This window comes from Coturnix japonica, chromosome 31 (assembly GCF_054131305.1).
Source record: "Coturnix japonica strain WE chromosome 31, WE-NBRP24, whole genome shotgun sequence".
NCBI lineage: Eukaryota > Metazoa > Chordata > Aves > Galliformes > Phasianidae > Coturnix > Coturnix japonica.
In genome coordinates this window covers 4,322,244-4,464,933 of record NC_140693.1, presented here as the reverse complement: position 1 = coordinate 4,464,933, position 142,690 = coordinate 4,322,244, and the positions used below count along the sequence as shown (strand labels likewise).

Genomic DNA, 142,690 nt, shown 5'->3' with positions numbered 1-142,690 from the left:
GAGCAGCAGAGCTTTGAATTCTGAGCCATAAGCTGCCCATGGGCCACATCCCCAGCTCTGTGGATGTCATTAATAGCTTCTCTGTAGAAATCAAGGGTAGCAGATGGACAGTCTGCAGTAGCGATCACAAACAATAGGATGCACCCAGGGCACACTCCAGGAGTAAACGTCTCTCACGCTGACTTACACCTCAACCCATTTCTTCTCCTTATGAGAGACAGCCTTCACCCCAGTGCAGCATTCCCCTGCCCTTCATTGCCATCACTCAGATAACAGGCACAGTACCAAAAGTAGTTGCTTAGAACACTCAACTATGGCGAAGCCAGGGTTAACAGGACGAAACTTTGCAGAAGTTGAATATCAGTGAATTATATGGAAGAGTTTCCCCCGTGGAGAAGTAGAAGTTAACATTAAATATACATTGCCCTGAGCACTAGAAGCCATTCTGTACATAACAGCCTCACAGAGGCTGGAGACAGAGATAACCCGACAGGCATTTGTTTTCTTACTCATTCCTATGGATCTACCCCTGAAGCCCTTATTTTTTTCTGGAAAAGCACCTTGTGGGAATCTGGGCAGGTGAGGAACGGTGTGCAAATGATTCAATGTTTTGCCCAGTGTTTCTTTACTCCATGAAGCTAAGATCAGCGTGGGACATGAAATGATACCTGTTGGCCCTACGATGGGCGTGGAAAACAGAGCACCTGTCACTATTTCTTTCACCATTGGGACTACCAGCCAAATTTAACAGGGAAACAAGCTGTGTTGTGTAGTCCCTCGAGCTCTTCTGCTCTACGTGAGACACATTCTGTAGTAAAGAGAAGAATTTAAACCCACCTAATCCCACCAGCAGCATAAAGCAGTGCTCATTCTTAAACATGGGTTGTGTCTTTAAGAGGTACAGATCCATCTCTGCCTCTGACTTGAGGTCTTCCTCAGGGAATGGCTCATAAGAAATGAGATATATTAAAAGGAAGTGAAATCAGAGCCTCCCATTATCAAAGGGATAAAATATCAATTTTTTGTCAAGATAAAAAGCATCGTAGATTGGCTCAGATGGGAAAAATTAAATTCTTGGTCTTCAGTTGATTTGATATTTATCACTCCACCGCTCTAGAAATATTCTGACAGGGAATGTTTCTTAAAATATTATCCTGCATTTCTCCTCAGTTAGCAAGCTGGGAGAGTATGAACTTGTGTGTCTTGTTACACCTAAAAAACTCATAGGAAAAGAGAAAAAGGAAAGAAAACAAAGTCTAGAAAATACACCTTCTAACACTTCATTTCACCAAGAGCTTCTCAATAAAGGACCTCAATTGGGGAATCACTGCTGTCCAAGTCTACCTACCCCATATTGTAGAATATCCCAAAAGCAATTCTCTCTTCCCATATAAAGAGACTAATAAGCAAGAACTGTCTCCCAGTTCATAACAATTAATCTTATCTTGACAGCAAGAGCTCAGATGAACTCAGAGAATTGAGTAAGAAATTGAAAGTAGGGGAATAACGTAGAAGGTCTTTCAGGGAGTCCTGCTGCCCACCCTCCAATGGTGAGGACTGATGTATCCTTCAGCCTGGACAAGCTTACTTCTAGATATACAGTGTTGTCTTGATAAAGAATTAAGTGGAATGAGCCAGTGTTTGTGTCTAAAACATGATTAATGGAACTTGATCACGCACGTAAAAAAAAAAAGTGTTTAGGAGAACTGTCAATTCAATGTTAGTGGCTGCTCCTAATCTGTATTCCCCTGGCTAAAGAGCGACTTGGAAACACTGCAGTGTTTTAACAGCTTGTGTTCAAACCCTCAAATCAAAGGCTCCTCAGTAGCTGTTTAGATCATGGACAGAACATCAGTTTTCCAAGAGAACACGGATGAACCTTGGAGCTCACAGGCAAGCTCAGAACTAAGCAATACTTACATATCATCAAGATGATCAGGCAACTGAGATCCTATGGCATAATCAGAATCTCAGCATACTTGGCAGAAAGATAGATAAAGCAAGATTCGCCATTGCAATAAAGTAGATAGCATGAGGAAATTTCAACCAGTGTGTGTATGCCAAGACACTGTGCAGCCACCATGAGATCAGGAAGATCTTCCATTCAGTGAAGAGATTTCTGATGAATCACACCTTTCTACATCAATCACTATTGGGAGTGGAACATCAAGCCAGGAAGACTACTGGGCAGAGGAAAACTGTCTCCTCTTAGGTCTACTAGTAGGAAGGTTGGACAAATGAAATATATATATATATATATATAATTTTTTGCCCCAGAAGTTGCTACAAAGCATGGAATAAAGGTATACCTGAATAAAGGAGTCAGGTTGTGAAACAGTCTTATCAGCTCCAGAAGGAAAACTAACAGAAGTGAACACAATGTCCAGCACCCAATTGCTTTTCCTTAATAACACGCTATGTATCATTAAAGTGGGAGTTTTCACACAAGAGATCAGTTTGTTCTTTAATTCCTATCTTCATAAGTGATATTCTGTTTTGAATACAATCTCCAGAAGGTTCTTTTTTGTCAAATAATTTAACAGCATGAATGATGGCTGCTGATCAGTTTGAATTTCTGATGCCTACTACAAACAATGCAGACTTACACTATATGTTTGTGAAGCTGATACTGCCTGATATGTTTCTCCAATTCTGGTGCCTCCTTGTATATTCAACCCAACATTTTCCTAGCAGAACTCTTCCAATTTATGTTGCCAAGGAATCCTTCCACTGCAGCTCAGCCATTCTTCACAGTCTGAACAAATCCTTACTTGAAATGAAGCACTTGCAATGAAACAGTTCTATTTCAGAGCATTCGCTGCCACTTCATCTTCCGCTCTGTAAACTATCGGAATGCTTTTAAAGGAAACACTTATTTAAATAAAAGAAAATCCCTGTAAATCACAGTCGTGACAAGCTAACAGCAAGCACTGCAAAGATGATTTATCTTCCTGCTACATCTAACAAAGCTTCGCACATCAACACATTGTTTGTAAAGACTTCTAACTCACGATTTCTAACTACAAGAATATACTAGTAACAAAAACCTTCTTATATCAGTAATCTCTCCCTGTCATCTAATATCCCATCAACCTCAAAATCTGAGAGTCTCCTTCAATTATTTCTGTTTACTGTCTTATCCAGCATGCCTTCTTCATGGATGAAGAAACCAACTATTTAGTCTCACTGCCTGCTTGTAATCCAAATTCATTTCAGAACTTGCATGCATTAGCTGCATGCTTTAATTTGATTTATTTTATTTGACTTCTATTAAATTACATTTGAGACAGGTTAGCAGATGGCCTCATGGGGAGCATCTCGCCAGCATCACCCCCTGTGCAAACAGCAATTATTGTATCTTAGCTGAGCCCAATTTCAAGTTATATCTTGACAAGCTAACAAATAAGGTCACAGTATCTGCATTGCAAGTAATATCCCAACTGGTGGGAAAGACACTTGACAAGCTTGAAGGTGGGCCCAGAGAGCGTTCTGATTGCAAGGGGAAGATGTAAAGGAAATTAAGCAGCAAGTCACCACTTAAGAGCAGGGATGCTGTTTCAAGTCTATCCACATTCTGCATTGCTTGCAGGCCCGCCACCTATGTTAGTACAGAGACTCCACGTCACTACGTGGATTGCTCATTCACAGTCTGTTAGTGCTAAACACGGGAGATGATGGATACTGAGGGCACCACAGCCACCGAGGCCCCCTCTTTCTTCATATTTCTCACTCTTCTTTTGCCCCTGGCCAGTCGCTCTTTGTGAAAAACAATTCCTGCACGTTGCATTACCCTCCACGGTGACCCTCGAGCTGTTTTTTTTTTTTTTGCCCTTTCAAAACACTTGACAAAGCTGTCACAGAAGGAGTTCGGCATCTGGAAGCTGTGACAGACACGATATGACCTGATTCATAAAACATAACTAAACAGCTTGGGCTGCCAGAGGCCAGGATTTACAGGACTGCGTTTCAAGAACGGCCTTCAACGCCTGCTCTACCAAACACACTCCTACTCTGCCGCAATACAAATTCCCCAGCTCCGATGGGGTGACCTGCAACACTACAAAATGACAGAGCAGCTGAGACACTAATCTTGTTACAGTCTACCCTGTCTCCTGCTGGTCAAGAAGGGGAAGGGATGACCTTGGTGTTGGCTGCACCTTTTACACCAGGCTACAAGGGAAGGGAATGCTATAAAAATAAAAGACATCATTTTTTTTTTTTCAGAAATGACTCCAGCACAGCAAGTACAAAGGAAACAAATCAAGGCACTGATAGTTTCTGTTATATTATCCCTACAGCCTCACTTTTAAAATAAAAGCCTCTCTGCATTTTTATTTCCTGAAGGTGCAACCTGACCGACAGTGTATTTAAGGACTTTCTGCCATCCTATCCATCAACCCTTTTTCCTTCATTTTCCCTTCAATCACTAGTTATAGTCTGTTAGGTGATTGCCATGGTACCAAAAGGCAAACATCATTAACAATTACACTTTCTTATACCATCAAAACAGTTTGTCAAACAGTACAGTTCTTCAGTTCACATAAACTCCCTTAATACAGTCTGTATTCTTCAGTTATAAACACTGTGCCACAGAACCAGCACTGATTGAACCACCTCCCTCACACACTTCCTCACAAGAAGTACATAGTATTACATAAATGGGTTGACATTCATTGGTCAGGTGGAATGTACACCTCTCCTCAGGACAATCTTACTAATCTACAGAGTACAAACTCCTGTCTTCTTACATACAAGCAGAAAGTACATATGAGTGGACAGACAACACAGTCTTTCACTTTGTCCGTGTCTGGCCATTTCCCTCACAGGAGGAAGGAAACATGGATCGGGACTCGGCACTCACCCTGCAGCTGTTCTGTGTCTCACTCACACCACACTCACTCTGACATTTAGATCAAAAACCATGGTTTATTCATACTACACAATGCTGACAACGTTTTCTAGCTGGAATCTTAATAACACTCATACTCTGGTCGACCAGTTGCAAACGTTAATGTTTTTCCCAGAGTCGGCTTGACACACGGTACCAAACACTTAAAGCAGATGATAATATTGAACATACAACCTATAAGCCCCGTGATTACAACTTGGAGAACCCAGGCTACCATTTGACAGGCTATCCACTATATCCCATACCTGTAGGAGAGACCAACCTAGGCCCCTCCTATTGTCAACTACCTGGGAGAGAGTATTTGTTCTTGTTTCCATTCATATGACATACAGTTCCCTTTCATAGGAACTCACCCAAGGAGTCTTCCTACCCCAGCTGGCAACCAAAGCCATGAGCTCACCTCCCTGGGAGCAGCACGTATGGCTGTAAACTGTGTAGGATGTCTCCTCAAGACATATGGGCTCCACTTACCATACACATACCTGGTCCACCTATGGGTGGTCCTTGTCTGTCCCTGCAGTGATCAGGTGAGGAAGGGAGTCCTTCAGAGAAATCTCAGGGTGCGCCAAAAGTGTCTCCCTCTCAGCTGGTCCTGCAGCGAACAGAGCTGGTCCCACCTGGGCCGCCAAATTGACTACAGGAATTGAACTCTATAACCTCTATAACTGATACAGTCTCCCATGACATACTTATACCAGAGTTGAGGAAGTATGGGATAGGTGATTGGACAGTGAAGTGGGTCGAGAATTGGCTGACTGGCAGAGTGCAGAGGGTTGTCGTTGGCAGTGCAGTGTCTGGCTGCAGGGCTGTAACTAGCGGCGTCCCCCAGGGGTCTGTGCTGGGTCCGGTCTTGTTCAACATCTTCATCAATGACCACCCTCAGCAAGTTTGCTGATGACACGAAGTTGGGAGGATTGGCTGACACACCTGAAGGCTGTGCTGCCATTCAGCGAGACCTGGACAGGCTGGAGAGCTGGGCAGTAAGAAACCGGATGAGGTTTAACAAAAGCAAGTGTAGAGTCTTGCACCTGGGTAGAAATAATTGCATGCACCAGTACAGGCTGGGGGAAGAGCTGCTGGAGAGGAGCTCTGCTGAGAGGGACCTGGGCGTCCTGGTGGACGACAGATTAACCATGAGCCAGCAGTGTGCCCTTGTAGCCAAAAAAGCCAATGGCATACTGGGGTGCATTAAAAAGAGCGTGTCCAGCAGGTCGAAGGAGGTGATCCTCCCCCTCTACTCTGCCCTGGTGAGGCCTCATCTGGAATATTGTGTCCAGTTCTGGGCTCCCCAGTACAAAAAAGACAGGGATCTCTTGGAAAGAGTCCAGCGGAGGGCCACAAAGATGGTGAAGGGCCTGGAGCATCTCCCCAAAGAGGAGAGACTGAGGGAACTGGGTCTGTTTAGCCTTGAGAAAAGAAGGCTGAGAGGGGACAGGATCCAGGTCTATAAATATTTGAGGTGTGAGGGGCAAAGTGGTGAGGCCAGACTCTTGTCAGCAGTGTGTGGAGGAGTGACAAGGGGAAACAGACAGAAACTGGACCATAGGAAATTCTGCACTAATGTGTGCAATAACTTCTTTACGGTGAGAGTGACAGAGCACTGGAACAGGCTGCCCAGGGTGGTTGTGGAATCTCCTTCTCTGGAGATATTCAAGACCTGCCTGGATGCCGAGCTGTGCGACGTGGTGTAGGGAACCTGCTTTGGCAGGGGGGTTGGACTCAATGGTCTCTGGAGGTCCCTTCCAACCCCTACAATTCTGTGATTCTGTGAATATCATGGAGTTGTTTGGATGGGGAAAGACTACCCCTTTGAATGACCTTTTGTCAGGGCATGTCCTGGGATTCCTAGGATCCTCAAAATGCAGCACTGCTTCTGTCACTGAAAAATGGGGCCCTGTGTGGGACGGAGGGAGGGTCCATGAGTCCCTGGCACACCTGACTGAGTATTTCCATGGTCTTAGCAAAGACATACTTACAACTTGAGAATGACAGTTAGCTGCGTTCATGGTGGCATGGCCACTTTTAATGGCCTTGAACTGTCTGAACATAACTGAAGAGGCTCAGGCTGATGCAAATCAGCTATTGAATGATAGTGTTGAAAAACTGGAAAGACAGGTGGCAGTTTTGATGGGGAAAAAACCTAATTCAATCATTCTCCTATGGAAGATCAGGAACATCTTTCTGGAAGACCATGGGGAACCTGTACAAGGGAATCTGTATAAAATGGACTCTGTAAATGAAGGCACTAAAAGGTCAGATTTTGAGGTTCCATTTGGACTAGATCTATTTGAGATCTGACTGATTGTAACCCTAAAATGAAAAAAAAAAAATGCAGGATAGGCTGGTGGGAGTGCCCTGACCAGTGTCCAACCCCCCAAACCCTGCTGCCCATAATACAGCAGCTGAACTGATGGATATAGTACAGTGGTTTAGACAGAAACCAAGAGAGCATGCCAGCATAGCTGCTCTGGTTATGGGACATGGAGGCAGAAAGCGCTGTGGTGAACGGACTGGAAATTTCAAAACTGACATCCATTACTACTCACCCTGCCCTCAGGCAAAGACTGTATGTTCTGTCCAACATAATGAGGATAGCCATTTGATCAGTGAATGATTTATGGCTGTGTGTCATATAACATGGCCAAATAAGAATGACATACCATTAAATATCAGCCTGTGGTCCTCTATGGAGGACTAACAAAATTATATTAGAGAATTAGGCATGAAAGAGGCAATCTATGAAGATGATTTTGAGAGCCCAGTCAATAAATTTTTCATCAGGAACGAGGGATCTCATCCTACAGCCATCACCTTTACATCAGGATGGGTCTATGTTATCCATACTGAACCCCCCAGTGGCCCTCAGGTGCTGTAATACAACAGGCTGCCCAATTGATGGGGAGACAAGAGTGCCTGCAGCCAGATGCAGTCTCTGAATGGTGGTGGAAAGGTCAGAGAACCATCTGCTGCCATGACTTAGGCGTCCAGCCCCTAAGGTAATCCAGTCTGGACCCATTAGGGTCTTGAGACAACCAATGTTTAAAGACCAGATTAGAGCAGGAGTTCAGTTTAAAAAGATCGATGAACAGCATAATCAGGAAAAAATATCTGTTAAACAGGCCCAAGCACTGAGTATTTATAGTCCAACCTTTTCAGCCAAACTAGATGTGAATGTAACTCAAGAAGGGTCTGGATGGGGGCTCTGGCAGAGCCAGAGTTCTTTGTGAACCCCTATGAGGTTTTGGTCACAGGTTTGGCATGGAGCAGAATAAAGATACATCACAGTTCAAAAGCATTTATTGGCTACCTATTCTACACTACAGGTGGTAGAACCAGTAGCTCAGATTTCAGAGGTTATCATTAAACAACAAGGCCAGTCCAGGGGTGGGTAAAAGATCTAACACACATCTCTATGATGGGGGTGGCCCAATCACAAGCAGTGGTGCGCTCAGTTGTTCTGCTTGCCTGCTCCTCAAGGAGTTAAGAGAAATCTATGCCTGCTGCGTGTTCGAGTGCATGCGCAATGCCATGTGGAGGGCTTATCGCAATAAAGATTGGCGGATTTGCTGCGTAGACCGGTCAGAACTCAGATCTGCGTTGTGCTTCCTGCGGCACCAAACGCCCAACAGTGGCAGTTCCGTGTATTGGCCAGCAGGTGGCAGCAGAGACCACGGAAAGAACGTCTGCGGGACAGACCCTGGGGATCCGTTCTCTTTTGATTATAGGGGAAGAACACAAAGATGGAAGAGGAGGGAAGGGGGAAAAAAAAAAAGAAAAAAAGAAAAAACCAAACCACAGCAAACAAATAAAAACTTCTCCAAACGTAGCAAACGTGAATGTCTGTCAATAAATAAATGAGTAATTGAATTGATTTCTGTTTCCACTCTCCCCCGCCCCCCTCAACTTCCGAGATGAAGAAACACCTGGTATCAATTGGACAGATGCACACAGTGAAGCCAGGGATGGTCTGAAACGCAAAGCAGCTGAGCAGCTTTTAGAAGAAAACAGAGTAGTAACAACTTCTGTACCTACATTCACCACTCTGAGATCCTGTCTGGGTCTCCCAAGGCTTGTAAATAACCACTGGGTCGGTTCTGATGTCGAGTGATTTGTTGTCAGTTCTCTCATGGTTCTCCGGTCAGTTCTCCGGTGCCAGGATCTGCCACAGGGCATTCTGACCACGGGCATCATGTTTCTACGCTGCCGCCTGCATTTAACAGGCAATGGGACTGCCCAGCATGTGCAAGGCAGCACCTCTGTCACACCACCAGAATGTTTAAGGCTGTTGGGATTGTTGTTAGCGTCCCATTAACACTGAGGCTAGAGATACCCTTAGGATTGACATTACTATTAGCATTACTTTGATGGTGCCCTATCTGGGTCATTTCCAGGGGATGTCAGGAGTAAGGCACAGTGTCAGGAGAAAAAGAACAGACTCTGTTACTTTATAAAAGTGATAATAGAGAGAGTTCATTGGAAAAAATACAACTCTTAAATAATACAAAGCATGCTTCTGATTGGATGCAGGCATCATCTGTGCTCTGATTAATATTACTTTTAAGGTAAAGATTATTGTTACCTTAATGATTGTTTTTTGGATTATGATCAGGTTAAAGGTTCCTTTTGCTACAAACTTCTAGCATCATTTTTGTTGTTACATTTGGAGTTAGGGACGATTTTAGAATCAGGGTAAGGGTTAGGATTAGAGTTACATTGCTGGTTAATGCTGTTATCTTTACAGCTCCTGTGAGGGTTGGGGTCTGGGTCAGGTGTTTAAAAAATGAAATGAGAAAAGAATAAAAAAAATATATTGAAAGCTTCAGATTTCATTAATCTTTGTGGGAATCATATAATGTGCAACTCAGATCTACCTCTTTGTGCAGTGAGTGCCTGTAAATTTGCTGGAGCCTAATATAATATGGCCTTGTGCTTTCCGCTAACTCACCTTCATTTCATTTTCATTACATTTGCTTGGTAGTCAGATTTTGGTGTGTGGATATTTTAAAACAATCTAACTGACATTGGCAAAAAATTAAAAATAAATTAAAAAATGCACGACAGCATCGTATCAATTTTTATAGATAAGATACAGAAGAGCAGTTTTCCTTAGTTTTCTGTGCCTCTTTACTTTCTTACCCCCTCCCCTTGTGTGAGAAACTCTCAAAGTCAAAGATTTCTAGTTAGGCAAAGATGGCAGCGATAGCAGCAGTGCTTATTCATTATTGCAATACTGCGCGCACATCCCCTGTTGGCAAGGGAGAAACTGCACACCAGTCAGTGAAATCAATTCTGTTCTATGCCCTAAACCCACTGCAGGTGATGCTCTCATGGCTCTCATTGGTTGAGCATCTCAGGCTCACAGACTCCTCCAGACTGTTGCTAGGTTTCATTTCCATATAAGGTCAATTACCAACCTCTTGTTTTTAGGTCTGCCTTGTACTTTTCTGCAGAGAGAGAAGGGCAATGTTTCCAAAAGTCAGTACATTCATTCTGTCCTGTGCTGGGCTCTACCCACCCTGTGTATTTATCTTGTGCTTGTCTCAATTCTCCCCATGTCAGAATGCCCCCAGTCTGAACTTAACTCTGTTCAGCAACTTTCTTGGTGGAAAAACTACTTATACAGCTGTTTTACAAGAGGGTTATACATTCAGTTAGGGCCTACACTATGTACTGAAAATACTGGAAACTTCCACTGCAAAAACACAATCTACCTCTCCCATCTGTGCAGCCTTGCAGACCCAGAGCACGCCAGGTTATTTCTGCTTTCATAGCATTTGCATGCTGTAGGGTGAGCAAAAGGTTCTGCTGCTTGATTCTTCTGCAAGAGCTGCCTACCGGCAAATGGTTGCAGGGATGGAGGATGTGACAGAAAGCATTTGTCTCCACAAGAGCAGAGTTACATTCAGTGCAGAGTGTGAGAGTCAGGTTGGTGTGGAAAAGCACTGACACGCTGGGGATGATGCAGTGCTCACATGTCTAACACTCACAGACATTACTGTCAGAAGGATGGTGCTGTGTTGTGCTTCTACCTTTGGCAGCCCCTGGAGAAATGCTATGGCACACAGAACACCTTTGTATTGCACTGACTGCTGCCATGCAGCATGGATTTAACACACCAAATCCAGAGGAGCATGACTGCATCTAACTGCCCTGAGAAAAACTACTGTAGCTGAAGAGATGAGGAGGCAGCTGCTCATCTGCAGAACAAGCAGCACTGCCAGACACTGGGCCAGGTGAGCACCTCCTGCTGCAGCGTGATGATGACAGGGCTGGAGATGATCTGCAAAGCCAGCTTAAAAGTGGGAGACATGAGTCAACATGGCAGGAGGACAGAGGTGTTAGGGAGCAGCCAAGGCATCAAAGAGTATCAAAAGGCTTTGAAAGGTATCACAAAGTGACAGCCAGGAAGACTGGGATTATCATGAGCAGCAACCTGGATGCTAGAGATTATTTGCTCCCATACAAAATGGTAGAGATCTTGCTGCAGACATCCCAAAGCCAGGCAAAATGGGAACCCAGAGCTCTGCCTGCACGAACCCCACAGCCAGAGTGTTGCAAGCTGAGCTGCCTTGCTGTTTGTTGCATTCATCGCAATCACTGTGAATGAATACTCAGAATGCAGTCAAGGCGATAATTGAGCATGAGAGACTTTATTCAATAAAAGACAGGAGGGCTTGAGAGGTCAGGGGTGAAGATGGGACCCCTCTTGTCAAGATGAGAGTGGCTCAGAGCTGGTGCTGCTGCCTGGTGCCTGGGACTGGCAGCCTGACTCTAAGTCCCCATCTAAGATGCTCAGCTTCACCTCACTGATGCTGACCTGCTCCTGCATGGTGGTGCTGCTGCTGGGGCACTCGGGCTGTGCTTGGGATGGGCAGCACTGCAAAGGCACTTGTTATGGTTTTGCAATTTGGTTGGTGTTGGTATTCCACATCAGAACACCATGCTAATAATGGGAGTAAAGGGGACAAGTTTTTTTCCTGTGAACTGCCTTAATGAGCATGTGGGGTGGGGCACCGGAAGGGAAGTGAGGAAGGGGACGGGGTTGCTGGACCGGCTCCCTGCGAGGAGACAACGTGGTCAGAGCTTCCTGCCTTCCACAGCTCCATCGGTGAGATTTGGGACTTGGTATTCTCTTTGTTGAGACTCTCTTGTTGTTGTTTAGTGTTATTAGGTTATTAAACTGCCATTCGTTCTCAGATCACCTTTTTCCTCCCTCATTTTTGGTTAGACCTAATCGCAATCTCCCTTCCCTTCCCCATCTCCCTAAACGCACGTGGCCAGGCCGCGCCGGGCCGCCCCGCATTGCCGCTAGAGAAAAGGGGGGGGGCTTTTGTTCCTGCTGCCCCGGGTTTGTGCCCACTGTCCCGGACTGAGCTCTAGAGAGAACTCCGTGACATTTTTGGTGGAGAATGCGGGCAGAGCTCAGGGCAATGTTTTGGGCAGTAATTAGGTGGTCTTTTTCAGCAGCCCTGTATGTAGGACTGATAGTCCCTAGGTTCCTGTGGTCCTGGCTTAAGGACTTCCTGATGTTGGGGGTAGGGGTAGATTTATTAAGCCGATGGCTGGCAGGGATAGAGATATCTGCCTGGCTCCCTTCCAGACTAACGAACATCACAGGCACCGTGCTTGAACTGGCTCACGAATGCTCTGAATTCCTTAAGTATGACTGGGGTGTCAATTGGAATACTGTGTTGTTAGTCTCTCTAATTGTAGTAGTTTACTATAAATTGCAAAGAGACTTGCAAAGAATAGTGCAGAGAGACTCAGGAAAAGGGCCAGAAGCATCGGGACCCCCAGTATCAGGTAATCTCACCCCTGAACACCAGAGGGACCTTGGGAAATTAATAGAACCCCTGAGTGAGTGTGGGAGATCAGGGGGATCTCAGAACGAATGGCTTATGAAAAAGATAGAGAGTCTCGAGAATGAGATCCAAATACTAAGGGGAAGGCAACAAGTTAATCCCAGCCGACCACAGGAAGCACCAGCATCAGTGTCAGTCGCCCCAGTGGAAGGCCAGAGTTGGGAACGTGTGTCCTCACGTCTGGAACGGATGGAGGAAGTAGAGGAAGATCCGGGCGAGGGACCCTCCCCAAAACCACCAAGGAAGGCAACTCAGAAGACTAACAGACATGGAGAAGATAGTGACGATGAAGGCCAGAGATGGGAGCGTGTGCCCTCACGTCTGGAACGGATGGAGGAAGTAGAGGAAGATCCTGGTGAGGGACCCTCCCCAAAACCACCGAGAAAGGCAACCCAGAAGACTAACAGACGCGGAGAAGATAGTGATGATGAGGGAAAAGTCACTGCTTCCTCTACTCGTAAACCTCTGAAAATTACTGAAATCCAAAGTGCGAGAAAGGAGTTTGCCCGACTCCCAGGTGAACGCCTTGTCACTTGGCTGCTCCGGTGTTGGGACAATGGGGCCTCCTGCATGTCTCTAAGCTGCGATGAGGCTCGTCAATTAGGAAACATTGCTCGAGACTCATCTATTGATAGAGGGATCAGCAGATGTCTCGATGGAGTCGCCAATCTCTGGGAGAGGATTCTATCAGCTGTAAAGGCAACCTGTCTTCTCAAAAGTGATTTGGAGCCTGTACTGGAAAAATGGAGTACAGCTGAGGAAGGTATCCAGTACCTGAGAGAAATGGCTGTGGCAGAAATGCTGTTCGATCCCACGTTTGTCCCTGGGGACCCAGAGGATTACCATGACCCAGAAAAGGTGAGCGGTACTCCGGAAATATGCAAGAAACTCATACGGTCAGCACCAGTGAAGTATTCCAGTATACTATTAACGAACTCTAACAGGTATGATGAGCTGGATAGGAGACCTGAAATTTTTGAGCTCATCCTTTCACTGCAAAATATCGAATACTCACTACTGCCACACCGTACCACCATCGCAGCCATCTGTAAAATGGTGGATAGAATGGACCGAATGGAGAAAAGACAGGACAACATGCAGAAGAGCTGGTCTGCGGCAAGGAACCACAGTGAACCTGTGGCAGTCTCAGCTGTCAGACGCAAATGCACACCTGTCCGAGTGAAGGACCGCAGTGAGCCTATGTCACGTGGTGCCATGTGGAACTACCTGCGTGACCATGGAGAGGATATGAAGAAGTGGCATGACGAACCCAATTTTGTACTGCGAGCACGGGTAAGAAAATTACAAAAGAGGTCAGCCACTACTGAGGTTGCCTCTACCGCTGTAGACAACCAATAGAGGGGCCCTGCCCTCAGCCAGGGGGGGGAAAGGGATAATAGAGTGTATTGGACTGTGTGGATTCGGTGGCCTGGCACATCAGAACCACAAAAATATAAAGCACTAGTGGATACCGGTGCACAGTGCACTCTGATACCCTCAGGTTTCGAAGGGACAGAACGGATACATATACATGGGGTGACTGGGGGTTCGCAGGAACTGTCTGTATTGGAGGCCGAGATAAGCCTCACTGGTAGAGACTGGCAGAAACATCGCATAGTGACTGGCCAGGGGGCTCCTTGCATACTTGGAATAGATTACCTAAGAAGGGGACATTTCAAGGACCCCAAAGGATACAGATGGGCTTTTGGAATAGCTGCTATAGAAACAGACAATATTAAGCAGCTGTCTGATTTGCCTGGCCTATCAGGGGACCCGTCTGCTGTGGGGTTACTACGGGTGGAAGAACAACGGGTACCAATTGCCACGAGAACAGTACACAGACGACAGTACCGTACTAATAGGGATTCCTTGCTCCCTATCCATAAGCTCATTCAACAACTAGAAAGTCAGGGAGTAATTAGTAAGACCCATTCACCCTTCAATAGCCCCATATGGCCAGTGCGCAAAGCCAGTGGAGAATGGAGGCTGACAGTAGACTATCGTGGCCTTAATGAGGTCACACCCCCATTGAGTGCTGCAGTGCCAGACATGTTGGAACTCCAGTATGAACTGGAATCAAAAGAGGCAAAATGGTATGCCACCATTGATATTGCCAATGCATTCTTCTCTGTCCCTTTGGCCACAGAGTGTAGGCCACAGTTTGCTTTTACTTGGAGGGGTGTTCAGTACACTTGGAATCGTTTGCCCCAGGGGTGGAAACACAGCCCGACCATCTGCCATGGGCTGATCCAAGCCACATTGGAACAGGGCGGTGCTCCAGAGCACCTGCAGTATATAGATGATATCGTTGTGTGGGGTGATACAGCGACGGAGGTTTTTAAAAAAGGAGAACGGATAATCCAGATCCTCCTGTCTGCTGGTTTCGCTATTAAGCGAGACAAAGTGAAGGGCCCTGCCCAAGAAATCCAGTTTCTTGGGGTGAAATGGCAAGATGGGCGTCGCCACATCCCAATAGACGTGATCAACAAAATTACTGCAATGTCTGTGCCCACTGACAAAAAAGAGACACAGTCCTTCCTGGGTGTGGTAGGCTTCTGGAGGATGCACATCCCAAATTATAGCCTCATTGTGAGCCCCCTCTATCAGGTGACCCGAAAGAAGAATAGCTTCGCGTGGGGCCCTGAACAGCAGCAGGCCTTTGAGCAAATCAAGCAAGAGATAGCCCGTGCTGTGGCCCTGGGGCCAGTACGGATGGGACAGGATGTGAAGAACATCCTTTACACGGCTGCTGGGGAGAAAGGTCCCACTTGGAGCTTGTGGCAGAGAACCTCAGATGAGACCCGAGGCCGACCCCTAGGATTCTGGAGTAGAGCATATAGGGGGTCGGAAGAGGGCTACACTCCAACTGAGAAGGAGATCTTAGCCGCATATGAAGGGGTCCGGGCTGCCTCTGAGGTAATTGGCACCGAAACGCAGCTTCTCCTGGCACCTCGACTTCCAGTGCTGAATTGGATGTTTAAAGGGCAGGTTCCCTCCACTCACCATGCCACAGATGCCACATGGAGTAAGTGGGTTGCACTAATCACACAGCGGGCCCGGATGGGGAACCTCAGCCGTCCAGGGATCCTAGAAGTGATCATGGACTGGCCCGAAGGTAAAAAGTTTGAAGCACCACCAGCAGAAGAGGTGTCACGCGCCAAAGAGGCTCCCCCATACAATGAACTTCTGGAAAATGAAAAGAAGTTCGCCCTGTTCACTGATGGATCGTGCCGCATTGTTGGGAAACATCGCAGATGGAAGGCTGCAGTGTGGAGCCCCACACGACAAGTTGCAGAGGCCACGGAAGGAAGAGGAGAATCGAGTCAATTTGCGGAGGTAAAGGCTGTCCAGCTGGCCCTAGACATTGCTGAGTGGGAGAAATGGCCAGTGCTTTACCTCTATACTGACTCATGGATGGTGGCCAATGCCTTATGGGGGTGGTTGCAGCAATGGGAACAAAACAACTGGCAGCGGAAAGGTAAACCTATTTGGGCCGCTGAACTATGGAAGAACATTGCTGCCCGAATAAAGAACATGGTCCTAAAGGTGCGTCACGTAGATGCCCACGTGCCCAAGAGTCGAGCAACAGAGGAGCAACAAAATAACCACCAGGTAGATCGAGCTGCCAGAATTGAGGTGGCTGAGATAGACCTGGATTGGCAGAATAAGGGAGAGTTATTCCTAGCTCGGTGGGCCCATGAGACCTCAGGCCATCAAGGCAGAGATGGAACACATAAGTGGGCTAGAGACCGAGGGGTGGACATAACTATGGATGCTATTGCGCAGATCATCCATGATTGTGACACCTGTGCCATGATCAAACAGGCCAAGAGGATGAGACCTCTCTGGGGGGAAGGGCGATGGGAAAAGTATAAATATGGGGAGGCATGGCAGATTGATTATATCACCCTGCCAAAGACTCGTAATGGTAAGCATTATGTACTCACCATGGTGGAGGTAACCACTGGGTGGCTTGAGACATATGCGGTACCCCATGCCACTGCCAGAAACACCATATTAGGCCTAGAGACACAAATCCTGTGGCGACATGGCACCCCAGAGAGGATCGAATCAGACAATGGGACTCATTTCAAAAATTCACTGGTGAGCACTTGGGCCAAAGAACATGGCATCGAGTGGATCTATCACATCCCCTATCACGCACCAGCCGCTGGTAAGATCGAGCGCCACAACGGTTTGCTGAAAACCACGCTGAAAGCGATGGGTGGTGGAACATTTAAGAACTGGGAGAAACATCTAGCAGAAGCCACCTGGCTGGTAAACACCCGAGGATCAGCCAACCGAGATGGCCCTACACAGTCCAACTCCCTGCGTACCGTGGAGGGAGACAAGGTTCCTGTGGTGCATGTAAAGAATATGCTGGGAAAAGCGGTTTGGGTCCTTCCAGCCTCTGGAAAGGGGAGGCCCCTCCGTGGAACTGTCTTTGCACAGGGACCTGGGTGCACCTGGTGGGTGATGCAGAAGGATGGGGATGTTCAGTGTGTGCCACAGGGAAATCTGATGCTGGGGGAGTGCAGCCTGTGATTCCATGTGTGTATATATATATATATATATCTGTATGTACATATGTAATGCATGTTAACTACTGTTCTGTTTATATGTTGATAAAAGTTAGGCATGATGTGATGATGTGTAATAAGGGGTGGAATGTTATGGTTTTGCAATTTGGTTGGTGTTGGTATTCCACATCAGAACACCATGCTAATAATGGGAGTAAAGGGGACAAGTTTTTTTTTCTGTGAACTGCCTTAATGAGCATGTGGGGTGGGGCACCGGAAGGGAAGTGAGGAAGGGGACGGCGTTGCTGGACCGGCTCCCTGCGAGGAGACAACGTGGTCAGAGCTTCCTGCCTTCCACAGCTCCATAGGTGAGATTTGGGACTTGGTATTCTCTTTGTTGAAACTCTCTTGTTGCTGTTTAGCATTATTGGGTTATTAAACTGCCATTCGTTCTCAGATCACCTTTTTTTTCTCCCTTACTTTTTGTTAGACCTAATCGCAATCTCCCTTCCCTTCCCCGTCTCCCTAAACGCACGTGGCCGGGCCGCGCCGCATTGCCGCTAGAGAAAAGGGGGGGGGGCTTTTGTTCCTGCTGCCCCGGGTTGTGCCCACTGTCCCGGAGTGAGCTCTAGAGAGAACTCCGTGACAATGAGGAATTATAAACTGGAATACCAGATACCTGGCAACGTAACAATGCTTTGGCAATGAAAACAGCTTTATTCATCTCTGTAATAAACCAAACCAAAACAAAACAAAAACAACAATCCAACATGACATTGACAGAGAAACTTGAACAACAACAACAAAAAACTTCAAGGGAAAAAACAGGCATTCAACTTTCAAGTCAGCTAATCGTGTGTTCTCATGGAAATGATCTTATAGGAGTTCTTGTTGAGAAACTCAGCAGGAAGAGCAACCTCAAAAATAAAGCATGAGACATGGTTTTGCAGCACTGGGAACCAGATACAAGCACTCAGTTTGCCAGTCCCATGCTATGCAATTAAAGAGGCCTTTACTGAGGTTTCCCATTAGCCACTGAATTAGCCATTTGACAAATCACCTTTTGCATTATTCAGCCTGCTCAGGACAAACATTATCTGTAGAGTGATTTAACCCACAAGAACATGAGAACTGCTACACTGGCTTAGGCCAGCAGAACAGCTCCAGCCCCAAGCCACAGGCAGCAGGCAGCCAGCAAGGCAGGCACGGGGGAATGGAGCCCTGTGGCCAGCGCTGCCACCCTCCTCTGCACCAGGCACTACGTCAATGTGCACTCAGACACAGACCTTCCCCTAGGTCTTACTCCCTTTAGGCATCACAGACTTCACTACACCCTTCTAAATGACAGGACTATTTGGCAGCTAGGACAGCTGTCACTGAAATCCATGACCCCAGTTCATGGCAGGGCAATGGACTCCTCTGACTAACAGTCTGGATCTCAGATTGTCCACCTATGATTGTAGTAAGGGCACTGCACAGGGTGTTCAGAGAAGCTATGGATGCCCCATCCCTGGAGTTGTTCAAGGCCAGGCTGGATGGGGCTTTGGGTAACCTGATCTAGAGAAAGATGTAAGCATTAGAACTAGATGATGACTAAGAGCTTTTCCAACCCATACCATCCTATGATTCAAGGAGCTGAAGATGGCACAGTACCTGTCCCTGAGCATCAGGGGACCAAATACCAGACTTGAGACCTTTTCTGAGAACCATACATTTAACTTCTCTGTGGCCCGTCTCAACATCCTACAGATACCAATTGCTCTCAATTCCTCTACAGGTTTTCTTACTTCAAGAACCATAAGCAAGAGATGCCACAGAAAATTACTATTATTACCGTTCCATCATAGTCTGAAGGCCAGTCAGACACAGAATCACCAACGCAACCACTTTTGCAGCAGGGTTAACTGGGAACATTTATGAAAGCTTGGAACTAGAGTATCATCTTTTACCCCTGGATCTGTACTGCCAGTTCCAAAACACTACCTGGACAGCAATTACTATTGCACCACAGCATGCAGTGAGATCAGCCCCTCCACCTGCAATTAATTCCTGGTGTGTCCCTTTGGGGCAGCATACAGCACAGCTCCCACTCACCCAGAGCTCAGGAGCTGACAGATCAGTTAACCTGGTCAGGAGAACCTCATGCTCCTCTCTGTCAGCTCCCCTGCTGCCAAGCACAGGTGGGTACCCACATTAGCGCTGTTGTGGATGAGGGGTGGCCCCAGCAGGAGCACCACTGAAGAACATTGGCTGGCTGCCTGGGCCTGCTGCACACCTACAACAGACAAGAAGGTGCTTCTTCCAGGATTTGTTTCCAAAATGATGTCTCAAACTTCACAGTATTCAGCATGCAGGAACCATGTAGTCAGAAGGTATATCTGACTAATCAGAAGCAAATCTTCCCATTGTATCACAAAGTAAACAATTATTTTATATATATTTATGGAGGGAATGGCTCACTTTTAAGCAACAAAAGCCTGTAGTTGTTTGGATTTGGCCTTAGAGGCTTGAGTATGTCTCCAGTACTGCTTCAATTCAACCGTATTTCTTTTTGCTCTCCATCTGCACCATAACACGCTTTCACTTCCAAAGCATTTCAGGTAACAACTTGAAGAACAATTTTTATTTTAAACATACACACACATCTCTTAGCATAAAACTCATCAAGTAGTGTCAGCAAGCACATTTTAATAGCATAATATCGAAAAGTAATTTTACTACTATCTAAGAGTCTGAAGTCTGCAGAGGATATATTTAGATGCATATAAATAGACAACAGACGGTGATGTCTGGTCAAAGGAGTACAAATCTTTCCTAATGCATGGAATTTGCCTGGCCCCAAACACTGCAACAGCACTTAGACAAGCCTTTTCTACTTGGCTCAAATTCTGCCAGGCCTGTTAATAACAAAGCTATTAGCATGATTTTCTGGATGGGTTGCTTGCTTAGAGAATATTCAAAGATTGTTCTAATAAACTAAACCCGTTCCCACATCTGAAAGCATAGGAAATATTGATCAACAATGGAAAGCCATTATCCTTTCAGCATTTAACATATCCCCATGCGCCCCAACAGACCGACAAGCTCTCCAGGTACCTTCGGACGCTCCATCTCCCCACTGCTTGCAGGCACCTTTGCTTGCCCAGACCACACCAGCGGGAACACCATCCCCATCTTCTGAAATTTTTGGAAAAAAATGTACACCAAGGCAGCTGCGTGGGGAGCTCAGTTACAGATTGGCCTGGGGAAGCTCCGTTTCCCTCTTTCTGTGCTGTTCTGACACATTTGTTTTTGGGTTCCCACCTGTTTTGCCCCACATACCTCATCAGTCCCATTCTTAGGTTGGACAACACCTTACCTTCTTCCTCTACCTCATGGTCAACATCTACCAATGTTCATAATGATGCAGCCAAATACAAATCTCTTCAGGCAAAAGATTTGTACAACAAATTCAAAGACAGCACCCAAGAAACCATCTGAATAACACTGCACCTCCTTGAGCATAAACCAAAGATGAGATTGATGAGTGCAAGGAGTCCATTCCTGGACTTGTGTAGGTTTTAGTAAGCCACAAAACTGGTAGACCAGCTCAGCTTCTAACTCATGCGAGACTCTTCAAATAGCCAGGATTTATTTCCACTGACTGCATTGCCATGAGAAAACTGGTAACTGCTTTTTCTGAAAGAAGAAATGCAAGCTAATATACCATGGGAAGCTTCTTAGTAAGCTTTGTGACTGGAGGCCTAGCTGGCAAGCTTGGGTGTGCATTTTGATACAGCCTTAATGCAATAAAATGCATTTATTATGCATTTAAACAAATGCATAATCCCTTGAGAACAGTTTATATTTAGAAATGTAGATCAGAAAGGTGTTTGGGCACTGAGAGCATTCAGTTTCTGGTATGGTTCTTCCTGCAGAATTGAACCTGACTCTCAGACCAACAGAGAGGAATCGCTGCTCCACGTTTTGGAGCACAGCGGCTCCACCCCACCAGGACAGATTCCAGCAGTAAAACACAGCAGTGGGCTGACACCAAGGGGAGACCCACACACAGCCCACGGCTCCAGGGGATGACTCCAAGCTAATGGAACCAGGCAGAGGCCCCACCACACCACGAGGCACACACTGCCCCAACAGCCCTGGGCACTGTGCTCCTGCCGATGGCTGCAGCTAGGATGGGTGCTGCCAGAACCAGCCCAGCCCTCCCAAGGAAGTAGAAACCCTTTGACACACAGTTATCACCAAAAGGCTCCAACAACCCAGGGAGGATCCATCCATCCCACTGCTTTGTTGTCTGTCGACCTTCACTTGAAAAGGGCTGGACATGCAGCATTCAGACAAGGATTCTCAGAAGGAATGAGCAGACACCACCTTACTCTGGGGACATGTAAACGTGAATGGGAAAGATGAGTAACCAGCAACATGACGAGAAAGGCATAGGTATCCTGGGCTGTCAAGCTCTGTAGGAGACAGCCAGAGACCGTGCAGGGACAGCCCCAGCTAAAGGCTCCCAGCTTTCCCCTCCTTGGTTTGGGGGCTGGTCAGATGATGTTCACACCAGCAGCTAAGGCCAACACACCCTCCTGTTCCAGTTGCTCAATGCAATGAAAATTGCCTGCCCTGGAGACATGACAGACCAGGCTAGAGAGAGAAGACAACAGCACAGGAGAGGAAATACTGCTGCCCTGTATCACAGAAGAAAATGACAGAGGGCAGTGGCCGTGATCTGCAGATGCCATGCTGATGCCAAGCCAGCGCCTGGCAAGCAGCAACAGCAGGAAGGGCTGTGACAGCTCCTCGCCCACCTCTGCCCGTGCTCCCCAGGTGTGGCAGCACTGAACTGCCCCTCCGTGTAGCCGCCCTCCGTGGCCCCCTCCTCAGCTGCAGCCGATCCCTGCAGTCGGGAGGTTTGTTTGTTCCTGACATCAACATGGCTGCAAGGTTTCGGCTGGCTCCTCAACAACTGCCGTGCTGTCTCCCCTAACGGGAACCTTCCATCAGAAAAAAAAAAAAAAAAAAAGGTTGATTGTGTCCTACATTTGCTTTCCCGCAGACGAGGAGCGCTCACTACACACAAAAAGGAGGGGAGGGGAAGGGACGGCACTTAACACAAATCCTGGGATCCCGGGGACAAGCGACAGCCTCCCAGGACAGAGGTGCAATGAGAGGCGTGTGCCGGGCGAGGGCAGCGGGACGGCGCGGCTGACGGGAGCCTCCCGCGGTGAGGGCAGGCGGCAGGAGGGAGCCGGGAGCCGCCATCTCCGCACACCCGGTGCGTTCCCTGCGGAGGAGCTCAGGAACCCCCCGCAGCCGGAGGAGCCGAGCCGTGCCCCCGAGCGAGCGCCCGGCAGGACCGCGGGCACGGCCGCGACCCCGGCAGCGCAGGGCTCGGGCGGCACCGCGCAGCCCCGGCCCGGCCCGGCGGTGCCGGCGCTCCCCAGGCGGCGGCAGCACCGCGCCAAGGAGCGGAGGGGGCGGCGGCCGCCGCGGTATCCGCGGCCCTGCAGCACCCCCAGCCGCGGGCGGCCGCCGGCGCCGTCCCGCGGGCAGCGATGGGAGCGCGGCCCGGCCCGGCCCGGCTCGTGGCGCCCACCCCACCCTCGCCCCGCGCGGCCCCGCGGCCGCCGCCCCCCCGGGAGGGGAGTCCCAGGCGCCGGCGGACACCCCGTCCCGTCCCGTCCCGTCCCGGTGCGATGCGGGGCGAGCCCTGCACGGAGCCGGGCGGGACCCCGCCGCTGGCGCCCTCCCGCGCCCCTTCCCCCATGAATAAGTAACGGCGGCTGCAATGCGGCGGGAGCCGGGCGACGGCCGCCAGCTCCGCGATTACCTGGTGCCTCTCGGGGAAAGACGGCGTCCGGAGCGCTTCCCCTGCAGCGGCGGCCGCGGCCGGGCTCCGGCGGGGCTTCAGACTCTCGCAGCAGGCAGGCTGGCCGCCTCTCTGCCCTGTGCCATGGCTCAGCAGCCGCATCCTAGACCGGCTCCGCGGTGGCGGCTGCCGGCGGCCGCGGAGGGAAGGGCAGCCCGCACGGACGGCCCCATGGAGCGCGGCGGCTCGGCTCCGGCTCCGGCTCCGGCTCCGGCGCGGGCAGCGGCAGCGCACATGCACACACGCACACACCGCGCCGGGCGGGCGGGAGGCGGGGGGACGGCGCGGGCGCGGGGCACGCAGCGGCGCAGCCCTCCGAGCCCGCTCGCATCGCCCCGCCGCGGGCAGCCCGCGCCGCTCCGCTCCGCGCCCGCCGACCTCGCGGTGGAGCCGAGCCGGGTGAATCCTCGCCGAGCGCTGCGTGTCCGCGCTTCGCTGCGGAACGACGGAGCTTGGAAGGGGGGGGGGGGGCGCGGAGCCTCCCCGGGGGCACCTACGGCGCGGCGGGCGGCAGGGCCATGCGGCTCCGCGCTCAGGCGGAGCAGCCGCGGCGCCGCGCGGTGCGGTGGGGCAGGGCGGGGTGCTCGGCCCGGCCCTTCGCTGCGCCCATCCTCCGCACCCAGCGCTGCCGCCCGGCCCCGGCCCCCGCCAGCGGCGCCGCGCGATGCAGCACGGAGGCGGCCGCCGCCTCCCCCGCGCCGCGCCGCCGCGCCGGGGCGGGCACGGGATGCGGGCGCTCCCCGCCCCGCACGCACGGCTGAGCCGCAGCCGCCCGACCGCGCGCAGACGTGTCGCGGGCCGGGCAGCCGCGCACCGGGCGGGGCAGCGCCGACAGGGAGCACGGAGCCACGAGTCTGACCAACGCTCGGGTCGGGATGCGGGAGGGACGCGGGACCCCGGGCCCCGTGGGGAGGCGGGTGCGTGAGGAGCGGAGCGGAGAGGAGAGGAGAGAAGAGAAAAGGAGAGGAATGCTGCTGCCACCGCTCAGGAGCGTTTTCGGCTTTCGAGCGGCTTTTCCGCTGAGGGAACTGGCAGAAACGGCTGCGGCGCCAGGAGGAGCCACGCACGGATTCGAGGCGGCGTTGGAAGCCGAGCGCGGAGCTGCGCGGAGCGGAACCGTCTCCTGCCGGCCCGGCCCCGGCCCCGACACGCGGCTGGGTGGAGGAGATGAGCCCGGCGCGGAAATGAGAGGTTACGTTGTCTCCGGGGTCAATAAATTCTGTAGGCGTCAGGGTTTTAGAGGTTGTTTCCTGTCTCCAGGACTCCTCGCAGTGTGCAGCTCTGACATTTTGAAACCTTGGTCCGGTTTTCTCAGAAAATGACAGCGATGTTACAGCACGGCGAGCAGAGCACCGCGACAAACACTGCCTGCCCGGAGAGGAGCCGCCGTACCTTGCCAACATGCAGCAACCCTGCGCCTGGAAAGAGGCCCCCACCACTGGCCATGAACCCTGGCCCCTCGGCCACCCTCCCGTGGGGACAGCAGTGGTGCCGCTTGGCTGGGGCTGTCCCCACTCTCATGCTGCCTGCAGCTGGAGGAGCGCGGGGCCAGGGTTACTGTGGAGCATGTGGGTACAGCCCATCGTTGTGCCGGGATGGATGCAATGCTTCTGGATACCTTGTGCTGGGCGTTGTGCTGGGTGCGCACGTGGGGGGGGCACAGCCCCAGAAGAAGAAGAAAGCTGCAGCGCTGCACCTCACACCTTCCTCCTGGAAACCTTCCTGCCCTGGGATCCAGCGCCTGGGGTCAGTGTGAGCAAGGAAAGGGAATGCGGCTTTGCTCCCAGACCCATCTCTGTGCAGCCTGAGGACACAGTTCTTGCAACCTCTAAGGGGGAAAAGGAGCATTGTTTTGAGATCAGCACCACAGCTTGTGCCTGTGGACCATCAAAACTGCCCTTCCCAGAGCAGTGGCCACCTCTGCCCTATCAGCAACTGCTGCCTGGGGCTGGAAACTGAGGATTGGCACTGAGGGCAGCTCTCCTCTATCCATTTTCAAGCCCTCTGCTCCATGGATCAGGATCAGGCTGTTACAAGGGCAGAGAGGCCCAAGTGATGAAGGAAGGGAGCGACTGATTCCTCTGCTCCCCTAAGAGAAAAGCCACGTCAGAAAGTTGGCTTTGCCGGGGTTTTGTTGTGCATCCCTAATTTTCAGTTCTATCACTGCTGTCTTTTAGAACTGGAGGGAGTGTGTTTGGTGCTCCTCAGTCCCATGCTTGGCCCTGCTCAGCATTAGCAGTGTGCTCCCTGGAGGGAGCAGACAGACAGGAAGGCGCTCTGTGGTAATGCATCTGCAGTCTTGGCTGACCTCTGCCACATGGAGCAGCCTCCTCAGGCCTCTCATTCCCAGCATTTGCTGCCTTGGCACTCCGTTCTGGCCCAGGAGCAGCAGGGCGGGCACAGCAGCGGTGCCAGCTGTGTTCTGGTGCGAGGAAAGGAAGCAAATGTTTGGGTATGACTTTCTTGGTGACAGGAGAAGCTTGTTCCAAGTCAGGCTCATAGTGGAAGCTGCTCTGCTTTGCTACCATCCAACACAAACACCAGGACTGGGTCAGAATCACTCTGAACAGGTACTGTGACAGCACCTCCCAGCAGCTGCCTCCTCACAGGCAGGTTCAGGAACATCCTGCACCCTCTGCTCTCAGGGCTGTGCAGGGGCTACTGCCAGCTCAAAATTCATGCTGGGCATGGGCCTGAAATGGCCCTGCTGCTTTGGTAACATCCCCAGGGAAAAATGCTCTTTTCCAGAGGGTCTGGGAGCGCTGAGAGGCAGGTGGCCATGGGGAGCACCCGCTGTGCCACAGCTCAGCCACTGTACCTGCACTTCCACCCTTCCCCACGAGCCCTTGAGGGAGCTTTGTCTTACTGCAGCCTTCAGGAACAGGATAAATGCCTTATTTCTGACAGAAGACCACTTGTTACCCTATATTCTCCTTTCGTAGGTATCATTCAAGAATTGTTTGATAGAATCACTGAGTGGCTTGAGTTGAAAGGAACCATTGAAAGTCATCCTATCCACCTCCCCTACAATGCACAGAGACACCCACAGCTCCGTCAGGAGCTCAGAACCCATTTCCTGACCTTAAGGGCCTGCAGGGATGGGGCACCACCACCTCTTTGGGCAAACTGTGCAGTGCCAACACCGCCCTTATTGTAAAAACTTATGTCCAATTTAAATATCCCATCTTTCAGTTTGAAACCATTTAACCATTTTCCTCTGGATGAACACACCATCAGGTCTGTGTCTCCCCTGAACTGAGGACTCCACATATGGAGCAGTGCTCCAGGTGACGTCTCGCAGAGCAGAGCAGAGGGGTGGGATCACCTCCCTCAGTCTCTGACCACCCTGTTTTTTGTGCAGCCCAGGGTACAGTTGGACTCAATGATCTCTAGAGGTCCCTTCCAACCCCTACAGCTCTGTGATTCTGTGATACAGTTGTCTTTCTGGGCTGTGAGAGCACATTACTGGCTCACGGACATCACTTTGGTCTCTTGTCTGAAATAAAGATGGAAGGCTGCAGCTACGTGCTGTACCTGTCATGCTGCCCAAGTGCTTCCTGCCCCCCAGAGCCATGTGCCCCACTCAGCCCTAGGCACAGTGGCTGCTTGTCCCCACCTGCTTCACACCATAACCCCTTGCTGGCCTTGCAGCTGGGGAAGATGCCATCAGTTAGAAGTGCTGCCCAGCAGCTGGGCACGCAGGCGTTTTTCTTGGGGAAAGGAAGGAGAAATACTTTCCTAAGGTGTTGTGTGCAAGCCTGGGGAAGTGACAGATTAGGGAGACAGTCTGGATTGAGCAAAATGCTTAAAAACAAACCAAAACCACCTCTGAGTGCTAATGCAGTGTGCTATGTACACACCCTAAAGGAGACCAACAGCAGTGCAGGGAGGTAGAACAGCAATGGATGGGTGGCTGCAAGGTTTAGCATCCCTGTTGGAACTCTGAAGCAAGAGGGAGTAAATGCTTCTTTTTATGGTAGTCTGTTGTGGCTAATCAAGAAGCGTTTGGGAACTGCGGTTTTTACTCATTTTTACAAGAAGCTCAATGCCTCAGTGACGGAAATGTCGGGGCAGCGCTGCATGCAGTGTGTCCTCCCCTGAGCGCCCGGGCAATGGGAGCACTGCGGTTATCGGGCACAGGGGACGCTCTGTCCGGAGGCAGCAGCGCGGTACATCAGGTTCATCGGTGTTGGTTTCCCATGGTTTAAATTATTCTAGTTTCAGTTCTGCGGTCTGTAAGATGGGGGAGCTGTTGCATTGCACAAGAACCGCGCAGGCTGCTCCTCCCGGTTCCACGCGGTGAGAGCCTCCCGGGCTGGGCTCACCCGATCCATCACCAGCCATGGCTCCGCGGGAGCCTGGCCCACGGAAGGGATTGCTGGATAAGCCTCTTCCTTACTTTAATAGCTCTAACGCTATGTAAAGTGGACTGGCGTTGCATTGAAGCCCACAGTGCACATGTTCGCGAGCAGCAGCACGGACTCATTTATTGCCCCTGGATGTGCTTCACTGCTGGGTGATGGTGAAGCAGGCTGGTCATCAGGTCAGCTTGGTTCCCTGGCTGAAACTAAGCCAGGTGAAATAGATGCTTGGTTGCTGATGTGCACCTTGGGATTCTTAGTTTATGGGTTTGTTGGTTTGTTTGATTGTGGGTTGTTTTGGGCTTTTTTGTTGTTGTTTTGTTTTGTTTTTTAATCTTTTACAAATCTTTTCAGCCTAGATTTACATTCATGATTACAGTATTATACTGTTTGTTCTCTAACAGCCTCGCTTTCTGAGAAAGAAGTAAAACAAAGCACTGACACCTTTTGGGTTGATTTCTAAATCTTGTCTGCGATAAAATGATTTCTACCAATTGGCACCTGACTTTCAAAATGGTGGTTTATATCTCTCTTTTATCTAACAAATGCCACCCAGCAGATCAGTACCAGCACAAGGCCTGTTGGACAGCAGCGTGGCCCCAGCACCAGGCTGCATGGGGGACGGGGAGGATGGGGAGGAACACAGAGCACCACTCCAAGTGCCTCCGTCAGCACTGTCCATCTTTCCAGCCTGCTCACCACAGGGTCAGTGCACTCCCACTGCATTCAGGCAGGCAGAGCTGCTGGGTGAGGAGTGCATGGGATGGGACGGGCTGCACCCAGCTGTAGTGAAGTGCCTCTGTCCCACACACTGCAGCGACCCCTGTGCTCATGAAATAAAACCAAGCATCTGGGTTAAGGATGTGCTCCATTGCCCATCTCCTTTTCCCTTCTTCTGGCAGTACTTAGGTGTGCCCTTGGCAGTTATTAATGAGCTCCCTTAACACTTGCACTCTTTTCATGTTGCTGTTTGCTTGGTTGTTTTTATTTTTTTAATGCTTTCTTATTCACATTATTCCTTATGTGACTTATCCTTGTGGAGATGACATCTCTATAGGAAGTAGCAAAGTCAGCATCATCAGCCTGCATGAATTGCCTGAGCATCCTTGCTGCTTCTGAAGCAGCCAGGTGAAGGGCTGGTTTACAGCATGAACTGAAAATGGTTTGCTTGTCTCCCAGCTGCTGATTCAAGCATTTACCTTAGGCCAAGACTTAAGTGGAGAAGAGTAATTTGAGCCGCTTGCTCCATCTTCCTTCTGCATGTCCTATCTATTATACCCACCCAATCAGCTGAAGGCTCTCAATTAGCTGATGAGTGGGAGGATGAAGAACCATTTATGCACACAAGTTTTAAAAAACAAACAAAAAACCACTCAATTTACAGTCTTTGTGGTCACAGCTTAAAGCAGAATTTCGTTAGAGAATTTCATCACTGGCATAACCACACTTCAGTGACAAAGTTGCATCAAAGCAAATCAATTGTTACTCCAAAATTTTACTCACAGGTTCTGGCAGGGTCTAATTCTGTCTGATGATTTTCTGACCAGAGAAGGAATATTCCACTGGGCAGGAAAAGGAGTTAGATAGAATGACTTAGGCAGAAACATCCCAAACAAGTAGAAATGGAAAGATGCTGGGGTAACTAATATTGTCAGGAATTTGCCAATGGGGAAAAAAAAATAATGCAGAGGCACATGGGCAAAAGAAGTCTTGTAATAATTCTTCAAAAGAGAGGGAGCTGGAATCTGGCATGGATCCCCATAGCTTCCAAGCTTGTTCAATTAAAATCAACACTGAATGGGTTTTCTTTCACTTCCATTACTCAAGCTGCATTCTTCAAAGGGATAGCAAATGAGTGATATGCATATGAAAGAACCATGGAGTATGAAATTACAAAATGATACAAGGTTTGGATATTTGCACTTTGAGATATTAAATCTTCTGAAGAAAAATATTTGAGCAAATTCTGAATAAAGGACCCTACAGAGAAGGAAGGAAGAGCTGTGAGATAAATCTAATAAAGATGATACTATGCAATTTCTGAACACTCTTGAATTACTGAGTTTAGCTGTGGCAGTGTTTCCAATGGAGGATTCACTCCCACGTAGTCAGGCAGCAAGCACATTTTAAAGCCCATTTGGAACTATTTTCTACTCATGGTGCCATGGGGCAGTCTATGGGGAATACGTATGTCACAAAATCAGAACCACAGGGGTGGAAAGGGACGTGTGAAGCTCCCTCAGCCCACCCTCTTGCTAAAACCCAGGTGACTTTATTATTTTTATTGTTAAAAGTGGACATCAGAAATTCACTTTTTTCTGCTGTAGCAGCACCAGCCCTTTGGTGCTGACCTGAAACATGTTCCCTAGCCCTCTTCCACTCCTGCTTTGCTGTTCCACTTCTCTCATAGTACTTCACACGCTCCATCAAAACCTCTTCTTACTTTTCTTTTAGAAACCTTTGTTTCCTCTGTGATTTTCATTGAATCCTGGACGCATTTCCCTATGGTCAATAAGCTTTTTTCCCCAGTTCTTGCAAGTTTTCTCATTTCTTATGGCCTCTTTAAAACATTCATCCATTTGAGGCACCATCACTCAAATTTTCCCTTTTGTGGAGGAGCCTAAATGCGCTGCACACAGCTACATGTTAGTAGGAAGGGATTTTTTTAAAATCAAAGTGGGGCTGTCTATGTGCAGTAAAGAAATAAGTACTACTGTCTCCATTTAGTCCATTCTCTTATGACTCCGCTCTCAGATTTCAGGCTGGATAGCAAAAGGGTGTGCTGCCAGAAAAGCTTTTCACCTCCTGGAGAAGTGCAGATACTCACGGACAAGATGTTCTCAGTCAGCACACCCAAAAATGTGTGTCCTGTGTAGTTGGTTCAGAGCCCATCCCCAAGGCTCTGTGCGTGTGGGCCCCACTCACTGCAGGCAAAGCCTTTCCTGCTCCCCGCTGCAGAGCCACACATCGCCCAGGGACTGATCCACACAGCTGTTTGCTTTCTCAAAAACAAACAACAACAAGAGAAGAAAGAAGTATCTTTAACCACATTCCGAGAGATTTTATTAGCTCTATCTGATTTTAGAATCATTTTTAAAAAATAAATTTACCATTGCAACTCAGTAAGTCTGTGTATATTTCCAGCAGAAAAGCAGAGGAGAGTTTTGACATTCCTGGTTTTATCTTCAAACATGATGGGCACCAAAACACACAAAAGAGCACCCACACAAAACACCTGGTCTCATTTCTGATATAGTTCCATACCAAACATGGATTTCACACAAAACATGTACAGGTGCCCTGCTGGGAGACATGCGGCTGCCCCATCCTGCTGTGCAGCACAGACTGTGTGTGAGTGGGCTGAGAAAGAGGAGGGTGAGGAAGGATTCTTAGTTCAGCACGGATCCACTTCATCTTGACTTCACCTGCAGAGTCCGCTGGGATGCTGAGCCGTGCTCTTCCGCAGCTCTGGTGTTATTACAAGCCTGCATTATGTTGAAAGCCAGTAATTAGATGTGTTCTTTAAATTGCTCAAGTGTTTGTGTAGTAAGCAATTACCAAATTCTACATCACAATTCTACAATTAGCAATTCTACATTGTTAATAATGAATTTTAGGCTTGTGCAATAGCTCTCAAGTGCTTGGATTCCTCCTGGAAGGATCATGTCTGCTCTCTAAGCACAGGCTGCACACCAGCCTGCCATCAGCAACCAGGTTGTTTGGACAGTGTTGGTCCCTCTGCCCAGCCCAAGGGCCAAGCAGGTAAAGGCCAGGAAACAGCAGCTCCAGCTGCAGCTGTGAAAGTGGGGGCAAAGGGGAAGCTGTGTGAGTCTCTGGTACCTGAGTACGGCCAGGAGGATAGGATGTCCTTCTGTAGGGGAGGGATGTGGGGAGATGCTGCAGAAAACAAGCAGCCTCAGGAGTTTCCTATCCTCCCTGCTCTCCATCTGACTCATATGAGGGGAATGTGCCCCTTTCCATAGTCCCCAGCACCCAATTCCCAGACAGAGCTGGCACTGCTTGCTGAGTGTGGCATCAACATTCTGGGAGGTGGTGAGAACACCTGAAGTCATTTTCTGGTTGTTTTCTCAGATACAGTTTGAAAAATCTTCAAGGTTGAAAAAGCCGGTCACAAGTGGCATCCCTCAGGGGTCAGTCCTGGGACTGGTGCTCTTCAACACCTCAATGACAGACGGTGGCATTAAGTGCTACCTCAGCAAGTTTGCAGATGATACCAAGCTGAGTGGTGCCATCGATACATTGGAAGGAAAGGAAGCCATCCAGAAGGACCTGGACAGGCTGGAGAAGTGGGCCTGTGTAAAATTAATGAAGTTCAGTAAGGCCAAGTGCAGGGTGCTGCACTTGGGTCAGGGCAGCCCCAGGTATTTATACAAACTGAGGTAAGATCTCCTTGAGAGCAGCCCTGCGGAGAGGGACCTGGGGGTCCCACCAGGAGGTGGATGAGAAGCTGGATATGAGCCATCAGTGTGCACTTGCAGCCCAGAAGGCCAGCTATATTTTGGGATGCATTATAAAAGGGGTGGCCAGCAGGGAGAGGGAGGTGATTGTCCCCCCTCTGCTTGGCACTTGTGAGGCCCCATCTGGAGTGCTGAGTCCAGGCCTGGGGCCCTCAATACAGGAAGGACATGGAGCTCTTGGAGCAGGTCCAGAGGAGGCCACTAAGATAGTCAAAGGGCTGGAGCACCTCTTCTATGAGAAAAGGCTGGGGGAACTAGGCTTGTTTAGCTTAGAGAAGAGAAGGCTCCAGGGAGACCTCATTGCAGTCTTCCAGTACTAGAAGGGAGCACTTAGGAGGGGGAATGCCTGTTTATGAGGATGAATAGGGATAGGGCAAGAGGGAATGTTTTTAAACTAAGACAGGGGAGGTTTAGATTAGAGATTAGGAGAAAGTTTTTCACCCAGAGGGTGGTGATGCACTGGAACAGGTTGCCCATGGAGGTCGTGGATGCCCCATCCCTGGATGTGGCTCTGGGCAGCCTGATTTAGAGGCTGGCGGCTCTGCATGTGGTGGGGGGATTGAAACTAGATGATCATTATGGTCCTTTCAAACCCAGGCCTTTCTGTGACTTTGTTATTCTACGATTCAGACTCAGCTCACAGTGGATAGATGTTAGTGGGCTTTTGATTAGAACCAATTGCATCATCTGCTGCATCTCGCAACACATAAAATGTGATTAGTTTTCCATGTTGCAGAGGTAAAGCAATGGCAGCCCTCATCTAAACACTAAAGATGATAAAGGATGTGTTGATAGATTTTATTTCTTAATAGAACCACTGATACGGTTGGTGAAGTTTCAGATCTGAAGAGCTTTTGTTTCTGAAACATTGCCAGTGTTCTTCCAGTGCATTAGGCAGCAAAGCACAGGATCCTGCCTCTGCTGTGAACATTCAGCGCCTCTGTCCTCATAGCACCACAGCCCCAGTGCTGTGCTTCACATGGGCAGCGGTGCTTCTGTCCTGAGGAAGGGCACAGCCAGTGGGGAATCCCAGTCATTGGTTTCTACAACTGCCTCACAAAGCTGACTCTTCTGCAAGTGTCAATTTGATTAAAAAATATAATAATAATAAAAATCCTTTGTAAGACAGAAACATTTGTGTTCTCTTGCTTTAGAATTGCAAAACAATGCATCCAGGAAGAAGTTCCTTTCACCCTGAGCTGAGCTGCTGATAATGCATCTAAGCCTTAAACATGTAAGGGATTGCTCTGGCTAATTACGTGTTTCACACTTTTTAATTGCAAGCCAGAATGAAAAGTAAAAAGGCCAAAAATACAAAATGTTCCTGTGATTTTCAGAACAGCTCCATAAGCAGAGCTTTGCTGTGCTCTAACATAGGGTGTGCCAAATGAAAACAGCAGCACATTGCACACAGAATGGCAGAGTGGCTGTGGGTGAAGCTCAGGGAGCATCATGGCCCAGGAACCAACACTTACTGCTGCACAGGTGTTAATTCAAGCTTTCAGTTGTGGGTACAGTTAATAATGCATCAAAGAAGATCTGATGTATTACAGACATCGCATAAACTATTACTGAAAACTTGTCCTCCATATTTTCCCAAGGCTCACAATCCACTTTATGAGCCTCCAAGTTGTGTGTTTTTCCCATTCGGGTGTCCCCTTTGTGCTTTATTTATTTTCCCAATTTGTATGCATTTATTCAGTCTGCACTGTATAGCAGTTACTATTTATCACTGCTCCACATGCCATGAACTCTGCTTGGCAGCACTGAGCAGTCTGGAGGCCCCATTTGTCTCATGATTGCCTTGAAAGTCCTAAGCCACCACGGCCACTCAGAAATACACACTATTTTTTTTCCTGCAGGATAAATAAATAATTCAGCAAAATGAAGCATAAACATATTTTTTTTTTTTTCCCCTCAAATTTTGCTTAAATAAGAATCAAGAGTTTGGGAAGAATTTTCTCTTTTTTTGGAAAATGTTTCAGTTCTAATCCCCTTCTCATCTGCAATTTCAGGTCACCATTGCCTGCTTCTCCCAGTTCATTTCCATCTTTCCATAATGGAAAAGGGATGAAAAGAAAATGGAAGGAACAGAACACAGAACAAAAATATTGATTGATTTAAGCTTTCTTTTACTAGAAGTGGAAACTCACTGAGGAATCCCTTCCTCCAACTTTCTCTTCCTCTTCTCTTCTCTTCTCTTCTCTTCTCTTCTCTTTTTCTCTTCTCTTCTCTTCTTAGTATTTATCATAGGAATGTGGTGTAGTGGGCATGGTGTGATGGGTTGACAGTTGACTTGATGACCTTAAAGGTCTTTTCCAACCTTAATGATTCTGTGCGTCTATTTTTTATACAACATAATGTCCTGATGATGGCTATCTCAAGCTGGTTCTGCCACTGCCGTCCACCTGGACGAACCCCTGTGTGCTGATGCCCCTTCCCATCATCACCCAATCCCCTGGACCATAACCCATTTCCTCTCTCCCTGACCTCACAGAAGTTACACTAGCTTCACCGAGTGTCACCATCTCTCCATTTCTGCCTTTTTTAGGACAGAAGGGTCTGGCCCAAAGATAGCATGGGTGTCTGTTTTACAGTGTAACTGCCCTGAGTAAAACTGAAAAGAATTATTTCCTTTCATTATGCTGCATTGTCAGGTGGGAATCATCATCTGTTGATTGTCATTTAAGAGCACTTTCTTACAGCTGTCATGAAAGCAGTAAAGGTAGACAGCTGATCAGCCAGAAATTGCTAGTGAGCTGTCCTCCATTAGTAAAAGAGCAAAAGAGCATTATAGTTCTGTGTCCTGTCAGAATTAAGGCACTAACTGAACTGAGAAACTGTTCATCATTGCTGAAACAGAAAGACACAAAGATGGCATGATGTTTTCACCCCTGAGTTTTGTGGGATTTAGATATGATGTTTCCTGAGTACTAAGTGCAGTAAGTGTATGTAGCCTGAGCCATCCCTGGGGCAAGGCTGCTCTTTCCAGGGCTCTTAGGGTCACACAAGTTACTGGAGCCCAGCTGTGCGCTGTACTTACATGGGCACACCTCATATATAACCAAAACCATGGCATTACCGAGCATTATTGAAATCTTAGGAATCAGATTCATGATAATCCAGATCTCATGGCTGCAGCAGGCGCTCACCTGCTCATTCCCACTACTCATGGGAAAAGGCAGGATGCCCACTGCAGCTACATGTGCAAAAACATTGCTGGGAACCATAAGACTACAGCAAACAAATAACATTATCTCATACACAAGTTGTATTACTTCAATAATACTTGTTGCTGTAGTGGAAATGCTGTAGTGGCCTGAAGCAATGATGGAGCACATGGTGGGAAGGCAGAGCCAACCCAGGGGAGCTCTGACTGAAAGAGGTGGAACCAGGATCCTCCCCTTCCCAGACCTCATTAACGGGCTGGCAGTGGAGGTGAGTATTTCTTGTTGGAGATCGCTGTGTAGTTGAGGCTTTGAAAGAGTAGCCAGATTCTTATCTTTTTTTTTTTTTCTGTGTACACAGCTGCTCTGTTTGAGCATATCTCTGTTACAGCCTACAGTGCTGTTATTACTGCACTTTCTATTGTGTTTCTGTTGTAACACAAACCATGATTTTCTCCTCTAAAGTTGGTACTCACATGGGGAGTGTTCTTCATTTTGAAAGGTGGCAATTAAACTCAGTTTTTAAGTGTAACACTTAATGGACTTTACACAGTTCTGATCGTTGAGATGCAGTTCCCCACAGAAATGTTGCCCATTTCCACGTGGTGCTTCCCCCACCCTGTGCTGCTGCTGCCCAGGGAAACCCTTGTTGCTTGGGATCCCACCCAATCTAATGCCATCCCCTGACCCCATGGACAACACCTGCTCCTGCAAGTTGCAGCTATAAAACCCTTAATTGTTGCTGTTACTTAATTATGTTATATTATAATGTTACCTTAATTGTTACTCTCCTCTCTGCTTAGCTGGTGCTTCGGGATCTGTGTACTTTCTGCTCTCCACTCTTCATTGTCCTGTGCTTTGGGTCTGGGTTCTTCCCTGCAGTCTGTTCGTAGCAAACGGTGCTGCTTGCTCCCAGTGGTGTCCTAGCAGTGTCCTAGCATCACTCCTTCCCCTAGGCTGTGCCCTGTAGCACAGTCAGTGTTTTGCTGTGGGTGAGGTGTGTTGGGAGCTGCAGGAAGCAGCACTGCTGTCTCTTACCTTTACTGATTAAAAAAATAATAATAATAAAAAATGTTCACAGAGATGCCTAATTCCTGCAGCATATTTGGATTTCCTTAAGTTTTTTATAAAGTTCTCACCAAATGTTCTCTGCAAAGTAACAGTGCTGTGGGATGTGTGGAGAGAGCATTTGTTGTCTTTTGTTTCTACGTAATATATTCAGTATATATTGTTCATAGATGTTGGGAAAATTTCAGCTCCAAACATTTTGCTCAGTTGTCTTTTAATCCCAGAAAGAGACTGAAGAGAGCCTTCATCTTTCTGTATTTGTATCCCTGTGGGGCCTCAAGATTCTGGGGAGCACAGTCCCCTGAGCCCCGACACTAATGAGCCCTTCCCCTTTCTCCATTGGCTGAGCTACTCAGGGTTCACGTTCTCCTTGATTCACCAGTTTGTTGCTTTGCCCAACTAGAACCATGTTTGTATCCTGTAAAGTCTCGCTTTTGCAAACAAGATTTACTTGCAGGTGCTAAGCTAGCATCTCCTGCCATATATTTATAAGATAAGATTGCTTAACCAGATCCTTGGGGCTGAAATTCTTCTTTTCAGCTTTTTCTATGTCTTGTTTTGAGGGGACCCCATATCCTTCCCAAATTTTATTTTGCAAGGACACTTCATTCTTGTTTCTCCTTCAATAGATAACCTGGAAAACTCAGTACATAGTGGGAACACAAAGCCTGCAGATGATTCAGCCTATGCTGAAAAACTTCCATTGCTAGTGGACTTCATCACTTTCTCTCTTGATACTTAGTTGTGTGAGGTCCTTCTTTCATGCCTTTGGTGTCGGCTTTAAATAATCAGGTATAAAATCACTGATGAAGTTTATACTGCTGAAACAAAAGGCAGAGGTTTATAGTGAACTGTACACAGTGCATAACTAGGTATCTGGTATTTCTGCAAGAAGCAAATGAAATGTCATCACTGCAAATATTTGATACTGAATCAGGTCTTGGAGACAGCAAGAGGCAAATTGAATACTCAGAGTTTGAGGCAGCGCTGTCTGGTTTGGCCTCTGCCCTGCTCTGTGCAGCCATGATCCTGCCAAGCTGGAAAATGTGATGGTGAACTTCACAAAGGACATAACCAAATGTAATGGAGTTCTTCAGCACAAGGAAGAGGTGTCTATGCAAAAGATAAGGTATGGGAAGAGGGAAGGAAAACAATTGAGAAACATTCTGCACTGCATCTTGCAGCACATGAACAAAGCAGACCAGCAGCAGCACTTCTTGAAGCAGTCTCTGCTGCTTGCCTGGAAATTCACTGTTAGAAATACAGATTGCTCCTCTTCTGGGCAGGGCTGATAAACAATCTCAGTGCGGATTCCTTTTCTCTCATTAGGCCTCGTTTTTTCTGCTATATTATTTATGACTTATCTGAAAGAACAATAATTGCAGGATTGTTCAGTGATTTATGTGTCACGAGTAGTGCACATTTACTGTTTCCTTTGTACTTCCCCTTGCTTCACTGGGAGAGCAAGATGTTTATTGCATTTCAAATGGAAAGGACGCTGTGCAGCAGCACAGCGCATAGAGGCCTGTTGGCTGAGCATGTCCCGATGTCACTCCAGGACAGCAGCCCCCAGCCTTGCAAAACTCATCCGAGCACTGAAACACCTGGTGGGGCAACCCAAGGACTCCTGTGGAACTTTTCTGCAGAGGCAACGGGGGGAGGGGGTGAAGATTGAGTTGGGGTCCTGTGGCACAAGCGGGGGGACTGGGGGTAGACCTCTGCCTTCCCTGAGCTGCCTTGTTCCTTCTCCTAGACCTTGTAGGGGGTTGGGGCTGGGCAGTGCTGGGGGCTGCCCTTCCTGCCACCTCCCACTGCTTCTCTGTGAGCGTTCTGTGGTGCAGTCCAGAGGTGATCAGCTTAATGAAGGAGATGCGTATTGCTCTTGGCAGGTACCACTAAGCAGTTACTAGGAACCCAAACCTGCCATTATGGTGGGTCTTTTTATTTGGTTGGTTAGTTTTTTGTTTTGTTTTTAATTTATTTTTATCTCACATCTTTCTCACTGAAAGACTGAGCCTGGGCTGAGAATACGATGATTTCCCTGTGATTAACTGCCTTCAGGCAATGGGACCTCAGCCCCTGGCCTGGTCCTGGCTCCCATTTCCCACCCCTCAAATGACCCTCTGGTTCAGTGCTGATCCCCAACTCCAGTGCAGTCCCTCTCCATTGGTGTTTTCATTTTTTTTTTCTATTTCAGAGACTTCATAAAGATGGACTGAGGCTTTTGTAGCATGACAAAGACAGAAAGAAATGTGGGTAATAGGAAATAGGAGCGTGTGAATGGAGAAAGCTTGATTTCACAAACTTTGAGATAATTAGAGAATGCATGAATAAAGTCTTAGGCCCAGAATGCGGTTTGCAACTAAATTCATTTTTCCTGAAAAAGAGGCAAAATTGGATGACTTTTCTCTGTGTGGCATCATTAATACTTGAATGTTACACAAGTCTGTAAGCATCATCCTCTAATAATGGCTTTTCAATTGCTGTAGCAATGCAACAAACTGCCTGTCGCTGAGAAGTGGGTCTCTGACTGTGCTTTCCCACCCCATCAGCTGTGTGTTGTTTCGGCACTGGCTTTGTGCATTCAGCTCCCACAGCCCGTTAGTGTCTGTCACACCCTCCCCACCACCTCGCAGCCCCATCTGTGTGCTGGCAGCACTTACTCCCTTCCACTGTTGTGTAACTGCAGACCTCTGCGTTCAGAGGTGAAGAAGTCACAGAGTCACCCGCACAGAGTGCAATTGGTTTTCATAAATACCATTCATTATGCAAATTCTGTATTTACAGACAGCATTAAGGTAAAGTGAATGTGAGGAGCAGAGTAATAGAAACTGTGCTTTTGACATCAGGCAAGAATATTTGACAGAAATGGATTAGTAAATGAGTACAAAGATGTTTAGAGAATGGTTGCATGGCCCTTTTTGGCTGAGAAGTGCCACAGCCTGAGCAGAGCAGAGTGGCAGTGGGTGGGTGTGCAGGTTCTGCTGAGGAGGGTCTGTCCCCCCCCACTCCACTGCTGAGCTGCAGGATCCAGATCTTCCTTCATCCTTCCGGAGTCACACATGTCAGTACCCACCTCTCACTGGAGCAAATGTATGAACCATTCAACTAATGTCATTGCAAGCATCCTGTAGCTTCATAGTCTAGAATCTTAACCATGGTCTCCATTCTTTAAAGCAAACAAATCTACTGCTCTGGCTGTGCATATTTGTTTTGATTTTGTTTGTCTCCTTATCTGCTCCTTCCTGTGGAGGAATCAAACATACCAATTTACTCAGTGTAAAGGGATCAGCTGGAGCCTTGTAAAAGTGAGGCAAACGCTCCATTTCCCTCTCTTCATGGCTGCATTAGGTATGGCTCTGCGTCCCATGGCACCTGTACCTCTACACACTGTTGGTGTTAGGGCAGGATGTGATACAGATGTGGTGCAGGTGCTTGGTGGTCAGTGCAGGGGGTCCCACAGAGCCATGTCAGTGGGGTTCTTGTCCTGGCAGCCCCCCAAAGGGCCATCAGTGAAGGAGAGATGTCAGAGCCATCCCTCCCACAAAGAAGTGCCTCCACTCCAGGCCCTCCCCATGGGACACTGCAGCCCTGGCCAGAGCTCTGGGCCAGAATGGGGTGGGGGCCCCGATGCTCCAGTTGTGCCCCAGGGGGCTGCCAGGGCTCTGCTCCCCACTCTCGGAAACCATGTGGAGCTGCCCATAAATCCTGCTATGGCTGCAATGGTGCTGCACCATCACCTTCAAGCCTCTGTGGCCTCGAAGGACCATGGCTGGTGATTAAAGCTACATAGAAATCTGCTTCCCGTGCTCACGTATTTTTTGCCTGCAATTATAACTTCAGGCCTGACGTATAAATTACTTTTTACTGCTGGAGCAGAAAATGTCTCCATTAATTTTGATATAGTATAAGTGCAGGCAAGGCGGATGTGATTTACAAAATGTGATTTTGTCTATGAGGTTTAAAACTATAGTGTCACCTCTGGGTTTTATTTAGCAGCACTGAAGTCAGAGTGTGATGGAGGTGAGCATTATCTTTTCCTCTATCAGCGATTGTGCAGCCTATGAGTGCATTCCTTATCAACCCTACCTAATTTTATTTTAGGAATCCAAAAATACCAAACTGAAAGTACCATTAGAAATAACAGTAGTTTTAAAATGAGAGTAGGGTTATTCTCTTCACAGTTACTGACCTTATTTCTTGCTGACACCTGACAAAGGTGGGACTAAGAGAATCTTCTCATCACCTTTGTGGGGGATGTAGGAGTTGAGAGCATATAGAATCTTCCGTCCTTCTGACATTGAAACTGCCCCCAGTTTAATAAAACTATTAGAAGTTACACCAGAAATCATAAAATTTCCCTTCTCCTTTGCGTTATTGACCTGGCTTTACCAATCTCCAGAAGAGGGTTCTGGGCTTTAGCATCTGCCAGGCTCTGCCTCAACCCCCACCACTGTGCAGGATCTGTACCAACATCCGAGGTGACAGTGTTTTTGTATGGAACCATCATGGTCTTTGGTCAGACAGGAAGATGTGAAATGACTGATGACTCAGAAATGTACATGCTCATCATGCAAAATTACCTCGCAGCCACCTGTGTAGGGCACATTTCCTTTTCCCTGGGGCTCTACATGTAATATCCTATTACAAGGAAGCAGTAAGAGAACAGAGCATGCTATCTATAAAATCTCTAAATATAGTTCAGCAATAATGCTGCTGCTTTCTGCAGATTAAAAAACGGACTGTTCAATCTGTAACACTAATACAATCAAGCACAGTCATGAGCAGCATCATTCACACTGACTTGATTAGTGAAAAACAAAGCAGAGTGCTAATGAAGGCTCTGACAGCATTTGTCTCTGTGTTAGGATGGGATGATGTGTCTCTTCTGCAAGGCTGTTTAACTCTTATGGACTTCCTGATCTTAGGAAAATTTTCTTCTCTTTGTTTGAAGAACAGTGGAAAGATGTTATGAGCAGCCCGAAAGACTTCTGCAGATCAAAACATGGAACAGTTTAAGGGAATCCTGTTCTGCTTTATGGTTCTGGAGCAGGGTGGATTTGGGACAGTTTGGGAGGATTGGGTGGGATGGCTGCATGTGTGATCCATGAGCACCCTGGAAACAGCTTGCACTGATAAAACTGGTAAACAAATCCAACTGTGAGAAAAAAAAAATTAAAAAGTTAAAATCATAGAATCATGGAACCACCAAGGCTGGAAAAGACCTCCAAGATCATCCAGCCCAAACATCCATCCACCACCAATATTTCCCCACCGAACTATGTCCCTTAGTGATGCACTACATGTTGCCTCCAGGCAAGGTAACTCCATCACCGTGGCAGTCAATTCCAGTGCCACTCATTCAGAGAATATTTTTTTCCTGACATCCAACCTGAACCTGCCCTGGTGCAACTTGAGGCCAGCCCCTCTTGTCCTATTGCTAGTTATGTGGGAGAAGAGGCCAACCCTCACCTGAATCAACTAAGTTAGTTGATAAATCAATTAAGTCAATTGACAAGATGTACTAGAACATGACAATGAGTAGTTACCCCCAGAAATAATTCACCTGCTGTAACAAGCCCAGCAAAGGAAGTACCTGCTTGGGACTGATGACAAAAAGGCCAAGACAGACCTCTCCCAACCTGCAGAGCACTGCCTGCACAGCTCTGCTGTAGGGCACAGCTCCTTGGGTCGCTCCTGCACAGTGCCATCCCCACTCACTGCTCTGCCCACTCAATGCCAGGATCACACCATGCACCACCACTGTCACAGCAGAGTCAGGCTTCAGGACTGGTTTTGTGGTGAGGAAGCACATCACTGTGATGATAACTCCTTGCACATATGAGTGGCATTTCCCTGTGCATTCAGTGCCTCAAGACATGGCTGTTATCCTTTCCCCAGCTCCCTGAAATGTGTTTGCCCACCTGGCTACAAGAGGTGAGTTCCTTCATGGCTCACAGCTGTTGGCTGCTGAGGGCACAGCACTGCCTCACATCTGACGTGCCTTCCCCTCAGCAGTTTGTGAGCAATAATGTGAGTGCTGTATCAGCCCAGCTGTGTGCTTGACATAAGCAATGAGATACGGGGGGGCCACAGCTGAGGGTGCAAACTGCGTAACCTTTGTGTGTTTTCCAGAAAAAACAGCTGTCCTGTGCAAGATCTGCACATGTTGCTCACGATGCTCTGAGCTGGAACTGGGCCCTGAGCAGTGCAACGTGGGCATGCCCTGTAACCAGCTGACACTGCCCGGCTCCATGCGTGGTGCTTGTCCTGGCAGAGCTCATCTCTAAACTCTCACCAGTGCCTGGTCCTCAGCTGAGGGTGGTTCTGTTTACCCACCTACAAACTTCATCTTAAGCCCAGTCTGAGCACACATCAAGCTGCCAACAACCCTCACATTGGCTTCAGACTGTTTATTGGACCAGGTGTGATTTTTTTCCCTTTTCTGTAGTATCCACCCAATTTTGTCTGCCCAAAGTCTTGATACTAGTGCAGATCAGGGGCACACTCTTTCCCCGTTGGAGAGGTTTTTGCCTAGATACATACATCAGGATCAGTTCTTTTTGTCCCATCGTGTGTTGTATTTTTCAGTCCTCAGAGAATTTACTATTTCTGCTGGCTTGTTTGAAATATTCAGTTTGTTCTGTTTTCCCTTCACTTGATTGTGCTCCTCTGGTGCTGCCTTTGCTCCATTATCTGTCTGATGCAGAGACACAAGGCACTGGACAGTGGTTTACACATGATCCAGAACTTCCCTCAGCCTTTGAACCCTTCACTCAAATACCCGTCTGCGTTTGTCAGACACCTCCATCGCACCACTCACATGTGCAGTAATAACAGTCTGGATCCTTTCAAGTATCAAAACTGACTCCCACTGGAAATCAGTCATCAGACAGACAAGAGACAGGCAGGATAGCAGAGAGCTGCCTGCCAACATTTTTTTCTATAAAAGCTCATGGAAGCAGGCAAAATATAAATGACTTGTCAAAGACAGCTTAAGGAGAGATACTGAGAATATAATTATGGCCACACAAATTGCAAAGATTGCTGCTGTGCGCTCAGAGAAGGATGAGTGTGAGGTACATGCTGGGGGTCAGAGCTCTGCTTTGCTCCCATGTCATGCCCACAGTACTATCTTTTCATTTATACATGAATGACTGAAGTCTTTCCTTATTAATATTTTAATTAACATTTATTATATATATATATATATTTTAATCATCTTTTTCTCCCAATCTTAGGCTATCTTCATAAGGTGTTTGACTACCTATTTCCTTTCCTGTCACTTGCATGAAGAGAGGAAAAAACACGTGGGGATGTCCTCAGAACAGCCACTGCTGGAAAACAGGGCACTGACTTTTCCTCAAAGTTCTCCTACACTGGTGACTTCTGCCACCACTAAGTTCGCTGTTGGGAAGCTTAGTGCACTTTGTCCTGTCTTGCTGCAGCGCCTCCCATCTCTTATAGCCATCTCTTGCCTGAGGGACTCAGATCTCTTCCCTTGGCTCTAAATGAGAAACACCAGGAAACAAGTCCTCCTCTGGGGCAGGCCAGGTGAGAGCCAGTGGGTGCCTCCCTGCTGCTAAGTAGTTCAGGACATTGTTCTCCCAGCACAGACCTCCAAACAGTGATAACGTGTGGAAGATAAGGCTGAAGGACTTTGTCAAGGCAAGCTTGGATTACTACATTTTTTCTGAGGGGGAAATAAACCACCACCACCAACAACAATAACAACAACAACAAAGCTTTATGACTGAGAGGACGCCTGCATCTCTGGTACAAACTAATTTTGTTTTGGATTTTAGTGTGCAGGATTGTAAATATTTTAATTGCATTAAATTTCTCCTTTAATGAACAAACAGCTATATAATTACAGGAGCATATTCACATCTCTGCTGTAATGGTTGTTTAAGCATTTTAATTCTGCACTATGTTTGCAGGGTTGGACTCCTCTCTGAGAAAGTAATTTTGGGTGCAGAACAGTTCACAAGCCCTTACCTCAGGAGTGTATTTTCCCTTTAATTTACCCAGGAATATTGTGAAAGTTTGGGTATGTGCCCAAAGCCAAGCTTTGTCTTTCTGTCCTTTGATTACCTTGTCTGCACCTCCCTAAAGCCCAGAAGCGTCTACAGATGGTCAAAAGCAAATTTCCAGCCTTCCACAGAAGGCCTGTGGCTGTAAGTTCTCTGCTATTCCTTGGTAGATCACATTATTTGGTTTTATAAACACTGAAGTAGAAAGCACTCAGATGCTGCACTTAGCAGCGCTGGTGTCTGGCACAAGATGGGCTGTATGATTTTGTACTGACACACACACCCACTACCACTTCCACTCAATGCAACTTCCTTGTGTCTCACCAAGTAACAGCCTGTTCTTGTCCAGTAATGTCTTCATCTTCCTTTTCTCCTGCTGCCCTTCCAGCAGTGACCATTACACATCGCTTTGCCTATGAGGGTCTGCTGCATCTTCAGTCCTGCAGTGTGCTACAAACTGCACTTTGTTAAGAATGGTCTCAGGATGTGCATCCTTTCATGCCAAAATCAGTTTTATAGTTTTCTTTTGTTGTTTCTTTAAATACTACATATGATTTCTTTAGATACAATATTAGCCTAATTAATGAGTGTGAGAAGAGAAACATTTATCCAGTGCCCCTTACTACCATAACATACACCTTTCAGCAGTTTTAACATTCTTGGCACAACACATATGGAGCTGGAAGGAATCAGTGGCCTGAGAGCAACTCACATCATATTGCTCCATAGGTTTGCATATAGAGCAGTGAAACAAAAACACAGGAGCTAAAGCACTGAGGTATTTTTTTCCTGGGCTTGATAGCTTAAAAAATGAATGAATAAATCACCGCATTGTTGAATGAAATGATGCAAGTATTGTGCCATCTGGCTCAGCAAGGAAGTTACTCACAACAACTGTTTTAAAGTGAAAATTGCAGTGACTGTCCACAAGCAGTAGCAGTAGACAGTTTCAGAAACAGTTTGTATCTTTAGTTATAAAAAAGATGTTAGCCCTTCATCCTACTGAAAATGTCAGACATGTATGTGTTGAATTTCTTGTTCTGTGAATCTAATGTGACCTACCAGGCTGTCACGGACTGAAGCTTGTACAGATGGAATCCCTTGCTGTCAGGCCCAGTTATTGTCAAGTCCACCAAAAAACCTTGCTGGTCATTCTCTTGTACTTCTTCCAAAACACAGGAATTCCCAGTTTCCTCAGGTCCTGCCCAAAGCACCTGGCACAGTTTAACTGCGATGGGCTTTGCCCAGTGCCAGGGGATCTTGTAGGCACGAGGAGCAGATGGATGTTGAAACTGGAAGGGACAAAGGAAATAGCCCCTGGTCTCCTGTTAGCACACTGGAGTAACCATTTATACTGTCAAATACTGCTGAGATTTAGTAAGTGCTTCAATAAGCAAATGATGGGAGGCACCTGTTAATTCTTCTTCTAAAGCAGAATTATTTTCCTTCTGACTCAGGAAACAGACATATGAGCCCGACTTTTCCCTCGTAACTGTCAATTTCATCAGATTCATTTTGGAATAACAGATCTATCTGAAATCAGAAATAGAAAGCACCAGCCATATTTCAGACAGTGGATCCTATGTTAATTCTTTGTTGTTGCTTTGTTTTTTATTTTTGAAAAACAGAAGTTAATTTACTTATTTGGCTTTTAGATTCACAGTCGATATAACAGAAGATGGATAGGAGATTAAGTGTGGATTCCAAGGGGAGTTTTTCAGAGATTTTCATATGAGCAGTTTCTGTGGCTAATGGAGTTACTAACAGTACATTTAGGACTTGGTTAGTGTAGGCATTATAAAAAATCGAAGTGTGAAAGTTGAGCAGAGACCATAGGGCAAATGGGAATTAACTTGCTCAGGTAGACAGTTGTAAGATGAAAATTCAAGGCAGTAGCTGGATCTAAACACATTCAGGCAATGACAGAGTGCAGAGGTGAGTACGGAAATAGGGAGATGTAAATAGCTGATGGCATAAACAGTGCCAAGCTTGATTATTAGTTGAGAAATACATGGAAGAGATGGGCTGGCAGGGAATCAATTGCCCATTCATTCCTTATGCTGATGAGCTGATTACTCAGTGGGCTTTTGTGAGAGGAATCCATCGCTCTCCACTGTGCTATGTTTTTGGGGAATCAAACTAACTGGGAACAGCTGGGACAAAGTTTGCAAGTGTTTGGTCATTGGTATAAAACAGATGAAAGTCAGTCTGTATTGCTTGTAAAGTAATTTTCCAGCTGGTGGAAGTATGAATTATGATAGGAAAGGCAAATAGGATCAGTTATAGGATTATATTTAGAATAAGAGGGATTAATGCATGTAATTTTGATGCAAAATAATGAACTAGACAAATGTGAGGAGCAAAGGGGGAATGGCAGAGGAGCAGTGAAAGCAAACCAAGATCATAGAGGGTACATACAGATGTGGCCGAGTAGACGGAAGGGAGGGAAGTAGATGAGAAATTTACTGAGGGTCATAACAAAATGAGACTTTTACAAGAGGTGGTGAAGTCCTGTGCTCCAGTTTTGGCTTCTATTGACTCCATGTGAAGATGAAGGCAGTGAAATGTCTCTGATAGGCACAGCAGGTCTCCCATTGGCATGAGGGGTTCCCTTGTTGTGAGGGAAAGGTTTGGGATCAAAGAGTTTGCCTGCCTGAATTCTTTTGAACTCATCTGTTGCCTGTAGCCTTGCCAAATAAGGCAACACCATGGTTAGCCTGTGCAGGCAGTTCTACCCCACTGTCAGAAGCTTCTTTGAATGAGATCAGAGACAAAAATTTCAGTAGGTCTTCTCACAACAAAGTGGGAACCCTAAACAGAGCCTATAGCACTGGGGAGGCAAGAATTCTGGCTCATGTGAGGGCTGAGCCCCATAATTTGCCAGACTGGACATACTGTAACTCTAAACCCATTTCCAGATTAATTACACAAAATCTGCAAACCACTGTAAAATCATTTTCATCTGCAGAAAATATATTATGGTATTTCCTCTTCTTCTCAGATTCAGTGAAAGCAAATTTTCACATTCTCCTCTGAACAGACATTGCCAGGAAAACACTTTTGAATGTGATGTGTGTTATTCTCCCATAATTCAATCCTGTACTCTGAATGCCACAAGTGTCTCTGTTATTTTGTCTTTCATTAGGCTGCGAACTCAGATCAGGAACAGTGTCTCCCCATGCACTTGCAAAGTACCAGGAAAACCAATGACTGTGTGCTGTGAATGATGAATGTGAAGCTCACTTGACCGCAGACAGTGTAGGCCAAGGGCAGTTCTAAAAAACAACTGCCTGATGAAATACTTGTGTTTCTTTGTGACGCTGAGTTCAAAATGCTGTATAAGAACCAACAGCTTGAAAGAAAATAAATATTTCTATTCTTCATTTGCTTCAGGTTTAGGAGAGGGTGACCCAAGACTTCAATTAGGGTTACATCTATTCCAGAGTGAAGAACGAGCAAAGCAAATAAGCAGGCAGGCCTGGGAACAGACTTCTCAGAATGATGCAAAGATGATACACAAAAAACTTACAGGAACAATGTGTCCTAAGACACCTTCTATTTCTATGAATGTAGATCAAGTATAATAATGTGAGATTTTTAAATGAGTTAGTCTGATGGAGACCTTTATATTGCACATCTTTACTTCCATATTCCTTGCTCTCGGATTTCTGGTTATATACTGCTGGTTAAATGCTGCTAGCATTCTTCTTCTTGATATTTCTCTGGCTTGAATAACTTCTGCCATTACAGAATCAGTCTTGTCTGGAATAGAGGAGTCCTATTTCTATGATTTCACTATGTGTCTTTATGAAAGAAACATGTACCAGTCTTCAATTTGTTTTTGTTTCAATCTATATAGGACTTTCAGGACCCATTCCCAGATACAAATATTTGAGATTTTCAGTTCTGAATATCCTGTCTCAAAATACCCTGCAATGTTAACTTAAAATTCCATGCTTCAGTAGGAAGCCTCATGAATACCTGAATTAACTGAATACTTATAGAAAGCTGATACATGCAAAACTCATCCTATGAATTACACAAATGTTACCTAAAAGTGATCCTCACATGGTGCTTTCCCAGATTTTTACATGTATGTTACCAGTGCATCCAATGATGTGATTTACGTTGGAATGGTTTTATTGGTCAGTTTTTGCAACTTTGGTCTTTTTTCTTGATCAAAGAATTTCCATTTTTCTCCACTAGAAAACAGACACATTGAAGACTGCTTCGGTGTCCTAAAGATGTATTGAATCGAGCTAACACAGTATTTTCTGGGTAAACTAAGCACGTGAAAAGTGATCTTGCTTTTTTATTTAAAATTAGACAAATGCTCATGAGCTCTGGGTCTGCTTCCAAGTTGAAGAGAAGTAGTTTTATTGATTTTAGTGCTCTCGATAAATTAGGAACGTGCTGAGAAAAATGCTCCACTCCCATGAGTTTGGAATTTATTTTCAAACTGAAGGGAATGTTTGCTGTGTTTACTGTGGTATTCAGGCACTGGGTTCCTTTCATCTTTCTCAAGATGCAGCTATATACAACTAGAGGATGCAAAGACAGTGAAGCATTTGTTGCTTTGTTTGTTTTGTTTTTGCATATACTGAAGGTTTTATTTCATCACCCACTTTCATGGAAGAATAATTCAGAATTAGTTCAAAGTAAAGGAGGCCTGAACTCCTTCCTTCCTCTAGCTCAGCAGAAACCAACATTTTTGGAAGATTTGCAGAGGAAGGAGCGCAATGAAAAATGATCCCACTGAGTCTGGAGTCCAACCTGTCATTGATGCAATCCACACAAAAAATCAAAGCCAACCTTCCACAGACATTCTTTGACTGAGATGAGCACCACATGCAGATTGAGGAGCAGACCTCGGTGATTACATTGCTCTGGTTGTGATAAAAGAAGGCAGCACTGGGAGGGATTCCCTCTGCTGGTCCTGGGGGGCCACAGTGATTCTTAGAAGGTCATCCTGCCTCTCTGGTCTGGGCTTGAGAGTGAAGGAGAGCAGTGTTGTGTAGATGAGCAAATCTATCTCATTTACCATTTCATGTTTTGAGAATGAATGAAAACAACTGAAAATCTGTCTCCACAACATTCTCATATAAATTATTTATATCAGGATTGTTTTCAGCCCATAGAGACTGCAAAGCAGTAAAGGTTCATCCGATCCCACAGGGATGGGCTGGCTGCTCTGATGGGGCACTGCCTGGGCTCAGCTCCATGCTCCCCCAGCAGCCCGTGCAGGCAGGCAGCAGTCAGTGCCTGCAGTCCATGCAGCCCCAGCACAGCACAGCCGGCGCACAGAAGGCTCAGCAGGTGCCGTTTCCCCCTCCTCCTCCTCCCAGCTCAGCACCCCGCAGTTGTCTCCACCAACTCTCCCGTGCAGCGTTAATGTGAGGGAAAACTGTGGCATCACCATGGTGCAACTCTGACTTCCCCTCATCCCTGATCAGTTCTCAGACAGGTGTCAAAAGAAACATGATTTCAGGAAAAAAGGGCATTAAGATGTCAGTATAGAGACAAACTCAACTTAGACTGTGAGCACATCTGTATATTCTTGATTATCTTTTTAAGAAAACTAAAAGAAATATTCCTGAGTGCGCCACTGGAAATAGTCAGCAAATAAGATTCAGTGTTCATGGAAGAAACCTCTATTATCTCTGAAACAAGTTAGCATAGCACGGGCAGTCAGCAGCCAGTGCTGCATTTACACACTTAGAATGAGAAAAGGAAAACCTGAAATTTCACACAGCATTGAAAAGAAAACTATTTTTGATATCTTAAGGCAGATGCTGGGTCGTGGTCTGATGTGTTGTGGTTCAGAAATAAAATAGGTCTTTAAAAGGAACAACAGCTCTCTTTTCTCTGGAGGAGAAGTTCAGTGAATCCTTTCAATTTCCAAAGGCGTAGAGGTCAGACTGCCCCGTGCCCTCACTGTGTGCTTTCTGCATGAGGCTGAGATGACTTGTGTGATCTCATAGGCATGGGCTGCTTTAAAGACTGCTTTATGCAGTACATTCTGCCTGGAAAAGCAAACTTACTTTTAGTATTCCTTCACACATGATTTTGCACAGACGGCTTCCCAGGGAGTTGAACTCAGCCTGCACTGTGAATGGTTTGAAAAATGTCTATTATTTAAAAGTTTCATTGTTAGAACTAAACCCGAACTGTTAAGAAGGAGCCTCAGCCACAACCAAGAACAAATTCAAACTCAACAAAAAGAATTGCTGGCCATCTCTCCCGTTCTTGTCTTTTAAAGCTACAATAACAACAGAAAAACAATAAAACACTTTCCAAGCTTGGGAGCACTTTAGCATCAGTCTTGCTGACAGGAGCACCTTCCTCAATTATATTTTCATCATCAGAGAAACTATGAGCCCACTGTAACTGGATAAAAGCCCTTCAAAATGAGAGCTTCCTTCAGTGTCTCACTCCCAATCAGAGGTGCTTCCACGTGGCAGCCTCCAGACCTCACAGTTTATAACAACACAGTGACACTTAATGACATTTCTCATCGCATTTCTGTCTCACATGGGGAGTGCACCACTGGAGGGGATGCACTAGGCCATGTGTGAACTGACTGGAGAAGAACTGGAAATACGTCATCACTGTTTTGTTTAGAAAAGTACTTCTGACAAAAAATCACAGGTTTTTTGTGACTTCATAGAAAGATTTCTTTCAAAAATATGAAGTAAGACCTGCATAAAAACTTGAACAAGATAAGCATGATTTTCAGGTTAGTGAAAATCAAGCACATTAATAGACAGCTCCTGGTTTCTGCATACAGAGCTGATTTTCTCTCCGTTGTCTCACTTGAGGGAAATTGAGCAATAAATGATGGGAACCAGTGGAGAGCATCCTCCTTCCAGGGCTGCAAACTACATTTGTCTCAGTTGTGCACACAGTCTGCATTCACACTATGGTGAGTGCTCACCTGTGAGTGTGCAGTTCAAGTGCTTGTCCGGATTTATTTCTTGGTTGTTAATGAGTATTCAGTTTAGTTGTTTACCTGAAATGCAAAAAGTAGAGATTGGAAGTTTATTGTCATGTGCAAAATTATTGAGGGTGCACTGGATAGATGCATAATGCAAGGGGCTTTGACTGGTTTGCCTACAGAGGAACCCACATTGGTGATTCTCTGAGCAGCAGCAGCAAAGCCTCACATGTGGAGGCTGACCAGATTGCAGAAGGGGAACAGGATACAAACAGTTTGAGGAGCTGCTTCACTGACATTTCCAACACTGTTTTGGTAAAGGCCTTCGCTAAGCACAGTGACCTGAGATAAGCACAGAGTCAAGTTTAACATGCCTGAGAGGAGGATCTGGAGAGGAGGATGTCAGAAGTGCTCCAGTGTTACCATGATGACTGGCTTCCCACTTGCCCCCCATTGTAGTTGCACTGCTTGGCACTGGAAGGCACCAGCCTGGAGCTCCGGCTGCAAGGCTCCGCCAAATGCAGGAAACAACAGACACTCAGAGACTGGTGAAGGGTCCTAAACCAACAGGCGGTACCACCCTCATTTGTAAATACAAGTCACCAAGCCCTGGCTTAGATGAGCCAGGATCCTGTTCACAGGACTACAGACTTCTGTGGAATAGCCATGTTCTTCTTTCTTTTTTTCTTCCTATTATAAATTTTGCAAACAGATCACTTAACCCAGAGCAGAACAAAACCACGTGTAATTAGCTGTGAAGTAAGTGACACCATTCAATTCATGAGAATTTTGTTTTCTGCTTGCTCAGAAGCACAGCACTCAGCACAGGATATGATCTGCAGTAAGAAAGGAACACATCTGACACATTGGAGTCCTACTGGGATTTGGCAGTTTATTTCCATGAGCTGATTGTCAACAGTGGGGGAATTAATGACCACGTTATAAGCAGTGTGCATCTGCACACAAGCACTTATGTTTGGCATGTATAGTGTCACACGTGCAATGAAATTAATTACAGAATTATGTGCAATTATGGTTATAAGTGTAACACATTAAGCAGTCTCTTGCCAACTATTTAATGCACGTACTCTCAGTAAACTCATTTTTTTCAAGGATTCACAACTCTTTTCAAACATATACTTCAATTTAAGCAGTTCCTGGAGTTAAAGTGGTTGACTTGTGATTTATACTCTGCTGATGGGGACATTTTTTTTTTTATTTTCATGTCCTTTTAAACTGCTTATTGTAAAGATTTCTCCCCATTGCAGTGTTTTTTGTGCCACTTCTTCTTACTCTGTTCCCTCATTTTTTAACTGACTTTCCCTTTGTATTGTCCTGTCATTATACGTACCCAGAACAAACAAGGTATGGAACAGTGTCTGCCATTGGTTTGTGTCTTACTGTATTGTGGTTAGGATGGAGTAATTAAGGTGAATAGACCCAGGGTTCCAACACCACCCAGGGGCAGCCCCAGGTCCTGCAAGAGCAGCTCCAGCCCTGCTGCAGCCCTCACCATGCCACTCACGTCACACTCTCAAAGAGCAGCTGCAATTCCAAGGAGGGTTATTTCATTTGGCACAGAATGTTTTTTAAATGGGTAGCTTCCCAGACTTATGCTGAACAGCAACGAGCAAAATTAACTTGTAGAATTGTGTGTAGAATTATCATGACAAGTGTTCTAGCTGTATCAGCCAGCAACTACATCCCTAAGATGCAATCGTTATTTCATTTTGGTAAGCCCCTTCCCCATTTTCAGATGTCACAGAATGACAGAATTGTAGGGGTTGGAAGGGACCTGCAGAGCTCATCGAATCCAGCTCCCCTGCAAAGCAGGCACTCTACAGCAGGCTGTACAGGTTGGCATCCAGATGGGTCTTGAATATCTCCAGAGAATGAGACTCCACAACTCCCCTGGGCAGCCTGTTCCAGTGCTCCATCACCCTCACTGTGAAGAAGTTCCTTTGTATATTGGTGTGGAACTTCCTATGCTCCAGTTTGTGGCCATTTCCCCTTGTCCTGTCCACACAGACAAATGAAAAGATGGTGGCCATGTGCCTTTATCTCCCACACTTAAATGCTTATAAACATTAATCAGATCCCCTCTGAGTCTTCTTTTCTCAAGGCTGCACAGACCCAGGTCACCCATTTCCTCATAGGAGAGATGTTCCAGGCCCTTTATCATGTTTGTGGCCCTCAGCTGGACTCTTTCCAGACGATCCCTGTCTGTTTTGTACTGGCAGCCCAGAACTGGATACAGTACTCAAGAACCGGATACAGTACCATATACGTATTTTTTACTTCCATAACTCAACACAACCTTCTGTTTGGGAGACAAACAGCAACCTGTTTGTGATACACACCTGCAGCGTGTATCGGTGCTTTTGACTGAGTGAAAATTCATACATTCAAAATATGATTGCCAAGAATACAAAAGGGATCTTAGGCAGCTTCTCTTCCCAGAGTTTCATCACTGGCTGCTGAGCTCATAGACAGAGCTGTGTTTGACGGGGGCAGTGCCTGAGCACTTCACACAAAGTGGCCAAGGAGCAGTGCTGCATTTCTGCATGGCTGCATTTCTGCATGGCTGCATGGCTGCCTTCAGTGCTGCAGGAGCTGTCAGTGCTGGTTGTCTCCTGGCAGTTGGAGGCATTTGGGCTCCCCAGGAGTAATTTTGCAGAAAGCCTAAGAAAAGAGAAAAAGCAGTGTGCTTTTACAGACAGCCTTCTAGGGAGAACAAAGCGCTTCCCTTGATTTCTGCACATAATTTAGGGATAACTTAATTAGCTTCACTGAAGTCATGCTAATTTACCTTAGGTAAAAGTGATTCTCTTTCTCCTTTTGTGAAAAGGGAACAGTGTAAATTTCCTGATGTTAATTAAGACAGAAGCAGACTATACCTTCATGTATTCAGTGCAAAATAAGCAAGACTAGAACACAGCCCAAACTCCAGATTACAATCACTGGCATGGTCATCGTTTGGCACAGGCATCCGCAGCAGCTGGGATTTCTGCAGCTGGCTGATAGAACAGCATAAGGAGGAACGTGTTACAGAGGTGCTTGAGAACTGCGTGGGTTTCTTTCCATGAAAATATCAGAGATTTGGGAAAGCTTTTTTGAGGGGCAGGTGCTACAGAGAGCCACTGTGCCAGGACCGTGGGGAGCTGCGTGGTGGGGTCACCATAGGACATAGAAGGTTCCAAGTTGGAAGGGACCCACAGGGATCACACAGCACCACCCAGACCTGGTGTCAGAGTGGTGTCCCAACACTCCCTGAGCTCCGGCAGCTCGGGGCTGTGCCTGCTGCCCTGGAAGCTGTGCCATGCCCACCACCCTCTGGGGCACAGCCTTTCCCTCACCCCCACCTGCCCTCCCCTGACACAGCTCCATGTGTTCCCTCAGACCCTGTGGCTGTCAGAGAGCAGAGCTCAGTGCTACCCCTCCACTCTCTGTGAGGAGCTGTAGGGTGCCATGAGGAGCTGTAGGGATGCCATGGGGAGCTTTAGGCTGCCATGGAGCTGCATTCTGACATGAGGAGCTGCTATGAGGGAGTCATAGGGCTGCCTTGAGGGATAACTAAACACAAAGACTACTAATACATCTCATGTCAGGTATACATATATCAAAGAACCTCCTCTCCTTCCTATGAATTGGAGCAAGACAAACAGCTGTAATAAATAATGGTTTTCCTTATCAACATGTGTGGGATCGCAACCTTCCTTCCTTGCAATTACCCTAGAATAAAGATTTTCTGCTAACTCCAAGTGGGCCTCAGCGTGAGTTCCTCAGATCTGAACTTTACTTGAGGATAATCAGGGTTGTTTAATTTTTGAGCAGCAGCTTCACTGAGGTAATTGATTTGTTCTTGAAATCGTGGTTTCAGGGAAATGCTCTTTGTAATTTCCTCAGCTGATATTTCATGTTGTGTAAAATTGCAGCTGTCACACTGCTTTGTATCACAATATGGTTTTCAATGGAAACATATCACCAGCTACAAGTGATTGTTGAAGGAAGTTTAAAAAAGGCACAGAGAAAAAGAACCCTGGAACTGTGTATTCTTTGAAAAGCTATAGAAAAATTCATGGCAAAATACACTGAAGTCTATGGACAGCAACTGTACTAATCGCAGTTCATGGAAGTAATATTTTTTTGATGAATAATGTATGCAGAATGAAACTTATTCAGTACAGTTCATCCTTTAAACAATGCCTGCAAAGATATGACAAGCAGCTGGAGAGATCTTTGTGGTGTGTGTTAGCCATGAACACAAACTACCAGTAAGCTATTAGGGAAAGTGCAAATCGTCCTTTACCTTACAAAATCTGTGTATTACAGAAACACACAAAAGGCTTAACTGGAGCTCTGCTAGCCAAGCGATGGTACATATTTTCAACATCTATGCCCTTGTGCATTTTCAAAAACCTCCTAATTTGTAGCACTTAGAGACCAAGGCATGATGGGCAATGGGTGGAGTGAAGCAATGCTGCGTGAATGAGTATTGGCAGCTGGGTGAGAGGTGTAGAATGGGTATTTTATTCCTCTATCCAGTTGCCCTCTGGGATGCCAGGCCCTTGGCAGATGGACATGGAAGGACATAGAAGAGACAGAGGGCACAGCTGAAGTGAGGTACATTTTGAGCAGGCACAAGATGACGCTATTGGCGAGAGGATGGCCAGGCACTCTGCTGGAGACCAAGGAAGCTGTGGGTTCTCCATCCCCAGTCAGAGTCGGAGCTGGACTGGCCCAGGTCTGCAGTGGAAGCAAACCTCCAGGCTGGCCACATCTGAGCAGAGGACTGGAATTGCATTCTTCCAAAATTTGTCTAACATTTTTTTTGTGTGTGATTTGCTGTTCTTAAATATACGTATATATTACACATGTTATATAAACATTTAATTATTGTGTATTTGTATACTTAGAATATATCATAGAATCACAGAACAGTTGTCTGGAGGGACCTTTCAAGATCATGTAATTCCAGCCCCTCCAGAATTGATTGCCATGTGCATACTAAATATGTATACATCAGCTATGTAGTTGCTCGTTTCTCAAAGGACACCATGAGTATTGAACTGAAAATCTATCTGTAAAATGGAAGTATGATTGAAAACCACACCAAGATATTTTGAATCCAGTGATGTTTCTTATAATAGAACTAAAAGAAATCAGGCTTGCATGTCACCCACAATCTAACAAAATGTGTTTCTATCACATAATCTCTAATTCTAGGGTTTGACCAGTTTCATTTTATTATTTCAGCTTCTGCTTTTAGCTGTAATGTTTTAAAACTTCCATTGGAGATCTCTTGGTTTGCTTCATTTCATCTCATTCTATTCCTCAGTTTTAGACAGTGACTATAGCAAAGAATGTTTCTGATTTTCCTGAAAGTCGTCATTTACTCACAGTGATTTCTGACAAATGCTCTGTTGTACAGTTTCTTTTTTATGATGATTGCATGGAATGTGCATATCACCATTATTTCCTTTAAGCCATTTGGATGAAGATTTGCTTGTACATAGACAAAAGCTGTATACCTTGGCTTTCTGAGTTTTGGTTGCATTTATCTTGCTTCATTTTTCCATTTAAGGATTACTCCATGTTTAACCAGCATGGAAATAGCACAGAATTTGGAGGTTTATTAATATCTATAATACAGAGCATTTGTGTCTGTCTCATGCATTGAATAAGATGATAGAAATGGGAAAAGATAAATGACAGGATTTTACAACTGATGTAGCAGCTGTTTTTGTGATGGAAAGCAAAGCCATTTCAGTCACTCTTTAATATGATTGGGCGTAGGAAGGTTATGCACTTGAGGAAGAACTGACAGAGGGAGCACTCTTAATAAGGGACAACTGAATTGTTGTGTACGAAAGAAGTGTGAAGCAGAAAGAGAGCAGTGAGACTGAGCCAGAGGAAAGCCTGGAGCCTGAACCTGTTGAGCGTTAAATCCCCTTCCCAGGAATGTGACTCATTTGTAGCAATCCATGTTCCAAATCAAACCATCAGCAGACACATCTGCCTTAATCAGGGAGTATCTTTTCCAGACATTTTCTGCACTAATGGGACACATTTTCTTTTCATATTTTGATGGACAGAACAGTGCAAAAAACAGTCATCCTAAGTGAATATTTATTGTTGTATCTGCCATTATTAAATGCCAAGCAGACATTATTTTACTGCTAGATTTTTAAAAAGATTCAGAAACACTCTGCAGATTAATGCAATTCAAATATAGGTATTTCAAATGCATAGTGATATTCACAGTAATCAGTATAAAAAAAAAATCAAATCAAGTCAAATCAAATCAAATCAAGCATTACTCCTCCGTTTTCACATACTGAGTTTCCTGGTAAGGCTTACAGCGTCAGGATACGATGAAATTCTTTAAAAGACCAAAATGAACAGCCACTTGTTTAATTGCTGTAGACTTTTATGCCAGGTTAGACCTATATTTGTTTCATCATATGGGAACAGTCCCATTCTATCCCAGACAGCCATTTTATTGTGAACATTGCTCTGCACTGCGAGACCACACCTATGCCAGAGGTACTTGTTTTCTTCCTACACATTAACTAACTTTGGTTGTTGAGCAGCATTGACACCAGAGGCTGTTGGGCTCCTTACCACAAAACCATTCCTCAAGAGAGGCTGAAATACAGTCTTACCCATCACTCTATGATACAGTGCACAGAGGGAGAGAACAAAGAGGGAGACAAAAAACTGAAAAAGAGAGCAAGAAAGAATATCCTCCATGTGATCTTCTGCTTTGTGTTGATTAATAGCATTGCTTGTTCTGCATGACAGTTACTCCCAGTGTGAACTGATAGATCATCCAGGGATCTTACCCAAGCCAGTTACCCATTAACTCGTAAACAAAGTATAAATATTAATTAATAATTCTTGGTTTTACAAAGTAAAGGACCCATTAAAATCAGGCAGCATGGAGATTTCATTTAGAAACACCTGCTGTCTCTCTGACTAGGCTCCCATAGGCAAGGTTCAGTGTGACGGCAGTGTCTTTTGAGGGTCGTTGGATGCCTGGGAAGCAGCAGCAGCACTTCTGTACCAAAGTGTTTCCCTTCCCCTATGCATATTTTAAATGAGGTGAATGTGCCCTGTCACTCACCAGCTCCATCAGCTCCTTATCTTAGCAGCTAATCTTGCTACAGGTAGTAAAAAAAATTACTGCAAGCTATTAAGTTTCTACTAAAATGTCAAATTCTGTGGAGTCTTGAAAAGAAAATGAGTGTATAGTCCCATTCCAGCTAGACAGATTGAGTTTGGTGTCCACTATGAACTAAAAGATTTACTCTCCAGATTGGCTAATTCCTTGAGCATTAAATGCCCCAAGAAAGGGAGCAAACATACTATTAATAACTCTAATGGCTAAAAAGCATATTATTTTCAAGTGATTTGTTAATCAGCATGAGTTCTGCCTACAGCTATTGCAATCAGTCATCTTTCTCCAGTAGTAGCTAGTGTCTTAATAAGGAACAACAAGGGATTTGGAGGAGCTAAAATTGTTCAGGCTCGAAGGACGATAACAGAAATTATTAACCAACTTGGATAAAAGCCACCAAACAAGATGGGAATACTATTGGAAGGGCAGATTGTAAAGCCTCATTGGAAACAGATAGAGCCAAAGAATGAGTTTGTGAGAACGTCTGTTCCGAAGCTGCTTCCCTCTGATGAAATTCTCATCCATAGTTTAAAATGGGAAGAGGAATTTTCTTGCATAAGACATCAGTGACTCATGGCTGTGGCTGCAGGAGGGACCTTGGATTTCTGGTTGAGACTGGGGTGATGAAGCTGAGCCTGGAGTCCCCTGCAGTGCCCTCAGAGCTGCCCGCCAGACCTTGGTTGAGTTCTCAGCTAAGCAAACAAAATGATGATAATTTGTTCCTTAAAAAAAGAAGAAGAAAAGAAAAAGAAAAGGAAAAAAAGGAAAAGAAAAAAAAAAGGAAAAGAAAAAAAAAGGAAAATAAAAAGAAAAAGAAAAGGAAAAGGAAAAAAAAAGAAAAAGAAGAAGAAAAAGAAAAAGAAAAAGAAAAAGAAAAAGAAAAAGAAAAAGAAAAAGAAAAAGAAAAAGAAAAAGAAAAAGAAAAAGAAAAAAGGAAAAAAGAAAAAGAAAAAAAAAGGAAAAGAAAAAAAAGAAAAGGAAAAGAAAAAGAAAAAGGGAGGGAAAAAAAGGAAAAAATAAAGAAGGTTCTTTGCTGTTTATGCTTCTTTTTGTCCTTCAAAGCAAAAAATAAAAATAAAAATAAATAAAAAATTTGGGCTTGGCCCCAAAACTCCAGCATCCAGGAAGGGTTGTTATGACAGATGTGGTGAGCACCAGAATATCTGTGGGCAGGGGAAGTGAAACCATTGGAAGAAATTGCCCAGAAGTTGTCTAATTAAACAATTTGTGAAAACATTGTTGTCGTTGCCTCAGACAGCCTGGTTTGTGTGAGTAATTCAACGTTGTGTGAAGGCTGGATGAATGAATCTAATCTGTTTGAAGCTTCTGGCTTTATTGGTAACATTTTATAAATAAAATAGCAATACAGAGGGCTGTAGAATCCCAGTGCTCAGGTGGGATGCACATGATGAGATGCAGGTAGTGGACTGTAGAACACCTTCTGGGCAGGCACCCAGCACCCAAAGCACAGGGCTGAAGGACACAGCCCAGAACCAACGAGGCCACTTTGCAAAGCACAGATGGGCTTTCTAGGATGTATTTTTTTCTCCTGCACTTTTTAATTACTTCTTAAATCTGGGATCTTTTTAAAGCAAGTCAGGAACATTGAATTACCATTTTAGGTTTTTTGTTTGTTTGTTTGTTTGTTCATTTGTTTGTTTAGAATTATTAAACTGTTTTTATTACATTTTCAGACTTTCTATGGAATAATAAAAATTAAAAAGCTTAGATTGAGAAACAACTCTACAACATTTATTAGATGACTGGCATCTATGAACATAAGATTTCTTCATGAAATTTTGTTAATGAACCCACAACAAGCAGGGGAGCATTTTGGTGCCCTGATGTACACAGGTGGTTTCCCAGCAGGTGGCCAGCACTGGCATTCCTGCAGTAATTGATTAGCTCAGGTGTACAAGTACAGCACTGATTGATTACCTATTAAATAACACTCCATTGCATTTCTTTCAATTATACAACACAGGATAGCTGTTGCCAGCCAAGAATTCCATGATATCAGACATATTGATGACTTATAATTGTTTATTTGCATTTGGAGCTGAGGACTTGGAGCAAACCTCTGTGAATGGCCACGAGGAGCACGTCTGTATCACACAGTGTGCTGGGCTGGAGGACGAGGGCTTGGATGGGTCACTGGGCTTTGTGACAAAGTACTGTGAACAAAGGGGACAGTCCTCCTGAGGGCTGAGCACAGGATCCTGCCCTGGGCTCCAGGTGGAGACACAGCAGCTCAGGACAGGCTCTAAGGAGGTGGTTCCAGTTGGGGAGGCCCTGCACTGCACACCCACCTGTTGATTTAATGCAGCTGAAAGCTGGCACTGCGCCTTGTATTGCTCGTGCAGTTTTAAACACACACAACTCCCAGATACTGGAATTTTACAAGGCCACATGCACATGTAAAGCAATCCTCTTGCTATTCTGAGGCAAAGGGAAGCTCTGTTCTAAAAATCTAACAGCTCTTTATGGCCATGTCTCTCATCTGATTGCTTTGCATCATTTCTGTGATCTCACTTCAGGATGCATTTTGGTTGGCTGTTTGTGAGAGCTTTTGTTAGTGGTGCTATTCTGGGACTGCATCCAACTTGCTCCTCATCAAGACCTCTGAGAGAAGTTTCCACATGAACCAAAGCCCTTAGAAGTCAGAAGTTTGAAGAGGAGATGCTGCAGCCAGTGAGCGGTGGGACATCCAGGGTCAGAACTATCATTACAGGTACAACAACAACTCCACTGCTGTTCCTACAGCCTAGACATGGCTGGGGGGGGGGGGGGGGAGAGAAGGGTGGGGAAAGGGGGATCACACATTCTAGCAGCCCCACTATCTGTACCAGGTTGGCAGAGGCTTGAACCCCCTGAGCAGTGCTGGGTCTGCTGGCCTCTGACACACTCCTATCCAGGGCTGACCTCCAGAACAATTCGGCATGAACAGGGGCACCCAGAGCATCAGCAACATAACGAGAGGAGGGGTTGTTCTACACATGCTTCTTTTTCTGAAGAAATCTTTTCACCATCATCTCCCAGTGTGCTTTTTTTTTCCCCACAAAGCTGTGATCAAAGTCTTCAAACATATGGCTCCATGGCAAGGCAAGGATTTCCACAAGCTCCTGCACTCATCCTACCGCTCCAGACATCAGCTTCTTGGGCAGTCATACACATGGCTGGGATCCTTTGGGCTGCTTCTACAGAAGGTTGCAGCACTACATTACAGAGCCGAACCACTGCCTTAGGAAAACTATTCAGCAGAAGCAGCTAACTAGTGATAGGATGAGAAGTAATGGCTTCAAAGGTGTGCCAGAGGAAGATTTAACAGCCCTACAAAGTCCATCCTCCTGAAGATAAGAACAGGGGAGAGACCTGAAGAACATTCAGAGCCATACCAGGACTGCATGGTGCAGTGCAGCACAGTCAGGGCGCTCAGCATGGCCACAGTCATTGGGCAATTCCCAGCCCCAGCACCAAGGACTCAGGCTGTGCTGGTGCTACAGAGTCATGAGAGAAGCACTGCAACAGTGGGAGCTCTGCACAGGGGCTGTGCTGAGGGGTGGGCTGTAGGAATGCAGGAGTCATGCAGCCGCAACATGTGTTGGTAGCCATGGCAGGGGGCGATTTGATTCTGCCAGAAGCATCATAGCAGGGTACAGCTCAGGTATGAGGAGACAACAAGGTGTGTGCTGCAGAAGACTGCAAGAGTAAGAATTCATGAGTAGCCATAGTTATACATCTTGCTGAACAGATTCATTTCCCAATTTTAAAATGGCATTTGTTTTGTCATGTTTCTCATCACCATTAGTGCATAATGGGACACTGTGCATCAGTTTAAATGAATTCATAATGAGTGCTGTAGCAAGTCTATTGAATAGGAGATAAATAGGTGATTATTCTGACTCTGCTCTGATGAATGGGATTACTTATGGAGTTATGTGCCACTTCCACAACCTCTTATGGAGAGAGATACCATAAATCAGAGCAGACTGGGTGACCCATTAGATGTCATAGCCAAAAAAGAGGAGGACTGACTACAAGAAGTAAACCAGAAAGGACTGACAATGCTAGATGCCAGCTAGCACAGATCAAAGAAGACTGATGAAATGTGAAGACGTAATGTGGAGACTTGGGTGACCAGGACCCTCTTAAGGGAGTAATGTAAGGATGCAATGAGAAAAGGAAAGAAATGAAGGACTTGAGACTGGTACAAGGCAAGCTTTAGGAGAGTCATGGGCACATTCACAGGAAGGTGCATCCTTCCAGCATTTCCCTCTGGGCTTGAGGGAAATGAAATTAATGGTGGGGAAAGGAAGGGAAAGAGCAGGGAGATGCCGTAATATGTATGTTCACTTTTACACAACGGTAGAAGAAATGAATTAGTGAGAATTTAGCAATGATATCTAGAAAGTTAGAAGGTAAATGATGTGAAGTGGCCACAGATGTATGATTATTTCCTGAGGACATCAGCTGAATGGATGATGGATATTGTTGCCCAACATTTAAAGAGGGGATGCAGGCTGTAAGAAACACAGAAATGGCTATGCTTTGGACAGATGATCAGGAACAAGGGAGAATGGACCTGAGGTCCTGGAATCAGAGATGAGAACAGATATCTTGGGTGGAAGGAACACAACAGACAAGGTATAACATCCAGGACACAGTCTGACCTGCTAGCATTAAGAGAAAATGGCATGAGTAGGAGGAGGTGCTGGGCATAAAGTGTGTGATTTGTACCATACAGGATAATAGTTCTGAGAAAAGCACTTCACAGGGAGCATGTCACATTGCAAGGCATCACAGGAGACAGGTAAAGCTGTCATTCAACTACTTACAAAGGCTGACAAAGATAAAGAAAAATTTTCCAAAGTACCCTCTGAAAGCAAAATAAAACTCAATTTCAGACAGCTTAACGATATTTCATCACGTTTTTGTGGACACTGAAGCATGATCAGAACTAAAATTCAACTTGGTTAAGAAGTGAGAAGAGAGATGGGAGTTCCTAGGAAGAGCCCGGCTGATTCATCTGCACTTTGATGCTGGAAGGAGAGCTGATACTAATGTGCAATGAGTAGTTTTGGGACAGTCTCTGGAGATACAGAAAGATCGGCTGAACTTTGGTGGCAAGGACATGCCCCAGGGAACCACGGGAGAGGGGACTCAGATCAGGGGATGAGGTCACTTCCCACTTGGAGAGATTTGTTTCACATTTGAAATATTGTAATAAAAACTCTGAAGTTTTTGCTGTGCTGTAAGAGAGATCCTTCTCATACTGGCAATTGTGACATTGTGGGAAACTTCTAGAACAGACTGAGAACAGGTGGTCTAAATGGCAGTGCGGGCTGGCCACAGGATATGTAGCATAGTCTCTGGTGCAAAAAGTAGCAGTGACTTTAGTTTGGCAAATAGCATGGGTGGCATGGAAAGCCTGAAACCACAGAAAAATGCTGAATCATTAATAGTAACTATGAATGACTGGAATGAGTGTATATAAGGGAGAACTCATACATATATTTTAAGAAAACATAAGCATTACTGTACAGGCCTTACTAACAATGAAGTTTGGTTGTATAATGCTGAAATTTTATGTTTGACTAAGAGATTCCCACAGGAATGAAAGTAGAGAAGGGTTACGGCTGCAGTCAGTGACTGTCTGGACTTAATGAGCCAGAAGATATGAACAGAAGAGCTTCTGCGTCAACACGATGAGCCACTGGTCAGACTCAGTATGGATCACATTTGAGTCCCAAAGGCACTGAGCAGTGTACATTCCTCCAGTGTCACAGGCTGGGCAAACTGCTCAGATGTTTTCCTTCTGGATGAATGTCAGTTTTCCAGCTGCAGGGTATATCCCATACTCAGAGAGTCGGCCTGGTATTGTCCCCCATAGCACTTCTGACCAGAGCTTCTGTCCTTCCCAAACACTGCTCTAAATACATGTCTGGCTCCTGACCCACAGAGCAAGTGGATCGTAGTCAGACTGCAGTGATATGCCCCCACCTGGGGATGAGCAGGATCTCATGGTCACAGCAGGAAATACCCCAGACTGCCAGCACCCTGACAGGCAGAAAAGATGTTCAGGCAGAGACAGACAGTCAATGAAGTAGTCCCTCAGAGACTGAATACATGTCCCAGGTGTAAGGGATACTACAAGAGGACCATGAGAGATTGCTTGACAAGTTGGCAGTGCGCTGCTGCCTGAGATGGAGCTCACATCTCCTTACTGAAGGAGTGACAGATACGGTTAAAAAGAGTTGGAAGATGCACACTGCACTGTGTCCTAGGGTCCTATCAGCAAAGACTGCCCTTATTTCTGTTGTCAAATACACATGCTCCCCCAAGGGCAGCTGGTATCTTACATATGCCAAGCACTCAAAAATGCCGCTCTGTCACCGTGTCATGGTCTGGTCTCATAGAGAAGTTTATTAGAGTGCCTCTCTATTCTTCAAAGAATAACTCTGTATCATTTACAGAAGGCTTAGGAATGCCATGTGTAATGTGTGCTTTAAGTATTTGTTTGTTCTTACTTGAGCGTGGCTTTTGATGTAGGTCTACCCATTACATAAAAGCCAGTAAGCTAGAAAAGGATGAAAGAAAATGAAATGGTCTGTATCATATCATTCTGTATAGTATTTGTGTATACTGAATATTTCATTTATTCTGTAATCTGCAGATAGTTTGAAATTGAAAAGCCAGGCTATTGCAATGGCAGCCCTTTTGTTCTTGGAATGAGTTTGGCTTACTCAAGCAAAGCAAGTGAGCACCTGATTAAAGGCAATATCTATCTTTAAGGAAAAAGGCTGTCATTCTGTTGAGCTATTGAGCAACTCCCAAATTTATTTAGCACTGTACATGACAGGAGCATGAATGGACTTCTTCCTGTGAGATGCACTCACATCCATGGCAAAGTCAAGTCCCCACTGTCCTGTCACTGGAGGGGAGCCCAGGAGCAGTGGGGGCTCTGGGGCATATGCAGACACAGCACTTGGGATGTGAGCACACAGAGCAATGCCCAGAGTCCATGGGGTAGGAGAACCATACTTAGGACACAGGTTCAGGGAAAACCCGAAGTGATGTGCCAGAAGAAATACCACATGGGTAGATGAGTGGGATGTGCAGCCTCAGAGCAGTAATCCTCGGGGCTGGAAATGAGAGGATCTGGATAGGAAATGTCCCATCCCTGGAGACAGCCCTGGGAAACCTGATCTAGCTGTGGATTTCCTCATTCACTGCAGGGGGGGTTGAACTAGATGGCCTTCAGAAATCCTTTCCAACTCTAAGGATTCTATGATTCCAAAAAGGAGAACCAACTCACAGAAAACAACCCAGTGCATGGGATACTGGCTGAGCAGGACCATAGGCAACCCAGTGCCCTCAAAGTCTATGGTGGTAAGAAACTCTTTACTCACTGCAATTTTCCTGGAAATCTGGTGTTGTTCCTAAAATGCAAAGCATGGCTGAGATTTCCTGGAATGAGAGAAGAGAGTGAATGTCTGGAGAACAAGTGGTGCTTCCCTCCTCCCATATATATACATATGTAAATAGCTTGTGACCCTGAGAAAGGCAATTCACAAGGAAAAGTGAAGAAGATACATAAAAACCTTTTAATCTTAGCAGGAAAAGATGCATTATGGAGAATGAACAAAAGTGTTCTTTCCATAGCAAGAGCTTCTATTTTATTTACTTACTTCGGTTTAAACAATAACTTGTTGCTTTCTTATTTTGAGACAAGATGTAGGATTCAGAACTATGATGATCAGAAACGTTGTTAATATTCAGCACAAAAGTGCAGAAGGCTGATTTTTTTCACTGAGAGAACTTCACACACCCCAGCACTTCACTGGAGGCTGCTAACCCTGCAGACAGTCCCACAGCCAGAGTAGCACCGCCCCTCATCTGCTGGGAGGGGCACTTCAAGTTCTGAATGCTGAGGTACAAGTAACCAAAGAGCACAAGGAAGAGGAACAATCCCCACCTTCTGGAATTCGCACCCAGCAGGGGGCCAAGGCACTCTAGGACTCCTCTCTCCACTCATTGCTTCCTTGGCAGCTGGAGAAGAGAAGGAGAGTCACAAGGAGCCACGTGAAAGCACTGCAGCATCTCTCCAGACTGCATTCATCAAATCCCACAAGCTGAACCTAGCTCTCTTCTATAGCGTGAACTGTGTGCTCAAGAGCAATGCTCTATGCAGGCAGGATGCAGAGGCAGGTAGTCAAGTAGAAAAAGATGGACTGTACAGGATTAGCACAAAAAACACCAAGCTGAGTGGTACGGTTGACATGGAGGAAGGAAGGGATGCCATTTGGAGGGACCTTGACAGACTTGAAAGGTGGGCCCGGGTGAACCTAATGAGGTTCAACACAGCAAATTGCAATGTTTTGCACTAGGGCCAGAAGAACCCCAGGCACCTGTACAGGCTGGGAGGAGTGGTCCTTGAGAGCAGCTCGGCAGAGAAGGACCTGGGGGTCCTGATGGACAAGAGACTCAACATGAGCCAGCAGTGCACTCTGGCAGCTTGGAAAGCAAATGGTATCCTGGGCTCCATCAGGAGAAGGGTGGTCAGCAGGGATAGGGAGGTGATTATCTCTCTCTACTCAGCTCTTGTGAGGCCCCATCTGTTGTACTGTGTCCAGGTGTGGAGCCCTCAGTACAAGAAAGACATGGAGATTTTGGAAAGGGTCCAGAGGAGGGCCACAAAGATGATCAGGGGGCTGGAGCACCTCCCCTATGAGGACAGGCTGAGGGAGTTGGGTTTGTTCAGCCTGGAGAAGAGAAGGCTGCGGGGTGACCTCATTGCAGCCTTTCAATACCTGAAGGGAACCTGTAACCAGGAGGGGAGTAAACTCTTTGAAAGGACCACTAATAGCAGGACAAGGGAAAATGGTTTTAAGTTGAAAAAGAGGGAAGATTTAGGTTGGATGTTAGGGGGAAGTTCTTTACTAGGAGAGTGGTGAGGTCCTGGAACAGGCTGCCCAGGGAGGTTGTGGATGCCCCATCCTTGGAGGTGTTCAAGGCCAGGTTGGACAGGGTCCTGGGCAACCTGATCTAGTAAATGTGGAAGTTTGGTGGCCCTGCCAGGCAGGGGGGTTGGAGCTTCATGAACCTTGAGGTCCCTTCCAACCCGGGTCATTCCGTGATTCTGTGAAAAGAGACTGAGTTGGGGTATCTGAGATCCTCATGAGAACCAGCAGTCAGATCTGGCACACCCAGACCAGTCTGGTTACAAGAGAGGGGAAGAGGCCAGAGAAGTCCCATTTTTAATCTCACAGGTTTTATAGGATTTTAGGCAATATCCATGAGATTTTATTGAGCAGAAAGAATTTTTACATTTCTGATTGTAACAGTTTCTGAGATCATTCTGCTCAAATCTCATCAGACCTCTGTATTCAGAAGTTCATCTGCTTGCAGAAAGTGATCAGACTTCAGCAAAGTGAGAGTACAAATGGGAGGAAACAAACATGTCAGCTAATGGACAATGGAGCCAGGAGTCTTAGCAGTAATCAAAGAAAAGCACTGTGAGCAGTGCAGGAAAGTGACATACCCCTCTCAATATTATAGATCAGCTTTTACTGAACTCAGCAGAGCTGTCTCAAGCTTTAACTCCAATGATATCTGCAGAGCTATCACTACTTTCAGTGTACCTTTCAGTGAAGGTGAAATAACGTCCACAAAGAAAGTGTAACTCCAAAGCGAAAGGCTGAGCAGACACTTCATACAGAAGCACAGCTCCTGGCCCATGCACTACTCACTGCTTGGTCCCACTGGGTGCAGGACTCACCTGCAGGCCAGACCTAACACATCTGGCAAGCACGGTTCATCAGACTGCTAATGGAAAGCAAAGCTGCCCATTACATGCTCTCTGATGTGCTGCAGATACAGAAAAATGAACATATAAAATAAGATCACTATCAACTAATTTCCCATTGGTGTTTTTTGTTTTTTTTTGTTTGTTTGTTTTTGTTTGTTTGTTTGTTTTTTAAATAGAGAAAACTCTCTGGAGAAGGGAGAAAGAATGTTTAAATATTGATTTAATACAGAGAATGGTCTGATGGTAATACATTTTCAGAAACACTCTTAATGGAAGGCTCCATCACAGTCATACACTGCTTCTAACAAACGCTTGGGCAGAGTGTTTCTCTCATTCCTGAGGTATAAGCACACAGAACAAAGCAGAAATTTTTCTCTAACTCCGTAGTTATACTATGTTCCATGGGCTGCATCTGGCCTGTGGATTGTTGTTCCTGATCTATATGTTATTTTACCTCACTTTATATTATTTTGCTCCTGTTTCTTTAAGATATTCCATATTTTAAAATGTCATGTTTGTGTCCTTTAGATTTGGCATAAGAAGCAGCTGGAACTGGGCTATCTCCTCTAGCTGAAGTAGGGCTCATTTAACACAACATATTTCACTTCTTCCCATATGCTGCACACCCACAGCATTACACAGCTATTTTTCCTCCAAGAGAAAGCACACCCAACTCACAGCCTCCACACCTGTTTTAGCTCCTGTATCCAGACTAATCAAAAGAGGCTCCACAGAAGATAAGAGAGCAGTCAGACATCCTCTGTTTACTGATTTACACATCACACAGCCTAGCCTTGTGAAAGCAATGTTGAAGAAATGTAATCGGTTTATTTGCACTGTGACAGCCGCGTAAACCACAGAAAGGAATGTGACAAATGAAGCCATCAGCTGTGCTGTGCAGGGAGTGAATACATTACACTTCCAATTACCAAAGTAGATAATACATTCCTTAAATAGGCTGGCACTGAAGTCCAGAGCCATTGTCATGGCACCACTGAGCATCCCTAGCAAGGCACTGGGTGAGAGCACTTCCCCTGAGGACAGGCCCCAGATGAGGCAGGAGGTGATGGCCAATCTGGGCTCATGAGGTGCTATCAGGGATGGGGCTGACACCACACATAGGGGTGGCAGGAGAACAGGGGCTACACAGTGCATATCACTGCTGGAGCAGTTGGGGTTGCTGTAGGGAGAAGTCCCGGATCCAATGATCCTGACATCAGAGATACTCTTGTGGCATTTAAACTGATAGGACCCATATACAAAACGATTCAGGCAGCTTTTGCTCATTAAGGGATACAGTGTGGTACACAGCAGCCCTGAAAAATCTCTGCTTCTGTCTAGCAAACACTAAGGGCCTCTGAGCCACTAATCTGACTGTAAAGTTAAAAAGCTAAAGCATAGTGCCACTTAACCTTGCTGTGAGGAGACTGCATGCCTTCATGCATCTCAGCAGCTATGCTCCTTGGTGCTCTGTCAGTGAACCCCATGGCTATGCAGTGCAATGGGCACTATGTGCTTGGGGCTGCATGGACACTGCACCCACCCGTCTGAAGTAAGAACCCTGACCTCCTAGTAGCCACCCCATGCCCCCATCTCTCCAGCTCCTGAATTCTTCTTCACGCTGCACTGTGTTCCTCCAGCTGGGACCCACAGCTCAGAAACTGGACAAGAAATGTCAGAGCCATGTGGATTAAAAGGCACCTCAGGAAATTCCCCCGCTTTGTACAGGCCAGCAAAAGTTCTGCTGCCACCGAAGTTGTCATTGGCTGTGGGGGGTGGGGGAGGGGGGAAGGCTGGGCAGTGTTTCTAGAGGCACACAGCATACTTGTGCTGCTCACAGCAAAGAGGACCTTAGAAAGACTGAAGCTGTGCAGCCTCTTAGCTTCTCGTTTCATAACCCATTAACTTTACACTGTCCAGACTGCCTGATCCAGATGAAAGGTCTCTGATTATCTTTCCAGGTAAATTAATGCCTGACATATTTTGTTATTAGGCTTTGGAAGGCCTAATAAATAAATTTACTAGACAATTTCTTCATTCAGTATTGCAGTTTAAACCAACAGACAACAGCAGAGAAATGGTTCATTGAAGCTCACTGCCAAATAGCTGGTATCATGATGCAAATCAACCCTCAACAGTGCCCAGCAACACTTCTGGTCCACCTCACAGCACACAAATACAACTCCTGCACACTGCCTTCTTTGTGCACAGGCTGCTGCAGTCTCCATTCAGCTGAGCAAAGGCTCAGAGCTTCTGTCCTCCCCCTTTCAGTACAGTTATCCCTCACTGGGGGCACAGAGCACGTACAGTCCAGTGGTCCAGTGGAGAGGCCACAGCCCCCAGAAGTGTGAGGAAGGGACTGGGCTGCACCACAGCAGAGGTGGGTGCTGTGCTGGGAATCATCTTTTCTAAGCTGATATTGCAAATGGACCACTGAGATGATCCCTCATACATCAAAGCCTGAATTCCCATTAGCTGTTGAAAACTATTTAAAAATTACTCTCAAAATACTTCTCCTTAGTTCAAAAGTAGACAAGGCAGATATTATAGATGTCAGAGAAGACACTTCTTTATTCCCAGTGGAAATGTTATTTGTACCTTCTAAACACCAGAGCTATTACAATAAACAATTCCATGCAAATAGGAGATATTTATGAGCAAAGAGGCACTCATGGGAATGAAATTATGAACACAGGTTCTTATTCTTAAAATAGTCCCTATTTTATGCAGATTAAAATTCTCCCTTGAACTATTCCCGTCCCTGTTCCCACCCCAGCACAGGTCAGGAGGAGTCAGCCCCAGGCCATGCCACCCAGCCCCTGCCTGGCACAGCTGGGCTCCTACCAGCCGGATCACCAGCTGCTCCAGGCTGCAACCAAACCTGCTGCCTCTGGTGTGCCTGTCATGCTTATCACTGGTTAACAGGCCACGAGAAGCTGCTGAACCAATGTTCTTGGCCTGTCTCACAGCAATCTCATGCAAGTCTCAAGTAGTAGTAGCCATAAATGATTAATTTTCAGCAACATGAGACAGGACTCCATCTGCATTGCTCTATACCATGGCTGTTACTATATTCTGTTCTACAAGATTTAGTATTAGCCTCATGCATCTGTGAGAAAGATTAAACAAACAAACAAAAAAATAAAAATAATTAAAATATCAACCAACACAAATGACCATGTCTAACTGAGAAGCAATGATTTTGAAGGAAATGAGTTTTAAGATACCACTGAAAGTTGCTAACAAATCTGAACCCTTACAAATACATCATCAAAATGCATCAGGAAGAGATACTTCTACTCAACAATTCTATTTGATTGTTTTGAATTTGGTTCTAGGAAGGCTGTTTTTTTGTTGTTGTTGTTGTTTGTTTTTTTGAGGGAGAAACAGAAAGAGAGAGGAATACTTAAACAAAATATCTTGATAATCCATGAGCTTATGTTTGGAAGAAAAAAAGGGTACTTTGAAAGAGTGACCTTACAGCAAATTTGCCAGTAACAGTGGTATTTCACAGGCAACCAGCACTGCACTTGCCCTCAGCTCTGCCCTGGGCAACAACTGGCACAAGCAGGTCAGGACCTGGGCAGCAGACATCCACACTGCCTACAGGCTCCCACCTGAGGGTAGCCTTCCATCCCTCCAAGATGGTTTTTACTTGGGCACCTGCATCTTCACTGTAGAACATGTGCTCAGCTTTGAAGTCTATGGAAGGGGGTGACTTTTTCTGCAACATAGCCATAGCCTAAAAATGAGCATAATATAATAACCACATGAACTTTGTTCTTTAATACCTTTGGTGTTCTCAAAAATCATGCTATTCACAAATAAAAGCACAGTTGACAACATCAAATTACCAAAAGGGAATGAGCTCTGAACATAAACAGAAGCTGGGGGACACAAATACATCTTGATACCTAAGGACATTTTGTACAGACAGAACAGCTACATTCCTGGGACGGGGACATGAAATTAAATGACTTTATGTAGTCAACTACAACTCTGTATTCACAGACAGGGAACAACTGGACATTGCATTTCACCATGCTGGAGTGGACAAGCTGTTCTCCCACACCGTATACTCAGACCTTTCTACTACCACAGTGTTGCTCATCATTCTCTTCCCTGCTTGCCTTGCTGCCCCAGCACCTTGCTGTCTTGGAGATGTGTAAGAAACATTCCTTGGAGACAGTAACTACAAGACAGACAGAGCTCTCCAGTTAAACCTTCAACTTGACAGCTTTTCCCACTGGAAAGATCATTTTGTAGGTCCTTTCCAACCTTGTGATTCTATAAGTCTATGAAAGGGCACAGTGGGAATAGCACAGTATCTCCTGGGCTCAAAGGACCCTTTTAACTCCCAGAGCCCCTGCAAAAGGCTTGGGAGTGTCTGTCACACTGCATCCTTATGGTTGTTCTCCCACGGCAAAGAGGTGGCTTGGTTGATGATAGCACTGTTGGATTAAAGCTCACTGGCCTTTGGTCACTTACACTGCACCTGGTACTGAGCTGGTGTTCAGAAGGGCCACCCACAGTCCCCATTTCTGCCAAGTGGTTTTCCCCATTTATCTGAGCTTGAACTCCTGTATCCATAAAACAGGATTAAAACAGACCTATGCTGTTGTGCACAGAAATCCATAAAGAAACAATGCTGGTTATTGGAAAGACACAAATGCTCTCAAGTATGTGTGCAAAACAGTAGTAAATATTTTAATAAGGTATTAATGGTTGACTTAAAAGGCACTATGCTAATCTACAAAGAGCAAGACCGATGTGTCTACTTTCAACACAGGATTCTACACTCCTAATGGTCCTGTAATTTTCAGCTAAAGCCTGTTTCTGGAGGATTATCAATTGTCTCTCATAGGCATTACTTATAGAAAATTCTCAGGAACACTGTGCATATTTTAGCAGAGCCAGAATTATACAGAGAACATGCCTTATTTTCGTATCTATAGGAATAACTGGCTTCTGTGTCATTGTGTGCATAGGTTTTAAATTGTGGATCATCACATCAGTATCCTCCATGAACCTTAAATGTTTGTAAACATTCTACTTAGTAATGAATCTACATTTAATATGTTTTTTTTCCTGAAGTTTATTCTAGGAAGAAAAGAACAGAAATTCTCATAATAAAAAATAAATTGTAGGTAAATCATATTCTTAAACTTCATATACTATTATATTTCATAACTTAAATTCTACAAATCTTGTATTAATTAAGCAAATTTTAAGAAAATGAGATCAAAGCAGAGAGTACACAAAGCCAAGCATTTGTAGTTATAGCCTATGAAAGTCTAACAGTTCTCTCCTTATTTCCTTAAGGTAGTAAAGAGAACCATAAAACCACTGGTTGGAAGGGCTACCAGCCTGTTCAGTTGCTCACACTATGTTATGAACTCTCAGAAAGGCCTGATAAGGCATTGCCCAGGCAGACGATCTGCCCAGAACCAGACGATCTATATTAAAATACACGGCCTAACGCCATTGGCACCGTCTGGGAACCCCGGCTCTCTCCCAGCGGTGAACCGAGCCCAGCCCTGAGCCCGGCACAGAGCGACGGAATTTTCTTCTCCTTTGCAAGAAGCTCCGGAGCTGCTGCGCTCCACGAGTGCCATCTGCTGGCACTGCTGCGCATTGCCCGGGCGGCCCCGGCTCGGCTCAAGGGCAAATTGTTGTGAACTCCCTCGGATAGACAGCTATGTTAGCTGGATAATCACAGCTGCGATGCCACCAAGAGGCATTTTGCCATCCAGCTGTAATTCTGTTATTCAAAAGGTAACTGTCAAATCACTGAAATCACATCCAGTTTAATTTAAACCAACTCTCCACTGCCCCCACCCTTTATCTGCAGAAGAAATCAATTTAGAAGGCTAGAGGAAACCTAGAAAAGTATCTCATCGCTTTAGTTATGCCAAGAAACTAAAACCTGTTTTGGTAGTCTCTGTTTCACAGACTTCCAAGAGTATTGTGGAATATTACTGCCTTGGAATGGAAAGATTTACAACCAGAAAGCCTACGAGTTATTACAAAAACAACACATTAGTTAGAGGATTTACTGTTGCAATTAGGCTCTCAGATGTGCGACATTCGGGCAAAACAAACAAACAAACCAAAACAGAAGGAAGTGCAATTGCCATACATACAGACAGCCAGAACAACAAGAATACGTTTTCTTTAACAGAAGAAGAATTGCTGTAGAAGGTAAGTAAAATAGTGAAAGAGAATGGCTACGCTCATGTCAGTAGATTTGAACAAATTATACTGGATATGGCTCAATAAATTTGTTAGCGCATTTCTGTATGGAACATCTGAAAAAAGGTGTATCCAAATCCAGAATTATCTTTAAAATGCTAGCTAGCAAACAGCAAAACTATTGCATTTATCTTACTGAAAACACAGATGCAGCACAAGTCAGCATTACACTGTACACAATCAGGAGGTGCTACATTTGATTTTCAGCTTTCCCCTGGAAATGAACCCACAGATTTGCAGAGAATGACACACTCATAACATCAGGCACTATCCCAATCACCTCATCCAAGTATAACTCAAAACAAGGCCTGACTTGATGTCCTCCGAGTTCATATAGAAACGCACTGCTTCAGTAGTATATTCATAGACTGTAGTCCATGATCCCCCACCCCCCTTCCACACATAAAAGACAGAATACCTTCTAAGATTAATGTAACCAATTAATTGCTGATAGGAACCTCCTCCTCTACCCAGCTGCCTCTGAGAGCATCTGTATTTGAAACACCATGCCAGAACAACTTCATCTCACTTTATAGTGAACCTGTTCTGAGGAACAGATGGTACATAGAGGATGTGCTGCACTGCACCCACAAAAATCCACTGCCTGCAAGCACAGCAGATTAATGGCCTTTCACAAATTATTAGTACATCCCCATTTTTCAGGTGTCAGATAGATGTTGCCTGAAATGTTATTGCTAGTACTCTAGAAATCCAACATCTACTCTATTTTCTTTCTTGTTATTTCTGGCAAAATATGTAATTTATGTCTTCCAAGCCATCTAAACTGCAATGTATTGACAGCCAGACAAACAAATGTGCTGGAAAGCAGATGCAAACAGACACATTCTTAATATATCTATAGTTAGGAAGAAAGAGGTGAAGTAAAGCCAACTGTTGCACAAGATACACTTTGGATTTAGTTCAGAGAAAGCTATGAGGAAGTTTTAATGTCACTTTCTTCATTAACTATAATCTGGTCCACCTGAGGAGAAATGTGGAAGTCAACAAAAGCTAAGGTAAGAGCTTGCTCCTTCAGTCTTCCTGGCTCTGAATGAAAAGAAGAAGAACATACCAAGAAATCTTGCAGAGGAAAAAATAATCAGCTGGGATTTCAGTGAGAATTCCCAAGTGTACCTCAAGTTCAGGTTTCTGGGCATTACTTACACTGAACACTGTGCAGTCAGATGTACAGTTGGAATAAGGCAAGAATAGTTATGTATGATTAGAATAATACAAGAACAGTAATGTACAGTTGGAATAACACAAGAACAGTTGTAAATAAATAATCAGATGGGATCTATGGGAAAAACTCATCAACTCTGAGGCCTTCAGACAAGATGGAAAAGGTTGAGTCTTGCCACAACGGAGCGATCTCCATAAAGAGATGCTGCCTTAGTGGTCAGCCCTTAAATGAAATCTAGGAGAGATCTCTGTCCTTTTCCTCAAAGGCAATACCAGCTGATCAATAACTGTTCCACACTTTGGACAGCCAGAGCTAATGATATTGTATATAGCTATATAGTATCAACCTTCTATTTCTATCCAGTTATAATCTTATGCGCACTTATTAAAATTAAATTGAATGCAATCACTTACAACTCCTGACCTGAATTATCTCTGCTTCACGTCAGACCTCTTCAGCACAGCACTAGGGATTAACTAGCATTGTAGAAGCACAGTATGGGCAAGGAGTCCAGGACATTGAGAGTGTAGCCTCCCTGACTGCTTGGTGTCCCACTACAGTGCTGTGACCTTCCTGACAGCATGAAGAAATTCTGGAACAAGAGAATAGCTTCACTGCATTAGTAATAGTCATTACACTCCTTTTTCCTCATATATTTCCCTCCTAGCCTTTAGAAATCTACAGGAATATTTTCAGAGCATCAAGCCTAAATTCATACTTGCAAAATCCATCCACATTTCTCCTGTAATTACAGCACACAGAGCAGTGCTGACAACCTGAAGTCTTTTGAGGCTCCTGTCCCATTGATCTGGACACTAAACAGGGGAAAGCTACTGTGGACGTTAGTGGATTCACAGCTGTATACCCAAATTTTCCTGTGCTCAAACTCATTTCTTTGTTTGGGAAGCTGAAAAGGAATTGAAGAGCATCAGTTAAATATTTCATGTTGTGCTGGAATGTATAATTCATGATCAAATCCTTGAGAAAGAAACAGATAAGATGGAGCTGCAAAAGCTTTAAATGAAGTATTTTCTTTTTGTAGTAAACTGACTGCTGAAAAAGTGCTTTTCTTCTTTTCTATTGGTATTATAATGAGAATTAAAAACGTCATAGAAGTAAGAAATGCACTAAATGGATTTGAACAGTTATTCACTTATACATTTTGTTGATTGATGCAATTAATGTTTTATACATGCTTTTCCAAAGGTACCCTGTTGTACTGAGTTCCTCCACATATCACTACCTCCCATAGGAATGGGATGCATTGGCCTCAACGTTTAAACAACCCCATGTGTTGTTCTTTTATTGTAGTAAGCTCGAGGAGTCACGGGCTATTTAGCAGTGCTTTTGGAACACAGCTTTTGGAACTGGTTCACTCCGTTAAAGCTGATGTGGTGGTTTCCAAAATCTGAACTTTCCTCCCCTTCTCCAGCTGGACACCCCTATCTCCCTCAGCCTCTCCTGATAGCAGAGTTGCTCTAACTTCTGTATCTTCTTGGTGGCCCTGCAGTGGACTCTGCAGCAGCTCTGTGTCTCTCTTGTACTGGGGAGTAGAAGACATAAGCAGACTACTTCAGATACGGCCTCACCAGTGTGGAGTAGATGGGAAGAAGCTCTTCCCTCCTGCTTGCTTGAGCACTGAACTTAACAAAAACACTGGGATATGAACATTTCTTGTTTTCTGGTTGTTGGGCTTTTGGGGTCTGTTGTTGTTTATTTGGCTGGTTGGCTTGGAAAGTTCAATACCATTATACATGCGCTGGTAGGATCTCATCTGATAAACTGCATATAGTTTTGATTACACATATTCAATATAGACTAATTCAGATTGCCATCTTTTCTTGGCTCACTAACAACCAAGATCATAGAACCATAGAATGATCACAGAATCATAGAGTGGCCTGAGTAGGAAAGGACCTCAAAGAGTATCTAGTTTTAAACCCCCTGTCAAGGGGCCACCAACCACCAGACCAGGCTGCCCAGATCCACATCACACTGGAGAATCATTCGGTTTCCAGATTATTTTAAGGAAAAGATTTTAATCCATCGTATTTTCTGAAAACTAAGAATTGATCCTGCTCAAGGAAACAGAAGAGAAAAACATCACCCACAGGCTGCAGATATTTACCTCAACTTCTCTACATGCCATCCCCAGTGTGCTTTTCAACTCACCTTGCACAGTGACCCTGGCTTTTGTTATGGAGTCCTCTGTCTCACAGGGGTACTCCCCACTGTCCTTGGCAGTAGAGTCATGGATGATCAGAATGGCCCCAGTTCCCTCCTGCTGCAAGTCGTACTTCTGGCTTTTTCTGATTGCTTTGCCATCCTTGTACCACCTGATGTTCAAATCCGGTTTTGACAGCTCACAGCTCAGGCTGATGTCCTGCCCTGCTGCTGCTGTCTTATCCTCCAGCTGTTTTGAAACCTCAGTAGGTTTTCCTGGAAGAAAACATTGCTTTTTGAGTAACATACACTTAGGGTAGGATGCCTCTCTCAAAATACATGCATCTACATGCAGGAGATAAGTTAGAGAGGCACTTGCAACAGACGCCATCCTACAGCCAGCAGTAATCTGCAAAGTACAGACAATAGAATTCCAGGCAGCATTTATTCTCTCTTAAATCTACCCAATTGAGGATGATGAACCATGTCTGAAAACTGCCTCTCTCTTCTCTCCACTCATCACACTGGGAGCCTCGGATGATGCTCTCAGATGCACATGTTCTAGATAGGAATTTGTTGTACAGCTAGATGATGTGAAGGCCATCCCTTCAGCTTATACTTAGAGGATATTTGCTCCCACAGTTCCCTCAACAGATCATTCCTGATTTACTGTTAATGGAACAAGCTGTAGTGAGATGCCCATTTCCAACACTACCCCAGTGCTTTGGGTAGTTCTCACATTTGTGTAAAATGTTTTGTCCTTTTACTTATTTTTAAGAGAAATTCTCAGTGCTTCGAGGTTCAAGTAGAAGGTTGCTATTCACTTTAACCATATTATGAGTTAGCTCTCACGACAATCTTATCAGAAGACAGTTGAAGGAATCAGACCCCAGAATCTCTCCCATCTCATTACCTTTCACAGACAGAGAGGCTTTGGAGGTTAGACCACGGGCAGTAAAAACGACTTCCCCAGCGTCAGTAGGAGTCACACTTTTGATAATGAGAGTATATTTCCGACTCACGTTAGAAGCTTTAAATCGCCCACCACTTTCCACTCTGCTTCCATTCAGTGTCCAGTTGAACTCATCAATGCTTTCATGGGACGGAATGCATTCAAAAGTACAATCTTCTCCCTCCTGGATTTCAGTGTTTTTCAGCCGTTTGGTAATGCCACTATTCAGCTCTGGAAGGTAAGAGATAGGTTAGTATGAGGTTTATATGGAGAAAAGGCATTTGTGACTGACATGAGTAGCAGTACTGGTGTTTTAACTCAGGATTTGCAGAACATGGCTGCATTCCTTACGGATGTATTCACTAAGACATTCTCCACTCAGAATTACCAGAAAGCTATAAAAAAAAAGAGACGTGAATCTCTTGTCTTTGCTCTGGAAGAACTACAATTAGAGCAGCTCAGTCCATGGAGCAGAATGAAGATTCAATGAGCTACAGAGGGAACAACCTAACAGAGAGGACAACTCAAGGATGCTGCGTGAGAAAAAGGGTTTTGCCTATGACAAGAAATTAACTGTTTCTATTAGCTCATTTGTTACCATCCTACCCCTACTGGTGTTCAAACCATTTCTCCATTTTAGGGATGTTTAGAAAGGAAATATTTCCAGGACATTCTTGATGTGTTTGGTGATTTTCATGGCAAAATGAGATACATTTACATCAAAAGCAATGGGAATTTTCCAGACATCACTGCGCTAAATTGCAGTAATACACTTCTATTGTAGAAACTATTAAGGCTCGTAGGGGAATAGGTGTAAGACATAGTGACCACACTGAATGTGCTTTCAGCACTCCTTTACTTTCCACAGTACTTACCCTGAATGCCGACCTTTGACTTGGCAACATCAGTGCCAATATCACAGGTATAGAAACCTGCATCTGACATCTCGAGGTCATGGATAAGGGGATATAGGGTCTTCCCAGACTGTACCAGCTCATACTTGTTGCCAGAAGGGAGCACAACACCGTCCTTCTTCCACACTGGTTTGACCTTCTCTTTAGAGACTTCGCATTCCAATTTAATCACACCCCGCTCCTCAACAAAAACATCATCCAAGGACTTCATGAAGACAGCAGGCTTCTCTGCAATTAAAAGGGCAAAACAGAACAATGTGATACAGAAGTTGAGACATTTCCAGTTGCTTTCAGATTTTTAAAGAGGGATAAATAAATCTTTACCAGCACTGACAACACCAATATAGAACATAAAGCGGTTTCATGTGTGTTGACTGAATGCACTTTATGGAATTCTGAACTAATCAGTAGGAGAATACAGGGAACAGGAGGGACAGCCTGCATTGCCTTGGGTGGGACTGATATCATATGAAGTAATTGGGATGCAGCTCTTCTAAAGCTGGAGAGCTGGCATTGCCCTCACATGGAGCAGAGCTCATACAGCAGGCCTCAGGATTAAGAGGATAAGCTGCTGAACACTTTTGATTTTCCTGTTTTATTGACTCCTTTTATCTATCTTCTATTTCACACATCAGATGTTTATACTGGGGAAAAAACTTCCACCAAATGCAAAAGAAAGGAGAAAGAGGAAATCCTTCAAACTCTGAGCGCATAGAGTAAAAGAGCTTAATTGCTGGGGAGAGCAGATTAGAATCACAGTACCCTTAGAATTGGAAGAGACCCTTAAAGGCCATGTAGCCCAGCTCCCCTGCAATAAAAAGGGACATTCACAGCTAGATCAGGTTGCTCACAGCCTGGTCATTAGTCATCCCAGAGGCAAAACACACACTGAATGATCTCTCCCTGCAGTCATAAATCCTTGGAGACAACAGCATTGATACTGCATGTTACTGAAGCAGTAAAAGAAACTGCTCTTGTAACTCTCCTTGTGCTAAATAAAATGATGATAGAAAGCAATGGAATGCTTTGGCAGGACACCAAAACCATCCTCCTTCCTTGATATCTGCTGCAATGGAACCTTCCACTGGAAGAAAGCCTCTGATGACTTGTCACCCCAGAGAGGTCAGCTTTAGAAGCAGGACTGCTGCACAATAGAATGAACTGGAGCTCCTTAGCATCTCTTACATCCAGGAGGGGTGTGATCAGACCCACCTATCACCTTCAGGTGCGCTTTCTGACACCTTGTCTGACTTCACTGTCACTGTGCCAGCATCCTCAGGCTTAACCTGCTTCATTGTCAGTGTGCAGCAATTGCCAACGTTCTTGATGTCATTGTAATTGTTGGTGTAAAGGAGGTTGCCATTCAGGAACCATTCCACGTCCTCGTCATTATGGGACAGCTCGTAGGAGAAGACAGCAGAGCTCTCTTCTTCAATTTCCACATCCTGCAGGTGCTTCGTTACTTCTACATTGCGGGCTGTGGGGAAACAAGGTGAACTGTTACCACTGTTACTATAAATCATACTGGGATGTGGTAGAATGGTTGGACTAGATGATCTTTGTGTAATCTTCTCAGTGAAGATTATACATTTATAAAGTTAGCAGGAGAGAATGGCAGAAATCAACCTCAAGAAGAGAAATCTGAGGTGAAATAGGACATGGAAGAGGCCACCCTCACTGCTCATACCTTCAGCTGTCAGCGTGGCCTCAGTCTCTGCAATTCCTGCCTTGCACTTGTACACACCAGCATCATCGGGCTTCAGCTTCAGAATCTTGAGCTCTGCTGAATGCTTATCCCTCTTGATCTTGTACTTCTCAGAGGGCTTGATGAGTGTGTGGCCTTTGAACCATTTCACAACCTTTGGAGAAGGCCTGAAGTCACAGGACAGGATGACAGAATGATGTTCCAAAGCTGTCTTGTCCTCCAACTTCCTGGTGATTTCTATATGGTAATCTGCAAAGCAGGGGTGGAAGAGAAGAAAGGATGAGGACAATTGGAAGAAGAGGAAAGTCTCTTGCGTGTATTCCATTCCAATTAATGTCATGTTCACAATGGTTCTTTGAACGACTCTAAAGATAAAACAAACGATTGTCTATAGGGAATGCCATTGACTACATTTCTATAAAGTAATACTGTATATTATCTACCAAATGCAAGGTCCAGCTCTTGTTCTGTGCTTATTAAATTGCTCCCAATTGTTGAGGCTTTTATTCAAATAAGAGTGAGTTGAAAATATAACAAGTACTTTAGGGTGTGAATGGAGACTCTTATGCTGGGGACAACAGCAGATAAAAAGCCTGCAAGTTTCTTTCAGATGAAATCAATGACAAACTGCATCAAATTTAGGTGCTACCAAACTTAACCTTGTCTAGTTCAGAAATACAATTAATTTCACCTGATTTGACTTCTTTGGTATAGCCAAGGACAAAACCTCAGCTCTGTAGATCTGAATAGTAAGCACATCACAGCTATTCAAACAGATCTTTGCACAGTGCAGTGTTTTCAAAGCCTGGATATGTTACCTCTGACAAGCAGATTGGCTGTGGATTTGGATTTGCCAATTGAGAACTGAATGGTGCTTGTCATATCAGTGGTGGTTTTCGGTATGGTCAGCTGGTGGATGGTGCCTTCTTGCTGCATAATCAAGTTTCTGCCAGCCTGTAAGACTTCCCCACGTAGGAATACCACTTGGGAGGTTTCACAGAAGGAATGGATATCTCGCATTCAAATTTGGCTTTTTCAGGCTCAGTCACATAGTCATCACACAGCTCCTTTACTAGATTAATGGATTGCTCTTTAAGAAGGATGGAACAAGAGAAAGCAGAGATTTAGAAGGAATGTAAAAAACCCTTACATTATCACCCCACTTACGTCAGCATTACTGCACATGAACACTACACCTATCAGCTCAGAATGCCTTGAAACATCATTAAAAAATAATAGAAAGAAAAGAATGTTGTTAAGAAGTCAGACAATAAGACTGACAATCTGAAAAGAGCCCAGATCTTCTGATTCCCAGTCCAACATCCAAATCAAACCATGACCTTCCCATTCCAATATCAAACTCCTCGCATTACGAAATGGAAAAGAGGTTCATTGAAACACGGACATTGATAATTACTTTGGTTAAATACAGCAACTTAGCTCTGAACAACAAGTTTTCACCTAGTAAAGGTCTCTGTAGCTCAAATGTAATGACTCTACTTAGGAGAAATTCATTTTCCAGGAAGTTCTTGCCCTTATAATGTTAACAGTGGCAAAGGTGGGGTCTGAACTCTTGAGTAGTGTGCTAACTCAAATTTCTCCCTTTTCTTTATCACACTTAACATCATATATATACCCTAACATTGTATATATTAAAAAAAACAACAAAACCCTGTGTTCTTTTCAAACAGCAAGAGAAAATGAAGAAAAGGTCAAGCTATGTTTTTTATCCCTCAACGTTCAAACACAAATCTGAAGTCTAAACGTAGAAAATCAACCTCCTAAGAAAATAATCCATCTTACTTTGCAAAAGTAAATTCCAAAAGACAAGCTGCATATTTTGTGGGCAGAAAGGTAGGTAGGTAGGAGTTTTTATTTCTGTGAAAGGCCCTGGTGGTGTTTAACTTCCTTGACATTAAAGCAAAGGATGTTAGCTCGTTTATAACATAATTTAATCAAAATCGTCATCAGAAGCATAATTACCTTTAACTGTAAGATGGGCAAGAGATTCTGCCTTTTCTGCTACAGATTTTATTTCTTCTGCATCCTTGACTTGGACACGTGTGTAAGTCAGCGAGTAGCTCTTTCCTGAAGCAGAGAACCACAGAGTCACTAAGGCTGGAAAAGACCACTAAGGTCATCTAGTCCAACCGCCAGCTCATCCCTACCAAACTGTGCTCTTGAGAGCAAACCCACAACTACACTTGGCTTCCTTGAGCAAAGAGCTCTGAGGCACATGGCCAGGCTGAGCATCATCCATCTGGTTTCACAGCATCACTGCCTGTTCTCTCATGTCAATGAAACCACCCATTCCCCCATGTCCACATCCCCACCAAAGCGGAATCTAAACATGGCTTCTACAAGGACTGACCGAATGTGGCTGTCGTCACCTTCAAAGTACCTGATACAGAAGGATCACACTCACTGTCAGACAAAACCTCTTTGGAGAGGTGAACTGACTGCCCTGTTCACCCCCACGTTGGAAATAACTGCACTCATTTCCCACCTGCTCCCGGCAGTGTGGGATGGTGGGATAGCATCACACTTCCCACACTAAGCATCCCACCATGTCACTTGTTCCACCCTAACCTCAGTCCCAAAACAAAAGGGGAACTCTCTTCTGAACCCTCTTCACTTCATTTCAGATGTCTTATATGCTTGATCTCCAACCCACCCCCCACTCAGGAGAAAGATCCCCCTCTTTACATCCTACCATCTTGCTGCATTCTAATGTTGTCATCAGCCTTCAGCTTGTTGTCATCTTTGTACCACTGGCTCTGAACCTCATCGTGTGAAATCTCACAGACAAAAGATGCACTCCCATATTCATTCACTTCCACATCTTCCAGTGCTTTAACAATCTTGATATCTCCAGCTGTGAAACAGTAGAGATATATTTGTCAGGGTATTTCCAGAACTGAGTGCAGCATCTTTTCCTTACACATATTTGCATAGAAAATAAGTAGGATTATGTTTTATTCTAAACCATCATCCATTCCTGAGTCATTTCCCTTTTCAACACAGTCAATGCATTATTGCCCTTGAACTTAAAGATAGACTTACTAGCTACAATGGAGCTCCCTGCAAACAGTTTTCATGGAAACCAGAATCTCATTTATTCTAAAACCTTTCAAGCAAAATTAAGGGTAGAAAAACAATAGAACTGACTGAATCTTTAAGGTCATTTAGTTCCAGTCCCCCTGCTATAGGCAGGGACACCTCCCTCCACACCAACTCTTCTCCTCAGGGTCAAGGCTTCTCTCAAATCATTCTCCTCTAAGCCTGTGCCTGTGCTTGGGATTGCCCTGACCCAGGTGCAGGGCCTTGTACTTGGCCACACTCAAGTTCATGAGGCTGCCAAGGGCCCACCTCTCCAGCCTGTCCAGGTCCCTCTGAGTAGCATCCCTTCCCTCTAGCACATCAACAGCACTGCTCAGCTTGGTGTCATCTGCAAACTTGCTGAGGGTTCATTTGATTCCACTCTCCATGTTGCCTACAAAAATGTTAAATAACACTGGTCCCAACACCACCCTCCACCTGGACACTGAGCTATTGACTGCAGCTCTCTGAGTGTGACCATCCAGACAGTTCCCTATCCTGCAACTGGTCCATCCATCAAAACCATTTTTCTCCAGTCTGGTGACCAGGATGTCATGCAGGATGGGATCAAATGCTCTGCACAGGTCCATGTAGATGATGTCAGTTGCTCTCCCATTATCCACTGATGCTGTTACTCCATCATGAAAGGCCACCAAGTTTGGCAGGCATGGCTTGACCTTGATGAAGCCATATTGGTTACCACCATCACCTCATCTTTATTTTCCAAACTATGCCAAGGAGAAATAGACAGAACTCTACAATGTCGTGTCACTACAAACCTGTCTGAATCATTGGCTTCTCTGCATGCTCATCACTAGTCTCTCCTTAGCTTGTGTGCCCACAATGTATGGGGAATGTCAGCCACAAATCTTACCTAGGGGACATCTTTGCTTCAAAGTCCCTTGAACATCACACAATCCCTTTTAACTCTCTATGTCTGCACTTATTTATGTCAGAATCAGACCATATTTCTGTGCTGCTATTTCCCTTTCCTTCTGAAGGGCCTGGATACAACTTGGATTAACCTCAGGAGCAGAGTTACTGCATAAAACAGCCAGTACTGAAACAGCAACCCAACCTGGTTGCAGCCTGAGAGAGAAAATGAGAGTTCACAGCCTGTGAATAATGAGACTTCTCTTATTTCCCTGGGAAGTAATGTCCACTTTTTTACTTTGACGGAGCTCCTTCCCATCCTAGAAGGGAAAATATCAAGTCAAATCTACATTAGTCCTTCCATCTCTGCACTGGGCAAAGGCAGCCTTCAGATCTATGCTTAATTCACCCAATTCCCTAGAATTAATGGAACTGTACTTACTGGAACATATGCTGAAGCTTAATCACAGTGCAGTGTTTTCAACATGGAGGAATGGCTATAGAACATGCATAAATTCTGGCTGACATATGACAGCTTAAAGCACTGCAGAGGACTGTTAACAAGCCCGTTTGGACATCACCTTGAATAAATGATGTTATCCCCAAGTAAGGGAAGGAACAGCTGAGCACCGGGGAGGTACACAAAGGGCCAGAGCAAATTCTCACACTGTCAGGTGCAAAGAAAACTGAGATTTCACCCCAAAACCCAGTTCACAACAAGGCTACAAAATCCTGGCTGAGAATTTCTGAATGCTCACCAGTTGTTTCCAGCTCGAAGGTCATCTTCTGGCCAGCAGCCTCACAGATGTATTCTCCAGCATCTTTCTTCTCCAGCTGCTCCACAACCAGACGCCGTGTTTTGCCCACAGATTCCATTCTGAACTTTCTGGAGGAGGCAAGCAGTCTTCCATCCTTGAACCATTTTACTCCAGTTGGATCCTGTGCTACTTCACAGCTGAGGGAAGCACTTGCTGCCAGGGCAGCACTCACCTCTTTCTGCACCTGCTCCTGGTTTATAAACACAGGTTTTGGCTCTGAGGGAAGAAAAGAAAAACAGAAGGACTGAAATGAGACCAACTTGCAGGTTTGTATGTACAGGTTGGAACAGGTTTAGGTTACCACTTGTGCCCAAACTAATAGCCTTCACTAGAGAATATCAGCTCTTCTGTTGAAACAAAGTGTCAAATCTAGGCAAGAAAGAACCTAGGAACTGAAGGAACCAAGAGGGTCCTTGAACACCAGTCCCATGGTTGCAAGTCACTATGCAAACATATTGAACCCAAAAGAACATCTGTCCTGCAGGCAACCAAAACCTGAGTTCCTTTTGCTTAAGACCCACTGTGAAACATCAAAACACATAAACATGCGATAGTCAAACCACTGGCTGCCTTTTCATGACCCAGAACAGTACTCCTGGCTTCCCGAACAGACTCCTCATGGCCTCTACCATTGCCACAACTGTGACTGTCAAAGGCACAAAGGAAATATGCTCACCAACGCAGTCCTTTGTTCTTTGTGTGTGATTTGCAGATATCTATCTTACTTTGAGCTCTGGGAATAGTCAGCTCTACCAGGTCTCTTACTGTGAGTAGCAGACTCACCTATCCAGATGCAGCCTCCAACATAAAGGCATAGTAAAAAGGCAGTGTACTACTAGGAGAAGTTCCTGCTTCTCCTGCCATGAAAGGCTGCACGTAGAACATGCACTCCAGCCTCACTGCACATACTTATCTTAGTCAAATGTTTCGGTGAACAAGAATTACAGTTTGGGATCTCAGGCACAGGAGAGATTTGAATAATATCTTGAACACTGCTTCCATTGTACATATATCAGTAATTATTATTCTACAGAAAGACTGAAACAGGTCTTTGTGCCATACTAAATCCAAATACTTGCTACAAACCCAGGCAGTCAAGTATAGGGAAAAAACCTCAGTACAGACTACTGCACCTGGATCACTGTATAATAGAAACTAGATTTTACTATACTGTTCTCTGCTGTATTTCAGACAACACCTGTCTTACCTGTGACATGAATCTTGAAGGTGACTTTCTGGCCAGCAGCCTCGCAGCAGTACTCCCCTGCATCTTTCTTCTCCACCTGGCTCACCACCAGCCGACGCTGTTTGCCCTCTGACTCAGCCTTGAACTTCTTGCTCGAGGTGATCAGTTTCCCCTCCTTGTACCACTTCACCTCCGTCTTCTCCTGGGCCACCTCGCAGCTCAGCGTGGCATTTTCTGTTGGTGCAGCCTTCACCTCCTTCTGCACCTTCTCCTTGTTGATAAAGGCATTTTCTTCTTCTGGAATTTAAGGCAAATGGGCACATTTAAGACATGAATCTTTTCTACACAGCCTTCCCCAAATGCCCAAATTAGTCTTTGGACTGTACCGTTGAGGACAGCTTTCCCACTCACATTTCCTGACAGTGCTATGAACTGAATGCCAACATCTGAACTATATCAATTGCCAGTGAAGAACTTCCTCCCTGCCAGACCAAAACAGCTTAGATAGCCCTAAACTTGTTTTCATTTCCACCAGTATCATGTTCCAAAATCTTCAAAAATTAAAAAACACCCCTTTCCCCACTGTCCAGCAGCACACCAGCATACGCAGTCATTGAAAAGTCTGTTTCATACAAGGGGACAGGCATTAAATTGTCCAAACAAGCTGACAGCTGTAAGTTGCTTTGCCAGCAAAAGCCAGGTGAGGGTCAAGGTTAAATTCTGTTTGTGATTAAGTCATAGTGAGGAAATGTATTTTTCTCACCTACTTATTTCTGAAAAAAGTTCTAATATCTCCTGAGTTTTCAGAGGCAGTAATAAAATGGTTTCCCCTATGGAATCATAGAACGATTTGGGTATAGAAGGAAGCTTTAAAGATCATCCAGTCCAACCTTTTGCCGTAGTCAGGGACATCATTCACTAAATGAGGCTGCCCAGGGTCCCCATCCAGCCTGGCCTTGGACACTCCCAATGATGAGTCACCCACATCCTTCACTGGACAATCTGTTCCAGTGTATCACCATCCTCATCATAAAGAACTTTTCTCATGTCCAAACTGAGTCTACCCTCTTCACTTTTGAAACCATTGCCCCTTCTTATGTTGCTATAGACCCTGGTAAAAAGCCTTTTTCCACTTTCTTATCAGACTCTCCTCATAAATAGAACGCCTGTCTTCCTCCATTTTGGAAAGAAAAGCACCAGCTTGAAGCCTTTCTATTTTTAAGCATTTCTTTTGTACCTGCTATAGAGAAGAAAACATAAGACAATATGGGAAAACCTTTTTAGTTGCAGGTTTCTTTAATTTAATAGAAACCACCAATGCCACCTTCTAGCATTGTGACCAAATGCTGTCTCTGAGACTATTTAGGAAGAAGCATTTGCAGGGGTGTGCTTGTGCCCTGAAGATATCTTTAATATTCTTTAATTTCCCCTGTAATTATTGACTTCTCATTTTGCTATCATTGCATCTACTTGAGATCCCCAGGGAAATTCCCGAATTATTTCCAGCCTGTCTTAAGCTGAGGCTACCCAAGTCCTAAGTGTTCATAGCTTCAGAAGGCAAACAGAAAGTACACGAATTAAACAGAATTTAAGCACTGTCTACATCACTGAATGCTGGGGTTGAATGTGTCAAACCACTTAACTTTCCCCTCCTTCTTTGTTGGGGGGGTTCAATACAGTCGAAACAATTTCTCTCACCTGTGACATCAGTCTTGAAGGTGAGTTTCTGGCCAGCAGCCTCGCAGCTGTACTCCCCTGCATCTTTCTTCTCCACCTGGCTCACCACCAGCCGACGCTGTTTGCCCTCTGACTCCACCCTGAACTTCTTACTCGAGGTGATCAGTTTCCCCTCCTTGTACCACTTCACCTCCGTCTTCTCCTGGGCCACCTCGCAGCTCAGCGTGGCATTTTCTGTTGGTGCAGCCTTCACCTCCTTCTGCACCTTCTGCTTGTTGATAAAGGCATCCTCTGCTTCTGGAACTGGAAAACATTGGGTAAAATATACATTAGATATGAACAACTTGTGACTGGAAGACATTAAAAGTTGCTTCTATGTTGTATTGGACCATTTCCTGGAGCAACACTGCTTCACAGTGTTTATCACACATTATAATGCATCCTCAGCACAGTCCCTATGGTCATCCCATCCCTCTGGGTAGTCTTTACTATCAGCTTGGACTCCTAATTTTCAGATTTCTTCGAATGAAGACAATGACAGATCTTCATCTGTCTGTCTTTTTGATATTGCTCCACTCTGCACTGAATATCAGCCAAGTACAGCTCAATTATGAAGACCTCAAAATCAGGAAACCATAGAAATTTAAGAGCAGAAAACCATCTTTTGACTCTACCCTTTGGTAATGATATAGCCCTTAATATGGTGGATATTTGGCCTACATTAGATTTTGTAGCTCAGTTTTATGCATAAAGCATGGTTTTGTACTCTCAGCAACCCCTGATTCTTCAGAGAACTGGCTGAGGTCATCTCCTCTTAATACCTAACACATATAGAAGAAAGTGTTTAAAGCCCACCTTACCCTTTGTGTCAACAAATGGAGTTAGCATCAGAAAGATATCAAGTGTAATTAGTTAGGCATACACACTTCAGTTAAGGGGATTCAGTTAATCACTTTGCTAAGTGGGATCGATTGATACATTGAATCTTTTATTGATTACTTTAATCACCGTTTTATCTGATTCTCCTTTTACCAACAACTGGTTGCTGAGAGCGTTCATGCTAGTTCCTATTTGAGGCGTGGGAGAACAGATAAACCCTAAATAAATGGGCTTCCATTTCTATTCCATAGTTTGCCCTACAAAAGGCTGTAGAAGTGCAGAATATTTCTGACGCACTTACATCATGGACTTCTCTAGTGCTAGCCAGCTTGTAACAGCAGAGCAATTTTGAATAAGCTTCCTATGCTTTTTTGGGTCCCAGGAAAGATCCCAGGGTCCTGATGCTGATACCAAGACAGAGGCTCCAAGCATGAATGCAGGACTAGCAGGCGTGAGGGGGATTGACATTGCCTTTTATTTGCAGTGGAGACATGGAAGACCACTCATTCAGATCATTCATGCAAGCATATTCAGGCATACCCAGCTCAGGTGACCGGGAAGGCTCCTGCTCCCCAGCAGTCATGGCAAACCCTTCCATGACCTGTCCCCTATCTCCTTCCTCCCCGCTGTCACTCTGTGAAGCCTTCTGCTGCCATCCCTTTCCCTTCCTTCATGACTTTCTCCTCTGCATGCTGTCTGAATTCTGAGTGGCAGCAGCTGCCCAGGAGGGTAAGTTCAGCTCAAGTTCCTGTGCTGCTGACCGTTGCAGTACGTGCAATCCCAGGATTCACACCACAGCTCTACCACCAGCACTGCAGTCCACTGAAGGCGAGGGAGCAGGGCAGCAAGCCAATGCAAGAATGCAGTTGATACACTCTACATTTGACCTCCCTGCTTGTACTGACTGTAGAAGCATCATTCTCTCTGCCCATCTTCAACAGCCCCTGTTTTGACTGATGATTTTCAGGGGAGGTTCAAGTTGGATGTTAAGAAAAACTTCTTCTGAAGAGGAATGGTGATGTGGTGGCACAGCTTTGCAGGGAGGTGGTGGAGTCACCATCCCTGGGAGTGTTCAATAACCATGGAGATGTGGCACTGAGGGACGTGGGCAGTGTGCATGGTGGGATGGGGTGAGGCTGGATGTGGGGATCTTTGTGGTCTTTTCCAACCACAATGATTTGATGAAGATCAGAAGGGTTGCTTATTAGCAAGACAACAAACATGGCCTAGACCAAACAGGTGATGCAAAACTTCTCACAAATGCAATGGAGCTTTGACCCACTTCAAATAAGGATTTCAGCATGCACCACAAATACTGAGATAATGAGATGGCAGAATCAGCCCTTTTTACTCTAGTTTTCTATAGGTTTCCAAGGTGTGCAGCACTTGTTTCTTTTAAGCAAGAAGGTCTAATCTGCATCCCGTAATGCTCAACACTCAGCACCTAACATTCAACATGTCCTTAAAATGGGATTGTTCTGTGCTACCAGTGGAACCCTGGGGTAGAGGAACCCTGAAAATCTTTCTGAGTGCAATGGTAAGAGGAGAAATTAAGACTCAGGAAGCCATTGCACTTTGGGAGAAGCTAGTAAGATGAGGATTTCTGTAGTGAAAGAGCCAACCACTCCAAGAGTACTCATAATCCCTCCTGACTTTCACACCACATCATTTTGCAGTGAGGGCTGGACTTGCACGTCATGTTACAGTGGTACACATGAGAAATACTGCAACAGTAGCTAGGCAAGCACTCTCCACGTATGGCAGAGGAGGAGGTATTACATTACCCTGTGCAGCCATGAGCTCATCCGGTCTGAAAGAGAACAGAAAACCTTTGGTTTCTGAGGCAAACAGCTAATAATAGCCCTCAGCTAGCAAAATTCAAGTGTAAAAGCACTACATTGCTGTGTTTTCTCCCTACACCTCTGCAATAAGATGTGGACTGGCTTTGGCTGCTGAGGATTAACTTGGTAGATTCCAGCTGTTTCCATAGTCTTTCTGTCATCGTTCATATTTCATTTTCTCTGACAGATACCTCCCAAATCTACCCTGTCTGTAATCCACTCTTTGCTGAAACTGCCAGTTTCCTGAGCCAAAAGCATGAGCGACACAACTCACGGAACAGATCCAAAGGCCCCAGAATCACATCCACGTGGTGTGGGAATAGTAAGAGCTGATGGTTTAGAGTCTACATCACAGGCAGCAGCAAAACTGTCTACTACAGGAGCAGAGATATATTGCACACCAGGGACTGAAGGAGCAGAATGCCCCAAGATGGAGAGAGCAAAGACTGCAACCTTTACAAGGGAACAGAACGCAAGCTATGCCCTGCAAGGACACCAGGTCTGTGTGAGCAGAAAGGCAGTAGACTCCCAGTACAGTTGCTCCTCCACATAGCTGATCAAATGCCAAACCTTGACCAGGATTAAGCTCCAATGTGTTCACTGCCATAGGAAAGAAGAGGAGAAAACAGATTCCCTGTCCTGATCAGCTCAGAATACAAGACAAGAACTGTAAAGTTAACAGAGAACAAGCTGACTTACGAGCAAAAACCAGCAGAGTGCAGCTACAAATAAAACAGAAGACAAACCCTCGTCATCAGCCAGCTCACTAATGGTCACTCAGAATGCAGCTCATGTGCTCAAGGCTATCTGGAGTCTAAGTTAAAATTTACCAGATCTTGTGCAAAATATACTGACACCAGAGCAATCTCTACTGCAGCTGGAGTGAGAGATCTGCCTCCGTGCTAAACTCTCAGACTAATGAGAAACGTACAATTAGAAAGGTATCAATGGATTCATGACTGGTCATTACATTTACAGAACATGGAACGAATGGTCGTCAACATGGGATTCAACAAGCCAAAGGCAAGTGCAATGCCTCTGACTAAAAGTTCTTAGGACACCAACAACCAAACCTTCTCAGTGCAGCCACAGTAGAGAACTGTAACTACTACTGCTGAAATATCAACTGGTAGACCAGTGTTGCACATTGTACAAATCACAGTTGGACATCCATGGACAGCTCATTATAAAAGTAGTCCTAGGGGAAGAGCTGGATGAAACACTGTTAAAAACAAATAATCATTTTAGCTGCACGTTTGTAAGCATTTCTTTTCATCCTCCCCAAAACAGTTTCATGGCAGAATCAAGAGGACACATTCACACAGACGTTTCCACAGCCAGACTATGGAATAATCAAAGAATATCAACCAAAATGTGTTTCCTACCAGTTAAATGAATCTTGAAGGTGAGTTTCTGGCCAGCAGCCTCGCAGCTGTACTCCCCTGCATCTTTCTTCTCCACCTGGCTCACCACCAGCCGACGCTGTTTGCCCTCTGACTCCACCCTGAACTTCTTGCTCCAGGTGATCAGTTTCCCCTCCTTGTACCACTTCACCTCTGTCTTCTCCTGGGCCACCTCGCAGCTCAGCGTGGCATTTTGAGTCAGTACAGCCTTCACCTCCTTTTGTACCTTGTCCTTGTTTGTAAACACGTCTTCTTTCTCTGCAGGGACATCACAACAGTCACACCGTTTTGCTGTAGTCTGCTGCAGAGCTAACTCCAGTTCCCCGTTTTCACTATACTTGCCCTTCACAGAGAGCATCGTGATGCCTCATTAAGACAGGAAAATACTTTCCCCTCTATTTTGCCTTGGGAAATGATAAGCATATCATTTCATATCATATCATATCACATCATATCACAAAGCTAAACATTTCTCAGTCTGATAGCAGATTTGGACATGAGATTTAGAACACCTGCATGCACTGCTGAACCTCCTCCCTTCTCTTTGTTTCTTCTGATGTCTCTCTACATTTCCAGTAAATCAGAAGGGAACAGCCCTCTAGAACAGGTTGCCCAAGGAGACTGTGGATGCTCCATCCCTGCAGGCATTCAAGGCCAGGCTGGATGTGGTTCTGGGCAGCCTGGGCTGCTGCTTGGCAACCCTGCACATAGGAAGAAGGGGGTTGGAACTGGATGAGCACTGTGGGGCTTTGCAACCCAGGCCATTTATGAGTCTGATTAGTGGCATTTTCCACCTAATTGTGTCACTCAAATTTTGTAACCAGATCTCTTCAAACACCTCCCCTTTTCTCACTCCTTGCATACCTGGTGTGCTCTTGCACTGTAACCCTGCAGACACCAGCTGACTACAAGAGCTGCACAAGTTACCCTCCTTGCCTATTGTTTGTTGCAGTAATTCATTCCTGGATGGAAAAGCACATGTAGAAAAGTGTTGCTATGACACTAGATGACAAAGAAAGTCCTATAGCCAAAATGTTTTGCACCAGAGAGGCTGTCAGTTGATCCTCCAAATGCAAGACACACCAAATGAAGCGTTCCTTTATCTCTGGGATTTCAAGCATTTTCTCACCTCTGACTTTCACTTGGAATGTTGCTTTGTCATCTTTTGTTTCACAGCTGTAGCTCCCTTGGTCTTTCAGGGTCACATATTTGACCATGAGCTTGCGGTGCGTCCCCTGGGAGATGATGGTTGTCCTCTGGTCCTGCTTCACCTCTGTTTGATCTTTCTTCCATACGACAGCTCCGCTTGCAGCTGACACCTCACACACCAGCTCCAGGTCTTCAGAAGGACTGACTGATATTTCTGGAGTCGTTTTGGGCTTGTTGACAGAATTAATGGCTTCATCTGAAGAAAAAAAGAGAAAGTGGTTTACATCCTGACTCAGGCTTATTCAGCACAGCATGAAGATACAGTTAGAACTGATTGTAATGTCTCTGCTCGTTACATTTGGGTGATTGAGTTTCACCTCTGGAGGTACTCACATACAAACGTGTGCTTGATTCTCCTGTGTAAGGAAAGAGTAAGTTCTATGCAGACAGTTCTTATTTCTTTTAATCAATTCTGTATTCTGCACATGTTCTTCTGAAGCTAAAATGAAGGCAGCTAAGTAACGTGTTTGCAATACATGAACAAACCTATTCAACACCTTGTCTCTAAGCTAACAAGCAGCGTTTGATGAGCACATCAGTATTTCATGCCCTTCATTCCATCCAGACAGAACCTGCCTGAGGAGCAAGCTGATGGCTGTCAGCTACAGGCAGACCTAGCTTAGTATTGCATTTCTTAGAGCAACAACTGTTGCTTTCAGTCACTGAATATAACAAGGCCAATTGCTATGCCAGGCACATTTATGGCATCAGTGAACAAATAATTCGTTAAAAATTGTAATAGACAGGAGACATCTATTGTTTTAAAACTAGGTGACCAAAGAAGAACAGTCCCTCTAGAGTCAAGCTGTGAAGAACTAATAGCACCAATCAATGTCACATAGATAGATTACTTCCCTGCCCTAAGACCATCTTGTGACCATTTGGTGCTCCTTATTAAGCCCTCTTGATGGCTTTTTTGTCTGAGCCATGTGACATTTTGTGATAGGAGTTACTGCCAGTGTTCCCTTAACCCAACACCAAAGTAGGAGGTATCCATTCTCAGGGAATCATGCAGGCTTCCTCTGTATTTGATGCTCAGAGACAGCCCCAGAACTTTTTAAATCTTAGCTTAGCTCTCATCCAATAATGTTCATCAAACAGTGCAACTTGTCCTTTGGGGATGCCTTTGTTCTGCATCAACCAGTTCCAACAGAGTCTTCTTGGCTTGTTTTAGATCAGTTTTTCAACATATAAAGCCAGAGTCTTTGAATTACAAAGTGAAATTGCAGAATGCATGATTCTCAACCAAACAGAACAGGAGGTGGGATGCAGGATGAATACCTGAGCCAACACCACCTGCAAGCAATCCTTCAATATCTTAGGAATCTCTAGCCATCCCAAATCCAGTGTTGTGCTTGATCTATCATCTCTGCTGAGTTTTTAGCTAGCTGATGGTGAGCATCATGGTGGTGATGGGTGAGCAGTCAGACTAGAGGGTCTTAATCAACCTTAAGGATCCTGTGATCAGAGGAACGTGAATGTGCTGTTAAAGGTCACAAGCGCTGCGCTGCAGCATGAGCATACACAGCGAAAGGCTTTCAGTAGCGCTTCAGTTCATAAATGAGGACTGGGTTATGGAAAATAGGCTCAAGATATAAACCAGAAAACAGATCTCAATGCCAGGTTCTGTGAATGCAGCCAGCTGAATTTCACTGATATTGAATTTCAATGACAATTTCTTGTGTTATTTTACCCTCCAGCTCCACCCTGAACAGGAACATGTCAGTGACAAGCATTACTCCTCCAGGCTTGACCTGACAGTGCTTTACTTGTACTATGAGCTAATGGCTGTGCTTACAGCACCTCAGGGAGACACCTCAGAGATCACAGCATCGTTCGGGTACAGCAGGAGACACTGAACTCTCCAAATATGGAGTTTAATTTGTCTAAAGAGGAGACAGGTTTCCAATGTTAAGAACTTAGGACCATTTCAGTCAGAGGTTTAAAGATGATGTAAGCGCTGAGGCAATTCATGAACTGGAAGAATGAAGCCCAGATGTGAGGGCTCAAGTCGTGACTCCAGCGTCAGTTGGAGCTAAGGCTGTCCTGAATTCATCACAACACAGTTACATTATTTGCTCATCCTATGGATTTGCATAGGGACAACAGTAAGATCAGAATTGCTTCAATAGAGCTATGCAATCTTTGTCCTAAATACTGGAAACCCACAGGGCTGGACAAATAAAATGAATTAAGTCTGAAGTGCTTTACATGGATTGTGATCCCATGTTTGCCTCACAAACTTACCTGAGACTTTCCAATCAAAAATCAGAGTGTCATCTCCAATTTTGCAGATGTTCCCTCGTCTTCTTTCGTTACAGCTGAAGCCACAAGCTTATGCAGTTTCCCTTTATCTTCCATTGTGAATTTCTTACTGGTCGTGATTTCTTTGCCATTTTTGTACCACTTCACCATGACATTGGCTTCAGAGGTCTCAGAAACAAATTCAGCTTGTTTTCCAGCAACTGCCCTGATAACTCCTCCAGTTGTCTCTTTGATTATGAAGTCTGCCAGTGCTGAAACAAAATATGGACACTCAAAATACATATGATGGTAAAGAACTGCAGAGACATTGGTGACCATGAGGCATTCATTTATCATAAGATCAAACGTGCACGTTTAATCCTAGTTCTAATTGCTAGATTCTAATTCAAAAGCTGGCAAATTGGCAGCTTTTATAAACCACGTACCAGATTACCTTATCTCCACAAGTTGAAGGACATACACTGTACAGGGGACAGAGCCAAAGGAAGAAGCCCAAGGCTTCAAGAAAATGTCTAAAATAGGAAAACTGAGGAAAGAATTGGAACAAGCAAACTAGAAGGAAATCAATGGAGGGGGTATCTATTACTGCACTGTAACCCCCTGGCAAACAAATCGAGCCTAAAAGATGGAGATGTCACTTAGGACTGAAAAGAAAAACAGAATTCCTTTATGGAAATTAATTGGAGTGCAAAAGTTAGATGATAAAACTGGCCCCTATTAACACACAGTGGAATAATTGACTTCAAAGATTCAAAATCTCACCACTGTCTTAGCCAAAAGTTTAAGCCTAAGTCCACGGTCCTATTTTACTGAGGGTAATTGAGCTTGTTTTCCAACTTCTTGTTAACATATCATTTCAAAACAGCGCACACAACTGAGTTGGGTCTGTTGAGACAGCGCAGTCAGAGCTGCTAAAATCAAAGTCTGGATTATGCATGCATTTGTTCTGCAGTTCCAAGAACACGCATGTATAATACAAATTCAACAACGTTCTACAGAATGCCTGTATTTAGGAGCTCGAGAGCCAGCTGATGGACACTGGGATGACTGAGATCCTGTCAATACATTTAACTCCATCCTATCATACAGTCAAATTTCATTCATTTTTTCAGGAACTGTCTCTTACCATTGTAGTCCCCTCACCACTGCTGGATGTGAGCCCAATCACACAAAAGCAGCTGCTGGTTTTCACTGCAGATACTCCAGTAAGGAGAAACAGCCTCCGGACTGGACCAGCTGAGCGTGGCCCTACCAGGATTTGCTCCAAAGTTCTTATTACCAGTAGTGCTTCCTGATGAAATACATGGGGGTCCTCCTTTGATTCCAACCCCAACCCACCCCACCATGTCCCCTGATAACATCCATCAGGGCCACATCTCGACAGCTCCTGAACACCTCCAGGGATCCCACCACCTACCTGGGCAGCCTGTGCCAGTTAATTCTGTGGACAGACCTGCCAGTATGAAATATCATGCTAACATGACAAAGAGAGAGAAGAAAAGCAAAATTAAGACTAGCTGACAAGCCTTGGCAGGAAGCTCTGCTCTCCATCAATTTAGTTCCTGTGACTCTTCACAGGTCTCTTCTACATTTTGGATCACTGCTACAAAAAGAGCTCTTGACATCATCTCTTGTGGCCACCCTGACAGAAGAGCAGGAAGGCTGGGATGCTCTTTTTCCTATCTTTCCCTTGATTTCCTCTATATCTTAGGGACGAATCACAGGACAGAACACAGAAATCAAATGGCTCTACAAAGCAGATTGGCCAGTTCAAGTCAAAACAGCCACTGAAAACACCGCAGATGCTGTCTGACAACAGCTGGACTGTCGGGGAGTCAGGTGAATGCAGTCTGCTGGCCCTGGGCAGGAAGAGGACAGCCCAGACTGTCACATACCTTTCACTGAAAGCTGATAGAGCATTTTATCCCCCTCACAGATGCACTGACAACTTCCAGCAGCATCCATTGAGACGCTGTGAATTTTCAGGGTGTGTTTCTTCCCCACAATGTGCAGCTCATATTTTCCACTGGCCTTGAGCTCCTTCCCATCCTTCATCCACTCCACAGTAGCACCTGTGTCTGAAAGCTCAGCCTGCAGTTTGGCTTCCTCACGCAGCCGAGCGCAGATCTTTTCTACATCTTTGCTCTTCTTGGTAAATCTCACTGCAGCACCTGTCAGGAGCAAAGGCCTCGTTATTTCAATTGATATCAGGCTAACGTGGTCAATGTTTGCTGCAACATCTCTGAAAAAGTATCACCTTCTGTTCCTGCACTCATCATTGTGTCAGTGCTGAGCAATTCAAGATATTTCATTTGGTCTTCTTGCCGGATTTACTAAGTAAAAATCAACCAAACATCTCCTTCTACTGATTAAGAATGCTCTAAACATGCTTCTGCAGAGGTTTCCACCCAATGACAAACAGCTCCTCCCATAACGAATGTTTATTTGTAATATTTTGTCATGCAAAGCTGATTGATAGAGATATTATTGGAATGATTGCTCCCCTACTTCTAAACTATTCCAGTGCAATCAGAAAGGCTGTCTGAACCTGGAGGTGAAAATACTGCTCTATGGTGATGCAGTGGTAAACATGGTGACTGAATGCACTGGCCAGTAGCTGTGAACTGCAGACATTCATCAGCTGGCATGAAGCAATCTGGTTCAGATACCAAGCAGCTGGGTAGATTGGCTTACCCTACACTCAGTGCTATCATGTTTAGGTCATTACCAGGACTCACGTCAGTCCATGGGATGCAATTTCAGGTATTTGGTAGTCAGTGAATGCCTGCAGCCCCAGTTCTAATCAGCAGATCACAGCAACTATGCCTTGACTGGAAGAGGAAAGGAGAAGGATCAAAGCAAATACCTCTCACTCTCATCTTGGTGCTGACATCAACATTTTTGGCAACAAATTTCACTTCTGCTCCATCATCGTTCTTGGTGACGTTCTTTATCATTAGGCTGTGAGTAGTTTGGGTTCTCTTGATGATGCAGGTCTCGCTTTCCTGTAAGACTTTACCATTGAGGCATCAAGTGCCGCAACACGTTGTTGTAAGGTCAATAGTAAACATGGCATCCCCTCCAGGTACAGCTTCACCAGTTGTTAGGGGGGATTTCACAGCCAGGACTGGGTCTGAGGAAGAACAACATGAATGTCTTAATGCTCTTTAGATGCAAGTCTGGTATCTCATTTAGAGATGGAAGATTAAATCATAGGTACATTTCTACTTCTCCCTTTGCATGAGTGCTGGAAGAAGCACTTCTATGCTTAAGATCTGCTACAGAAAGTTCTGCCTCTTGCACATGTGAGATATCAAAAGATAAGGATATTCATGTCTCTGTCACAGAAACAGAACTTGTATCACTTTAGTGGTATCTGGAGGTTGATAGGAGATAGGAGAACTGGGAATAAAGGAAAGCCTTTGGTGTGTTAATGCACTACTATCCTTAAAGTCAAAGGAAACATCTTTAGGGAACTAACACAGCTGCTCATGGGGTTTTTGTGCTTACCAAGGTGCACGCTCCCTGGGAATTCCAGAGACGGGCTCTGTCCATGCGCATTTACTGCAGACACTCGGAACTGATCATCAGCCTCTGCAGACAGATTTACAGCCCCTGCACAGCTCTATATAACAGTCTTATAGAACTACCTCTAGTAGAAGCAATCTCCACACAGAGATCCTTTCCCAGCACACTCCGACACGGGGGGGGGGGGCAAAACGGGGAGGGGGACACATACACACACAGCGCCGGGGGGGGCCCGTAACTGACCCCCACCCATCCTTTAAAGGGGTGTGGGGTCCGTTTTAATGGGGGGGGGGGCCGAGACCACCTTCACCCCCCCCCTCCATCCCCACCCCATCCTTTAAAAGGGGGTGTCCATTTTGGTGGGGGGGGGGCAGTGACAATCTCCCCCCCACCCCATTGTTTAAAGGAGGGGGGGTCCGAGACCACCCCCCCCCACCCCATCTTTTAAGGGGGGGGGGGTCAGGGGCTCATGGGGGGCAGCACATCGTGCACAACTTTGGGGGGGGGCCCTTAAAAGGGGGGGGTTACAAAAAGCATAGCTCTCAACTATAGATGGGATTGGGGGGGCTCAATCGATGGGGGGGGGCCCTTCATGCAGGGGGGGCACAGCGTAAGGCAGCGGCTTTGAGGGGGGGGGTTGGGGCTGTTTGGCCTTTGGGGGGGTTATTGTGTGCCCCACCCCCACCACCCCCACACACAATGGGGTGTTAATGTGGGGGGGGGGGGGGCTTAGATTAGTTGCGTTCCCTATAGCACTGCCCCCCCCCGTCATTAACCCCCCCGCTTTATCCTTACGGCTGAGCCCCCCCCCCCGACAGCTCCCCATTCATCTTGATGGGGGGGGGGGTTTGTCACACGACCCCGGCGCGGCTTACGTCACATCGTCGACCCCACCCCCATCCCCCATAACCCCACCCGGGGGGGGAGGGGGCGATGTGGTGAGTGGGGGGGGGGTTCCGGAGGTGGGGGTGAGCAAAGCGCAATAAGGGGGGGGGGGTCCTATAACTGGAGGGCAGCGGCTGCACAAAGAGCCCGCGGGGGTCGGAGAGCAGCACTTTGGCTGGGGGGGGGGGGGGGGGGGGGTCCACGGGGTCCGGGGGTAATGCTGCCCCACCCCCTCCCCCACCCCCCACTGCCGACCCCCCCCCGCGTTGCCCCCCCGCCCCAACGTCAGCTCCTGCGGCAGCTCCTCGTCGCTCTCCTCCTCCTCTTCCTCGTCTGGGGGGTCAATATGTGGGGGGGGGGCTCCCATCGGGCAGCGGCAGCTCCGCCGGCTCCGATTGGCTGAGCCGCAGTGCGCGGGAGCGGCTGTTGTGTGCCGGTCGGTGGAGGGGAGGCTCTTCATGGAGCTGCCCCGCAGCCAACAACAGCCTGAATGAGATCCTGGAGTCCCAGACGCTGGAGGATGAGCTGGGAAAGAGCAGAGGCTCCCCACAGAAGGGCAAATCACGTCTGATAACGTGAGTGTGGAGCACAGCCAGCCCCTTCCTCACATGTGTGGGGCTTCCATGTTCCTCTGTGCCCATTGCAGTGTGCCACCCCAATCCTGCTGCCCAGCCAGGAGTGAATGGGATGAGCAGGTTGGGATGCACAGAGCAGTGCTCAGACATTGCTGGGACATTTGTGCACTGCTGTTGAGCTTCCCTTTGTGCAGCAGGGGAGAGGATGGAGGTTTACAGGTGGATGGTTGTTATTTCTATGGCATTGCACAGGTGGTAGAACCTTGTCCATTCCCAAACTTATTCCAGGGCATGCGGGAATTTGTGCAGTTGTAGTTCCTGAATTGTGCTATTTAAAACCCTCCTGTAAATGGGGATGTTTTGTAATGCCTGCTGGGGCTGCAGGCAGCATTGCCTTCCTCCTTAGGGGGCAGGTTTAATCACAAACCTCCCTATTTCCTCTCACAAACGTCCTACAAACCATGTCTGGGCATTGCTGTCTCGGCCTGGATCTCAGCTCCTGAGACTGTCAGATGTGAAGCAGCAGCAGCTGGGACAGGGCTGGCTCTGTGTGCCCTCTGTGGGTCTGTGGGCACAGAGTGGGGCAGAGGGATGACTGTGAGAGGGAGGAATTGCCCAGCCACTAGAAAGAGGAAATCAGCTGAAAAGGGGAGATTTTAGAAGCACTGAGGCTGTGGCTGCTTTGACAGTAAGAAGAAACCAAGCTGTCACTGTGCAGATGGGAACTCCAGTAGGAGAGCTGTGGTGGCTTTACAGATGGCAGACAGCAGCTGGAGTGTAGAGCCAAGGGTAGGGGGGGGATCTTCCTCTTAGCAATGCCATGCAAAGAATGATGCAGACTCCTGCAGGGTCGGCTTTGCTGTGTGACCCTGGGTGGAAGCAGCTGGAAGGTCTCAGCCCTCTGCGTTATCCCAGGAGCTGGGGCAGTGCTCGGTCTCATCCCACCTCTGCTAATAGCAAATGCAGAATCCCTTATCTGTGTGCCCTTTTCTCTCATGGAGAGTCACCGACCCTGGGAAGTTCAAGAAAAGTTTGGATGTTGTGTTGAGGGATATGATTTAACTGGGAAGTATTGGTGATGGTTGGTCTGGATGATCTTATAGGTCTTTTCCAACCTTGATAATTCTATGGAGTTGTAGCAGATTGTGGGGGTGTAGGTGTGGTATATATATGTACATCTATGGGAATATACGTATGAAAAAGATAGATCCATGCACATAGCAGGGGGTTGGAACTGGATGATCTTTGAGATCCTTTTCAAACCAGGCCATTCTATGACTGTACAGTTCCATACTGGAACAAATATAAAATGCTAACTATGTAAAACATGGAGTCAAACCTGTGTGATTTGTCCACACCAGGAGGTGATTAGAAAACAATTTGTAAGCTACAAAGCTGCTTGCATGAAAGGAAAAGAAAATGATACTAGAAGAAAAAGGGAAAATATTTCTTCCTGAAAATAGGAAGAATAATGGACCTGCCATGAAATTTCGGTGAAGCTGCATGATTTTATGAAGCTATTCCTGTTATTTTCTTGGTGCTGTGTTTCCCAAATGAGTGGTTTCTGGCTGTGCTGCAGCACCAGTCTGCATGTGAACATCAACTCTATTCACCATCTGGGAAGATTAGGACTTCCCTTCTCCCACCAGCACCACTGAATTACAGTTACTCAGTGGTTAAACAAAGGAATCCTTAAAGAAGGGTTTACAGCTGTCGTGTTATCTGAAGTGCTTGTGGCATTCTGATGCTATTAAGCTCTATGTATTAACAAGTTCAGAAAGAAAAGGTAGGCATCTGATTGTTGTGACAGTTTCTAAGTGATTTGGAAAGCTGTACCACCCAACCACTCCTTCTATTTGATGGAGGTAACAAAGCTCAGTTTAATTTCTGACTGCTGTTTAAATTCTGAAGCTGGAGCTGGTTCCTGGAGCAGAAAAAGCTCGGAAGCTGTCCCTCCTACAAGCAGGCACCTCTGAGCAAAATATGACATCTCAGTTTCTGATGATAAGGTCAGGAGATCTGATTCCAGCGTCTAGCTTTCGGCTTCATGCTATGTTAGTGGGACCTTTGGCATCTAGCACTTAATGATCTTGAAGATTTATTCCAACCCAAGCCCTCCTGTGATCCTATGATTCTGTGATTTCATTCAGGTTTATTAGGATGAGATGAGTTCTCCTGAATGCGCTGTTCTCTATATGCTTATAATTGGAGTCTAGATGGGTGACTTAAACCAGCCACCAAACTTTCTGATGGCCAAAATGAAATGAAATCAATCCTTTACTGTGTCAGTAGTCTGTAACTAGAGCCCATCAGGTAATTCCCAGCCTCCTGCCTGTATCAGTGGCTGCACACAGTGAAAAAGTCTGATGGGATTTTAACCTCTAAAATGTTCCAAAGCAACCAGAGGGTGAATATATTCACTATGCAAATACCTGCAGGAATAAGCTTGTCATGTATGTCCTCAGGTAGCACAGTAGTTAATGGTGGGACTCAGTAGGTCATGCTGAAAGTTGAGTCTGCTGATCTTGAAGGTCTTTTCCAGCCTACATGACCTTATGCTAATATTTCTGTATTTCTTTCTGTTCAGCTCCCAGAAAAACTCCCACCCAGCCCCCAGTTGACCCCGTGGAGAAAAATAAAACAGAAAGCTCAGTGACGCTGGCATGGTCCCCTCTGAAGATGCACCGCCCCATTCCAATCAATGGCTACATTGTGGAACCCAATAAACTAACTGGCTTCACCTGGGTGAGGTGCCACGAGTCTCATGTCCCCGTCCCAGAGTTCACGGTGAGCAATCTGTCTGCAGAGGCTGATGATCAGTTCCGAGTGTCTGCAGTCAATGTGCATGGACAGAGCCCGTCTCTGGAATTCCCAGGGAGCGTGCACCTTGGTAAGCACAAAAACCCCAATGGAAATGGGTCAGTGTGTGCTGAGCAGCTGTGTTGGTTCCCTAAAGATGTTTCCTTTGACTTTAAGGATAGTAGTGCATTAACACACCAAAGGCTTTCCTTTATTCGTAGTTCTCCTATCTCATATCAACCTCCAGCTACCACTAAAGTGATACAAGATATATTTCTGTGACAGAGACATGAATATCCTTATCTTTTGATATCTCACATGTGCAAGAGGCAGAACTTTCTATAACAGATCTTAAGCACAGAAGTGCTTCTTCCAGCACTCATGCAAAGGGAGAAGTAGAAATGTACCTATGATTTAATCTTCCATCTCTAAATGAGATACCAGACTTGCATCTAAAGAGCATTAAGACATCCATGTTGTTCTTCCTCAGGACCAGTCCTGGTTGTGAAATCCCCCCTAACAACTGGTGAAGCTGTACCTGGAGGGGATGCCATGTTTACTATTGACCTTACAACAACGTGTTGCGGCACTTGATGCCTCAATGGTAAAGTCTTACAGGAAAGCGAGACCTGCATCATCAAGAGAACCCAAACTACTCACAGCCTAATCATAAAGAACGTCACCAAGAACGATGATGGAGCAGAAGTGAAATTTGTTGCCAAAAATGTTGGTTTCAGCAGCAAGATGAGAGTGAGAGGTATTTGCTTTGATCCTTCTCCTTTCCTCTTACAGTCAAGGCAGAGTTGCTGTGATCTGATGATTAGAACTGGGGCTGCAGGCATTCACTGACTGTACCAAATACCTGAAATTGCATCCCATGGACTGACGTGAGTCCTGGTAATGACCTAAACATGATAGCACTGAGTGTAGGGTAAGCCAATCTACCCAGCTGCTTGGTATCTGAAACAGATTGCTTCATGCCAGCTGATGAATGTCTGCAGTTCACAGCTACTGGCCAGTGCATTCAGTCAGCAGGTTTACCACTGCATCACCATAGAGCAGTACTTTCAGCTCCAGGTTCAGACAGCCTTTCTGATTGCACTGGAATAGTTTAGAAGTAGGGGAGCAATCATTCCAATAATATCTCTATCAATCAGCTTTGCATGAGAAATAGAACAAATAAAGATTCATTATGGGAGGAGCTGTTTGTCATTGGGTGGAAACCTCTGCAGAAGCATGTTTAGAGCATTATTAATCAGTAGAAGGAGATGTTTGGTTGATTTTTACTTAGTAAATCCGGCAAGAAGAGCAAATGAAATATCTTGAATTGCTCAGCACTGACACAATGATGAGAGCAGGAACAGAAGGTGATACTTTTTCAGAGATCTTGCGGTAAATATTGACCACGTTAGCCTGATATAAATTGAAATAACGAGGCCTTTGCTCCTGACAGGTGCTGCAGTGAGATTTACCAATAAGAGCAAAGATGTAGAAAAGATCTCCGCTCGGCTGCGTGAGGAAGCCAAACTGCAGGCTGAGCTTTCAGACACAGGTGCTACTGTGGAGTGGATGAAGGATGGGAAAGAGCTCAAGGCCAGTGAAAAACATGAACTGCACATTGTGGGGAAGAAACACACCCTGAAAATTCACAGCGTCTCTATGGATGATGCTGGAAGTTATCAGTGCATCTGTGAGGGGGATAAAATGCTCTATCAGCTTTCAGTGAAAGGTATGTGACAGTCTGGGCTGTCCTCTTCCTGCCCAGGGCCAGCAGACTGCATTCACCTGACTCCCCGACAGTCCAGCTGTTGTCAGACAGCATGTGGGGTGTTTTCAGTGGCTGTTTTGACTTGAACTGGCCAATCTGCTTTGTAGAGCCATTTGATTTCTGTGTTCTGTCCTGTGATTCGTCCCTAAGATATAGAGGAAATCAAGGGAAAGATAGGAAAAAGAGCATCCCAGTCTTCCTGTTCTTCTCTCAGGGTTGCCACGAGAGATGATGTAAACAGCTCTTTTTGTAGCAGTGATCCCAAGTGTAGAAGAGACCTGTGAAGAGTCACAGGGATGTTTCCTTAGCTGTCATTCCATGGTGGGCTTTTTCTTGCACAGATGTAGAGAGAAACTGAACTTTCCCACGCAGGTCTCTGTTTTGCTGCAGGGCGTAGGTCTGATCTCTGAGATCCACACGCTGGGCCTTGATTGCAATAAATGAGAGCCCTTTGTTTGCTCCAGTGGAAGACTTTCCATTTCTGCAGTACCCTCTGCAGATGACACAAATGCAAATGCACCTTCTTCCCAGCAAAAATTGGCTTTTTTTTTTTCACACCGAGTATGCATGAAGCTCTTTATCATCTTCTGCTGGCTTGTCACCCTTGTTGATCCATGGAGAAACAACAAAGCCCTAGAGTTGTGTATGCACTTTGGCATTGGAGAGCTTACTTAATTGCTTCTTCTCAAAGAACAAACTCCAGAGAGACATGGAGACAGCTCCCAACAGAATTGAATAATGGGACTAAATTGATGGAGAGCAGAACTTCCTGCCAAGGCTTGTCAGCTAGTCTTAATTTTGCTTTTCTTCTCTCAGTCATGTTAGCATAATATTTCATACTGACAGGTCTGCCCCCAGAATTAATTGAATTCGCTGATGGATGTTTCCATGTGCTTTGCACTGTAATGTGACTATCAAATGAGTAATCAATGCTGTTATTTTAAAATCTGTGCTGGCAAACTGTAAGACAAACAGCTGCTGTTGGTAGCTTGGTTACTGCAGAATCAGCTTTCGTGTATCTCATAGATAGGGAAGAGACCCTTAAGGGTCAGCTAGTTGGACTCCCCCCGCAATGAACAGGGGCACCGCAGCTCCATCAGGTGCTCTGAGCCCTGTCCAGCCTGACTTTGAACATCCTCAGGCTCACCAATCTTATACCCATGCCACACACTCGCAGTATTTCACCATTCAGCATCGCCACTTGTATCTTCTCTTGCTGTAAACCAGAGCTAGCTGGTAAATCATCTGCTGTGCGGGTCAGCTGTGTCTCTCCCATGGGCATCACGTGGCTGCTGGGAGGCTCTGAAGAGCTGCAGCCAGAGGTGTGTCACCCGCTGGGCCTCGTGCCCAAAGGAGCCCACAGGAAAGTGTTGTTGCAGTTTGTCATGCACTGCACTGCCATGAGACTTGACGTGCCAGACATCCTCTGACACGTGACCTCCTGCATCCAGGCAGGACATCTGAGACGTCTCTTTCAGCCTGACGTGGCTGCAGTTTCACACTGGTTTTACTAAGGAAGGAGAAGGCACGTGGATGAAACTCTTTTCCCGCTCTTCCTGGCATTAGCTCATAGTACAAGTAAAGCACTGTCAGGTCAAGCCTGGAGGAGTAATGCTTGTCACTGACATGTTCCTGTTCAGGGTGGAGCTGGAGGGTAAAATAACACAAGAAATTGTCATTGAAATTCAAGATCTGTGAAATTCAGCTGGCTGCATTCACAGAACCTGGCGTTAAGATCTGTTTTCTGGTTTCTATCTTGAGCCTATTTTCCATAACCCAGTTTTCATTTATGAACTGAAGCTCTACTGAAAGCCTTTCGCTGTGTATGCTCATGCTGCAGTGCAGCGCTTGTGACCTCTAACAGCACATTCACGTTCCTCTGATCACAGGATCCTTAAGGTTGATTAAGACCCTCTAGTCCGACTGCTCACCCATCACCACCATGATGCTCACCATCAGCTTAGCTAAAAACTCAGCAGAGATGATAGATCAAGCACAACACTGGATTTGGGATGGCTAGAGATTCCTAAGATATTGAAGGATTGCTTGCAGGTGGTATTGGCTCAGGTATTCACCCTGCATCCCACCTCCCGTTCTGTTTGGTTGAGAATCATGCATTCTGCAATTTCACTTTGTAATTCAAAGACCCTGGCTTTATCTGTTGAAAAACTGATCTAAAACAAGCCAAGAAGACTCCGATGGAACTGGTTGATGCAGAACAAAGGCATCCCCAAAGGACAAGTTGCACTGTTTGATGAACATTATTGGATGAGAGCTAAGCTAAGATTTAAAAAGTTCTGGGGCTGTCTCTGAGCATCAAATACAGAGGAAGCCTGCATGATTCCCTGAGAATGGATACCTCCTACTTTGGTGTAGGGTTAAGGGAACACTGGCAGTAACTCCTATCACAAAATGTCACATGGCTCAGACAAAATGCCATCAAGAGGGCTTAATTAGGAGCACCAAATGGTCACAAGATGGTTTAGGGCAGGGAAGTAATCTATCTATGTGATATTGGTTGGTGCTATTAGTTCTTCACAGTTTGACTCTAGAGGGACTGTTCTTCTTTGGTCACCTAGTTTTAAAAGAATACATGGCTCCTGTCTATTACAATTTTTAATGAATTATTTGTTCACTGATGTCATAAATGTGCCTGGCATAGCAATTGGCCTTGGTGTATTCAGTGACTGAAAGCTACAGTTGTTGCTCTAAGAAATGCAAGACTAAGCTAGGTCTGCCTGTAGCTGACAGCCATCAGCTTGCTCCTCAGGCAGGTTCTGTCTGGATGGAATGAAGGGCATGAAATACTGATGTGCTCATCAAACGCTGCTTGTTAGCTTAGAGACAAGGTGTTGAATAGGTTTGTTCATGTATTGCAAACACGTTACTTAGCTGCCTTCATTTTAGCTTCAGAAGAACATGTGCAGAATACAGAATTGATTAGAAGAAATAAGAACTGTCTGCATAGAACTTACTCTTTCCTTACACAGGAGAATCAAGCACACGTTTGTATGTGAGTACCTCCAGAGGTGAAAATCGATCACCCAAATGTAATGAGGAGAGACATTGCAATCAGTTCTAACTGTATCCTCTTGCTGTGCTGAATAAGCCTGAGTCAGGTTGTAAACCACTTTCTCTTTTTTTCTTCAGATGAAGCCATTAATTCTGTCAACAAGCCCAAAACGACTCCAGAAATATCAGTCAGTCCTTCTGAAGACCTGGAGCTGGTGTGTGAGGTGTCAGCTGCAAGCGGAGCTCTCGTATGGAAGAAAGATCAAACAGAGGTGAAGCAGGACCAGAGGACAACCATCATCTCCCAGGGGACGCACCGCAAGCTCATGGTCAAAAATGTGACCCTGAAAGACCAAGGGAGCTACAGCTGTGAAACAAAAGATGACAAAGCAACATTCCAAGTGAAAGTCAGAGGTGAGAAAATGCTTGAAATCCCAGAGATAAAGGAACGCTTCATTTGGTGTGTCTTGCATTTGGAGGATCAACTGACAGCCTCTCTGGTGCGAAACACTTTGGCTATAGGACTTTCTTTGTCATCTAGTGTTATAGCTACACTTTTCTACATGTGCTTTTCCATCCAGGAATGAATTACTGCAACAAACAATAGGCAAGGAGGGTAACTTGTGCAGCTCTTGTAGTCAGCTGGTGTCTGCAGGGTTACAGTGCAAGAGCACACCAGGCATGCAAGGAGTGAGAAAAGGGGAGGTGTTTGAAGAGATCTGGTTACAAAATTTTAATGACACAATTAGGTGGAAAATGCCACTAATCAGACTCATAAATGGCCTGGGTTGCAAAGGCCCACAGTGCTCATCCAGTTCCAACCCCCTTCTTCCTATGTGCAGGGTTGCCAAGCAGCAGCCCAGGCTGCCCAGAACCACATCCAGCCTGGCCTTGAATGCCTGCAGGGATGGAGCATCCACAGTCTCCTTGGGCAACCTGTTCTAGAGGGCCGTTCCCTTCCGATTTACTGGAAATGTAGAGAGACATCAGAAGAAAAAAAGATAAGGGAGGAGGTTCAGTAGTGCATGCAGGTGTTCTAAATCTCATGTCCAAATCTGCTATCAGACTGCAAAATGTTTAGCTTTGTGATATGATGTGATATGATATGATATGATATGATATGATATGATATGATATGATATGATATGATATGATATGGTATGCCTATCATTTCCCAAGGCAAAATAGAGGGGAAAGTGTTTTCTTGTCTTAATGAGGCATCACGATGCTCCCTGTGAAGGGCAAGTATAGTGGAAACGGGGAACTGGAGTAAGGTCTGCAGCAGACTACAGCAAAACTGTGTGACTCTTGTGATGTCCCTGTAGAGAAAGAAGACGTGTTTACAAACAAGGACAAGGTACAAAAGGAGGTGAAGGCTGTACTGACTCAAAATGCCACGCTGAGCTGCGAGGTGGCCCAGGAGAAGACAGAGGTGAAGTGGTACAAGGAGGGGAAACTGATCACCTCGAGCAAGAAGTTCAAGGCTGAGTCAGAGGGCAAACAGCGTCGGCTGGTGGTGAGCCAGGTGGAGAAGAAAGATGCAGGGGAGTACAGCTGCGAGGCTGCTGGCCAGAAACTCACCTTCAAGATTCATGTAACTGGTAGGAAACACATTTTGGTTGATATTCTTTGATTATTCCATAGTCTGGCTGTGGAAACGTCTGTGTGAATGTGTCTTCTTGATTCTGCCATGAAACTGTTTTGGGGAGGATGAAAAGAAATGCTTACAAACGTGCAGCTAAAATGATTATTTGTTTTTAACAGTGTTTCATCCAGCTCTTCCCCTAGGACTACTTTTATCATCAGCTGTCCATGGATGTCCAACTGTGATTTGTACAATGTGCAACACTGCTCTACCAGTTGATATTTCAACAGTAGTAGTTACAGATCTCTACTGTGGCTGCACTGAGGTTTGGTTGTTGATGTCCTAAGAACTTTTATTCAGAAGCATTGCACTTGCCTTTAGTTTGTTGAATCCCATGTTGACGACCATTCGTTCCATGTTCTGTAAATGTAATGACCAGTAATGAATCCATTGATACCTTTCTAATTGTACGTTTCTCATTAGTCTCAGAGTTTAGCATGGAGGCAGATCTCTCACTCCAGCTGCAGTAGAGATTGCTCTGGTGTCAGTATATTTTGCACAAGATCTGGTAAATTTTAACTTAGACTCCAGATAGCCTTGAGCACATCAGCTGCATTCTGAGTGACCATTAGTGAGCTGGCTGATGACGAGGGTTTGTCTTCTGTTTTATTTGTAGCTGCACTCTGCTGGTTTTTGCTCGTAAGTCAGCTTGTTCTCTGTTAACTTTACAGTTCTTGTCTTGTATTCTGAGCTGATCAGGACAGGGAATCTGTTTTCTCCTCTTCTTTCTTATGGCAGTGAACACATTGGAGCTTAATCCTGGTCAAGGTTTGGCATTTGGTCAGCTATGTGGAGGAGCAACTGTACTGGGAGTCTACTGCCTTTCTGCTCACACAGACCTGGTGTCCTTGCAGGGCATAGCTTGCGTTCTGTTCCCTTGTAAAGGTTGCAGTCTTTGCTCTCTCCATCTTGGGGCATTCTGCTCCTTCAGTCCCTGGTGTGCAATATATCTCTGCTCCTGTAGTAGACAGTTTTGCTGCTGCCTGTGATGTAGACTCTAAACCATCAGCTTTTACTATTCCCACACCACGTGGATGTGATTCTGGGGCCTTTGGATCTGTTCCGTGAGTTGTGTAGCTCATGCTTTTGGCTCAGGAAACTGGCAGTTTCAGCAAATAGTGGATTACAGAAAGGGTAGATTTGGGAGGTATCTGTCAGAGAAAATGAAATATGAACGATGACAGAAAGACTATGGCAACAGCTGGAATCTACCAAGTTAATCCTCAGCAGCCAAAGCCAGCCCACGTCTTATTGCAGAGGTGTAGGGAGAAAACACAGCAATGTAGTGCTTTTACACTTGAATTTTGCTAGCTGAGGGCTATTATTAGCTGTTTGCCTCAGAAACCAAAGGTTTTCTGTTCTCTTTCAGACCGGATGAGCTCATGGCTGCACAGGGTAATGTAATACCTCCTCCTCTGCCATACGTAGAGAGTGCTTGCCTAGCTACTGTTGCTGTATTTCTTATGTATTTCTCACTGTAACATGATGTGCAAGTCCAGCCCTCACTGCAAAATGACGTGGTGTGAAAGTCAGGAGGGATTATGAGTACTCTTGGAGTGGTTGGCTCTTTCACTACAGAAATCCTCATCTTACTAGCTTCTCCCAAAGTGCAATGGCTTTCTGAGTCTTAATTTGTCCTCTTACCATTGCACTCAGAAAGATTTTCAGGGTTCCTCTACCCCAGGGTTCCACTGGTAGCACAGAACAATCCCATTTTAAGGACATGTTGAATGTTAGGTGCTGAGTGTTGAGCATTACGGGATGCAGATTAGACCTTCTTGCTTAAAAGAAACAAGTGCTGCACACCTTGGAAACCTATAGAAAACTAGAGTAAGAAGGGCTGATTCTGCCATCTCATTATCTCAGTATTTGTGGTGCACGCTGAAATCCTTATTTGAAGTGGGCCAAAGCTCCATTGCATTTGTGAGAAGTTTTGCATCACCTGTTTGGTCTAGGCCATGTTTGTTGTCTTGCTAATAAGCAACCCTTCTGATCTTCATCAAATCATTGCTGTGGGATGGGCGGCAGTGCCGGTCTGCTCTCCGTATAGAGCATAGAGGGCTCCTTGCAGGGTGGGCAGTGCCATGTTGGAGCTGCTGTCCCAGGGCTGATGGCACATCACACTGTGTTTGGGGTGGAAGGTTTGCCCCTGTTCCCTTGATTCCATTAGTGCTGCTTTCCTCATGAGCTTCACTCTGAAGCCTCCCCATGGAGCCCTGTGGGTAGCCCCCCCCGATCCTGTTTTTTGATAATAGCAGGACTAGTGGAAATGGTTTTAAGTTGAAGGAGGGAAGATTTAGGTTGGATGTTAGGGGAAAGTTCTTTACTAGAAGGGTGGTTAGGTCCTGGAACAGGCTGCCCAGTGAGGTTGTGGATGCCGCCTCCTTGGAGGTGTTCAAGACCAGGTTGGACAGGGCCCTGGGCAACCTGATCTAGTAAATGTGTATGTTTGGTGGCCCTGCTAGGCAGGGGGGTTGGAACTACATGATCCTTGAGGTCCCTTCCAACCTGGGAAATTCTGTGATTCTGTGATTCTGTGATTGCAGTTGGAAAAGACCACAAAGATCCCCACATCCAGCCTCACCCCATCCCACCATGCACACTGCCCACGTCCCTCAGTGCCACATCTCCATGGTTATTGAACACTCCCAGAGATGGTGACAACACCACCTCCCTGCAATGCTGTGCCACCACATCACCACTCCTCTTCAGAAGAAGTTTTTCTTAACATCCAACTTGAACCTCCCCTGAAAATCATCAGTCAAAACAGGGGCTGTTGAAGATGGGCGGAGAGAATGATGCTTCTACAGTCAGTACAAGCAGGGAGATCAAATGTAGAGTGTATCAACTGCATTCTTGCATTGGCTTGCTGCCCTGCTCCCTCGCCTTCAGTGGACTGCAGTGCTGGTGGTAGAGCTGTGGTGTGAATCCTGGGATTGCACGTACTGCAGCGGTCAGCAGCACAGCAACTTGAGCTGAACTTACCATCCTGGGCAGCTGCTGCCACTCAGAATTCAGACAGCATGCAGAGGAGAAAGTCATGAAGGAAGGGAAAGGGATGGCAGCAGAAGGCTTCACAGAGTGACAGCGGGGAGGAAGGAGATAGGGGACAGGTCCTGGAAGGGTTTGCCATGACTGCTGGGGAGCAGGAGCCTTCCCGGTCACCTGAGCTGGGTATGCCTGAATATGCTTGCATGAATGATCTGAATGAGTGGTCTTCCATGTCTCCACTGCAAATAAAAGGCAATGTCAATCCCCCTCACACCTGCTAGTCCTGCATTCATGCTTGGAGCCTCTGTCTTGGTATCAGCATCAGGACCCTGGGATCTTTCCTGGGACCCAAACAAGCATAGGAAGCTTATTCAAAATTGCTCTGCTGTTAGAAGCTGGCTAGCACTAGAGAAGTCCATGATGTAAGTGCGTCAGAAATATTCTGCACTTCTACAGCCTTTTGTAGGGCAAACCATGGAATAGAAATGGAAGCCCATTTATTTAGGGTTTATCTGTTCTCCCACGCCTCAAATAGGAACTAGCATGAACACTCTCAGCAACCAGTTGTTGGTAAAAGGAGAATCAGATAAAACAGTCATTAAAGTAATCAATAAAAGATTCAATGTATCAATCGATCCCACTTAGCAAAGTGATTAACTGAATCACCTTAACTGAAGTGTGTATGCCTAACTTGATATCTTTCTGATGCTAACTCCATTTGTTGACACAAAGGGTAAGCTGGGCTTTAAACACTTTCTTCTTTATGTGTTAGGTATTAAGAGGAGATTACCTCAGCCAGTTCTCTGAAGAATCAGAGGTTGCTGAGAGTAGAAAACCATGCTTTATGCATAAAACCGAGCTACAAAACCTAATGTAGGCCAAATATTCACCATATTAAGGGCTATATCATTACCATAGTGTAGAGTCAAAAGATGGTTTTCTGCTCTTAAATTTCTATGGTTTCCTGATTTTGAGGTCTTCATAACTGAGCTGTACTTGGCTGATATCCAGTGTAGAGTGCAGCAGTATCAAAAAGACAGACAGATGAAGATCTGTCATTGTCTTCATTAGAAGAAATCTGAAAATTAGGAGTCCTAGCTGATAGTAAAGACTACCCAGAGGGATGGGATGACCATAGGGACTGTGCTGAGGATGCATTATAATGTGTGATAAACACTGTGAAGCAGTGTTGCTCCAGGAAATGGTCCAATACAACATAGAAGCAACTTTTAATGTCTTCTAGTCACAAGCTGTTCATATCTAATGTATATTTTACCCAATGTTTTCCAGTTCCAGAAGCAGAGGATGCCTTTATCAACAAGCAGAAGGTGCAGAAGGAGGTGAAGGCTGCACCAACAGAAAATGCCACGCTGAGCTGTGAGGTGGCCCAGGAGAAGACGGAGGTGAAGTGGTACAAGGAGGGGAAACTGATCACCTTGAGCAAGAAGTTCAGGGTGGAGTCAGAGGGCAAACAGCGTCGGCTGGTGGTGAGCCAGGTGGAGAAGAAAGATGCAGGGGAGTACAGCTGCGAGGCTGCTGGCCAGAAACTCACCTTCAAGATTCATGTCACAGGTGAGAGAAATTGTTTTGACTGTATTGAACCCCCCAACAAAGAAGGAGGGGAAATTTAAGTGGTTTGACACATTCAACCCCAGCATTCAGTGATGTAGACGGTGCTTAAATTCTGTTTCATTCATGTGCTTTTCTGTTTGCCTTCTGAAGCTATGAACGCAGAGGACTTGGGAAGCCTCAGCTTAAGACGGGCTGTAAATAATTTGGGAATTTCCCTGGGGATCTCAAGTAGATGCAATGATAGCAAAATGAGAAGTCAATAATTACAGGGGAAATTAAAGGTTATTAAAGATATCTTCAGGGCACAAGCACACCCCTGCAAATGCTTCTTCCTAAATAGTCTCAGAGACAGCATTTGGTCACAATGCTAGAAGGCGGCATTGATGGTTTCTATTAAATTAAAGAAACCTTCAACTAAAAAGGTTTTCCCGTATTTTCTTTTGTTTTCTTCTCTATAGCAGGTACAAAAGAAATGCTTAAAAATAGAAAGGCTTCAAGCTGGTGCTTTTCTTTCCAGAAATGGAGGAAGACAGGCGTTCATTTATTAGGAGAGTCTGATAAGAAAGTGGAACAAGGCTTTTTACCAGGGTCTATAGCAACATAAGAAGGGGCAATGGTTTCAAAAGTGAAGAGGGTAGACTCAGTTTGGACATGAGAAAAGTTCTTTATGATGAGGGTGGTGATACACTGGAACAGATTGTCCAGTGAAGGTTGTGGGTGAGTCATCATTGGAGTGTCCAAGGCCAGGCTGGATGGGGACCCTGGGCAGCCTCATTTAGTGAATGATGTCCCTGACCACGGCAAGAGGTTGGACTGGATGATCTTTGAAGCTTCCTTCTATACCCAAACCATTCTATGATTCCATAGGGGAAGCCATTTTATTACTGCCTCTGAAAACTCAGGAGATATTAGAACTGTTTTCAGAAATAAGTAGGTGAGAAAAATACATTTCCTCACTATGACTTAATCACAAACAGAATTTAACCTTGACCCTCACCTGGCTTTTGCTGGCAAAGCAACTTACAGCTGTCAGCTTGTTTGGACAATTTAATGCCTGTCCCCTTGTATGAAACAGACTTTTCAATGACTGCGTATGCTTGTGTGCTGCTGGACAGTGGGGAAAGGGGTGTTTTTTAATATTTGAAGATTTTGGAACATGATACTGGTGGAAATGAAAACAAGTTTAGGGCTATCTAAACTGTTTTGGTCTGGCAGGGAGGAAGTTCTTCACTGGCAATTGATATAGTTCAGATGTTGGCATTCAGTTCTGTATGGGAGATCACAATGTGAACCACTGATTGATCAGCTGAGGCAAGTGTGGGGTCAGCTGTGGGAGCACAGGTGAAAGTTATGTAGCTGTGCTCCCTGGAGGGGTGGAGTTCAACTCCACCTCCTCTGAGACCTCATTTAAGGGCTGACCCTCACTGAGGCAGCATCTCTTGGAGATTGCTCACCAGGGAGGATTGCCTCAGCTCTGGTGAGTTCCCTTTTCCTTATATCTTCTGTATTTCTACCATTTTGCTTGTAATTGTTATCCTTGTTAGTACCAGTATAGTTACTGCCAATACATTTGGCGAGCCAGCCAGGAGCCACTGACTTGTCATCTAGAAATATAAGGGAAAAAAAAAATGTCCTTTGTATGGAAAATCTTTAATTGGTACAAGGGGGAGAAGACCACCCCCTTAGGGACATGCCTTCCTGGACAAATTCCAGGTTTTGAGGCATCCCCATACTACCAATTAGCAACAATTATTGAACAATGGGCCCTTTAAGAGTACCAAATAACATGGACGCCTATTGTCTAACTGATTACTTTCTAGGACTACAAAAAGATATCTTAATTACGAAAGAAAAGCGAATGGCTGCATCTATGGCAGCCTGGCCATTATTAAATGCCTTAAATCTGGCAGAGATAAAATCAAACAACATTGCACGTGAAAATGAATTGTTAAAGGCCCGTATTGAAAAATTGGAGGGTGAGATCAATCTATTGACGGGAAAAAAACCGTCATTTTCTTCCTCCAACCCTCAAATTAGATACATTTCATTTAATGACGATCAGGATCCTGAAGAAATGAATCAAAATAAGATCACTAAATCTGATCTAGAAAAACCATCTGAGACGGACTCACTAGAAGTCCGTCCAGTAATAACTCAAAAAACAAAGAAAATTCAAGATCGACCAGCAGGAGTGCCTCCTGATCAATGGCCCCCTGCCGAATCTGTTTTACATGTAACAGCCCGTCCATATACGCCTACTGAACTCATGGACCTAGTGCAACGATTTAGGCAAAGGCCAAGGGAAAGTGTTCCGGCTTGGTTATTACGGTTATGGGATTCAGGGGCAGATAGTGTACTGGTTAGTGGCCCCGAAGTATCTAAGTTGGCCACAATAACAATACATCATGCCCTTCGGCAGAGACTGTATGCTGGGACTCAGTTCCCTGAAGAAAACCATTCAATTGTAGAATGGATAATGGCTGCTTGCCGCATGGTGTGGACAAATAAAACTGACATGCCAGTAAACACAGGGATGTGGTCTTCTATGGAAGACCTTCAAAATTATATACGCGAATTAGGTATGAGAGAGGCTATCTACGAAGACACATTCGATAGCCCTGATATGGTTAAATTTTCTGCGGGAATGAGGGACCTAATTTTACAGCAAGCACCCTCTCATATGTATGGAACCTTGGTTTCCATACTTAATCCAGTAGTATCCGCAGAGGCAGTAGTCCAACAAGCCGCCCAATTGGTAGCAGACCTCGGAGAAACTGAGCGTTTATGAGCTAAGCGCAATATCAGGGTGATTGAGGATGCCGAGGCTTTTCCAATAGTGCGAGCCAGAAGATCGGCCCCGCGAACTTCTCGGGCAGGACCTGTTAGGGTATCCCGGAAACAAATGTTTAATGATCTGCTCCGGGCAGGCGTTCAGTTTTCAAAAATTGATGGGCAGCCCAATCAGGTTCTCCTTCAGTTGTGGAAGCAACTGAAGGATGAACAAAAATTTCAGAATAAACCCAAAAGGCCAGGGATAAGATTTATAGAGCGGCGACCAACAACAACATGGAATTTAGAAGATTTTATAGTTCCAAATAGGAAAAAGAAGCCACCTCAGGTGCCTCGGGTTATGACACCGGAGGTATTGGAGGTAAAAGACTTGAATCTGGCTCAGTTCATGGCATGACGAGGGATGTCAGTCCCCCTAGGGCCTCTAGACGGGACCGGAGGCCCTATGTGGAACTGACGATATACTGGTCCCGAAAGAATATACAGAAGGTTATGGCCCTAGTTGATACCGGGGCAGAGACATCTATAATATATGGAGACCCAACTAAATTTAAAGGTAATAGAGTGATGATTGGAGGTTTTGGGGGACAACCATTCCGGTCACCCAAACCTGGGTAAAATTGGGGGTCGGGCGTCTTCCACCACGGGAGTACAAGGTATCCATTGCCCCAATTCCAGAGTATATATTAGGAATTGATATCCTGTGGGGTCTGGCTCTCCATACAACAGTGGGAGAGTTCCGGTTGCGGCAGAGATGCATTAGTATCCGGGCAATCCAGACAATATTGAGAGGCCATGCAAAACATGAGCCTATTTGTTTGCCGAAGCCACGCCGGATTACTAATGTGAAACAGTACAGACTCCCGGGTGGGCAGGATGAAATAACAAAGACGGTGCAGGAATTAGAAAGAGTGGGTATTATAAGGCCTGCACATAGCCCATATAACTCCCCAATATGGCCAGTGCGAAAACCAGATGGAACATGGAGGATGACAGTAGACTATAGGGAATTAAATAAGGTCACGCCACCTGTTCATGCAGCTGTACCCAATATTGCCTCCCTAATGGACACACTAAGCAGGGAAATCAAAACATATCACTGTGTCTTGGATTTGGCGAATGCATTCTTCAGTATTCCAATCAGTAAAGAATCGCAAGATCAGTTTGCATTTACATGGGAAGGGAGGCAATGGACTTTCCAGGTCCTACCCCAAGGGTACGTACATTCGCCCACTTTTTGTCATAATTTAGTGGCACGTGATCTGGCTAAGTGGGAAAAGCCAAATAATGTCAATTTATATCATTATATTGATGACCTCCTGTTAACATCCGATTCGTCAGAGGCGGTGAGACAAGCAGCAGATTTGTTGATAGCTTATCTGCAGAAAAGAGGGTGGGCTATAAACCCACAGAAGGTGCAAGGTCCGGGGCTATCTGTAAAATTCCTGGGAGTAATTTGGTCCGGGAAAACCAAAGTACTACCCAGTGCGGTAGTAGATAAAGTCCAAGCGTTTCCAGTCCCTACAACATCAAAACAATTGCAAGAATGTTTGGGTATATTGGGGTATTGGCGCTCCTTTATACCTCATTTAGCTCAGCTATTAAGGCCATTATATAAGCTTACAAAGAAGGGTCAATCATGGAATTGGGGAAAGATAGAACAGGATGCTTTCCAACAGGCAAAACTGGCAGTTAAACAAGCTCAGGCGTTGGGTATATTTGATCCGACCCTCCCAGCTGAACTAGATGTTCATGTTACTCAAGATGGTTTTGGCTGGGGCCTGTGGCAACGCCAGAGTTCTGTTCGAACCCCCATTGGATTCTGGTCTCAGGTTTGGCACGGAGCAGAAGAACGATATAGCATGATTGAGAAACAGTTATTGGCTGCCTATTCGGCATTACAAGCAGTAGAGCCGATAACGCAAACAGCAGAGGTCATAGTTAAGACTTCATTACCAATCCAGGGGTGGGTGAGAGATTTGACTCACCTTCCTAAGACGGGGGTGGCCCAAGCACAAACGGTGGCACGATGGGTCGCCTATCTAAGCCAGAGAAGCAGTCTGTCTTCATCTCCACTTAAAGAAGAACTACAGAAGATCCTAGGCCCAGTGACGTATCACAGTGATACATCAAAAGAACCGATGGTTGCTCCACCAGAGAAGAGTCCTGTTCAGGAAGGAAGATAACCTATTCCTGAAGATGCCTGGTATACGGATGGGTCCAGCAGAGGCAACCCGAGCAAGTGGCGAGCAATAGCATACCATCCCTCTACTGAGACCATCTGGTTTGATGAGGGGGATGGTCAAAGCAGCCAATGGGCAGAATTGCGAGCCGTGTGGATGGTTATAACTAAATAACCTGGTGATGGCGTCCTGAACATCTGTACAGATAGTTGGGCTGTGTACCGGGGGCTCACTCTGTGGATTACGCAATGGGCTACCCAGGAATGGACTATCCACGCCCGACCGATTTGGGGTAAAGACATGTGGGTAGACATTTGGAATACGGTCAAACACAGGACAGTATGTGTCTACCATGTCTCTGGTCATCAACCCTTGCAGTCACCAGGAAATGATGAAGCTGACACACTGGCCCGAATCCGATGGATTGAGAATTCACAATCTGAAAATATTGCCCGTTGGTTACATCAGAAGCTACGGCATGCTGGACAGAAGATAATGTGGGCAGCCGCTAAAGCATGGGGGCTGCCTGTACAACTATCTGATATCGTTCAAGCATGTCAGGATTGCGATGCTTGCTCAAAGATGAGACCGAGACCGTTGCCTGAAACAACATTCCACATTGCTAGAGGATATAGTCCTCTTCAGAGATGGCAGGTCGACTACATTGGGCCCCTCCCTCGGTCTGAGGGGGCGAGATATGCCCTGACCTGCGTTGACACTGTAAGTGGACTGCTGCAAGCCTATCCTGTACCAAAGGCAAATCAAGCATACACAATTAAGGCACTTACTAAACTGATGTCTGCATACGGGACACCTCAAGTTATCGAGAGTGACCAAGGGACTCACTTCACTGGAGCGATGATACAGCGCTGGGCAGAAGAAAACAACATTGAATGGCGATTCCACCTGCCATATAACCCAACAGGGGCAGGCCTTATTGAACGTTATAATGGTATCCTTAAGGCTGCCCTGAAGACAGACTCTCAGTCCCTGCAGGGGTGGACAAAAAGATTATATGAAACCGTGCGGGACCTGAATGAAAGACCTCGGGATGGCAGACCCAGTGCCCTGAAAATGTTACAAACTATATGGGCCTCCCCTCTTAGGATCCAAATTACAGGCACCGATAATAAGGTAAAACCGCAGGTTGGTACTGAAAATAATCTTCTGCTCCCTGCCCCTGAGAATTTAGAACCGGGAATCCATAAGATAAATTGGCCTTGGAAGGTGCAGGTAGGACCCAAATGGTGTGGCCTACTTGCACCTTGGGGGAGATTATTGGAGGTGGGAGGTTCAGTCACCCCCTCGGTGATAGGTACATGGCCTACTGACATCGTGGTCAATACTCCGGCCTTTATTGCTAAAGGAACACCTATTATGTCCCTATGGCAGATCAAGACTCCTCCTCTGGTGCCAGATATAGTTATACAGCCACAGATATCTGGCCAGAGGGTATGGTATCAGAGGCCGGGACATAATCCAGTACAAGCAGAAGTATTGACCCAAGATAAGAATACAGCCTGTATCTTGCCCTGGAGGGCGGATCTTCCCCTCCTAGTACCCTTGAAACATCTATATTACTCCCCTTAAGATTGATTCTAAGCCTCTAGGACCATTACTCTGGACTGATGAAACGCAGACGGACCTGCACTTCAAGATGATTTGTCTCCGGTAACATCTATCAAGCACTGGCCCATGGAAGATCATAAACACCCATCCAATCATCATCATTTGAATAATATCAACATCTAATGCGACGGGAGATTGTATCAGCGTCGTGATTGGATCTCTGTAGTAAGGGGAACTCACCTAATCATTGGTTCACGTTGTGAAGGGGTGGAGTGTATGGGAGATCACAATGTGAACCACTGATTGATCAGCTGAGGCAAGTGTGGGGTCAGCTGTGGGAGCACAGGTGAAAGTTATGTAGCTGTGCTCCCTGGAGGGGTGGAGTTCAACTCCACCTCCTCTGAGACCTCATTTAAGGGCTGACCCTCACTGATGCAGCATCTCTTGGAGATCGCTCGCCAGGGAGGATTGCCTCAGCTCTGGTGAGTTCCCTTTTCCTTATATCTTCTGTATTTCTACCATTTTGCTTGTAATTGCTATCCTTGTTAGTACCAGCATAGTTACTGCCAATACAAGTTCATAGCACTGTCAGGAAATGTGAGTGGGAAAGCTGTCCTCAATGGTACAGTCCAAAGACTAATTTGGGCATTTGGGGAAGGCTGTGTAGAAAAGATTCATGTCTTAAATGTGCCCACTTGCCTTCAATTCCAGAAGCAGAAGATGCTTTTATCAACAAGGAGAAGGTGCAGAAGGAGGTGAAGGCTGCACCAACAGAAAATGCCACGCTGAGCTGCGAGGTGGCCCAGGAGAAGACGGAGGTGAAGTGGTACAAAGAGGGGAAACTGATCACCTCGAGCAAGAAGTTCAGGGTGCAGTCAGAGGGCAAACAGCGTCGGCTGGTGGTGAGCCAGGTGGAGAAGAAAGATGCAGGGGAGTACAGCTGCGAGGCTGCTGGCCAGAAACTCACTTTCAAGATTCATGTCACAGGTAAGACAGGTGTTGTATGAAATACAGCAGAGAACAGTAAAGTAAAATCTAGTTTCTATTATACAGTGATCCAGGTGCAGTAGTCTGTGCTGAGGTTTTTTCCCTATACTTGATTGCCTGGGTTTGTAGCAAGTATTTGGTTTTAGTATGGCACAAAGACCTGTTTCAGTCTGTCTGTAGAATAATAATTACTGATATTTGTACAATGGAAACAGTATTCAAGTTATTATTCAAATCTCTCCAGTGCCTGAGATCCCAAACTGTAATTCTTGTTCACCGAAACATTTGACTAAGAGAAGTATGTGCAGTGAGGCTGGAGTGCATGTTCTACGTGCAGCCTTTCATGGCAGGAGAAGCAGGAACTTCTCCTAGTAGTACACTGCCTTTTTACTATGCCTTTATGTTGGAGGCTGCATCTGGATAGGTGAGTCTGCTACTCACAGTAAGAGACCTGGTAGAGCTGACTATTCCCAGAGCTCAAAGTAAAATAGATATCTGCAAATCACACACAAAGAACAAAGGACTGCGTTGGTGAGCATATTTCCTTTGTGCCTTTGACAGTCACAGTTGTGGCAATGGTAGAGGCCATGAGGAGTCTGTTCAGGAAGCCAGGAGTACTGTTCTGGGTCATGAAAAGGCAGCCAGTGGTTTGACTATCGCATGTTTATGTGTTTTGATGTTTCACAGTGGGTCTTAAGTAAAAGGAACTCAGGTTTTGGTTGCCTGCAGGACAGATGTTCTTTTGGGTTCAATATGTTTGCATAGTGACTTGCAACCATAGGACTGGTGTTCAAGGACCCTTTTGGTTCCTTCAGTTCCTAGGTTCCTTCTTGTCTAGATTTGACACTTTGTTTCAACAGAAGAGCTGATATTCTCTATGAAGGCTATTAGTTTGGGCACAAGTGGTAACCTAAACCTGTTCCAACCTGTACATACAAACCTGCAAGATGGTCTCATTTCAGTCCTTCTGTTTTTCTTTTCTTCCCTCAGAGCCAAAACCTGTGTTTATAAACCAGGAGAAGGTGCAGAAAGAGGTGAGTGCTGCCCTGGCAGCAAGTGCCTCCCTCAGCTGTGAAGTAGCACAGGATCCAACTGGAGTAAAATGGTTCAAGGATGGAAGACTGCTTGCCTCCTCCAGAAAGTTCCAAATGGAATCTGTGGGCAAAACACGGCGTCTGGTTGTGGAGCAGGTGGAGAAGAAAGATGCTGGAGAATACATCTGCGAGGCTGCTGGCCAGAAGATGACCTTCGAGCTGGAAACAACTGGTGAGCATTCAGAAATTCTCAGCCAGGATTTTGTAGCCTTGTTGTGAACTGGGTTTTAGGGTGAAATCTCAGTTTTCTTTGCACCTGACAGTGTGAGAATTTGCTCTGGCCCTTTGTGTACCTCCCCGGTGCTCAGCTGTTCCTTCCCTTACTTGGGGATAACATCATTTATTCAAGGTGATGTCCAAACGGGCTTGTTAACAGTCCTCTGCAGTGCTTTAAGCTGTCATAGGTCAGCCAGAATTTATGCAAGTTCTATAGCCATTCCTACATGTTGAAAACACTGCACTGTGCTTAAGCTTCAGCATATGTTCCAGTGAGCACAGTTCCATTAATTCTAGGGGAGTGGGTGAATTAAGCATAGATCTGAAGGCTGCCTTTGCCCAGTGCAGAGATGGAAGGACTAATGTAGATTTGACTTGATATTTTCCCTTCTAGGATGGGAAGGAGCTCCATCAAAGTAAAAAAGTGGGCATTACTTCCCAGGGAAATAAGAGAAGTCTCATTATTCACAGGCGGTTAACTCTCATTTTCTCTCAGTCTGCAACTAGGTTGGGTTGCTGTTTCAGTACTGGCTGTTTTATGCAGGAACTCTGCTCCTGAGGTTAATCCAAGTTGTATCCAGGCCCTTCAGAAGGAAAGGGAAATAGCAGCACAGAAACATGGTCTGATTCTGACACAAATACGTGCAGACCTGGAGAGTTAAAAGGGATTGTGTGATGTCCCCTAGGTAAGATTTGTGGCTGACATTCCCCATACATTATGGGCACGCAAGCTAAGGTGAGACTAGTGATGAGCATGCAGAGAAGCCAATGATTCAGACAGGTTTGTAGTGACACGACATTGTAGAGTTCTGTCTAGTTCTCCTTGGCATAGTTTGGAAAATAAAGATGAGGAGATTGGTGGTAACCAATATGGCTTCCTCAAATTCAAGCCATGCCTGACAAACTTGGTGGCCTTTCATGATGGAGTAACAGCATCAGTGGATAATGGGAGAGCAACTGACATCATCTACTGGGACTTGTGCAGAGCATTTGATCCCGTCCTGCATGACATCCTGGTCACCAAACTGGAGAAAAATGGTTTTGATGGATGGACCAGTTGCAGGATAGGGAACTGTCTGGATGGTCACACTCAGAGAGCTGCAGTCAATAGCTCAGTGTCCAGGTGGAGGGTGGTGTTGGGACCGGTGTTATTTAACATTTTTGTAGGCAACATGGACAGTGGAATCAAATGAACCCTCAGCAAGTTTGCAGATGACACCAAGCTGAGCGGTGCTGTTGATGTGCTAGAGGGAAGGGATGCTACCCAGAGGGACCTGGACAGGCTGGAGAGGTGGGCCCTTGGCAGCCTCATGAACTTGAGTGTGGCCAAGTACAAGGCCCTGCACTTGGATCAGGGCAATCCCAAGCACAGGCACAGGCTTAGAGGAGAATGATTTGAGAGAAGCCTTGACCCTGAGGAGAAGAGTTGGTCTGGAGGGAGGTGTCCCTGCCTATAGCAGGGGGACTGGAACTAAATGACCTTAAAGATTCAGTCAGTTCTATTGTTTTTCTACCCTTAATTTTGCTTGAAAGGTTTTAGAATAAATGAGGTTCTGGTTTCCATGAAAACTGTTTGCAGGGAGCTCCATTGTAGCTAGTAAGTCTATCTTTAAGTTCAAGGGCAATAATGCATTGACTGTGTTGAAGAGAGAAATGACTCATGAATGGATGATGGTTTAGAATAAAACATAATCCTACTTATTTTCTATGCAAATATGTGTAAGGAAAAGATGCTGCACTCAGTTCTGGAAATACCCTGACAAATATATATCTATTGTTTCACAGCTGGAGATATCAAGATTGTTAAACCACTGGAAGATGTGGAAGTGAATGAATATGGGAGTGCATCTTTTGTCTGAGATTTCACACGATGAGGTTCAGACCCAGTGGTACAAAGATGACAACAAGCTGAAGGCTGATGACAACATCAGAATGCGGCAAGATGGTAGGGTGTAAGAGGGAGATCTTTCTCCTGAGTGGGGGGTGGGTTGGAGATGAAGCAGAAAGCACATCTGAAATGAAGTGAAGAAGGTTCAGAAGGGAGTTCCCCTTTTGTTTTGGGACTGAGGTTAGGGTGGAACAAGTGACATGGACCAGCTAACATCATTTGCAAGAATGTCAAAAAAGTTGAACGCCACCAGGAAATAAAATCTCCTACCTACCTACCTTTCTGACCACAAAATATCCAGCTTGTCTTTTGGGTTTTACTTTTGCTAAGTAGAACAGATTATTTTCTTATGAGGTTGATTTTCTACTTTTTAACATCAGATTTGTGTTTGAACGTTGAGGGATAAAAAACATAGCTTGACTTTTTCTTCATTTTCTCTTGCTGTTTGAAAAGAGCACAGGGTTGTTTTTGTTTTTTTTTTTTAATATATACAATGTTAGGGTATATATATGATGTTAAGTGTGATAAAGAAAAGGGAGACATTTGAGTTAGCGCAATACTCAAGAGTTCAGTCCCCAGCTTTGCCACTGTTACCATTATAAGGGCAAGAACATCCTGGAAAATGAATTTCTCCTAAGTAGAGTCATTACATTTGAGCTACAGAGACCTTTACTAGGAGAAAACTTGTTGTTCAGAGCTATGTTGCTGTATTTAACCAAAGTAATTATCAATGTCTGTGTTTCATTGAACCTGTATTCCATTTCGTAATGCGAGGAGTTTGATATCGGGATGGGAAGGTCATGCTTTAATTTGGATGTTGGACTGGGAATCAGAAGATCTGGGCTCTCTTCAGGTTGTCAGTCTTATTGTCTGACTTCTTAACAACATTCCTTTCTTTATAATATTATTTAATGATGTTTTAAAGCATTTTGAGCTGATAGGTGTAGTGTTCATGTGACTTCTTAACAACATTCCTTTCTTTATATTTTTAATGATGTTTTAAGGCATTTTGAGCTGATAGGTGTAGTGTTCATGTGCAGTAATGCTGATGTGAGTAAGCAGGGTGATAATGTAAGGGTTTTTTACATTCCTTCTAAATCTCTGCTTTCTCTTGTTCCATCCTTCTTAAAGTGCAATCCATTAATCTAGTAAAGGAGCTGTGTGATGACTATGTGACTGAGCCTGAAGAAGCCAAATTTGAATGCGAGATATCCATTCCTTCTGTGAAACCTCCCAAGTGGTATCTACGTGGGGAAGTCTTACAGGCTGGCAGAAACTTGATTATGCAGCAAGAAGGCACCATCCACCGGCTGAGCATACCAAAAACCACCACTGATATGACAAGCACCATTCAGTTCTCAATTGGCAAATCAAAATCCACAGCCAATCTGCTTGTCAGAGGTAACATATCCAGGCTTGGTTTACATCATGAAGATGAAGAATTAATTAACGTACAGTCTACCTTCAGTGGAGTCTTTGAAATATTGTGTGTGTGTCTGGAGGGTCTGCTCCATTTCCAGTTCAAGGTCGTTGGACACTAAATGAGACAGCTGCATCTCAGTAAAAGATCTGTTTGAATAGTTGTGATGTGCTTACTATTCAGATCTACAGAGCTGAGGTTTTGTCCTTGGCTGTACCAAAGAAGTCAAATCAGGTGAAATTAATTGTATTTCTGAACTAGACAAGGTTAAGTTTGGTAGCACCTAAATTTGATGCAGTTTGTCATTGATTTTATCTGAAAGAAACTTCCAGGCTTTTTATCTGCTGTTGTCCCCAGCGTAAGAGTCTCCATTCACATCCTAAAGTACTTGTTATATTTTCAACTCACTCTTATTTGAATAAAAGCCTCAACAAATGGGAGCAATTTAATTAGCACAGAACAAGAGCTGGACCTTGCATTTGGTAGATAATATACAGTATTACTTTATAGAAATGTAGTCAATGGCATTCCCTATAGACAATCATTTGTTTTATCTTTGGAGTGGTTCAAAAAACCATTGTGAACATGAGATTAATTGAAATGGAGCAGACGCAAGAGACTTTCCTCTTCTTCCAATTGTCCTCATCCTTTCTTCTCTTCCAGCCCTGCTTTGCAGATTACCATATACAAATCACCAGGAAGTTGGAGGACAAGACAGCTTTGGAACATCATTCTGTCATCCTGTCCTGTGACTTCAGGCCTTCTCCAAAGGTTGTGAAATGGTTCAAGGGCCACACACCCATCAAACCCTCTGAGAAGTACAAGATCAAGAGGGATAAGCATTCAGCAGAGCTCAAGATTCTGAAGCTGAAGCCCGATGATGCTGGTGTGTACAAGTGCAAGGCAGGAATTGCAGAGACTGAGGCCACGCTGACAGCTGAAGATATGAGTAGGGAGGGTAGCCTCTTCCATGTCCTATTTCACCTCAGATTTCTCTTCTTGAGGTTGATTTCTGCCGTTCTCTCCTGCTAACTTTATAAATGTATAATCTTCACTGAGAAGATTACACAAAGATCATCTAGTCCAACCATTCTACCACATCCCAGTATCATTTATAGTAACAGTGGTAACAGTTCACCTTGTTTCCCCACAGCCCGCAATGTAGAAGTAACGAAGCACCTGCAGGATGTGGAAATTGAAGAATAGAGCTCTGCTGTCTTCTCCTGCGAGCTGTCCCATGATGACGAGGACGTGGAATGGTTCCTAATGGCAACCTTTTTTACACCAACAATTACAATGACATCAAGAATGTTGGCAATTGCTGCACACTGACAATGAAGCAGGTTAAGCCTGAGGATGCTGGCCCAGTGACAGTGAAGTCAGACAAGGTATCAGAAAGCGCGCACCTGAAGGTGATAGGTGGGTCTGATCACACCCCTCCTGGACGTAAGAGATGCTAAGGAGCTCCAGTTCATTCTATTGTGCAGCAATCCTGCTTCTAAAGCTCACCTCTCTGGGGCTCAGATAGCCACCAAAGTCATGAGGGGCTTTCTTCCAGTGGTTTATGGAATTAAGGATTTATGACTGCAGGGAGAGATCATTCAGTGTGTGTTTTGCCTCTGGGATGACTAATGACCAGGCTGTGAGCAACCTGATCTAGCTGTGAATGTCCCTTTTTATTGCAGGGGAGCTGGGCTAGATGGCCTTTAAGGGTCTCTTCCAATTCTAAGGGTACTGTGATTCTAATCTGCTCTCCCCAGCAATTAAGCTCTTTTACTCTATGCGCTCAGAGTTTGAAGGATTTCCTCTTTCTCCTTTCTTTTGCATTTGGTGGAAGTTTTTTCCCTAGTATAAACATCTGATGTGTGAAGTAGAAGATAGATAAAAGGAGTCAATAAAACAGGAAAATCAAAAGTGTTCAGCAGCTTATCCTCTTAATCCTGTGGCCTGCTGTATGAGCTCTGCTCCATGTGAGGGCAATGCCAGCTCTCCAGCTTTAGAAGAGCTGCATCCCAATTACTTCATATGATATCAGTCCCACCCAAGGCAATGCAGGCTGTCCCTCCTGTTCCCTGTATTCTCCTACTGATTAGTTCAGAATTCCATAAAGTGCATTCAGTCAACACACATGAAACCGCTTTAGGTTCTATATTGGTGTCGTCAGTGCTGGTAAAGATTTATTTATCCCTCTTTAAAAATCTGAAAGCAACTGGAAATGTCTCAACTTCTGTATCACATTGTTCTGTTTTGCCCTTTTAATTGCAGAGAAGCCTGCTGTCTTCGTGAAGTCCTTGGATGATGTTTTTGGTGAGGAGCGGGGTGTGATTAAATTGGAATGCGAAGTCTCTAAAGAGAAGGTCAAACCAGTGTGGAAGAAGGACGGTGTTCTGCTCACTTCTGGCAACAAGTATGAGCTGGTACAGTCTGGGAAGACCCTATATCCCCTTATCCGTGACTTCGAGAAGTCAGATGCAGGTTTCTATACCTGTGATATTGGCACTGATGTTGCCAAATCAAAGGTCGGCATTCAGGGTAAGTACTGTGGAAAGTAAAGGAGTGCTGAAAGCACATTCAGTGTGGTCACTATGTCTTACACCTATTCCCCCACGAGCCTTAATAGTTTCTACAATAGAAGTGTATTACTGCAATTTAGCACAGTGATGTCTGGAAAATTCCCATTGCTTTTGATGTAAATGTATCTGATTTTGCCATGAAAATCACCAAACACATCAAGAATGTCCTGGAAATGTTTCCTTTCTAAACATCTCTAAAATGGAGAAATGGTTTGAACACCAGTAGGGGTAGGATGGTAACAAATTAGCTAATAGAAACATTTAATTTCTTGTCATAGGCAAAACCCTTTTTTTCACGCAGCATCCTAGAGTTGTCCTCTCTGTTAGGTTGTTCCCTCTGTAGCTCATTGAATCTTCATTCTGCTCCATGGACTGAGCTGCTCTAATTGTAGTTCTTCCAGAGCAAAGACAAGAGATTCACGTCTCTTTTTTTTTTATAGCTTTCTGGTAATTCTGAGTGGAGAATGTCTTAGAGAATACATCAGTAAGGAACGCAGGCATGTTCTGCAAATCCTGAGTTAAAACACCAGTACTGCTACTCACATATGTCACAAATGCCTTTTCTCCATATAAACCTCATACTAACGTATCTCTTACCTTCCAGAGCTGAATAGTGGCATTACCAAACGGCTGAAAACCACTGAAATCCAGGAGGGAGAAGATTGTACTTTTGAATGCATTCTGTCCCATGAAAGCATTGATGAGTTCAAGTGGACACTGAATGGAAGCCGAGTGGAAAATGGTGGGCGATTTAAAGCTTCTAACGTGAGTCGGAAATATACTCTCATTATCAAAAGTGTGACTCCTACTGACACTGAGGAAGTCGTTTTTACTGCCCATGGTCTAACCTCCAAAGCCTCTCTGTCTGTGAAAGGTAATGAGATGGGAGAGATTCTGGGGCCTGATTCCTTCAACTGTCTTCTGATAAGATTGTCGTGAGAGCTAACTCATAATATGGTTAAAGTGAATAGCAGCCTTCTACTTGAACCTCGAAGCACTGAGAATTTCTCTTAAAAATAAGTAAAAGGAGGAAACATTTTACACAAATGTGAGAACTACCCAAAGCACTGGGGTAGTGTTGGAAATGGGCATCTCACTACAGCTTGTTCCATTAACAGTAAATCAGGAATGATCTGTTGAGGGAACTGTGGGAGCAATATCCTCTAAGTATAAGCTGAAGGGATGGCCTTCACATCATCTAGCTGTACAACAAATTCCTATCTAGAACATGTGCATCTGTGAGCATCATCCGAGGCTCCCAGTGTGATGAGTGGAGAGAAGAAAGAGGCAGTTTTCAGACATGGTTCATCATCCTCAATTGGGTAGATTTAAGAGAGAATAAATGCTGCCTGGAATTCTATTGTCTGTACTTTGCAGATTACTGCTGGCTGTAGGATGGCGTCTGTTGCAAGTGCCTCTCTAACTTATCTCCAGCATGTAGATGCATGTATTTTGAGAGAGGCATCCTACCCTAAGTGTATGTTACTCAAAAAGCAATGTTTTCTTCCAGGAAAACCTACTGAGGTTTAAAAACAGCTGGAGGATAAGACATCAGCCTGAGCAGTGAGCTGTCAAAACCGGATTTGAACATCAGGTGGTACAAGGATGGCAAAGCAATCAGAAAAAGCCACAAGTACGACTTGCAGCAGGAGGGAACTGGGGCCATTCTGATCATCCATGACTCTACTGCCAAGGACAGTGGGGAGTACCCCTGTGAGACAGGGGACTCCATAACAAAAGCCAGGGTCACTGTGCAAGGTGAGTTGAAAAGCACACTGGGGATGGCATGTAGAGAAGTCGAGGTAAATATCTGCAGCCTGTGGGTGATGTTTTTCTCTTCTGTTTCCTTGAGCAGGATCAATTCTTAGTTTTCAGAAAATATGATGGATTAAAATCTTTTCCTTAAAATAATCTGGAAACTGAATGATTCTCCAGTGTGATGTGGATCTGGGCAGCCTGGTCTGGTGGTTGGTGACCCCTTGGAGGGGGTTTAAAACTAAATGCTCTTTGAGGTCCTTTTCTACTCAGGCCACTCTATGATTCTGTGATCATTCTATGATTCTATGATCTTGGGTGTTAGTGAGCCAAGAAAAGATGGCAATCTGAATTAGTCTATATTGAATATGTGTAATCAAAACTATATGCAGTTTATCAGATGAGATCCTACCAGCGCATGTATAATGGTATTGAACTTTCCAGATATCTACTGGAATTATCAAACCTATGTAAATGGGTGGACTCTGTGGTCTTCTTAGACTCTTTGCATCTCTATGTGATATTCGGAAATGAGGGCAAAGGAGATTCAGGACACCTCTGTATGCTTGGGACTTGTTGGGGTAACAAATCCCTTTGTCCTACACCCTCATCATTTTTTTTTTCCTTCCAGAAAAACCTAATTACTTTATCAAGGAACTTTCAGATGTGAAAATTGAAGAAAGTGGAAGTGCACTTTTTACATGTCAGAGCGAGAAAGCCGCATCCTTCGTCATATGGAGGAAAGGCATTGCTGAGCTCAGGCCTGGCAGGAAATACGAGATGGCACAGAAAGGACGAGACCTGCAGCTGAGCATAAAAAATCTGGAGAAAAGTGACAGTGACGTGTACACCTGTGACATTGGTGATGCCCAGTCCAGAGCCAAGCTGGTTGTACAAGGTATGTGTGAGAGCCATATGACTGCGCATCCTGTTTCTCCACTACCAAGACATTATCCTGGTAGAATTTGTACATTTATGGCAGGTCTTTGGGGCTGCAGCTGTCTGGCCTGAATAGCGGTTCACAAGCCATGCACAGAGCAAGCTGCACGGAAAGGGAAAGAACTACCGACTAGAGCAGTGCCATTGAGAACTTTATGTATCATTTAAAAACCAAAAATGCTGATGTACGGTGAGGCTGGTGACCCAGAAATCAGTGTGAACTTTCTATCTCTGACCTTTCTGAGTTACAAATAGTCCTCCAGAGTTCTAGGCAAAAATTCCCTTATGCTGCATTCTGGGTAGTTGTCACGGTTTAAACAAAAATCTACCTGTGTCCGTGACAGGGGGGCCACAGGCAAGCGAGGTGCTAGAAGGAGCTGAACCTCTGTCCCAACTACTTCAGAAGCAGCCCAAACCCCCTCGTACATGGCTAAGATCTCCTTCTCAGTTGGAGTGTAGCACTCCTCAGACCCTTTATATGCTCGACTCCAAAGTCCCGGGGGTTGGCCTTGGGTTTCTCCTAAAGCTCTTTGCCACAAACTCCAGGTGGGACCTTTCTCTCCAGCAGCAGTGTAGAGGATGTTCTTTACATCCTGTCCTGTCCGTACTGGCCCCAAGGCCACGGCACGGGCTATCTCTTGTTTTCTCTGCTCAAAAGCCTGCTGCTGCTCAGGACCCCATGAGAAATTATTCTTCTTCCGTGTTACCTGATAGAGGGGGCTTACTATGTGGCTGTAGTTTGGGACATGCATTCTCCAAAAGCCCACTACTCCCGGAAAAAATTGGGTCTCTGTTTTGTTGGTGGGAGGAGACATAGCAGTGATTTTGTCAATCACATCTGCTGGGATGTGTCGATGCCCATCTTGCCATTTTACACCTAAGAACTGGATTTCCTGGGCAGACCCCTTCACCTTGCTGCGCTTAATGGCAAAACCAGCTTGCAAAAGAATTTGGATTATCTGTTTTCTTTTCTTGAAAATCTCTGCTGCTGTATGGCCCCACACGACAATATCATCAATATACTGCAAGTGTTCGGGAGCAGTAAAATTATTCATGCTTTATATGACGTTATGATGTGGAATACTGATAGAAAAATTACAAAATTATTAAACCATGACACCCTGGTATTTTTCTTTTTTTTTTTCTTAAATATTTTCCTTTTTACTATTTAAATGTTATGGGCACATCTTATAGAAACACAAGGCTGTTTACAAAGAAGTGCATGCTGTGTTGCTGTATGATGAGCAAGATACATCTATTCTTCATCTAGCAGGAATAGTTGCTGAGCCTTAAGAACAGTTTCAGAAAGCTTTGGGAATTTGGGCGTTTTCCTTGTTTCTGCAACACAAAATGAAAATTTACGCTGTATACAAAGAAAAGGGGAGTCCGAACTTGTACGTTAAATTTGAAGGAGATCAATCTGGGGTAATATTTTAAAAAAAAAAAAAAAAAAAAAAAAAAGGGAGTGTGGTCATCATCAAATACTATAAAATATATTAGCTGTTACTAGAATGCCACTTATCTTCCCCCCATACAAATCACTGTCATGTTGTATGTGAATTTGTGAGGTGGGTTTTGAAGCTGAAATTAAAAACTTCTTGTATGGCTGTCTTCATAGTGGCTATCCAGACTATCTGTAGAAATAACAGCTATTATGTAGTCAGCTATTCACCAGTTTTAACTGATTATAAATTACGTTTCAGGGTGGAGAACATAGCATAGTGCCTGACACCTGTGGTGATCCTGAGGGCATTCTTGATTCTGTGATTTATGATGTCATGGATATTAAAGAGCAAGCTGAGGCAGCACATAGTTCCATTGTATCCCTGGGGGACCCGAAGGAAGATACTGGCTGGTTTGAAAAGCAGCTGGAGAAAACTAACTTTGAACTGATGGAGACCAAAGAAGAGCTACCAGAGAAAAACACCAAACTACTTAAAACTGAAGAAGAGCTGATGCAGAAGAACAAAGGTGAGTTATGCGATGTGAAAGGTAGAAGACAGAAATAGTTCATTAATCTAAAAGAGAAATAACCAGTTTGAGTAGGAATTAGAGGAGATGTTCTACCTTTGGAACCATAGCCTGTAGATAAGTGATAGTTTGTTTCTTGTGTATATTCAGGTTCAGCAATTCCACGGTTTTTGGTTATTTCTTTTCTTTTTTTCCCCCTCTCCTTTAAACTGCAACTAGCAGCTTTACGCTTTCGTAAATATGGGGTTAAATGTCTATATCTTGATTTTTACTTTTATATTGTAATCTCTACTCTTCTTTATGTCTTGTTGATGCAATGTTTTCGTTCCAAGAAATATAGAAAACTTTTGAATCACTCCCAATAAGTGAAGACCACATGCAAATTAATTAATCTGTTCAAAAGCTACCTAAACGTTAGAATATCTGGAAAAATTGATTACTTAATAAACTATTTATTGGCTACTTATGTAATACAACCTTTTCTGTGTGTTACAGACTTTGAAATGCAGATGATTAAATTGGATGAGTCTGATGAGCAACTTAAAGAAGCAACTGAGGTAACTTTATCAAGAAGATGTTGTGTAAAATTGTTTTAATACCAACTTGTGGTAGCTTAAAATGCTATTCCAGTAGGCTCCATTAATAGATTTCTTACTTACCGAGCTTAGCTTAACTGAATTTGCCTTTAATGCATTGTGTAATTCAGCTACTTAACACTCCATTAGAAACTGATGACTGAATTTTTTTTATTTTTTATTTCTAAGAAAATGAATGCACAAAATGAAAGGATTCGAGAGCTAATGGACATCGTGGTGCAGAAAGATGACATTATTACAGAGCTACAAGACTTAAAATCTCATTTAGAGGAAAAAGTAAAAGATTATGTGAGTTTTACACATCTCCATATCCTTATACAAAAAAAGGAAAACACTAATTCTATGCTTGTAATCAACACATTTTTGGAAAACTGATTTTCTGTATGTAGCTGGTACTCGCTTGAAATTGTAAACAATTCAAATTTATCTGAAGGTAGTTGTTGTTAACACAAACAACAAAAATATCAGCGTGTTCCACTAACTCCTGCCTCACACTCCTACATCAGAGGAAGAGCAACAGTAAAAGTATGTTGAGTAGAGTTGGAAGTACGAGTATGAATGCTCAGGATATCTCCACGTTCTATGCAGTCCATAAAACTTTATCCTGACTAATGTACTGCGAGCTACTGAATATGTGAAGACTAGCTTGATTAAGTATGTGTGCATACCACTTCTGGTGGTTTTTGTTCATTTTTTGATGTTTGGTAGCCTGAAGTAGCTCTGAAAACATTTATAGTTAATTCTGTCACTCAGATCTCTAACCTTGTAAGCTTAGCAACTTGACCCTTCTTAGTCTTTGACTGTCTGCATCACTGCAACTCAGTATTTCCATGGTATTAAAGCTGACTGTGATGAGTAGTCATGTCCTCACCTATTACTTCTTCCAAGAACAAGGCTCCAACTCTATCTGTGAGATTGTGTGGCCTGAACACTTCTGAGGCTTTTCTTTTCATAAGTTACTAAAGATGAATAATCAGTCCTTGGCAGTGCCAGCATGGCTTAACAATCGTCATCTTATAAGTAAGGAAGCTTCACTTGTGGTCAAGGACACAATCTAAAATATGCGTGACAGAGCTGACTAAGCTTTAAGGTTGGATTATATCTGTCACGATGAAAGTGATTTTAGCAGCTTAGCAGAAGTGTGATGTGATGAACTTGTATGAGAGCTGACCATTTGCTCTTTGACCATGTTTGTAATTTTGTTGACTTCTTGGAAACAGGAAATTCTTTGATAAACTGGTAAACTCTTGATTGTGTGCAAGTCTTTTACTTTGTAACCTGCTAGGCTCTTGCTTTCCCTTGTATACTCTACCGAGTATTGCACTTGTCATTATCTGAAGGTGTACTTGTTCTGTCTGCTATTGAAATTTGTAACTGATGTCTATAGAGTCACCGGGTAAATATTTTAGCTGTATGGTTTTGTGTAAATATTTGCCTACAGAAGATTACTGAGACTTAAGTGCTCCTTTTGTTAAGCTTCAATGTAACTGATCTTATATCAATACAGGAAAAGACTACCTACCATTTAACTACCATTAAAGCAGAACCGGCAGAAGAGAACACTAATAAAGGAACTGAAAGCAGCCAATTTTCAGTGCTTTCAGTTAAAGCACTGAAACAAGAGAAAACTGAGTTGGAAGTGGGAAGAAAGCGCAGTACTGATGAGGATAAGCCTACTGTGGAAGAGCCACCTCCAAAGAAAGGTACAGTTTCTTCCATTGTTGAACAGGGTGTCTTCCAAAACAATAAATTGCTTCCTATTCCGGATAGGAAGCAAAAGGCTGTGAAGCGCGTACCTTATGGTATAAGGAGAAAAGCCACCGTGTTAAACTGTAAATAGAAGTAACTGTTATATAAATATCCCTTTTTCAGAAGGTCCTATGCTGTTCATTTTTGAATGCTTAGGATTAAAAGTTTTTTGCACTATTTTTTTCCTTTTTGCTGCTTTTTCCTCATCTGTTGATGCACTTGCAGATTTGGTAATAGTTTTAAAGCAGTTTCTTTAGGATTGTTTCAACTGCTGCTTTTTTTTGTTTGTTTGTTTTGTTTTTCCTGAAGCAACTATCAAAATTGTTGACGACCTGCTAATTGCTCGCTCATGGGCAATATTTGAGCAAAATGGTTTGGATAAGCTCTGATGCATTTAACTTCACTTCTGGGCACAGCTGAGCATCAGTGTTCCTAGAATTACGGAAGGCATATACAATGTAGAAGGGAAAATCTAAAACTTAGCTGTAGTCCCTTCCTTTCTTGTATTCCTCTTGCAAAATATGTGCAAGGGAGAAAGTCAAGGCCTTCTTTGGATGAGATGCTGTTCTTGGATGATTTGTCCCTGCTGCCTTTATTTGGCATAAATATTGAATCCTAATGTGACCACTGAATGGCATCACATATAAGCATCTTACCAGAGACTGAGGGAGGGATGTGGACTCCTACATACTCCAAATAGTAGTGGGTTTGTTATAATCATATGACCAAAGCTCTCATTTAAAAATTAATGACAGCAATGCTCCACATAGGAATTAAAATGGGTAGCTGATAGTCACAATGTCAGCCTGAAGTTTTCTGTTAAGAAGTACTGAGTATTCAATCATGTTAAAATTTTCTTCTATTTGTGAGTATTAATAGCGTCCAATTTCAAAAACCGCTTAATATATATTCTTTAGCTATGTTAAATATACACAGTAGAACAATGAGCACAGGTATGTTGTGCTGGTTCTTTTGTAGAATTAGTTATATAAGTAGCACGAGCAAAAGTGTTGTAGGAGATGCTAGGTTATCTCAGCTTCAAGTTCAGGGTATTTACAACATTCTCTGAGCTTTTAGGTCTTGTTTCCTATGCTCTGTAATAATGCTTTTTCCCTACTTCCTGTGTAAGGAGCTTCTAGACTGAACATTACACATCTTCTCCCTAGTCTTATTTATCTTGCTTTAGTGCTTGCTTGTTGTTTTCAGCATAAAGTGTTTAGATTACTTATAAATCATATTCCCCTCACTAGTGTTGCTGGGAGCAGCAGACAAAACCCAAAACCTGGTTTGGGGTGGAATATGCCACTGCTGTTTCTTCAGTATGACTTTTAAATCAGTTGAGGGCTGTATATAAAACTCCTTAGATGAGTTAAAAAGCTGTTTCCATGCAGTACACGTGAATCTGTATGTAATGCAGGCTGCACGTGGGCGCTATAAAATTCTGCATTTCTGTAGTTGTAGTAATAAAAGGACTGTACAAGAATCACCTTGGAATATATTGTTGTGGTGACCCAATCCCTAGTAAGTCTTGACTTATATTTATTTTTTTTAATACTTGAAGTATGCATATTATGGAATGGACATAACTGGATTCTAAAGCAGTGATGAAATACAGCAGAAGTCGCTTTTGATAGAAAGAAAATGCATGTGATTTTAGCTAATTGCTCACCAGTTAAAGAAAAAAACAGCCCCAAGCTAATGGAATATTTACAAAAACTTGAATCTGCAAATTTGTACAACTTTATGAGTGAACTTTATATGCAAAAGAGTAAGTGTGGACAGAAGTAGGAATCCTCATATTTTGTTTAGAGATCAACTGAATAAGAGAGACAGATATCAACACTTAAGTGATCAACTTGTCCAGGGTTTTATCTTTCTTTTGAAAGTAAGAGGACTGTGAGTTGGAATGAAATTTCTTAGAGAACTGTTTATCTACCATTTAGATGTAGATGGAGTGATTCCTGGCTGCCTTATAGGGATTGCTGAAGCATGGAAGATAGAAAGAATATAGCTGTGAATTATCTATCTCGTTCCCATGTTTCTTAAATCTAATTAGATTTTCTACTGGTGTGGAGTGGAAGGTTTGAGTAGTGCCATGGTAAAAGTGTTCTTCCAGCCTGAAAACCTTTTGCTCTTAATTCTGTATAGAAATCTGAGGCACCTGATTACGTGTCCAGAGGACTTTAATTCCTTCACTAGTATCAAATACTATGTGATGTGAGGGCATGGCTTGCATATTTGTGACAGTTTTTCACTTAGAAGTTGCTACTTGGTGTTGTGAACTGCTATGTAATAATGATTTTAATCAATCTGAGCTACATTCCTTTTCCCTTTTTTTTGTTTGTTTGTTTGTTTGTTTTTCAGTAGTTGTAAATGAGAGAAAGAAAAAGAACACTGTAGAGCAAAAGAAAATTGAACACATGAAACAAAAGTGCTCCACGTACCGAAAGGAAGTACTAGCACTGAGGGAAAGAACTGAAATCTTGGAACGTCGTTTAGCTGTGCTTGAAGAACAATGCAGAAGAGAAAAAAATAAAAAAGAAGATTTCAGTAAGCAGGTAACAAGCCTGTGTATTGAGCTTTCTTTTTCTGAAGAAACAGCTGATGTCCTCCGTGAACAAATTCTGCAGGGTCAAACTGACTATCGGGAAATTGCTTCTGAACTGGATGAACAGAAATCTATAAATATGACACTTGAAAACAAAAATGCCCAACTAACTAACAACATAGAAGTTGCCAAAGAATATATAATTGATAAAGTGTCACAAGTAAAAGAAATGCGGACCAAATTAGATGAATTATACAAATGTCACTTAGAGTTTCACGCCATCGGTACTGACTTTGTCAGTGTAAAGGATTCCTCAGACTGTGAAAAAGATGAGCCAGGGACATCTCAAATTAGTTCTGCATGCACTCAGTCACAGACTTCTTCCATCTCAGATCTTGTGCAGGACCTCTCCTTTAACTATAGTCTTGAAAGGATTTGGGAAGTATGCAGAAGTATTGTTGATGTTTCCTCACAAAAAAGTCAGCACATCAAAGCACTGCTTCAAGACAATGAAAACCTAAAGGCGGGACTGAATAATGCTGAATATCATAATCGTCAACTTGTAATGAAGCTATGTGAGATTACAACTCACACTAGTCAGGAAGATGATCTTGTGAATCAGTTACATGAGCAAATAGAAAAGAAAACTCAGGACTTTGAAGAAAAGACTGCAGAAGATCAGAGAGTGATTGCACAATTTCAGGAGGAAGTTGCCAACTGTGAGGTAAAAATAAAAGAGCTTGAGTATCTCCTGGAGGCTTCCAAGACAATGGAAGACAATGTGTCAAAACTCAATGAATTACTTAAAGAAAAAGAATCTATTATTGTTAATCTAGAGACAGTTACAGCAACTCTGCAGGAGAAGACTGCAAATGCAGACAAAAAGGTTGAAGAGTTAAGTAGCAAAGAAGCAAATCTGATTCAAGAAGTTCTGCAGCTGAAAAACAGCTTGGAGCAGATGAAACACTCTCTTCGGGAAAAGGAAAAGAGTGAAATGGAGAAAGTTCAACGTATAGAATCGTAAGTAACCACTGAGTTAACTTAGAGCCCTTTGAGAATGAACTAGAGTTAAAAATAGTTAATGGGAACATCCCTTCGACTTAATGCATTTGCATGCTTATCCAATGGCCAAACTACTACTTTAGGATGCTTTGGTATGCTACTTGAGTTCCAAGGGAAAACAGGAGTGTGCAAGGAAATAAAGAATAATATGGGGATTTCTGGTGGTTTTGTTGTACATCCCTCAGAATAGCATCTGAATAATTTATTGCTTCAGCATCTGATTATGAGAAGCAAGCTGAAATTCAAAAGTAATTGTTTAAATCTTGTCACTGGTCTAGATAGATTTAAGAGTCTATTTACAAATAGAAACCAACAGGCAGGGCATGGATTAAGCTGTAATTGCTGTTTCCATGAGATGTGTAACAGTAATGTTCTTTGTGTCTTTATTTTTAACATAAGGCTAGAAAATATTCTTTCTGAGAGTTCTGCCCTTGTACTGAATTTGAAAAAAGATTTGCAGAGGAAAGAAGAAGAGTATGCAGATCTAAAAGACAAACATTCTGATGCCGAGAAACAAATTCAGCAAGTACAAAGCGAGGTTTGTAGTCAACTGAGCTATTTTTTTCTGTAAGATTATGCTTGGCTTTCTGCTGTTAAAACTTCTCCAACTTTAACTATGAAGCTGGAAATTTCACACTAGTGTGGCTAGCAGCAAATCTTAGGTAAAGTTGCCATTGAAGCTCTAGAGGGGACCAGAAGTTAAAACATGGTTTCACATAGATAATGAACAGAGGAAAGTAAAGTTGGTTAGTAGTCTGGAATAAGGTTTGTGAAGAGAATAGCTAATCTGCCTCTGGAGGGGACTTGTTATTATCTCTACGTTACTGGTGACTTGCCATTGGTATCCGTGGTAACTCCAAAGCCTAAAACCTAAGTCTTGTGAAAAAACGCTGATAACTGGGAAGAAGAATGCTATTTACTTGAAGAGAAATAGACTAATTTCCAGAGGCTCTTTAATATAAGCATGTATATTTTTTTTTCTTCAATTTCAGCTTCAGTGATGTTAATAGTTAAAATTTAATTATTAAACAAGAAGATAACTTAAAACCCATTTTGCAGGATCTTAGTCTGAAAGATTATTGGGTGTGCTTGGAGTGGAAAATTGAAGCTTAAAATGAATTCATGTCTTCCTTGGTAACCTTGCACTTGCTGTCGTTTTCCTACTCAGCACTTGTTTGTGAATTCCTCTTTATTTAACAAAGAAGTATTTGGCCAGGTTGGATTACAGAAGTCTTTTAATGAACCATGAGCTGTGCTTACATTACAGGTGTCCATGATGCGTTCTGTGGAAACAAAAAAACACGACATAGAAAACACCAAATAGGAAAGAAAACCATAGAACTGCAAAGGAAAAAAAATAACACAGCAAAGCAAAGCACAGATGATAAAAAACAACAAGGAAAACACACCTCCCTGACATGACATCTTGCCTCCTGAGCAGGTCACAGTGTCCCTCACTCAGATGTAGAGCAGGGAGGAAGATGAGACCCCATGTGTTCCTTGCTGCGCACTCCCATCTAAAAGGTCCATATGCTCCTTGGGAAGCACAATGCCACCTGGGGAAAAGAGAAAGCAGGAACAGGACATGCAGGCAGCTATCACCCAGCAGAAGGCCAGATCCTTCCATCTGTTATCCGCTCCCCTTTTTAGTCCTAATAGGGCCCCGAGGATACAGAAATAGCAGTGCTTAGCAGAAGGACTCGGAGAAGGACCGGTAGAAACTGTCAGGAGGACAACTGGCATCGTGTGGACACAAACAGGCTGTTGGTGCAAGGAAGGAAACGGCACCTGAGCATTTCACCAAACAGGTTCCCTCCTCTCTGTCTTCCTGCAAAGATACAAGGATAAAAACCTCATTTCCTCTGAGCAACAATTGGAAACAAGACCAGAAAATTATTCATTCAAAGGCACTTCTAGGAGATGTATAACAGAGTCCTTCCCAGTTACATGAGCTTACGCTGTGGCCTTTG

At 44.8% G+C, this 142,690-nt stretch overlaps 7 protein-coding genes and 1 long non-coding RNA gene across 8 annotated transcripts; 3 read left to right on the top strand and 5 right to left on the bottom strand.

The window, feature by feature from the left end:
• Nucleotides 1-21,093: 21,093 nt before the first annotated feature.
• LOC146755671 (uncharacterized) lies at nt 21,094-25,782 on the bottom strand. The gene is made up of 3 exons (XM_085525359.1): nt 25,683-25,782; nt 23,119-24,128; nt 21,094-22,282 (listed from the first exon to the last, which is right to left on the bottom strand). The coding sequence occupies exons 1-3, from the start codon at nt 25,780-25,782 to the stop codon at nt 22,217-22,219; spliced, it is 1,176 nt and encodes a 391-aa protein (XP_085381485.1). The 3' UTR covers nt 21,094-22,216.
• A 24,236-nt stretch (nt 25,783-50,018) lies between these two features.
• Nucleotides 50,019-51,369, bottom strand: LOC146755670 (uncharacterized). The gene is made up of 2 exons (XR_014937957.1): nt 51,199-51,369; nt 50,019-50,287 (listed from the first exon to the last, which is right to left on the bottom strand). It is a non-coding gene; the product is annotated as an uncharacterized LOC146755670 (long non-coding RNA).
• A 1,399-nt stretch (nt 51,370-52,768) lies between these two features.
• LOC146755669 (obscurin-like) lies at nt 52,769-80,122 on the bottom strand. The gene is made up of 4 exons (XM_085525358.1): nt 79,612-80,122; nt 78,698-78,967; nt 77,794-78,060; nt 52,769-53,880 (listed from the first exon to the last, which is right to left on the bottom strand). Exons 1-4 carry the CDS (start codon nt 79,859-79,861, stop codon nt 53,666-53,668), a joined length of 1,002 nt encoding a protein of 333 aa, XP_085381484.1. The 5' UTR covers nt 79,862-80,122; the 3' UTR covers nt 52,769-53,665.
• A 476-nt stretch (nt 80,123-80,598) lies between these two features.
• LOC146755668 (obscurin-like) lies at nt 80,599-84,081 on the bottom strand. The gene is made up of 3 exons (XM_085525357.1): nt 84,069-84,081; nt 81,338-81,604; nt 80,599-81,127 (listed from the first exon to the last, which is right to left on the bottom strand). Exons 1-3 carry the CDS (start codon nt 84,079-84,081, stop codon nt 80,853-80,855), a joined length of 555 nt encoding a protein of 184 aa, XP_085381483.1. The 3' UTR covers nt 80,599-80,852.
• Nucleotides 84,082-94,232: 10,151 nt separating this feature from the next.
• Nucleotides 94,233-113,027, bottom strand: LOC146755667 (myosin-binding protein C, cardiac-type-like). Its single transcript, XM_085525356.1, has 4 exons — nt 113,012-113,027; nt 98,501-98,776; nt 96,588-96,856; nt 94,233-94,536 (listed from the first exon to the last, which is right to left on the bottom strand). Exons 1-3 carry the CDS (start codon nt 113,025-113,027, stop codon nt 96,609-96,611), a joined length of 540 nt encoding a protein of 179 aa, XP_085381482.1. The 3' UTR covers nt 94,233-94,536; nt 96,588-96,608.
• A 1,930-nt stretch (nt 113,028-114,957) lies between these two features.
• On the top strand, nt 114,958-115,553 carry LOC146755666 (myosin-binding protein C, slow-type-like). The gene has a single exon (XM_085525321.1). The coding sequence runs from the start codon at nt 115,041-115,043 to the stop codon at nt 115,437-115,439; it is 399 nt and encodes a 132-aa protein (XP_085381447.1). The 5' UTR covers nt 114,958-115,040; the 3' UTR covers nt 115,440-115,553.
• An 8,289-nt stretch (nt 115,554-123,842) lies between these two features.
• On the top strand, nt 123,843-126,159 carry LOC146755665 (myosin-binding protein C, slow-type-like). The gene is made up of 2 exons (XM_085525322.1): nt 123,843-124,175; nt 126,005-126,159. Exons 1-2 carry the CDS (start codon nt 123,857-123,859, stop codon nt 126,076-126,078), a joined length of 393 nt encoding a protein of 130 aa, XP_085381448.1. The 5' UTR covers nt 123,843-123,856; the 3' UTR covers nt 126,079-126,159.
• Nucleotides 126,160-134,506: 8,347 nt separating this feature from the next.
• Nucleotides 134,507-142,064, top strand: LOC146755664 (uncharacterized). Its single transcript, XM_085525320.1, has 7 exons — nt 134,507-134,765; nt 135,261-135,322; nt 135,530-135,649; nt 136,869-137,064; nt 139,475-140,678; nt 141,120-141,258; nt 141,988-142,064. Exons 1-7 carry the CDS (start codon nt 134,573-134,575, stop codon nt 142,042-142,044), a joined length of 1,971 nt encoding a protein of 656 aa, XP_085381446.1. The 5' UTR covers nt 134,507-134,572; the 3' UTR covers nt 142,045-142,064.
• The last annotated feature ends 626 nt before the right edge of the window (nt 142,065-142,690 follow it).

What these genes read in the sequence shown, in the direction of transcription:
- LOC146755671 (XM_085525359.1), bottom strand. Translation starts at nt 25,782, where the DNA reads ATGTTCCTGAACCTGCCTGTGAGGAGGCAGCTGCTGGGAGGTGCTGTC. An exon ending in CCTGGTGTTTGTGTTGGATG is followed by an intron (nt 24,129 to 25,682) that starts GTAGCAAAGCAG and finishes CGGTGGCAGCAG; the next exon opens with CATTCCTCTCCTTTTCTCTT. An exon ending in CTTTCCCCGAGAGGCACCAG is followed by an intron (nt 22,283 to 23,118) that starts GTAATCGCGGAG and finishes TTCTGATGGAAG; the next exon opens with GTTCCCGTTAGGGGAGACAG.
- LOC146755669 (XM_085525358.1), bottom strand. Translation starts at nt 79,861, where the DNA reads ATGAAGTCCTTGGATGATGTTTTTGTTGAGGAGCGGGGTGTGATTAAA. An exon ending in GTCAAAGGTCGGCATTCAGG is followed by an intron (nt 78,968 to 79,611) that starts GTAAGTACTGTG and finishes CTTACCTTCCAG; the next exon opens with AGCTGAATAGTGGCATTACC. An exon ending in AGCCAGGGTCACTGTGCAAG is followed by an intron (nt 53,881 to 77,793) that starts GTGAGTTGAAAA and finishes CTCTTTTCTTAG; the next exon opens with GCTTTCTGCAAAATTACTCC.
- LOC146755668 (XM_085525357.1), bottom strand. An exon ending in GGCCACGCTGACAGCTGAAG is followed by an intron (nt 81,128 to 81,337) that starts GTATGAGCAGTG and finishes GTTTCCCCACAG; the next exon opens with CCCGCAATGTAGAAGTAACG.
- LOC146755667 (XM_085525356.1), bottom strand. An exon ending in CTATCAGCTTTCAGTGAAAG is followed by an intron (nt 96,857 to 98,500) that starts GTATGTGACAGT and finishes ATTTTGTTTCAG; the next exon opens with CACTGGCAGACTTCATAATC.
- LOC146755666 (XM_085525321.1), top strand. Translation starts at nt 115,041, where the DNA reads ATGTCTTCTAGTCACAAGCTGTTCATATCTAATGTATATTTTACCCAA.
- LOC146755665 (XM_085525322.1), top strand. Translation starts at nt 123,857, where the DNA reads ATGGTCTCATTTCAGTCCTTCTGTTTTTCTTTTCTTCCCTCAGAGCCA. An exon ending in CTTCGAGCTGGAAACAACTG is followed by an intron (nt 124,176 to 126,004) that starts GTGAGCATTCAG and finishes ATTGTTTCACAG; the next exon opens with CTGGAGATATCAAGATTGTT.
- LOC146755664 (XM_085525320.1), top strand. Translation starts at nt 134,573, where the DNA reads ATGGATATTAAAGAGCAAGCTGAGGCAGCACATAGTTCCATTGTATCC. An exon ending in GCTGATGCAGAAGAACAAAG is followed by an intron (nt 134,766 to 135,260) that starts GTGAGTTATGCG and finishes TGTGTGTTACAG; the next exon opens with ACTTTGAAATGCAGATGATT. An exon ending in AACTTAAAGAAGCAACTGAG is followed by an intron (nt 135,323 to 135,529) that starts GTAACTTTATCA and finishes TTTATTTCTAAG; the next exon opens with AAAATGAATGCACAAAATGA.